Raw genomic sequence first — 144,179 nt, forward strand, 5'->3', positions numbered from 1 at the left:
AACAAAAGAAATCCCTGGAGGCCGTTTAGAAGCTGTTGGACCAGGTTTCCCAAATAATGTTAATTGTCTTCTTCCCTATTAATGTGTTAAAGCATGTATGCAAAGACAAAAGCAATAATAATGGAAAGCACCAAGTCGCATGTGTGATGTGCTGCGCATTTTTCTTGCTCTTCTTCCTCTTCCTTCACTGCTCAGAGCACTTATACATGCCTGCTGCTCTGACGTTTCTCCTTTCAAAGGAATAATTGCAGACAACAGACTTCACTCTGCTTTACTGGCAGTTTAAGGCACTCAAGTACTGCGAGGATTAAGCCTTATATTTTGAGGAACACCTTTCTGTTTCATGTTCTTGGGAAAGCTAGTGGGTATGACCGAAGTATGGGCAGGTGTATGACTGGCTTAAAAATGAAAGATTTTTTGAAAATGACTCAGTGTTTATCTTATTTTTTTATATGCTTCGACTTTCATTTAACTTTCCTTCAAATTCTTTTTCTTCTAAATACTCTAAAAAAGATGTAAGGTTCTCTAAACATCACCTGAATCCAACCTCGGTTCCTTAGCCACAGAGCTGCCTATGGCTGCAGAACATAAAGGACAAATGCTTCTTATTATACCATAGTTTAAAATGCATTTTCCAATTACACGAGTATATAACATTTTCTAAACAAATAGTCTAATTCTGTATACATAGGCAGCTTTTTAATAGGATGCCGCAACTGAAAATCACCATAAAATTCTTAAGGCCCCGTATCATAAACATGTTGTTAATCTCCTAATGAAAACATCTGAACTGCTCCATGCTTTACTGTAGAAATGCCTTTCTTTTTTCTTTTTACTTTTTACTAAGTGCAGGTAGCAGATTGTTTTGGCCTATTGGAAACAATTAAATCAAAGTCCGTGGGGCTTTCTACAGCTGTATTTAATAGACAAGGGCAGACTTCTTCCTGCTGGTTAAATTGGTTGCTGTGATGCACAGCTATTTTTATTTTTGTGTGAAAGTGAGGTTTTGAAACCTTAAAAATAAATTATGGGCTTGGCAGAGGAAAAAATACTTGGCTGTCGGTCAGCATGAATGTAATGCCCTGTATTTACTTTGTGGTGTGTATCTACATTTCTGTTTGGATTCAGGAATTTACCCGGATAGATTTATCTATGTTTAGTGAGAGAAGCAACTCATGCTACCTGTTTCAACAGTGAATTTGCATTAAATAAGATGGGTACGAGGAAAGCTGAATACCCCATTTGCACATTAAAAGCTGATCATTAATCCTATATTTTAACTCTGCAACTGTCAGGAGCTATTATTTCCCAGAGAGCCTGACAGTTCAAGGGATAAACTGGAGTGGGTCCCATTATAAAGGTCTATGAATAGACGTCAGAATAGTTTGCACATCAAACCCCAAAGGCTATTAAATGTGATACTTTAAGAATCAATTTGTAGCTAAATTAAAGTGAAGGGATGTGAATCCTAGGACAGATTTTAAAGCAAAAAGTGTAACATATAGAGAGGCATTGTAAATACAGATGTGAAGATTTTAAAAATATGTATTATTGAGCATAAAACAAAAAACAAAACCACATTGATTTTCAGCCTAGTGCTTGGAAAACTCTGCCACAGTTCACCACAGCGAAGAAATTAAACATGGAGAGGTGTTGAAATGCTGCTTTCAAAATTATGTTTTCAAGTCACTCTAAAGCAGATCAATAAGAGAGCTGATAGCTTATAAGCCTCTGAGACAAGTCAACAAATGCAATGCAAGAAAAGAGGACCAGAAAACAGTCTTCAGGAAAAAAAAAAAAAAAGTTTCTAACAGGACATTCTGCTGAATCTTAGTTCACTAGGCTTGAAGACTGAAATCTGCTAATTCCACATGAAAAGTTCCAGATATTTGCAAAACCAAATCAAATGTGATGCTGTACTTAAGCTTGTTAAAAAATTGCGTTAAAACTGAAACCTGCTTAAATGGGCTATTGGGAAACACTGCTGCACAAGTGGTACCTTAGTCAACCTTTCGGCAAGCTAGAAGAAATCATGTAAGCTCAATGCAGCCCTTGTGAGGCTTTTAAACACTACATTAGATTGGCCCCCCTAAAAATAAGTGTTAGGAAAAGAACATGGTTCTTCAGTATGTTATTTCTGTTTTCTCCCAAGGGATCTCATATGAAGTCAGGGAATCAGGCCCAACATATAAAATTACAAGGGCAGGAGTGCAGGAAGACTGACAGCCTCACTGTACTGGGAACAATTTTGTTATCTCACATTTATTTCTGCAATGTCTTTCTCTTAGGTAGTTTATATCCCAGAGCCCTTGAAACAGGATGTGCTCTAAAAATTATGTCTTTCTCCATGCTGAAAGTTAATAGTTATTTATTATTAAAAGTAGGCTACTGAAATAAGATCCCATAAAAATGAAATCACGGTTCATGTCCATAGCTGAAAATGGAGCTCCTTGCTTACTGCAGCTGGAAGAGGTAAAGACAAAGAGAAGTCTATTGTAGACAGTTCCCCCTGGTTGGTCTGTTTAGAGCTACCTAAGACATGACTGGAAACTCCAGAAAGCCCTTCACTTTGTACTTCACTGGTTATCGCAGATTTTAATACTCAGGGGGGTTGGGGTGTGTGGCTTAAAACTCTGTGCTGTAGGTTGACCATAATGTCTAGTAAATCATTGTCTCTAATAACCTCAGATTAGCTATTCCTACCTTTTTTATATTGTCAAATGCAATTAACTATTAACCACTGCATGGTCCACAAATACTGTATTATTTTGAACTGGAGGTAAGCTGTCTATAGGCATGTGATTCTATGTTTCTATGATTCTATGTGCATGTGTGAATCTATAAAAACACATTAAAGGAACTGGGTTCTTTACTGTGTTCTTAAGTTGTGTAGACAAAATAATACAGGAAATGCCAATACTGGGGATGTCTGTTCACTCAGCCACTTATATATGTGCTTTACGGTATTACCTCTAATTGCCCAGCCACATACTAGCTTTATTGCAAAGCATCATCTAAGTTTCAGGAATTAGTGTTATCCCATGTCTTATTTACCGTATGATATTTAAATGCTTCTCTCAAAAAAGGAATAATTAAATTCCTCATGAGATTTTCTGTGGTGACCAGTTCTGCAATATTTGAACACTTTATGAACATAAATTAATTTACCTCCCTCTTAGAGGCTGCTGTTGGAACTCATCCCAACCTAACTTGTCTGAGTTCTTAGTAGAGTGAAATTTTGGCTTTGCCCCTGTAATCTATCTTAGAATAATATATTTGAGCATGGAATGGTGAGGACACTAGTCTACAACTGAGGACGTGGCATATGTGGTTCAGGCAGCACTACCAGCTGTGAGAAACCTGAGCACCCTCAGTTACAGCAGAATCTTCTCAGAATTTAGCAACTCCAATTGAAGAGGTAGTGATGGAGCATGTGCAAACTGTGATTTTTCACAGACTTATAACACAGCCAAATGTGTAACGAGAATAGCAAAAGGCAAAGCCTGAATGTGGGGAGCCTTTTCAGAATTTTCAGACTCTGGCTGCAAATTGTGGAAGGGGTATAACAATTCCCCGAGAGGAATGGGCAAAACAACCTGTTTTCTGCTAACCTCACTCTCAGAAACGGCTAAATAGTTTTGGCTGAAATTGTCATTAAAATTTGAGCCTGAATCAGACACTGCATGAAAATTACGGCAGAAACAGCTAAACTCTGATAAAATTTAGCTGTCTACCAAAGACAAGCTTATACAGGCAATGTGTCTGGAAATTTTACCTTTTAGTACTCGGCTTATACACAAATATAAAAACCTTGTTATGCGTAATGCCATGGATGTGATATAAATGTGTAAGTGCCAAGTGAGTGCAAATGTGCTAGTGCAAATATAAGGGAAGATCAAATGTTTTGTCATGTTCAGGATTATCATCTACAGATATTCACCATGTGTAATTCTGCATCAGTTCAACAAGCCTACAGCTCATGCATGAGGCACTTGGCAACAACGCTACCTCTGACTTTGGTAAGAACAGGACAGTCAGGATTATAATCTTATTAAAGGAAAATAGATTCAGAAACCTCCCTTTGCTAAATGCAGCACTGGTAGGTTACGTGGATTGCTCATGGTCTGAAATGCTAGTTATGTATCTGGCTTGCAAAAGTGATTTGATTCATTTGAGAAATTCTAAATATTACCGTTAGCAGAACCTTCTTCCTTAGGCCCATAAATCCAGGAATATTAAAAACAAAACAAAACAAAACAAAACAAAAACTTGTGTTTATCACTTGTAAAGAAGTTTTTTTTGGCTTTTATTGCAGAGACCCACGTGTAACCACCATGAGAGGAAACGATCCGGTTCAGCAGCAGCCTCAGCAGGAAAGCTGACTGCCAGGTGCTTGAACCGTAAGAATATCTGTGCTAGCTATGTACTTACTCACCAAGGGTTTGATTTGCATTAAAACAGTGCTGAGTTAGAGGGAAAAGAATGAAAGGGAGGATAGGTAGGCACCTACCCCACCACCTTGTCTCCGTCTGCTGAAAAAGGTTTGGGTTTCACAGCAGAAACACAAATACAGTGTGAAGCTAAATAATTAAAGCCTGGGATTACAGGCCAAAGTAATTTCTTGTTATTGGGAGAGTATGCTTTCTGAGTAACAGAAAAGCTTATTTTGAAAGATTTCAAATGCATTACTAAGAGAAAACATTGTGTCTTCTAGCATTTACAAAACTTCTATTACTCCAGGAAAAAACACCTGAGCACATGGGCTTATCTGCAACTTAATACTGTTATTGTAAGGGTTTGTATAGCTCACTTCCTGCCTTTAGGCTTACACAACAGGATATTTAAATTACAAAAACAATGAAGAAACGTTGCAAAATGCTCTTGATATTAAAAATACTCTAGTTGCTTTACTGGTCTAATTCCCCGTTGAAGTGACTCACAGAATTAATGAGTAAACACAAGGTCACTCCTAGAGCCATGCTGCCTAAACAAAAGACAAGCAAATTAAAGGCAGCCAACGGGCAGGTTCAGGGTTTATCAGCTGTCCCACTATGCTGTGAAAAACGTGTAATTTACTATTATAACGACAGCCACTATCCCTTACCACTGTTAACAGTCTGTCACTGTTTCCATTGTTAACTTGGTCTTCAGGGTTTATATCTCACCTGTATCAAATTGCATCAGGTTGAAACTTGGCACAGAGGTGTGTCTGGATGGTACACCTTTGTTTTTTTAAAACAAAAAAAATTAAATCGTATCAATTGAAGCTGAGGAATATTTTTTCCCCTTTGTTTTCAGGCAATATTTATGCAATTCCCAAATCTGAACACAAAAGTTTAACTTTTCTCTGAAAAAGCCCCTAAGTATAAAAAGCCTCAAAAGACTGGTCCATTGAATCTTTTGGTTCCTGTTCAGTTTGTATTGGTGGGTCTATTTTTATCCTAGAGGTCTTTATCTGAGTGGGCACTTCTCGGCTTACGCTCTCCTGATCTAACACCCCGGAGTACCAACAGAAACTGAACTAACCCATACCTGGATTGCCATCAGACCTTGTTTTTAATCTGGCTTGTCTTAGGGACAGACTTTGTGTTCCATTCAAACTCTATTTATTCTCTTTTAGCTGTGTAACTGCATCTCTCCAATTGCACAGCCAACTCAAGGAAGGTGCAAAAACGCTTTGGGAGAGCTTGCTGAATGGATACAATACTTGCTACATGCTGTGTTAGGTTAAAATGCCAGAATGCAGTTCCAAGGACAGGTACCATGCATGACTTGTGCCACAGCTTTGCTCTGCCAGGCTCAGAAAAGGTCTCAGAGAGTATTTCATTATGGCAGCAGCAAGCACAGCTCTCTCAAAGTACTGACCCATTTTGCAGCTACAAAAAACGAGGCTCAGAGAGGAAAAATGTACTTATTCAGTGAGTGGAGCTGCCTCCCCCAGAGCCAGTCCATGTGGCCACAGCGGGGAGCTGAGCCAGCGCAGCGTCTTGCCATCCCTGCATCCCACACTGCGCCAGCCTGTGGGCAATGCCAGGGGAGGGCAGAAGGTGGTGCCTGCAGCTGCAGGCAGCCAGTGATTACCTGGGACCCAGATCAGCCACATCAGCTCTGCTGGGTGGCACAGTCCTTCCTCTCTCCTCACGAATCTGCTCAGCAGCCAGACTATTCGGCTGGGCCAGCCCCTGCGCCGGGACCCAAGCTGCACCGGTGAAAAGAGGACAAGGCTTACAAACCCTTGGTATAACCTGAGTATCTAGTTGTGTGCAGCTCCCATGAAATTCAACTTAGATTAATAGTTGGAGTTCTAAACCCGTTTTGCATTAACAATGAAAAAAATGCACTAGTATGTGGATGAATGTAACTCATTCATGGGTTTATGGACCCAAAGGTCAGGGAGTAGAGGACTCCTCAATAGCTTTGATGGTTACATTCTTCCATTCATCTCTCTGATTAAGTGTAAATCTCACGGAAATTCTCATTAACTGTACATCAGAGGAAGCTGCTAAATGCACTTACACAAGTCCAGATAAGAAGAAACTTTAGGTTATATAAAATAGTCTCACATTCCCTTGCTTTTGATAAAGCAGGAGAACAGTAGGATTGTATGTGTGCTAAACAAACAGCATGAGATGAAGCAATGCCTTTTTTTGACATTTTCCACTTTGCATCTGGAAGTCAGGAGGATCTGGAAAGCTACATTTTTTTGAAATGTGGTGGGAAATTATTAAATCAGAATGTTGCTCTCAGTCTCTTGCGTGCAAATCTTATGGGCTCTGAAAATCACCAGTGAACCTTGGAGAGAATCTTCCCCTTAATAGGGACTAAACACATTTGGAAGTCAAGGAGAAAACACTTGGCTACCAATCAAGCAAATACTTCCTTTTAAAAATGTTCTAGTGAGCAAGTGAAAAATGAGGTCACTCATGCAAATATCCCATTCACTGGCACTTTTTTATATAACTAGGCTACTATGCCTGCCCTACAGCAGAGTGGTGTGGATACTGAGTAGAACACTCTTGAGATTAAAACTAATGTGGTTAAATACTCCTTGCAGAAGCACTTGTGCTCACTTTCATTCAGTTGGAAGTGGCCACCTTGAAATAAGAGTGTGCTAAGGTACTGCTAGTGCTCTGCCACGTTGTCTCCTGCAAGAGGTAGAGGTGGGAACAAAGCTGGTTTCAGGAGCAGATGTCAAGCCAGGTGGTGGCTGGGGTCTGGAAAACTAGCCAGCTTTGTCCTGGGCGCCACAGCAGAGCATCTCCTGAACTCTGGTTGAGATCTCACCAGCCATCTGTCTTCAGTTCTTACAGAGGAGGGAAGCAGGGCAGGGGGAAGCTCAGGTTCATGTTCAGCTGTTCACACCAGCTTCCAGTCGCTGACCTAGCATGGACTTGGCACTGGGACCACCTCAGAGGTGATTGGGGTTACATGGTAAGAGAGTGCTGCTAGAGGGCTCTTCACCTCTCTTTACAGTTCTTTAGCCCCTTTTTTCCATGTGTGCCTTATGCTGTCTGTCCTACAGACTAGACAAGTACAGATGCATGTGTTAGGTCAGTTCTACCCAGCAAAGCTGTCAGGGAGCTAAGCACCAAATGGTGAACCATACTCTCTTTAGTTCTGTAAAACAAACAAAGAAACAAACAAACAAACAAACAGACAGAAACCTTTGCTTTAGTGACTACGCAAGCACACCAAATGGAGTTTCCAGCACACACTCATGCATCCTTCTTCTCTAGAGAGACAAAACACTGGCTTGGACAGTACCAACACCATCATTCTGCAAGCACTTTTGGCAGCATTGTTGCTAAACTTGTTTTGCAATGTATTCTTTCTATTACACCAAGTCCCACCAAAACAAATAGGATCCTAGACTCCTTAGATGATAGAGGGATTTGGCATGAAATATTCTAATGTCTTAGGGAAAAACATACTGGATATTACACGACAATATACTTCATAACAATAAAGTTAGGACTAGTGGTACATCTTGTATTACAAGAACATTATCATACTGGTGATGTGAAGAGCAGATCTACAGCATTTGACTACTTTTTTATTATGTAAAGCCCCTAGGAGCAAAAGGGATGATTGTGCCATTGATACTAATGGGATCCTTTGCAATAAAAACTGTACCCAGGAATCTTTTGCACAACAGAAGGAATCCAAGAGTTGTTGGTGTATGTGATAACTGCCTTATTGAGTGAGTCCACCTCTGATTTTGTCAGAGAAGCAAATTAAAATGTAAATAGAAAAAATAAATAAATTAGGTATTTATCCACAAAAACAACAGTAAAAATGAAGCAGTATTTCTAAATAGCCTGTTAATCTCCTCATGAAGTGAGATGAGTATTTTAGAATAAAAGTACTACTTATTCCCAAACAAGGCACCAACATACGGAGCTGCTTTAGTTTGGTTATTCTGCAAAAAATTCCAATAGCCAGAGCTATGCCAGCCGGCTTCCTCGAAGAGGAGGGGGGAGGAGGTCTTAACTACATTAGGAGCCTTTTGTTGGTCTGATATGGCTATATTCCCTGCTGCACTGGTGTTTAGCAGGGTTTCCAGGATAAAACAGAAATCTAAATATCCCTTTCCGTCTACTTGAAAGTTTGTTCCAATTTTAACAAAATTTGGGCACTTACTGGACAATTGAATAGGGTAGTCTAACACTCGGCCTTTTCTGTGCTCATTTTAAAACACGGGGGGGAAAAAGCAAAGGGGATTATACTGCAGGAAACAGAGAAGCAAAACTGCGCGTTCAAAGTATGCTGCATATGACTAAAATATCTTCAAATCCTCACCACAGAAGTTTCTCAAAACCTCGCCGTCTCTAAGTAAGGCCTTTGTTGACATGAGTGCCTCACTTGTTACTGAATGCCCCGGGTTTATTAGCTTTGGAGTTTAACAGAGGAAAAAGGCAAATGTCTCACAGCAGCCTGACTTTCCTAACTCAGTTCTGTCTTTCAAACCCAATGGAAGCAACAAACTAGAAGCCTTCAGCAATTTTTTGTTAAAAGTAAGGATAATTTTATGCCAATAATTTTATGCTATTGATACTGGGTGTTTGTTTCAGTCTCTTTCTCTCAATAGAACAAATTCCCTCGGCTGATTTGTGGAACCAAATGTGGAAAAAGGACTCATGAATTCTGTGTGATTTATGTGGAAATTAGAAAAGTAGCCAATCTGGCATAAAATTGTACAGGAAGAAAAATGATTTATCAGCAATGAAAGAAATAGTAGGAAGTTTTTGGAAGAGTTCCCATTCTCAAAATAATTTTCCCCAAAATTGTGCATCTTTATTATGACTTATACTGTTTCAAACTACTGCATCTTCAGATGTAATCATTGCACTTTTACTCATTCTTAATTTATGCTAGTTCAGAAACATAGGCTGGGAACACGCAGGAGTAGCAGATACACAGCAACATCTTAGCTACCCACCCTAATCTAGTATTGCATGATTTGACTTTAAGAGCTGGGCAGCAGTGGCTAATGCCACACGCTTCCGATTGAAATGAGATCCAGAAGGTGGAAAAAAGGTCTGGGAGCTTCTGAATCCTGGCTTATTGTCTGGCTTGCTGACAGGTTAGAAGGCACAAGCAAACTTTTTCTCAAGGCTGTAAAGGGATCTGTGTGCATGGACCTCAGTACAGGTGGCAGCAGTTGTGCAGTGAGGTAATACAATTTGGGATTTAGACTTGAAAGCATCTCTATTAATTATTTGCAAATTCTTGTGTAAAATAAATATCTGATTCTGGTTAAGTTTTTCTCTTTCTTCTGCTGCTTGTCATTGCAGATCCACATCCTAGTGCTTACGGCGTATTACGTTACAGCCAACGAACTAACTTCCTCTTAAACATGTTACTTCTATTATTTTACTCGTGATATTGATGGCTATTTTGACCTTTGCAGTTCTCTAATTACCAAAGCCTTAAAATAGTACATGTCAGGTAAAATATTCTCTTTTTGAAGTTCCTTTTTCCTCGCATGCCTGAGCTGAAAGACCATATAAACCAAGATTATTCAAACACTTAAACCACTGCACAGAATGTCAGGGGAAATTCTGTAAGCAAGAATAAGTGACTGTTTTGTTCCACTTTTACTTTTGAGGTATTTTTTACTCAGCAGAAGAAGATAGTGCATTGATGCATTTGCCATGCTGTTACAGAAATGGTTCAAAGCCTTCCCCTTACAAATCTCCAGAAATGAACATTTGTGAAACAGTTTTTCTTTATTCCTTTCCTTCAGGTTTGTGAAACACCACCAAATAGAGCGTTGTTTTAGAGCTAGCAGCCAGTTTCCCCAGTTACATTGAGTGGTGCATTTGCCTCCTCATCAGAGATCATTTTCAGCTATTGTACCTCTTTGTTTGGTCCAGTTAGGAAAGTGCACAAGCACTCCAGTACTATCAGTTATGCTTGGAGGAACATAAGAAGGGGGAGGGGGAGGGGAGGTGACACAAACTCAGAAATAGCCTGTTTCTTTGCTTTGAGAGAGTGCAGCCCACTAACAGCCAGGTTCTGCCTGCCAGAAAATAACTGTACTGCAGTATTGCGATAGGTAGACAGCATGAAAAAACTCAGGTCACAGAAACAGGCTCTCCCAAAGATCTCTTAAAAAAAACGCAACAACAAACCAACAACTCTTAAAAGTGGCATCCTTATTGAATTTGTCTTCCTTGAAATTATTTCTATGTTGTGGCCTAGTACTTTTTTATTTCTCATCCTACTATAGGCCACATCTGTGGAAGCCTGTATCAGTTATTCTGAAACCAGCTGCTGCTGAGATTCTTTCAGTTAAGCTGAAATTAAGAACAGGTTTGTGGGCTCCCTACCTGCTGTGAAGCCGTGATGTAGTTTATAAAATTATATATGGGTGAGAAAATCTGACTGCCACGGCTGGAAAAGTTGGTACTATATGCAGCATTTAGCATGAACCTAAAATAACCATGTATGTTGAGGCTGTACTTTGCAATATTAACTTTCTCTGCTCTCTTCCTCAGTGTCTTTGTAAAAGCGATGTTGAATAACGACATAAAAAAATGTGCGTTTGAGAGGATCAAAGCACAAAAATCAAAATCAGGCTATATCCTAGCAACTGTGTTGATGGTAGGGGCAAATATGAAAGACACGTTGATTCTTCAAGAAAAGTCTCTGGATTATTTCTGCCATAATGAAAAGCTCATTACATGTCATAAATAAGATGATGGAGACAAACACCGATCATCTTTTATCTTTAAACCAATTCCATCAATAGCAGGGGGACAACTTCTATGAGCAGAAGGTAAAGAGGATATGACCACATCCTGACACCCCCTACTATTTGTCATCAGATATGCCCAAGTTGCTTATTGCGGTTGCAGGTTAATAGATTCTTCAGATCCCAAAATACGTGCAGCTCTCCGGATGGAAAATTATTTTCCAATCTGTCTGCTAAATTTATGCCTGCCTAAATTAACAGGGTGCAAGAGCTTGACCTCAATCCATGGCAGACTCAGAGTACACTGGTAGTCAAAACTTTGCTGGGTCGTGATGGGCTTCCATAGCACAAACTTTGAAAGCAGCCTGACACTGCATAGCTACCGAGGCACAATGAAAGAGAGAAAGATTTTTGTGGTGCATATGAGAAGTCAACGTATTTCATCCAAGAGTATACGCTTCATATTGATTGAAACCATTTTGTTTCGGCATGAAATCTGTGCCACCCACATAAACTCCGAAAGCACACCAGTATTAGAGTGGCCCATTTTAACTGGAATCAGAAATTGAAGTTTCTTGTTAAAAAGCATCACGGTGAATGTTTCTGTGCAGTGATCTGCAGCTGTACATTGGTGTAAGATCCCTAACCTCTGCACATGAACTTTGTATTTCCGAATGCAGTAAGAAAAAGTCTGGTTGAGAATGTAAAGACTAATATGAGATTATTTGCCACCACTTTGTGTGCTTTTTTTCCTGACCCAAACACACTTTGAAAGCAACATCTCTGGTTTAGATTAAAATAGATATATATTGTTTTATTGTCAGAACAGGAGAATTAATTACGTATAAGGGCTGTGCTTAGAAAGGGTTGAGAGACAAATACGATAGGAGACACCAAGGAAGATGCTTGTCCAAGTTTTAAGGCAGACAGATTCCTTAAAAAAAAAAAAAAAAAAAAAAAAAAGAGCCTCAAGCCATCTGGGATTAGCAGTATTTAGATACCTTATCTAAATTTCAGATAGATTTGTAACCACAAAAATATTAATTGGCACAAAACCTGAGTAACTCTGAGCAAGCAAACAGCAAAAGCTGAAGCAACTGACTCCTCTAGATTACATTTCCCTGAATATATTTGTGTATGTGACATGTATACACACATGCTCGCACACATATATATAAAATGTAATCCAAACTTGGCTTGTTTGCCTGCCTTGAAGTATTTATATATGCTTCCAGCTTTGCTTTTAGAGAGATGGCCTTTTTTCCTTGCTCTTCTATGATGGTGTTTCTCAGGAACCTTTTCTTATCTAAACTTCCACCAATCATTCCTAAGGCTAAGTTATGCAGACAAGTCATTGCACAGATTTTCATCAAAATGCCATTTTCCCTAACTCAAGAAAGCTTGGTCCCAAATGCTGAACAAATAATTTATTAGACCATAGCAAAAGTAAATAAATGCCTTCCTGCTCCAAGTATTTCATTAGCCAGAATTATTATTCATGCGAGTCTATAAATAGCAAAACACGTATTGAGCCATTAATATCGCTGACATTCTCATACAAAATACTGTAATTTAAAGAATTTGAAGCAGGAGGACACCTCCTGGAAGATTTCTGGCAAAGATAAAATGGGTAAACAATGCCTGCAAACAGATTAATCACCCGTGGTAACGGTATGGTACTAACAATTTGAAAATTAAGAATATCTTATCTACCTGAAATTTCTAATGACATTGATGACATTAGGAAAATGTATTTTGCATACTTTTTAAGTCTATAAATTCTTACACGGTTCCAGTTTAGCTTTTAAAACCCAGAAGTGCTGGAAACAGCAGAAGAAATGTGAGAAAATCTCCTATTTAAAATTACATGGACAGAGGAACTCTGCTAGTGAGTTTCCGTGAAATTAATATACCGCTTGATTGTTTTTAAAGTCTGTGCATCTTCTGAATTTTTAATTGCCTTTCCATTAAGGTGGAATACCCTTCACTTACTAAGCTTCAGATGGGTTCTCCAATCTTTTCACCCTCGCAGCCTCAGTATCTTTTTTTTTTTTTTTTTTTAATAGGAGCAAGGAGTGTGATATTGGGCCCTATGGAAGCAAATATGGAAAACATTAAGCATTTTAAGCATTACTTTGTCAAGGAATAGAGCAAGCACTTTGTTGCGTGTTGCATGTTTTCTTGTCCATCGGAGAGAATCTTTACAGACTATGAGAGAAAAGGAGAAGGTCGTAAAAATCACATTTTTACGTAGAGGAGTTGGGAAATCTCATGCACCTTTCATTGCTCTGACTTGTCAATTTTCGCCATATGGAAATTATTACCTTAATACTGTAGTTCTAAATACTGCCCAGGAATGCTGATTTATAATGGATTTCTTAGTCTTTGTGTAAAGAAATGCTAACCTACTCTATAAACTGTGATTAGAGAATCTACAGTCTTGTGTTATAGGCGTGTGTCTGGGGGGGAATTCTTCAAGCTTAGTTGGGGATATGACGCCTGCTCCGGTCCACTCGCAGGTAAACCTGGCATCTGGGAACTTGGAATTCCCACAAAACACTGCAAGCCTGGAGTAACTGGGAACACAATTTGGCCTGCGATTGAAAAAGTGTGCAGGAAAGATGCTGATGTATAAGGAACAAAATCCAGACATTCCAGATACATTATTTACTACTGAGGCATTAAAAAGCACTACCTTAATGTAATGAAGCTGCCTTTGAAGGACAGGCAGAGTGCATTTTTTAAAGCACGTCCTCTTTGTATTTCGACCAGCTGCTATGCACATCCGGTAATTTTTTTTTTTTCTGTGAATTAGAATTAAATTTGATTGTCCCAAATACATCCCACTCAGGCATTCATGCTGAAAGCAGCAACAATTGTCAATGACCTTTAACACGCCTGCTATTCAAATTAGTGCAGATCATTAATCACACATAGCTTACATTTTATGATTCGTGTATCCTTCATTACCAACTTTCCCTCTCGCTCGCTGACCCCCACTCCCCCACCCCCGCCCCTTTCCTTTATTCCGAGAGTTCTGGTAATAAGCACTGGAAAGGGCAGGATTTAAAGCCTTCTCCCCCCCACCCCTTGCCCCATTTTGTTTTCTTCTCTTCGCTAGCGGTGCCGGAGCCGTTTGGTTCCCAAATGCAAGACGGGGCTGGAGGGAGGCAGGCGTGGGGCCGGGGGGCAGCTCCGGGGCTGGGGGGCTCGGAACAAGGGGTGACCCTGGAGGTGTTGGAGGGATGGGAAAGAAGAAGGGTAGGGGGGCTCGGCCGGATCGGGGCGTCGAGATAGCACCGACCCTCCGTCAAAACTCCTCCGTGTCAATTCTACGTCATCGCACATTACGAGACAAAGAAAGGAAAGAAAGGGGGGAAAAAAAGAAAAAAAGAAAAAAAAAAGCAAGCCTCCACACCCTTGATGTCTAGTACCAAGCTTGAGCAGATCAAATTAGGCTTTCCAGCCATAGACTAAACATACTCCTCTCGCCTATGGCACACATATTTGGCGTGATTAAACCGAGCTTCGCAAACACGCCGGAAAACAAGAATTGAACTTTTTAGACACAGGAGCGGTAGTGAGGTTGTGTTGGTTGGTTGCTTTTTTGGGGGTTTGGTTTGGGTTTGTTTGTTGTTTTTTTTCCTGCAAGAAAGCCATATGGCAGATTGATTTGTTCGGAGGTCTTTTCAACTTCCCCAGCGTGGCTGTTGAACAGTATTCCTCTTTGATCTTGATGGAGGACTTTTAATGTTGTTTCTGCGCATTTCAATAGATCCATAAATATTTTTACCAGTGGAATTCGCTCCCACTCCCCCCACCGAAAAAAAATTAAAAAAAAAAACACCAGGGAAAAAAAAAAAAAAAAGAGGGAGGGGAAGAAAAGTTTCTAATAGAAATGCATCTGGGGCAACTCCAGACCGCACCTTTCGCGGCGGAGGTACGTGGGAACCGGTGCCGCGGCGGGCAGAAGCGCGACTCGCCGCCTGCGGAACGCGGCGCCCGGCTGCCCGCCCCCTCCCGCCCTCCCCCCGCTCCCGCAGCGCCCGCCCGGCGGCGGGGCCCCGGGGCAGCGCCACCCCCGCGCCCCAACCGGTCACTGGGGTGCGGGTTCCCCACCGCACAGACCCTTGCGGGCGCCGGTGCTGCGGGGCGGGGGGGGGGGGGGGTGGGGGGGTGTGTTGAGAGACGCGTCAGCGGCGGGCGGGGCGCGGCGGCGCGCGGGCGTGGCGCGCGGGCGCGGCGGCGGGCGCGGGGGCGGCGCGCGGGCGCGGGGCGCGGCGGGGGCCGGCGGGGGCCGCCCCCCCACCTCCCCCCCCCCCCCCCCCGCCCCGCACCAGTGGAGCCGCTCGGCGGATCATGTGCGGCCGCCGCTGGCGTGCGGCGGAGGGCTTCGCTTCTCGGGGTCCCCCTTCCCCGCACGGGGCCGGCGCAGCGGAGGAGGTGAGGGGGCTGGCCGGGGCGGGTGGGGGCTGGCCCGGGGGGCGGGGGTCCTCGGGCTGCGCCCCTGGGAAAACAAACAACACAAAACAAAAATAAAAAAAAAAGAAGAAGAAAAGAAGAAAAAACAACTTCGCTCCTCCCCCCCCCCGCCGGAGCGGGGACTGTCCCCCCCACCCCCGGTCATCGGAAGGGCTGCAAAATGGTAACTTTGCGCTGTTTCTCGAGGAGGAGGAGGTCGGTTTTACTGCAGTGCTGGGGGTGGGGGCTTGCGGGCTCCGGGAGCGGTTTTGGCTTTGTAAGCTCCGTCAGGGGCGGCGAGGGGGGGGATGTGTGTGTGTGGAACTGCGATCTTGATCCATTAAGAAACAAAGAACAGATTGCCTCACTTTAAAGTAAAATGCTTCGGCTGATGAAGGTGGGTGATGGGTCCTTCGAGCCTCGAGTAGCCACTTAAATTATTAAGTGGGGTTTTTCCACACACCCCCCCCTCTCCCCTGATAGTATTGATTCGGCATGTGGATGAAATGCCCGATGTGTGGCTGTGCGCTCCCCCCTCCCTTCTTTTTTAGCTGCTCTCCGCTCCGCTGCGAGTCGATAGCTGCGTGAACCCCGTTACAGAAGTACACAGTTTATCAAAGGAAGTTGGGGGTGGGCGGGCGGAGAAAACAATTATTCACATACAGACAGTGAGAAGGACAATGTCTCCGTAGCGATTATTTCCAGAAGAGGAAAGTAGCCCATTTGATGAGGGGGGAAAGAGAAGCAGGGAGTTTAATGTATCTGTTAAAAAAAAAAAAAAAAGAAAAAAGGGTGTGTGTGAAATAGAAGAGAGGGAAGGAGAGAGAGAGAAAAAAAGAATAGAAATAGTGCAGTTCCAGACATTTTGTGCTATAAAAGCTTTCCGCCTCCTTGTCCCTCCCTCTTCCCCGCTACTGTCTTCGGTGATCATTAGCATAGCGCTGAAGTCGCCATCCTGATGCGAATTAAGTACTTCGGCAAGTTGAGGAAAGTTTGGATGGGTAAACTTTTGCCATAAGAGAAGGTGGGGTGTTAAAATAGGCAGTACGTGTGGGGAGGCGTGTGGAGCATGACAGCCGGCCGTTGTTTCCCCCCTCAAACCAGCTAACCTCTGCAATTAACTGCTGGAGACAAACCCTGTGTTTTAAGCCGAAAAGTGCCGGTTTGGAGTCAACACCATTTATTGGGTGCGTTAATAAGCTCGCAGCAGCAGACGAGGATCTTCTGGGGAATGCGCATTGTGTGTGCCCACAGCTTATCCTTTACATTATCCCTGTAGATAGGGAGGCGTTCGGTCCTTGGGCGTGCAAATATAATTTTTGCTCGGAATACTTTCTAAACATTAATTCTGGTCTTTATTTAATCCAGATGCAGGGTTTCCCTCCCCTCCCCCCCCCATTTGCTGCCGTATTGTTGGTTACATTTTCTGAAAAGGCGACTGGTGTAACCTGTGGAATTTGAAATGCAAATAAAAGCCTGTGGGAGTTGAGGCAGAACAAATCAGCATTTATAAGTGAAAAAGATTTAATGTCTTTGAAACCATGGCGAGATTTTTTTTTTTAATTTATTTTTTTTTAATAGGAACTGAATCGTGACGTCAAGTCGTTTGGGAATTTTTTTAATTTTTTTTTTTTTTTGGTAATGTCTGAAACGCGGGTATGCGAAGTGCTTACAGGAAAAACAGATTACAAGATTAACATCTGTTAACATGATCGTTTATCTCCAGCCAAAAATAGGTCAGCCCTTTCTTAAGGAAACACGATTGCTGGGCGCATGATTAAATAATGAAATTAGGCTGATGAGTTCATAAATTAGACGCGGTGCCGACGTGCGTTAGGATCCGACCTGACAAAAATATGTTAATTCGGGGACTGCCGGAGAGCGGTGCGAGGTCAAAGTTCCTTTTTGGGGAGAAGCGCAACTCTCTCGCCTCCTCCTCCTCCCGCTCCCCGCTGGCACCCCGGCCGCCGGCAGCGTCTCCCCGGCCGGGCAGCCCGGCTCTTTCCTTGCCAGCGGAGAAGTTTCCTCGGTGGGTAGAGGCGCTGGGGATGTCCGCGGCTGGGCGTGGGGAGGCTGGACCGGGGACGGAGGGACGGGACGCCCCGCCGAGCCCCCGCCCGCTCGCGGTCCCCGCCCCGCCGGGGCGGCCCCAGATGGGGGGCCCGCCCCCTGCCCCGCCCGGCCCGGCCCCGCTTGGCCCGGCCCCGCTCGGCTCGGCCCCGGAGTGCCGGGGCGCGGCGAGGTGGGACGCGGAGCCGGGTGGAGCCGCCGGGCCGGGCGGGGTTGGGCTGGGCTGGGCTGGGCTCCTGCCTTCAGCCGGCCCCGGCGCTGTGCGCATCCTCCGCCCGGCCTCGTAATTCATAGATCCTCGCAGCGCTGGGGTTGGATGGGTTGGACTGTTTTGGGAAGCGGATGCAGAAGTGCCCTTAGGAAAAATATACTCGGGCCCGGCGGTACCATCGATGTACATATATATTTGTGGGTGTTTTTTTTGTTGTTGTTTTTTTGTTGTGTGTGTTTGTTTTTTTTTAATTCACTGATTTCTAGAGGAGGATCGCAGCACTTCAGAGTCGTGGGCTGCCTGCTCTGCTCTGGGCTGGCTCCTCGGCGGTCGGGGGGTGGTGGGGTGGGAAGGACCCAGAAGCCAGCCCAGCAAAGGGCCGCTGTGCTTTGGCCCAGTGCCACGGACTTTGTTTTATGCTTGCTGCACTAAATGAGTTAACAGCCTAAGGGTTTTTCATTAACTCGACCTGGCAACCGTGTATATGGTTGGCTTCCCCATCTCCCCCCACAAAAAAACCCAACAAACCAAACCATGATTTTGAAGCAGAAGCTGAATGGCAAAATGTGGGTTGATTTTGTGGAGGTGTCTGTCTGTTTTTCAAGCTCCTCTGTCAGATTTGCTTTGTGCCCCCCTCTGTGTGAATGGCAATGTGGGTGTGTTGGTAGCTGAGAGTTTCATTCTGCAGGGTGTGCGTGTCTTGATTTTTGACCCTTGCTTTCCTGCGGTGCACTAAGGCTCTGTGTGTCCTGGAGGACACGGAGCAGGAGGTTGCTGACCCTGAGGGAAGGCAGTGACCTGCACCTGCTTCCCCTTTATCTCCCCTTCAGCCGGTTGGGGGGGCGTGTGTATGTGCATGCTGGGGGCACACTCTTGCATGCAAGGCAGGTGCATGTGGACCTGGGAGTGGTGCTGCGTGTGGAACAGGCGTGCGTGTGCGTGCATGCAGAGCCAGGGATGGGGCACACTGCATTGCTGTACGTGGGCCAGCAGGAGCTGGGGATGGGGGCAGCAGCAGGTATGTGTGTGCACAGTGGGGTGGGTATCGCATGTGTGCTGCTGTGGCGGGGGGGTGCACCTGTATACTCACGTGTGTGTGGTGCTGGGGCTGCGTCCCGTGGGGGGTATGGGTGGTAGTGGGCAGAGGGGACAGTGGCACTCCTGCTTCTCCAGCGAGGCCGCCTGCTTTTGACCCTCAGGCTGACTGCTACTAGTGGGCCTAAAATAACCAAATTGCAAGAGGTGGTGGGTGTTTTGGAGGGAAAGCAGTGCTGGGGTGGGGTGGTGGTGATGGAAGCAAAGGTTTCATCAAGGCGAGGAGTGTTTTGGGAGTTTTGCTCCTGTAGTTCTGTCCTCGGCAGCTGTCCGGGGTGCCATCTCTCAGAGAGCGCTGCTTTCCAGGAGACATCTTTAGTTTCACAAGCAGTAGCTGCTACAGCTGTATTGAGTGAGCTCTGTACAATAAAGTGATTTGTGTGGAGCTTTGTATGACTAGCATGGTGTGCGCTTTTGCTAGCTCCTGATGTAAAATATTTTTCAGATATCTAAAAATCCTTGCCTGGGATTTGTTTTCAAGCCTTTAGTTCCTATAAAACAGTGTGATGTTGAAGTGACATCTAGTTAGTAAGTACTTTGTGGTCTATGTGAACAATAGGGCTTTATAACCCCCCTCTAAACTGTTAGTTTAATATGGAAAGATAGTGCTTACAAAAAGAAAAAAGAAGAAAATAAACACCAGTGAAAAGAACATTGCCTTAAGGAATGGTCCCAAACATGTTTAAGGAAAGGAGTGGTATTTGGTAGCAGGGCTCCACTTTAAGCTTGGCATGACCTTCTCAATTGCTGTACAGAGCTAAAACAATCTCCAATAAGATCTGTATACAGTCCCTCCATGATTGTGAACCAATGCTTCTCTGTGCATCATAGAAAAGAAAACAGTTTACATCACTAAGGTGAAAGCTACCTATTGTTGTTTGCAAGTGACCTTGGTAGGAGTGTAACTGGCTGGAATGGAGCAACAGCAGTGACATTCAACTTCTGTAGATATAAGTTTTCCTGTGACAGTGACTAATGTCTTTGCTTTAAAAATTAGGTTCATGGTATGTTTTTATACTTGGTCATAGTATCGTGCTGTCACCAAGATTTAATAATAGCAATTATCAGTACAGAAGTACTCACTGAAGGGGTGAAAATGTTTGTGCTATTGTTCTGAATCTCTCTATCTGTTCAACTTCCCTTAAGTGCAGCCATCCCTCATTTTAGGAAACAAAGGTATTTATGTCTTAACACTCTACAGACCTGCTTTGGAAGCAGGGACCTTTGCTTCAATTGACTGAAAAACAACTAGCTTTGAAAATGCACCTTGCTATGGGTGCTTCTGTAGCTAGTACCAGGGTGCGCAGCTGGAAGAGTATCATCTGATGAATGAGGTGGTCACCAACTCCTTCAAACTTTGGACAGCCTATATATTTGGAATTTTTAAGGTCTTTGCACAGATGACTTCAATAGAGTTATCTATAGGTTTCTGTTTTAAACAGTAAAGACTAAATACAAAAGTATTTAGTATGATCCAAAACCTGTAAACTTTGAAAGGCCTCATTTCTGTGGAAACTTAAATTTGTGTTTAACCAAGTTGTTCCAGGACTTCTTTGGGATTACATACAGTGTGCAAACCGAGCCAATGCATAAGATTTTGTGAGACCAGTGATGAAATCTGTATATATGTACTCAAACTGGAAAGTTGGGTTTGGCTATCATGTTTCTTAAAGTCATCAAAATAGAAAGCTGAAATATAAAGTGATTGCATTTTGCAGGAAGTAAATTGTCTGAGCATGCAGATTTTACAAGGTAAACGTGCTAGCTTAAGTTTTTGAGAATCAAGTATGACTTTGGAGATACATACCTTTTGAGCCTGATTTGGCATTAGATTTCTGTGCAGAATGGGGACATGGACTACTACTGGTTTTTATTGCTGTGTAGTTTTTCAATAGGGTAATACTGTGGACAGCCATCCTGTACATGGACTTGCTGCTTGGGAGCCTAGTGCTATCCCCTAACTAGCATGCTTTCCACTCCCATTGACTACTGGGAGTTGCATGAAGGCATTTCTAGGTGGAATTACACTTTCTCTAAGTGAGTAGCAAAGCCCGAATTCCATAAGAATATCAGCAGTTAATTAGCTAATACTTACAACAGTGGTGTCTGAGGTTTTTTCCCCCTTTTTTTTCTGTAGTTGTAAACTTATTCCAGATAATTAATCACTGCATGGCAAAAAAATGACAACAAGTCCAACAAAAAAAACCAAACTAGACCCCCCCAAAAATCAAATTTATTTGGTTAAATATCTGGAATATAAATATTTGAACCTTGGAGCAACATTGCTTTTTCAAAGCAGACATCTTACATGCTGCAAATATTTATACATTTTAGTGGTAGGATAAAGCTGTTATGACTCAGTCACTGAAGGCAAAATTCTGTTTTTTCAGTTCCCCACTGTAACTGCATAGTAACTCTAGGTGTCTACTGTGTAGTACTTGGGAATTAGAATGACTTAACAGATAGCAGCGTTTCTTGATTGTCACTTCCACATTAAAAGTAAATGGATTTCCTTTCCTTTTCCAGCAGGAACGATTCTAGTAAATATTATGTTAGTGAGTCTGCATTAAAACTTGCTGGTGAATTTTGATCCAGGTAGTTAACATTGCCAGAGCTTTCATTAATTAGGCTGATGACTTCATTGCAAATGTTTACTTTCATTACCTAACTGTTAGTCAGCAAATGTTGGGTCTCTTGATGTGCTGAACCTGCTTTGCTATTTGAAGCCAAAGAGCTCAGGTTTTTTGATGCGATGATTACTCAATGTTGGTTACTCATTTTTTGATGTTTTTTACATCTTGGTTATCTGTAGAGACACATCAGCATTGTTACACACATGTTAGCAGTTTCTCCTTGCCTTCCTGAAACTATATTATGGCAACATGGCTTACGCAAATGGACTCAGGGCATTAAGGATGTGTGCTGAGATTAAATTAGAACGCGGATGGACAATACCTGCATCTCTTAAGTTTCTGCCAAACTATTTATTGCCTAATAAATTCTAGCAGGTATTTTAAAGTAGTAGTGCTGGCATGCTGTGGGATAATTCGTTTACCACTCCTGAGTTGTGAGCTAACATTGCAAGTGGTGCCTGTTGCAGAGACACTGGGATAGTGGCTGTTTACATGGTGACAGAGTCACGCGTAAATGAAGACACTGGTTTAAACTGGTTTTTAAGTCTTACGTTGTGGAGGAAAAGAGGGTTTATCCTCTGGATTCAAAGCCACTTACATTCTGGTGACTACTTGAAAAGTTAGCTAAGATTGGTTTTATTTAAGTGATTGCTTATGAAAAATCATTTGTATCAGCAGCATATTGCAAAGCCTCACGCTTGTTCAATGAAATCCATGTTTCATGTTTGCTGTTACAGAAACCAAAGCCCAAGCGTTGCTGTTGTACAGTCATTGTAAACCCTTGGTAACTTTAGTAGAGTGGCTCTGAATTTACAGGGCTGTGCATGGGGATGAATTTAGCACACAGCACTTAGCTCCTAATTAAAGCTTATAGTATTACATCCATAATCAGGGCACTCTTAGAACCTCTAAGAAATTACTTTTTTCTTTGTCTGCTCTTCTCCCTTTTCTTTCTTGCCATCTTGCTGTATGGCATTGGGAGCTTGCTTCTCCTTGTTGGGGTTGTCACATTTATGTCCCAAAGGAAATGTTTTCCAGCAGTGTACTCCAAATTGCAAAGTAGAATAATTTTGTGGCTCCCCAAATCTTTAAGGCCAGTTTCTAAAACAATCTAGCTTTTAATCTTCTTTTCAAAGTAAAACAAACTACAAAACATATGTAATTACCATTTATAGCTATATTTAGATTCCTGACATGTTTCATTTATAGGATAATGATAAAAACAAATACTGAGCACAGAGGCTAGACAGACAATTTTCAAACCAACAGCATCTGCTCCAGCTACCCTGGGTGTATTTCGTATGTGTTTCCTTTGGTCTTTTTTTTGGTTTTGTTTTGTCTTTCTGGTAGGGAGTGTACTGAAACTGTATGTTTCAGTACATGACTGGGGGAGTGCAGAGAAAAGGAGAGCTCTATCAGGCAGGTTCTGTTGGGAGTGTTTGCTGAAAATCGGATCATATGTCAGTGAGTGTTAACGTATGGCACGCACACACGCATGCTTTGCTTTTCTGGCAGGTAAAATAAAGGAAGAACGGTGAGTTGGCTTGTCACTATTTTTATACTGCATGGAAATGCTCATGGCTTGTTACAGGGATAAAGCTGATTTAGCAGTGATTTTTTTCCATGTCTTTTTTAAAAAAGAGGGTGAGCAGGGAAGTGGCGTTAGTTCTCAGTAAAGAGAGAGGAGCTGGTGGAAATTAAGGTGTTTTAGTCACAATTGTAGCCTTGTTTTAAAATAATATTTTTTTATTACTATTTAAAAATAGATTTGGGAAAAAAATTAGCCATGTTCTTTGTTTTTAAAAGGATAACGTGTGTTCACTTACCATATGGTAGCATTTAACCCATATTGTATGAGCTGATAAAAAGTCACATTTATGCTCTGATTTATTTTAGTGTTTCAGAATGTTCTTTTTCTGAAATCTAGTAAAATAAATAATGCATTTAGGATTGTGCAATATAACTGTCTTTAGCTGTTTTGCCTCATTGTTATAATGACACCAGGTTCGTGACTAAGCAATTTTTAATTTTTTCTTTTCCCCCCCCTCTGAAATGATTTCCTTGAGAGATATTCAGGCTCTGAATGTTGAAATCATTTTCAGGAAGAGTTGTGAACAATAGCCAGTAACACAGTGTGTTGTGAAAGGATCGCGGGGTGAGGTGTTACGGTCTCTGCTGGCTGAAACTAGAGCTGCTCCTTTGATGGCTGAGAATGTGCTTGGAAAGACTTTCCCCCCCCCTCCCGCTCTAGCCTGTGCACAGAGGTTGCTTAGTCGTCAGTTTTAATGGATGCATTCTGCCTTCCCTTGTGGTGGACTTTGAGGCACCTGCATTGGTGAGCTGGTACCAGTACTGGCAGCCACAAGTATGATAAAACCATGAGTCAGGCAGCTTAAGGATTGACTTAAACTATGTAATTGGCGAAATAAGGTCTCTTATTTTCCCTTTGGATTTGGACTCCCTGGAAGTTGTTATTTTAGGTTGGGGTTTTTTTCCTGTGCCATCCTAGCTATTCATATCTTCAGGGTTTTAGGAGATGGGGCTCTGCTCCCAAGGCGCACAGTAAATGGGTGTTAAGCCCCAAACGGTGCATTGTGAGAACTTCCAAAAGTCAGTGGCACTCCTAGGTGAGGTACCAGTTGCTCACCATCTGTCTCTTAAAGTCCTTTCTTTTAACCTTGGAATACAAAAATGTTTCAAGAAGGTTACTCATGTGTTTGTGTGAAGTGTCTATAAGCGTACCAAAAAACTGCTAAGCTTCTAATTTCAACGTAGTGTTTGAATACTAATATGTACCAATTAGGAATCACTGACCATTGTAATTCATAGAAGTTGAAAGGAGCATTAGACACCATCCTTCCAACACTAAACACAGCTTTTCTTCCCATGTGTAGCTGCTTTAATGAAACCAAGGGTCTGTCTTCCAGATTGTTGTGCTAGCATGTGGGTGCATCTTCGGATAAACTGCCAGTCTTCTGTATTATCACATCAGCCCCTTTGTAGCATCCTGTGTATAATCATACCTTTGGCTGATTAACACAATGCTCTCTTGGTACTCTTTTTAATGACTCCGTGTATGTTTTACTTTAAAACCATTTTAGAGGAGTGTTTTCATCACTACTGAGAAGGGCTGTACAAAATTTATAAATACTTAGTTTAATTAAATTTGCTCTGTTTGTCTCTTTCTTTCTTTCCCTCCAGATAAATTTTACATCTGTAATGAATGCTGTGATCTTCAATGCATAATTTATATTGACATTAATAATGATACTTGGAGAGGGGTTTAATGCCAGTTTGAGAAAACATGACAATTGATGTTGGTAACCCCAGTCCCATTAAATTTGAACAGATTTTAGTAGAGGGAGCTATGACTGTCTGTGGTATGATGAAATAACCCACTTCTTCACTTTGTGGCAAGCATATTGGAGAGTTCATCTTACCACAAACGGTACATACCAGGTGTCAAGTGACATGCCAGACACACAGCTTTGCTTCTGAATGACTCTTTCCAATTAGAAAGTAATGGCTTTAATGGGATCAACTGAGTAATCGGAGTCTCTTGGTTCGTCAGTGCCAGGATGTGTATATTTGCAAATGTTACTTATTTATCTGCTCTTTACTGAGTTGTGAAATTGTTGGTGACCTTGGGTAAATTTTGGGAAGAGGTGTGGGAAATGCTATGTGGAAATTGTGGGATTAATGGTTTAGCAGTCGGGATTAAAAATAGTCTCAGCAAATTACCCTGTTGATACTGAAGCCAGAATCTGTTAATGGGGTTACAAGCAGATTGGTTTATCAGTCATTTATTTTCTAGGTTGATTAGGGATTATAGCTTGCCATGTATTTGTATCACAGAAGTAAACAGTGCAGAAGGCTAGGATTGCTAATATTTCAGTTCAGAGTTTCATGCACTTAAAAGGAGGGTGTCTAGAGCTCAAAAGTGTCTTCTAGACTATGGGCAGCCTTTCCCCCCAGATTTTTGGTGCTCTGAATGGGATGTCTAAGGAACCTAGGTATTGTAAAGGGGTGGCTTGGCTTAGTAAAAGTCTGAAAGAACAAGTGAAAGTAGTAATCTAAGAAATTAATGCAGGCCACTGAGCCCAAAATTTTAAATGCTTGTTGCTAAACTTTTGTTATGTCTCCTACTGTTTCAGTGCAGAACCTAGGGCATTTTTTACTCATGGTAATGTGTATGGTGTGCAGTCTGTGCAATGAGCTGATGACTTCTGTGTGTCCTGTTATAACCTGCAAACGGTCTCTGTGTACCCCTACGTAGCAAAGTCTTACAACTCCCACCTATATTCTGTAGGTCACATGTTCATCTTTGAGTTATGCATAGAATTGCAAACCACAAAGAAAGTGACCCCTTTGAGTCTTCCATCACCCTGCTGGAGAGGAAGACAGATGGTTATCCTCTTAACGTGGCTCTTCTGTGTGTGATTTTTGTGCTCCCAGAGGATGGACTATTTGAGATGCTGTGTAATGGATGTGGTGAAGGATGAGCAGCTCAGGGCAGTGGCAGGAATCAAGAATATTCTCTGAAGTTTGGCTGGAGTCCTGTCTTCCAGGTTGTTATGCAGACCAGCACAGGTTGCTCTGCATTGTGTAGGGCTGTCCTGTTGTCTCAATGAGGTGGGCAGCACTGCCCTCCAAGCTTTTGCTTCCCCTGCACAGGAGAAAGCAACCCAACCTGTTTTCTTCTGTCCTCTGTTGTTCCCATGGAAAAGGGCACACTCTCTTAAGCTACACTCTCTTCAACATTTAAGAAAAAGGGAAGGATGATCAGAAGTGTGAGTCTGACAGCTAGGAAGATGCTAGACATGAAACAGATTTTTATGGTTCTTTCAAGCCCTGTTTATCCTGCTTTGTTTAGTGTATTTTACAATTTGGGGAAGAGAACAGTATTTGAAGGGCTGAAATAATGGTGTTTCATTCTACCATGCGATATTAAGTTTTCAGTTTGAATTTTCTCATCAATCTTTTTAAAAGAAGATACCTATGTAGGTATAGTGGTAAGTGAATGGAAAAAATGTATGAAGAATAATTTTGTGAAGGACCAATAAAAATGCTCGTCACACAGTCATCCATACTTTACTTTCATGCTCTTAAAGAGTCTAGTGGATTTTGACTAGTGTAACTCAAGAGTTTTCCTGTGGAGTCTTAACAGTAATTCTGCAAAGTCTGTTGAAGACCAGGTACATGGAATTGTTCTTCGTGTAATTCCATCTCCAAGGTTATACCTTGCATTTGGGATAGTGCAGCTGTGCCAGGTTGAGCTGTTCAACTTGTAAAGATCTCTCAGCTGTTTCATGGCTGGCATCAGTGCCAGTCTCCACAGAGGCAGTGGAGAGCTGGTATAAGCAGCAGACACGGCAAAGGCTGGAGGAAAGGAAAATTCAGGGCATGAGGAGCTGGACACAGCCTTAAAGGAAAGGAGAATGTAACAAGACCATACATAATTAAGAGGAAGAGAAAATAGGTATTTGGAGGAACTGTGGATGTCTAGGAAGACTACTGAGAACCAGTTTCCCCTGTACCTAGGGACACCGGGTTTCTGTAGGTGGGTGTCTTTGTTTTCTTGGAAGTCACCATGGCAGGAGTGTGAGGTTATATCCATTTTAAGTTATTAAAAGGATCATCCCCCCTTGGTAATGCTTTTCTTTATGAGCAGTGAGGTTGAGGTGGTGGCTGAAGCTCCCCAGTTGTCTTGTCCCTTTGCAGAGTTGCTGGATGTTGCTGCATGAAATGTGTTAACGTGGTCCAACTGACATCTTGCTTTTCTCCCATAGCACCTGCCTGCTGGGTGATCTCTGCTATCCTGCAGCAGCATGGGAAGGAGACAGGAAGGGTGCAGAGCTGTGTAGTAGCAGGATATGGAGATACCTGGTGTTTGTCTGGTGCCTAGCACATGCAATCCTGCTCCATTAACAGGCACATGTGGGGGAAATCATACTGCAAATCGTGGGGGGCAGGAGTCTATGGAGAGGAGATACTAAGCAGAAGGAGGAGGTTGGCCAAGCGTATGTGTTTGCATGTGTATAACTGTTTTTTTTTCTTCCATATAGTTACTTCAAGAGACTTGTTTCCAACTGCACAAGTTGCTGTTTATTGCAGACTCTTGTGCTCCAGAGCCGATTTGTTCTGCAGTTCCTGTTTCCCAACTGCTGTGCACTTCGGAACTTGAGCTGATGTCAACATTTCAAAACCTGAAGGTGGCAGAGATGAGTGGGTGGATGTGGCATGCTGAGCATGAGAGTTTTTGGAGGAAGAATATGAGGCAGAGCAGGTTCCGTTCAGGATGAAAACGGGAGTGATCAGAGTGTTGCAAGGGGCTTGTTGAAGGATGGGGCTATGCCGAGAAACTGGGCTGTTGGCACAGGAGGGCTGGGAGGATGGCAGGCGGGCTGCTGACATTCACCTAAGGCTGATAGGTTTTTAGCACTGGCAGCAGACTTCCTTAAAAAAGGAAACAAATAAATTGCTGTGAATGAATAGAGTTTGTTAGGACTAGTTAGGTTGGTGAAAGATGCGTGTCAGCAAAACCAGGCATTAAAACAAAAGCACTTGGGAAGTCTGTTTTTCATCCCCTGTCTTTTCTTTGAGTACTCACAAATCTGTCCTGAAAGCACATTTTCTAGATGTGACTTTTACTGCAACAACCTCAACTCTGACTACTTTTATAAAGGATGTGCTGGGTGTAATGTTTCTGGTCTCTTAAAAAGAAGTAATATCTTAATGTTTTAAGAGTTATAAAGGAGCTAAAATGGGGAAATGCAGCAGTTCCTTTTTCTAAGCTTCTGTAGTTTTGATCAGTTCCTTTTGTTAGCAATTGTCCTCTAAATCAAACCACAGCATGACTGTCAGGTAAAGGTGTGTGGGGATGCAGCAAGCACCTGTTTTTATCTGACTCAGAGTCAGTGGTTTAGGCTTACAAAAGATTATGATTTATCAGGACAGTATAATTATAGCTGTTGTACGGTGGCACCCATGATGGTGGTGATGATATGTTGCTGTTGTTCTGGGACGTATACAAACACATAGTACCATCAAGTCCCGGGACTGTTGCTTATCTTCTCTTTGTATGTGTGGTTGTATGGATCTATTAATGGGCTGTTAAAATTCTTCAAAGCATATTTATTAGTGTTTAATTTGAGAGTAGATATCTGTTAATTGCCACAGTCCTTCTTCAGTTATTAGAATTTAATTTACTGTGCATTTTACTAGAGTAGGGGGAAACTGACTTCAGTGTTTCTGGCATTCGAATGTGTATCCACAATACGAAGCAAAAATTTGGTGACAGTCTTCCTGGTACTGAAAGCCAGTGGCTGTGTGTTGATGCTGTGGAAGTACTTTCTGCTCTCCTTCAAATTTGGATGGTTTCTGTGTGGGGACTGGTCCTGCCACAGGCTTGCAGGAGAGCACTACTGTGGAGCTCTGCTTTCACATCTCTCTTTGGGTGCCTAGAAATGTGGTCAATATCAACATACTTGGGTCATCCCAGAAATTAACCTGCCCAACTACCTGGAAAAATGAGGGTAGTTCATCTATGTGTTAGTCCTTTTTGTATCTTTTACAGAGGGGTACTAGTGAAAAGTCACACAAGAGATGAGAGCAATCAAGGAAGAAAAAGTTTGGCATGCTATGTAGCACAGGGTGTATTCATAAGAGTACAGCACTCGCCTGTGGAGTAAAAGTCTTGTTTGTGCATTTTTCCTTCACTGCAGAGATATTTTTTAGAAACAGCAGTAGCAACTACTTGGTTGTGGTAATTCAGCTTACTAGTAAGAGCTGAGTGGCATAGTAAATGTGCACAGATACAGAGCTCACTTTTATGTGTTTTCTGAGCAGTGCAGCTGGGAGTGAACTGGTGCTATATCCCGTGGACATGTAAATGGCTTTGTCATTCCTTTTAGAGACTGGTCAGAAAATTACACAAATTACGTTGCTTTAGGACTGACCATGTAGCAGCTTGAACCCAGAGACTAAGCCTTAGTTACTCTGCACCTTCATTGGTGTTTCTCCATTGACTTCAGTCGTATTGATTTAAACTTGTATCAGCATACCTGAGACTAGCATTTGGTGTGCTAAATACATGCTGTAATGCAGAAAGTGTAGCAGGATGGCAGTGGACTGAGCCAGCAGAAGGAGAGATGCTGATGGCATATATCTTGTGCCTCCATGTACTTGACTTCAACCCTATACTCCCTGAGTCATGTTTAGTCCTGTATAGATAGGTGCAGCCTGTGGTGAGGTTATTACTACCTCAGGGTCATGGCATAGGCTCGTTTTATCTCACTTTCTGACTGCTTTTCTCTGTAACCCATACTGCCCTGTAGGTTGGAGATGAATTCATGGCTTTTGGATAGTTGTGTCTGCTCCTGTGGGTGTGCATGTGCACACACACACTACTACAGAATAAAACCTTCAAAGCCCTCACTGAATAATCTTTACTGACAATCAGTGAGCACTTCCTTTTCATCTGAGGAGTCTTGCTGACTTCAGAGGCACTTTCTCATGAGTAAGGTTTGCCAATGTTAGCAATTGTTGCCCAGCCTGGCCCTGTGGGGTGGTGTTATGACTCAGTAATCCTAAGCTTGGCATTATCTGAACACACACACACACACACAAACAAACACACAAAGTGTTGGCATTGCCAAGACTTGAAAAATGTGAAATTGTTGGTTTCACCTCTGTTATTGATGCTGGCCACCTGTTAAAAAACAGGCAAACAGAATACCTGCAGCCTTGTAGGTGCAATTGCCTCCATGGCTGTGAATATATGTTTAAACTGCAGGTCAGTTGTTCAGAGAAAACAGTACATGACATGTTAGGTAATGGGAAAAGGATGGCAATATTGTTATTATGTTGACTTTAGAAACACAGATTGTGTTCTGTAGTTCCTCAAATACACAGAAGACACCTAGCTAAAGACTGTTAAAAACCACACTTGCTCACTACAATAGCCTAAGTGTATGATCAAACTAATGGCAAATTAATATAGTAAGTTCAGAATCCTGTAGTCATTCAGTATTTCTGCTTCTATTACCTTGGTAAAGAGCAAAATATTTCCTTTTTTAAAAAAAACAGCCAAACAAACAAAAAAAACAACAAAAAACTTCCCCTACTTCCAGTTTTGCAGAAGTAGGTTGTGTGTAGTCCTCTCTAGTTTTGTGGTTGTACATTAGTAAGCATCATACTATTAACCCTTGCAAGCAAGTGTTGGTTTTTTTTGTAATATAGATATAGTATATGCCTATACATGTGGAAACAACATTCACAGATTTATTTTAAAGCTATAAAGGTGGAAATGTGGTGTTGGCAAGAACCAGAGTGTACCCTAAGGCATCCTTATATTACCAGTTGAGATTTGAACTTTTATACAAGTACATTTTATTGTCTAGGTTAAAAGCCAAATTCATTGAACCAAATTAATCCCTGGTTCATTTCCAGTGTTGGCAGAGTTTAACCAGGGACAATTGTAGCTGTTTGGTTATACATTAAAGGATGTTATTGATTTGATATTTTTAAACTAATAGTAGAGTGAGCTCAAAATTAAACAGGTTTTGAAGTTTTTGCATGGGATTGGTTGCCATGCTGCCAATAATAAAATGGATGTTATTTATTTATTTAATCAACATACTTGCCATGAGTACAAAGCTTGTAATTTAACACTCATCCTTAGTCTGGCAGGCTGTTCATTTTGGCAGATTCTAGTGGCTACTTGCAAACCTATTGAACTGACTGCAAAGATTTACTCATGTGGGTCAGTATGTACAACTGAGGGTTTAGTTGCAGAGACAATGATTCACTTTTGCCTAATTTTAGAGCTCAAATAATTGCTGACAGTTCTTCTCTTTGAAATGTTCCCAAATAGGGTGTAAAATCAGGTTATTTAGGTTAAATGTCAGGAGAAACAGTTTCTCTACTATTTGAAACCCCTATATTTATGTATCAACATAATCCATCCATTAGTTTGTGGATTCAAAGTCCTCCTGGAAGTGTCACAGATCTGCAGTGTCTTTGAGTGCTAGATTTAGCACTTGATGCTCAGATGTAGTTTTCAGCTCTATAAAGTGTCTGGATCCTTACAACTCCCCATTGTCTCAGTTTTTCAAGTCATTCAGATCCTTGGTACCCTTCCCAAGTGAACTGCAACTTAGGCTCAATCAGAGGGGTCTAGGGTAGCTCTAATGATAGCATTGCAGTTATGCTAAGGGACACTGTGATCTTCAAGATTATTTAAAAACACAGGTATGTATGATATAATGTCGCTGTGCAGATAGTAGTGAGAAGTGTGACCAGCAGACCAAGGGAGATGACTCTTCCCCTTCTGCTTCTCTCTTGTGAAATCCCCCTGCAGTACTAGTGTCCAGTTCTGGAGCCCTCAACACAGGAAGGACATGGAGCTGTTTGAGCAAGTCCAGAGGAGGGCCACGAAGATGATCAAAAGGTGGAGCACCTCTCCTGTGAAGACCGGCTGAAAGTTAGGGTTGTTCAGTTAGGAGAAGAGAGGAGGCTCCAGGGAGACCTTGTAGTGGCCTTCCCGTACCTGAAGGGGCCTTCAGGAAAGGTGGGGAGGGACTTTTTGCAAGGGTGTGTAGTGAGAGGACAAGGGGTAACGGCTTTAAACTGAAAGAGGGTAGATTTAGCTTGGATATTAGGAAGAAATTCTTCACTGTGATGGTGGTGAGACAATGAAACAGGTTGTCCAGGGAACTTGTGGATGCTTCCTCCCTGGAAGTGTTCAAGGCCTGGTTGGATGGGGCTTTGAGCAGCCTGGTGTAGTGGAAGGTGTACCTGCCCGTGCAGGGGCTTGGAACTAGATGGTCTTTAAGGTCCCTTCCAACCTAAGCCATTCAACAGTAGTCCGACTGCTGTGGCTGCAGGTCAGAGGCTTGGGTCCTGGCTGCTGCTTCCACAGTGATTGCTGCAGGATGGCAGGAGTGTGTCTGCTGCAGGTGCAGTGTTGGAAACTGAAGGAGCAGGTGGGCGTGTCTGTTGCTGTGGGTTTTTCTAAAAGCAATGAGGAGAAGGTGAAAGAAAGTTTAGGAAAGCTAAAGTGCCCACCTGAGTAAATGAAACAATTTAATAAATGCACTGCTGACGTAGTACAGGTGGGATCTTCTTGCCCTGTTGCTCCATCTGCCCTGCCTGTGACAGCAGGAGCGGTTGAGCAGGAAGCATGTCACTGCTTCCCTCCCTGCGTCTTCATACTGCAACCCCTGCAACTGATGTCTTCTTGCCAAAAACTTCCCTCAGGCATCGGTTTAGGAAGCATGGTTTGGCACTGCCTGCTTGCATATGCGCTTAGAGGGAGTTACTGCAGGTGTCACTGCAAAGAAGAGGCTGCTCTGCTATGCAGTTCTAAGGCTCCAAGGCAAAGAAGTCAGTGAGAATTACTTGTTCCTAAAAATGTTACTAACTCATCCTCCTGAAAGCAGCACAAATTTTAGGATAATGTATCAACATTGGGTTTACTGGGGAGAGGCAGTTTGTATTAATATGACATGTTTGTTTTAGAAAGTTTCAGGTGAAGGAAATCATATTAGGAAGTTTAAAAAGTTTAGGCTAATCCAAAAAGGTGTTTTAATATTTTCACAAAAGTGCTTGCTGGAGTGTCAATGTATACCCATTTTATCCCCAAATTCCTACTTTTTCGTAGGTGAGTAGTTTTCCATAGTTGTGTGGTCTCAGTAGGAATGTGCAAATATTAGGCTCACAAGCAAGACTGATGTATTCCCTAGATCCTGTTGTCTGGAGACACAAATGGACGTGAAATCTTCCCTGTTGTGTGAAAGGAGAAAAACTTTTGGGCTTTGAAAGCAAAGTTCAAACTCAGAGGTCATCTTCAGAGAGCAAAAAACACACCCTCATGTCCAGCCAAAATTAGAGTTGTGGGATGGGTTTTTTTGTTCTTTTTTTAAACACGGTGGTATAGGCACTTGGGCACAGGGATGGCACCTCACCGTGACTGTTGATGAAGAGCTTACCTTAACAGAGGTTCTAGGCAACGTCAGTTCCTCAGCCTGCAGTGCTGCTTCTTTCAGGAAAGGGTTGCTGTGAAATGGGGGAGAAAATACTGAGAGGTGTGGTTTTGTTTTGCTTTTTAATCCACGTGTGTTGTTTCTTTTGTGGTTGTGACACTGATACTGGTGAAGACCAGGTCTGCTGAGAGATATCATTAACATCCTAGATGTGCTGTGCAACTTTATGAGAGTCAGGAGGAAGGGATTTGGTTGGGATATAGCAATTGGCAAGTAGGCTGAAGTGTGATAAGACCAAGGTGATGCAATCATCAGGGTGCAGTCAGATTTGGTTTCCCTGTGCTTAGTTACTCTTCCTGTGGTTACTGACAGGTGAGGCATCCTGTAGTTTAGCCCACGTCTGCGTGTTTGAGCTAGGGCATAATGTAGCTAATCATACTGATTTAATAATCTGCAGAGGTTTTACAGCGTAACAAAAAGAGTCTGCATACTTCTTCAGATTAACAAGGTCTGTGTCTTAAAGCTGGGGATTATGATGTAATTATTCTTTATTTATGTAACAATCACTTGCAGTAGTATATGCTAGGAAGCTTATATAAACTTTTCTTTAGGATTGTTTCTTGTTACTTAATTTTTACAAGCTATCATGTGGCTGAGAAGTTGTTTGCTTTTTTTTTTAAATAAAATCTGAAGGTAAGATCAAGTTGTTTTTTTTTTCCTATGCATAGGATGTGACCATTGAAGGGGCGCAAACTGAAATTAAAGAATTGTTTGCTTTATGCTGACCCAACTACATGGAAGTTGTGTCTGTTGCTGGAGTGCCTTGTGCTGTGTGGGTCTCTTACCCATCCTTCCAAGCCCAACGGGCCAGGCTTCTTAACCAACCAGATTCCATAAAAAGAGCCCATATCTCTAGTGGCATGGTGTTTTAATTTGTCACAGCAGTTGTGGTGGAGGGCAGAGGAGGGAGAGGTGGACGCATGGGGGAGCTTCACATTGCAGCTGTGGGGAGGGCTGGGACACAGTGTGGAGGTCATGGCTCACCTCTGCTGGAAGCGCTGAGATGTTTTCATTTGAGTTGAAGAGTGCTTTGAAGTCCTCTGGTGGAAAGACTGCCTTCTCACCCCATCTTTGCTTTCAGTTGGGTAGGTTTCTCTACCTACGTTTTACCAGAAATGTAGGTTTAGCTGGCGGCTTTACAATAATAAAATGTTTCCTGTGGCAAACAGAAATTGCACAGAGAAACCTGTGTTTGATTTCTCGATTCTGAGTCTCTCTGTTCTTTCAGAAGAAAAGGTTTGCTGCACTTCTTTTTGTTTTACAGGAAAATATTCAAATTGTACAATTCCAAGGCCTCATATTTAAGTCATTATCTTGGCCAGCAAGAGAAGACCTGAGGGAGTTGGGAAGTGGAAAGGAAGAGGAGACAAAGATAACTATCTAGTTGAAAAGTAGTGGTGCAATGAAGTTAAGGACCCTTTAACATCTTAATGCCAAAACTCAGACAATTTCATTTCAACTGCTGATTGACATGATCATTGCCCCTGTTGAAGTATTTGAGTAATGGTTAGGAAATACCCGAGTATCTCCTGATAGCTGATGACACCTTTGTGACTTCATGCAGTGATGTACCTGTTTTCTCCCTCTTGGGGCCCAAGTGCACACAGCTGCCTGTGCTTCTCTCCATCCACAGGTAGAGAGGAGCAAGTGCTGGGCTTTATCTCTGTGCTGCTGCCCACCCTTGATTAAAGATGTTATTACCTCCTCTGGGTGGATGAAAGTACGTGTCTGGATGTCGAAATGCTAGTAGTGCCTTAGTGTTCAGCTAGAAGCGTGGGCAGCCCTACCTACCTCAGGCTTGTAAAAATTTTAAATTTTAAACTTGTAAAATTTGCTACCCCAGCAGGTTTTATCAGGTTTCCTTCTTCTGTTTCTGTTCATTCTTTAGCACTTGAAACTTGCTGCTGTTTGAATTTTCAGCCTGAAATTTTAGTTGCTAAGTAAAACTTAAGTTATTCATATAAATTAGAAGGAAGCAGTAACAGCTTCATGTTTCTTACTGTTCTGGTTATGCCTGCTAGGAAACTTTAAGGAAATACATGGAGCTGTCAAGGATGTAAAAGCAAGAGAGTCTTGTTCTTGAAGAGACTTGGATGGCTGATGAAATCGCAACCCTTGGGTGCTGTGGAGAAGTAAATTGAAGTCATTATGACATTATGGCAGAGAGCGCCTGATCTGCCAAACTGTCAGCATTTGATGGACGTGGTATCTACTGACATGATGTTGCACAAGCGCCAGACAGTTTTTCTTTCTGTCAGTGCAGTGTTGATACTGCCAAGTGCCTGTTACTCCCTTGAACCATTGCACGTGTAAAAAAAGCTGCTGATCAATACTATAAATGGGCAATTTATGTTTTGTGATTATCTAACGCGTATTGATCTGTCTTTTGGTTATGGGTGTGTTACATGAGGAAATCGGTGATTGAGAGGGTTGAAGTACTGGTAATGGATAATTTTTCTAAATTAAAACATAAACATTTGTAATACTTAATAACTTGCAAGTTATGAATAGTTTCCTGACAACTTTCCAGCATCAGTTTCATTTGGGAGCTGACTCAGTAACACCCTACGATTGAGGAGAAGAAAAATCAAATATCAGGAAGTGACGTTTTTTTCCCCCTCAGTGTTTGGTGTGCTTTTTTTGTTTAACACAGCACAAAGTGAGCATCCCAAGGAAATTATTTTACCACCCTGCTATGACTAAATGCCTCCAAAATGAGTCTGGAAGCAGGTTCTGAAAGTGAAGATGCAGCAGAAACAAAGGCAAAAGTTGAAAGAGCAAACGCTGACATTATGCAAGATAGGAGATGAGAAATGATTCAATAATGGTTACAAGCATTCATACAAGGGGAAAAAAACCCTCTGGATTCCCACTTAACAGTATTGATTCTATGTTTGAAAAATGGACTGCAGCTTATTGCATCAAAGTTGTAGAGAATGCTATCTGCCTATACAGGGAGAGGTACAACAGGGATGTTTTTGCAATGTGCTTAGACAACGAAGTAATACAGGAAGGATTAAAGGACTTCTCAGGTGAAGTCATCCTCTATTTAATACTTGTTGAGAAAGCACTGGCACCTTGTAGTGTTGGCTAAATATATTTTGGAAGGTGAAGGATGTATCTGCCACTGTGTGAGTGATTGTTCAAAAGATGAAAGCTGCAGTCTTCTGTTGGCATCCTCTCATACAGTTCTTTGAAAGGGAGGGTGTTTTTTATTTTACTGTGTCATAATTTCTAGGGTTTTGGGTTTGTTTTTTTGTGAGTGATAGTTTAGCATCAGTAAAATAATGTACAAATTAGTTATTCAGACAAAAACTCTAAAATCTGGATGACCTAATTATAGATTTCTAAATTTGCACTCTTGTGTCCTGATATTAATATTCCCTTACTCAGAAGAGCTGAGTACTTAGAAATCCCATTTCAGTCAGAGGGAACTGCAGTAATGAGCACTTTGAAAAGCAAGCGCTCCTTGTTAAGCACTTAAACATGATGGTCTATACAGATACTTGAGACTTGAGAAGTGTTTGCCTAAATTAGTAACCTAGTTAATATCTCCACAGCAAATTAACTGTTTGAAAAATATTTGCATGTCGTTTGGGAAATTTCAGGTTTAATTTTAAATAATTTTAAATATTGTGGGGGTTCTTTTTGCATAGAGTGGATGAGTGTAATGTCATCAAGTGTTTTAAGTACAGCCTCTTTGGAAGAAATTTTTAAGTTTTACACTGAAATCTCTGATTTCACTTTTTGTTAAATCTACTATGACGTGATTCTACTCACACTTAATAGGTGTGAGCAGCTTTGAAAATGTAAGTAGCCCCACTGGACTTAATCAGATTATTTATGTGTGTGAAATTACTCAGCTGTGTGTTTGCAGAATTGGGCTTGCATCTAATGTTTCAGTTAATGACTTAAGTTTCTTTTTGTTCTGTTCGTAATAACTTTTTTTTTTTTTTTTTTAAGATGTCTGAAAAGCTTGTATTTATAGCACAGCCCTCTCCCTGCATTTGGTTTCAGAAAGGAATACCATCTTAGGTCAACTTTTGTTCTGTAGAAGGAGAAAAGTAATGTGGAATCAGAACAGAATTTGGCTTTACGCATGTTTTATCAGTGATCCAATGAGATTCATTCATAAATCTTTAGTAAGATGTATTTTGATATTTTTCCTCTCATTGTAAAATGTAGGGGAAGGTTTTACTGGAGAATAACAACACAGAAGCCTTAATTTAGAGTTACTAAGTGCTGACACTACCATTTGGAGCAGTTTAATAGTGGTATGTGGAATGAGGAGACAGGTGATGCGTTCTGTAATGCAGGCCACTGTAGGACACTAGAAATTATATACATCAGATTTTTTTTTTAATTCAGGCAATATACAACAAAATGTGGAAATGCTAAGACTTCTATTTTAGGAAAATGTATTCATAAACTAGCAGTTTAAGTACATCCTTTGTAATAGTGCCATGCAGTATGGACAAGCTTTGAGGCTCAGGGTATCATAGATTTCCTCAGACAATATGAAATACTTCTTGTTATTAAATTTTAAACAGGATTCACTATGTGTCCTTTTAAATAGCCATTCTGGGTGATACCTGAAAGTTTAATGGTTTTAGACACTTTTTTACTTTCTCTGCTGACAATATAGGGCATTTTCAAGTAGCAATTAAAAGCATGCCCTAAACATTAGACCAAAAAGAACTGCCTTCAAAAACCTCAGTCTGTAGTCTCCCTTCTTCTTTGTTTCTTTCTTATTTTTTCCCCTTTCCTCCTCTGTGTAAGAGTGTTGCGTTGTTTTGTTTGTGGGTTGTTTTTTTGTTGTTGTTTGTTTCTTTTTGTGGTGTTTTTTTTTTCCTTTCTGGGTATACATTCTTGACATCTGGACATCAAGCCGTTGATCCCTACTCTCAGTGCAACCATCCAGTCTCTGGCTACTTTCAAAATTTTGATTTATGCCTCTCTGTCTGTCTTTATCATGTGTCTGTGCACATCCAAGTGTATAAAATTTCCTGTAAAACTCGCTTAACATCTCTTCCATGTTAAGTGTAGGCATTGAGGAAAGGTTGTTTTGGGCTCAGGTTATTTTAGCAGTATTCTACACTGAACCTATATTCAAACCCGATATTGCCTGTAACAGTTTGTGGACTTGGAGCAATAAATGATTGAGTGAAAAGAGATGTCTTCATGTGGCTGGATGCAAGAATGAGCTGACGTCTCACAGACATTTTGTCTGTGGAACTCGTTATACCAAGATTAATATTACTAGAGTAAAACATAACAGCTAACTAATGGAAACGTGACATATGGTTTATGGCATAAGAGGGCTACTCACAGCATGAAGTCAGGAAGACGCCTTTTTACACAAGGATGCTGTTGCCTGCTTCTGAATTACTTTGCACCTTCTGAAGTTGAGGCATTGGTCTTATCTCTTATGGCTGTTCTTACGATGAAGTGATGACAATGGTTTTAGAAAACGTTTTTTTTCCTCAGTGCATATGAATAACTGCTGTAGTATTTCAGATTTTATGGAAGTGTCCTTGTGATTGTGCACGCTTTGTTATCTTGATATCAGGCATAAACAGTGTCCATTGTAAAAAGGCTTTTTATTCTGATAAAATTGATTGATTTTTTTTTTTTTTTTTAAATAAAATAGTGCATCAGTAAAGGTGTAGGTCAGCTGAAGCGAAGCCACAGAGTGCTTGCAGTGTGACTGAAACTACACTGGGTTGTATGACAGTGAGTGGTGACCTGGCAGCACTTGCACTTGATTATGTTCAGAATTTTTTTGTACAAGAGACTACAGTTCATATTAGAAACAAACATTGTAGTATTATGGAAGCAACACACTGCTTTGCAATTTACTTATTGTACTTTATTGAAGAATAGCTTTATTAAACCAGCCACTGCTTCCAGATCTTCTCCAGCAAGACCAAATCTGAGGCTTTTTTTTTTTTTTTAAATGTTTTTCTTTCCTTCAATAATGAAACAAGAAAAAGCAGGCAGACTCACTGCATGATGATTCTCCTTTCATGGAAAAGCTGAATTCAGAACTATCAAACCAGTTTCCTGTTTAAATTGCTGGTTTTTTTGCTGCCCGGAACTGGAATTCAGATGAAGCAAGAAAACAGCTATTTCTCTCTGACCTTGAAATGTGTTTGCTTTTCTTGGCCAGCTGAAAAAATGTTAAGAACAAACTTAATGGCAAGGCACTAAGAGAATAATTAAAGCCTTGCAGTTAGTTTTTCAGTTGTTGATTGAATTTCTTTAGATAAGTTAATCAAATAATCATTAATAAAAGTAATCGTAACACTCCCAGGAAATCTTCCTGTGGGTGCTGGAATTTATGGTTGAATAACTGTGATTTTGTGCATGTTTGATGATTGGTATTTGATCATTGTGGAGACTCTTCCTGGGAAGATTTTTATTGTGTTGAATGCTGTGAGGTCAGCTTTTGACTTCAGCCTTTGTTCTGCAAGGTACTTCAGCTGAGGAGCACCTTCAGTGCCCAGCAGCTGCGTTAGTTCCTTTAGATCTTTCACAAGTGGAGAATGAGAACAATAATGTGGAGATAACTTTATTATAGAACAATGCGTAGATTTTGTTTCACTTATTTGCTGAATAGGCTGGAGACATGGGAATGTGGACCAGTGAAGCAAAAATCGTTCTTCTGATAAAGAAGCATTTACAAATGAAATGGCTTATAAATTTGAAATTTCTGCGCTGTGTTGAGGAAATGTGCTTTTATGCCTTGGGGGTCCTGATGGCTGCATCCTAGTATAGGCTGCACTTTGGTGGATGGATGGCAACATGGTAGCCAAGGGCTGTCTGGAACAGTGACCCAGATGTCTTGCTGGCATGCAAATATGACTGTCAGTCATCCTGCTCTGTCTAAATAGTGGACAGCCCAGGGCCCATTGGGCTTTACTGAAATGACAGTAGGCTGCAGGCCAGGATCTATCTCTCATTGAGTAGGGATGCCCCTCAAGGTTATTTCTTGAGGTTAAGAGAATCTTTATCTTGTCAGGTACTTGGTAAGTGAATTGGGAATAGGCGCTGAAACTTCAAAATCTTAGTTGAGTGATGCAGTGGATTGATTGCACATATATAATCCTTAAGACAGAACCATAGACCAAGTCTGGTACTAGGATTGGATCCAGCCACATTTAGACTGCTCTCTGAGAAGTTTAGAAGGCAAGGGCATAATTTTTAAACCTCCTGAACCAACAGGAGTCTCCCTCACAGTTTTGCCTGACCCTGTCCTCTGTGCAGTATAATCAAGTGTGCCTTGCCATTGAATCATGCTAAACCACTGTCACATTTACCAATGAACTCGGTTAACTTACTGTTTTACAACAATAAAGCTTATTTTTGCTTCTCTGTTAGAAGTGAAGTGCATCTCTTGCTCCATCCACGGCATCACCTCAGCTTTGTGAAAAATCTAATAATATCAGTACACTATGTGAGTATTTTGTCAGCACCCCACACTGTGCAGTTAAAGCTAAGTTGGACTATAAATGGCTGGTTTTGCAATGCAAGGAGTAATGATGTAGTAGTATCTCACAGCCTAGCAACAGCTCAGTATTGGCATAGCTCACTGCCTTAATGAGCTGCTGCCGCACAGGCGTGGCAGTGATGATGGGGACAAACTATTGCAAACAGATCCCTGAATTTGCATGTGTTGTTTTAATTTACAATGCTAATGTAGATGACAAACATTATTAGTGTACGGTAATTAAAGTGCACATCTATAACTTTCTGACATCTCTGCAGTTGGTTATATTTTAGGTTGCAGGAAGCGTTCTGAACTCTGAAAAAGCTGTCAAGAGAGGTTAATAGAAGTTTCTGAGAACATTGTGGGATTGAAATGGGAAAGTCTTTAAAATTATTGCTCTTTCTGTTATTTAGATATTTACATATATTTCACAGTTTTCTAAGCTACTTTTTCAGGGGCTTTTGTAGATTCTTCGTAAGGAGAAATACTTTAATATGACTTCTGGTGTAAATGTTGGCAGTAGTTCGGTCTGACTTGTTTTAAAAAATTATTTCAAGTTGTTATTCAGTTAAATTAGACCTTGCTGCACCGATACACATCTGGTTATTACTTTCTTTTGGCAGGATTTCCCTAACAGTTTGCCTTCATTAACAGCTACCAGGTGGCTCTTAGAAAATAATTAACATTTCATTTTATAATATTTGTAATATGATGGCTGCATTGTTACTGGAAAGTGAAATCAAATGCTCGTTAGCCACAGAATCTCTACAGATGAGTTTTGCTGTTTCAAACAGAGAGGCTATTGGTCATACAGTGGAAGCTGTGAAGGCTGCTGTGGTGGTGTGTGTGTGTGTGTGTGTGTGTGTGCAAATACACTGATAATGTCCTCTCTTCATAGAAGCATACCATTCACTCAAGAAATCTTATGGTGTTCAGTATGGTATTGAAGCCTTTCAAAGCTTACAATGTCTTTTAAAATGTCATTGCTTAAGAAAACAAAATTGCTGCCATTAATTACTGCGGTATTTTCCTTGATTTCTGTTCCACTGCTTTGGGTGCAAGACACTTGAGTTGGTCACTCGAGTCCCTTTGATGTCTCTGAAGCTCCTTGTAGGCAGCTGTGGTGGTGCCTGGTTTTCAGTAAGGAAGGTGTCTGTGTTCCTGATGGCCTGTGTGGTCGAAGTTGTGAGACAGAAGCAGAGCAGGTAGCAGAGAGGGAGGAAATGGGAGAGTTTTTAAAACTTAAATAAATAAATAAATAAAATCCCAGGGAACCGGCACTGTTTGCCTTCCCAGCTTGAAAGTTGTGTTGTCAGCTTTTCTGGAGACTGTTGACCTCTCGCATACGTTCCTAAAAAGGCAGAGAAGGGAGCTTTACCTTGGCAAGGCGTGTTCCCACTGCTCTGCTGGAGATGCTGGCTGTGCGCTGGGCGGCTGCAGCACTATCTGTTTTGCAACTCCTGTGAAAGAAAAGGATTGGCCTGAAATTCTGCAATTCCCCACCCTTCAACTGGGGGTGGCTGGGCTGTAAGATCTGAACGCATAGAGGCCTTCATCCTTGTACAGCAGCAGATGGCTTGAGATTTGTTATGAATAGTCACGAGGAACGTAGGAGGGTCTGAACTGGGTCAGGCTGGAGGTTTGTGTTCTCCAGTATCCTCCCTCTGATAGTGCTCAGGTTGGCAGGTGCTTGAGGGAGGAGCATGAGAAGTGGGGTAAGCCTTTGGTGGTAACTCCCCTTGGGTTATTCTCCCAATTTCACCAGTTTGCAGCTTAGTGGCTTTCTAAGCTAGAGGTCGTGTCTGCATCTTTTTCGTTTCTTAGCCCTGGGTGAGATTTTCTGTAATGTGTTTGTCCATTTGCAAAGTTTTAGCCTTATTTGAATCAGTTAGGTGGTAGTGAAGTGCTAAGAGAATTTCAAACTTTCTTATCATTTTGGGTGCCTTGGTTTCCAACTGATCTGCACCTTGAGGGCTCAGGCAGGGTTTAAAAAGAAGTCTAGTGCAAAAGGAAATAATTCCAAATGTATGAGGAAGATAAATGGCAGCCTTGCACTTAAAAACTGAAGGGCTGCTGTCTCCGCTCTCTTGCAGGTGAGAGTGTGCAGTGACTCTGCTGAAATCAGTGTGGTAAGTCGAGATGGACACTTGTCTGATTCAGGGCAGGCTTTGACTCACAGTTGGTAACCAAAAAAACCTCGAGTGTGCCTCAACCTCCTGTGAGCTGGCGATCTCTCTGCCAGGCTGGAGATGAGAGAGTTATATAAAGTTATATAAAGAGCAGTTACCTCGTGCAAGAGGTACCATGTTGCCCCACGGTGGGGCCCAGTGGTGGCGAAACGCTGCTTCAGAGGCTGGAGCAGCCTCGGTTGGCCCAGTCATCTAGAAGGCAGCATGAGGAGGCATCTAGGTAGCAGCACCCGTTGTGCCTTTGTTTTGTAGTCTGCAGCACATGGAGGAACGTTGTCTTCTCAAATTCGAAGATGGTAATACACTAGAAAGTAAGATGGTGAAATAGATCTGGGCTAATAGGCTATAGGCTAATCTTAGCCTGTATTTTCCAGCATTATTAGTGTGTCTTGCAGGGCTGACCAGTTGATTTCACTTTTGCAGGACAGATCATAATTTGGGTTGAAACAATCCAATTCTTTCCTCTTACTCATTTCGTTGTTAGGAGATGCTGCAGCTGCCTTTAGCTTTACCCAAGACAAACCAGTTTTACAAATGACAGACTTGGTGAGAGACACTGGGGTTTGTTTGCTTCCTCAGAGCTGTCTTGTCTTACAGTAATATAATCACCATCTATTCTACTTATATTCAGGGTTCTGGTTTACTAGAAACATTCTGGCAGATGGTCAAGGTATTTTTAGTACCATTCAAGGTTTTGCAATGTTTGTGCCACATTTGCACTACAAGGGACCTGGCAGATGTAACAAAGGACTTGTGTCCTGCAGAAGTAGCTAGGACCAAGGAGAATATGGCACTGGATGTCTGTCAGTGGGTCCATTGATTTCTTATGGTTGTACAGGCTCATCAAATTAAGATGGTTTAAACATTGTGTTTTATCTTTAGCATTCTTAATGCTAAAGTGTAGTTGAAAGCATTAAGGAAAATATGAACCTAGATCTCAAATGTTTTACACGTGAATAAAATAGTGTTTTTTTCCAAACAACAATAAAAAAATTAGTTTGTTTTCTTTTGCCTTTTTTGCTTACATGTAAATCCCATGGTATAAGTGAAGGCTATGCATGCTCTGTACATCTGACCATCCTCTGAATGAGTATGTGGGGCATTATTCTGTCTCTCTGCATTAGATGTTTATAGGTGAACTGCCAAAGCCTTCTGAGGAGTGTTTTATGGTTGAAGAAGTGGAGGAGAGGAATATCACATGTGTTTGCTTCAGTTATGGTGTTCCCACTTCTTATGATTTTGTTAGTGGAGAAGGTAGGGATCATTTCCCCAAGCTCCTTTATCTGCAGTCCAGTGGATGCAAAACAAAAGGCGTAATCCTCTGAAAACAGGAAGTTCCTCGACTTCACAGTTAGAAGAAGCTTGAGACATGACTGAGTACACTGTGAAAGCTCAAAAGGCAAATAAAATTATTCACATCTAGGTTATGTTTAAAAACTTTTCCTACGTCTTTGGGTACCTCAAGATATTTGAGTGCTTGACCTATGAGGTTTGGTGATCTGAGTTGGAAGTACAATAATAATAATAATTTTTTTTGTGCTTTCTCTGTAAATTTAAAGTACCTGATTTTGGATAGGGCTTTTCTCTAACACCGTGGCTTTGTTAATTTAATTAATCATATATGGGAAGTTCAGGAGGTACGTGAAAGCCTACCAGTAGGGAAGTGCAATAGAATGTGGAATTACATTTCGCATTTAATAGTAGATCTTGTATTTAAGAGTTGAGATGTTAGAAGGAGGTCTCTGACTTGATTACACAGCTGATACATGGGTTTTATGAGAAAAGTTTCCTTATATTTAGAAAATAACAAATTATAGATTATGGTGCTGTACTTGTGACCCCATACACTGTAGTAATAATGCTGTGTATGATTTTTCTTCAAGATCGTGGGCTTTTTTTTTTTACTGTTAGTCAAATTGCGAGGCTCGGATTTTTTTTATTTTTTTTTTTCTATGTGGGAAATTTATTCTTGTGGGGAAAAAGTCTGTTCAGATTATAAGCAGTGACTTTGATAATGGTACCCATTACCTAACGAAGTAAATACAGGTGTGCTTATCTAAACCTGTTTCAAAAAAAGAAAGAAATCCAAAATCATCTAAAGTATTAGCAAATGTTGTGTCTGACTATTGTAAACCTGCCAAAATTTGATTACACCTGCCTAAAAATGTGCTTTTAGTCAGATGTTTTTCAATGAGCTTTCCTTTGTTTCTACTGAATTAAAAAAATCCTTAGTGTAGATAACTTCTTTTTAGTTGTACACTCTGTGTTTAGCAGTGCAAGTGGAGTGGCTGTGGAGTACTAAAGGTAACACAGTTATAACTGGTTTGTTTTGGTAGTATGAAGTGTCAAGTAAATGTAGTGTAAGCAGTCATTTATAGTACAGAGCAAGGATAATACTGCGCTGTTACATCATGGTTGTTTAGGACTCTCTATGGTGTAAAAGTATATTAAATAGAGAGTAGGTGAGTAATAAATGGGTGGGACGCAGAAAAGTGAAAGCAATAAAAAAGATGTGTAATGAAAAAAAGGAGAATGGCCTTTATGTATGTGGCTAAGACATACGGCGTTTGTGTGTTAGGAAGAGCATCACAAAACATTCTATAATGAACCAGCCATGCCGTAATCCATGCTTATTTCTTGTGTAACAGGTTTAAGGACTTATCCGTGTGGCTCAAGTTCTACTCTCAGAGTTAAAGAGTCACAGTTACGTTGTACTTCTCTGGTGGAAAATCTACTTGCTTCAGCATTGCCCAGCAGATTAAAGGAGCGTATCTGTATTTGCAGAACGGTACAATGTGTGATATAAAACAGCATGCACATGCTGGAGGCAAACGAGTTTGGAAAGCTTTTAAATCAGACCTGTAAGTCCCAGGTATAGAAAGAAAGTAACCCCTGTAAGAAGAATAAGTGAGACTCATCCCTGAGGTTCTTTGATTTGATGTTCTGCATAGCTCATGTTTTTCCAGTTGGTTGTGAACTGAAGAAGTGGAGAGAGAAGTGTTTTCCTTTGGTGGTATGTGGTACTTGAAACTTATTTGTCATTATGCTTCTTGCTTACTGTTATTAATGTTCTGTAGATGGATACAATGGGCTAGAAACCTATGTTTCAAAAAGGCAAAGAGGTGAGAGGTTAGTGACGTGTGATTTAAGTTTTGCTTGTTTCTTTACTATCTGGTGGTCCTTTTGGTTTGCTAAGAGGTGAACTCTGGGTAGGCAGAAGAAGGGACTGGTAAAGTTGTGGGGCTCACAGGAAAGAATCTCAGTTTCTTAACTTCTGGCTGAACCTCTGGTGAAAAGAGGGACTTGGAGTCTTTGAAAAGGTGAATCTTAACTTTATAATGATAATTTGCTCTTAGCAATTATTTGAAGTTGGAACATTTGGCACTGTATAAAAGTAAATAAAATAGGGTATATAGAAGATCTCAAGTCCCCGCCTAAGGGAATATACATACCAATTAGAATATAGCAATATGTGCTATACGTATTATGCATTAGGGGAAAAAAACACAATAAAACTGAGTGATGGATTTCATTTTGGAAAAGAATTTTGTGTAATTTATGGAAAATATGCTTTTAAGAATGAATTAAAAAATGAAAACCAGTTCTAAATGCAATGTTGAACCACAAGGTCATAAGTGGGAAACCAATACAAAAGATGCATTAGGGAGAGTGAATCACTGCTTGCACAAAAGAGTAGGGTGGAATTGTGAAGGTCTTGAAGGAGAAGAATGGCACTCAAAACCTAACATGTGAGACATTTGACCTGGGTGTTAGCATCCTTTGATTTTTGGGAGAGCGTTATGCTGTAAGCACCAGAGTTACTTGAATAGGCATAGAGGAACAAGTTGTGAGCTTGGTGGCCAGAGGTGATGCTGTAGGAACTGAAAATAGAAGAGCCTGAACAATGGGCACCTTCTAGGGAAGGGGACAGAAGGGGCAAGGAGGGGGCAGTTAAGCTCATACTGAAGTGCCCTGGCAAACAGGGAGCCAGTGAGCAGGGACTGAAGCCATGAAAGTGAGGGAGAGCTCAAATGGAAGAATTAGTCATGAAGGGCGCAAACAGGTTTGAGAGAGAGAGGAGTTGAAGGTTCTTTTGTAATAAACGGAAAGTGTTGGGAAGAACAGAGAAACCAGAGGCTGAAGAGCAAGCAGGAAGAAAGGAAGGAATGAGGAAGAGTGCCCTTTTAAACTGTGACCGTGGAATGGCGATGGCTGGGGAGAGGGACTGAGCGCCTGGCAGCTGCCTGCAGGTGATCCAGAAGGGATGTGACAGGCAGGCGCTGTGTGTGGATAGCTGGGGCTTGGAGGCATGGTGGTGACGGAGGCGGGGTGGAGCCGGGTAGGGAAGTGGAAGGAAGGAGGTCAGTGCTGCAGCAGTGGTCTGGGCCCCAGCAAGGTGGACAGGAACGTGTGCTGCAGCGGAAGGTGAAGTGACGTGTCTGTAGTAATGACGTTGCATTGACTTCTTGGTCATGAGGATTGCGTGAGGTGGGAGGGTGTTGGGGTGCATATGTGGCACATAGTCACCTTTCTTGGAAAGGAGAAATAAAGTCTAACTTACAGTATTTGGTGATGCAAACAGATTTATGCTCTTGTTGTGTGTAATTCATGTTTGTTTTACCAGTTGATAGATATGTCTTGCAAGTTGTAGTGTATGGAAAAATAAACCAGCAAAAGCCTGTGCAACAGACTTTTCCTTGAAGGCTTCTTTGCTTGCTGTCCCATGAGTGATAGTTTCAGGGTTGTTTTGTTTTTTTAGTTTTTAAGTATTTGTTCGGCATTTGTGTTCTAAGGCTGTGGAAGAGTTTCTAAGTAGGGGATGAGTTTTGTTCCTTTGCTGTTTTACTGTTCTTAGCTTCCTGTTCCTAAGGCCAGCAATGAGTTCAGGAGGGGTCCATCCAGGGCCTTCTCTTTCATGGAGAATGTAACACAAGATAATTTTCTGCACTTAAGTGAATTTCTGTATGTCTCTGAATTTCTAAGGAAATGTCTTGTGTTCTGTAGGTGAGGGATTGGACCAGAGATTCGAAGTCTTTGATTAATTGACATGGGGGGGTGAAGTACATGTACCTGTTTATGTAAGGATGGCAGAGTAATTCTGAACAGAGGTGTGAGGTTTTATCTTGTGATATCCGCAATGTCCTGACCTGCCAAAATCTGGTGTGCCTTACATCATGCTGTAACGAGAGCGAAGTTAACAGGGTTGGTAAAATGTGCCTTGAAATCGTATTTATAGACAGCGGATGGAATCTCTCTGGATGATGCACTGCAGTGATGTTCCACAGAGATAATTCAGCACTTCTGACCAAAATAAGCTGGATTGACTGGCAGTTGAAAGACTTAATTTTGGGCTCAATTTTGGGCTTAGTTTCTCATTTCTTGGCTGGGAGCTTTGAAAATGAGAGAGTCATCTTTTGCTTTGTATTTATTTGATACACAAAACTTGTTTTCTTCCCTGTGTGTTTAAAAAAGTAAATAAATAAAAAGAGGAGGAAAAAAATTAACCTACAGTGCAAGTCAAATCCTGCTTTATGGTGATGTCCCTTTTGTTATACTGGCTATACCTCTTTGCTTTTCTGTGCTGACAGGGACGGACCAGTGAAAGATTGAGAATATTTCTCAGCTGGGTTTATTACATGTAGGGGAGGTAGCTTTTAAGAACTACGGAAACCTCTAAAATGAATTAACTGAATAATGAAGCAACAAAAGATGTCTTTAAAACTGACAGTGAGCTTAGAAACTTGTTAAGGCCTCTTTTAAACTACTAGCAGTCTCTTGCTGCCAAGTATCAGGTAAGCTCCTCATCACAAGTTATGCTTGGGGATGAAGTGATCTTCTGAAGGTACTGTGTACCTTAGTGAAAAGAAAGTGAAATGAAGGTGTATCTAAGACCCTGGCTACCCACAGATTGGCCTTCAGCACCGTCCTCTGCTGGTTTGGGGCTGGTGTCTCTGAACCAAAGCTGTGTGCAGTTCCAAGCAGTGTGGCAAGTCCTGAGTCTCAGCTGGTGCAAAGCAAGCTTCAGCTTGGCTGATTTGGGATCTGACAAGTACAGAGTGTCTGTGCACAGGCCTGGGCATAGTCTGCATGTTTGACATTCAGAAATGTTGCAGAGAATGGAAAAACTCTGATTGAAAGTCTTAATTACCTGCTTAAGTTCTTAAACGTTTAAGAAAGCTTCCTAAAATAGATCTCATCCATGTTGTTTTGTGCTTTGCAAGAGCTTGCAGTGAAATTCTTTATATATATATATATATATGTATATATATATAATGTGTGTGTGTGTAGCATGTGTGTATATATATGAGACCAAACAACTGAAAATGAGGTTTTGATGATGTGTGTTTCTTGAGTTTTGTGTTGCTTTTTAGTGCTAAACAGTGCTACCTCAGAAGGTAATGTTTAACAGAATGCCTTTTTTTATGGCTTATTGCATATGATTATTCCTCCTTGTATTTCAGGGCACACAGTTCCTCTCCGTTTCCCCTCTGCCCTTTCTCCCTCTCTCTCCTTTTTCTCCCCTCCCCCTTTAAAAGAAAAAATTAAAAAACCCTTTTTACTCTCTTAAAATGGGATTTTGAAAAAAAAAAAAGGATGTATAGCCCAAAAGCTTGTTTCAGTGCTTTGCAATTCCTTTAAAATACTGTGGTGGGGAAAAGGAAGCAAACAACTTGCTGGTGTTACTCCAGAAATAACTTTTTTATTATGGTAAGGCTTTAATAGTTAATCAAACAACAGTGTTGTAATTCTGAATCTGTTAACATGTTAATGCTTGGCAACACCTATATTTATAAAGTAATGATTTTATTGTAGCAATGTGAGCAGTAAAAGATATTAGGCATACAAGAAACTAACTGAATTTCTTAATTCTCTATGCAGCTTATTTCATAGTAACATTCCGTAGAAGTAATCTTTACCTTTCCTTGACCTGCTGCACACCTATCTGTAGCTAGTAAATTTACTGGGTGTTAAACATACAGCTTTTTGCATTTGAGATGTGCTGTGAGCAAATCATTACAGTGCTATATGTATGTACTAAAGCACTGAAATTTGTTCCTCACTGGTGTACTTGTTAGTTGTGACAAGGAGGAACTTGAGCACTGAGGACAACGTTGCTTCGTGTAACTTTTGCTGGGGTAGGAAATGAACAATTTGAAATGTTTACTTTGAATTTTGCTCATTATTTTTTTTTTTCTTGCATTTAGGTCTTTACACAGCATAAAGGCGTTTGCCAGTTTTAGCTTAGCAGTATAGCTTCTCATTTGGTACAAATTGATCTCATGGCACTGTGTGCACTTAGGGCAGCTGAGGAGGTGGCTTGTGTGTGGCTTGCATTGATGAGGCAGATGAAAGAGGCAGCAAGAGAGGGTGGGTGTATATGTGTGCAATGTACTGCACTCCAGCATTTTATACCAGCTGATGATCCAGTCCCTATTTTTCTGCAGATAATGTAAAAATAGTAGAACTTAAGTATCTCCTTGCCATGAGACTGCAAATAAACACACACACGTGCGCGCGCACACACACCCCCCCCCCCCATTTTAAGATGCAAACTGAAAAGAACATAAAAGCATATTAGGAAGATACCCTGCCTTGCAGTTTGAAAGCACCCCCCATCCTGCAGATTTAAAATGGCCATGTTACAACTCCACATAAATAGGTTTCCAGTGGAAACCCTAACAAGATCATTAAATATAAAAGCACTGTTGGATGCTGGGAGGATACTGTGCTGCCCATGTATATGTGCATCTCCATAGACATGCATGAATAGACAACATCAATGCTATCGATTTGAATAAGGAGGTAGTATACAGTATTGAGGTGACTTTTCTTGTATTTGTAACTGGCATTTTTTTGTTTGATATTATCAGAATTGTGGATATTTATTCAACTTTTAGTTTTTAGTACTTGAGCATACACTAAAGTAACTTACTTGATGGGTGTGACCAAATAGGGCTTTTTTTGTTTTGCAGAGATATTTTTGTTTAACCTAAGGTGATGGTTATATTCAGAGTTAGTGACAGTATTACAGCATGTCAAAATAAGAGCTTTTGACTTTCCAACAATGACCTTAGGAAAAAAAATAATCACATCTGCACTGCTGCAGTTCTTGGCTTTTCTAGGGCTGATCAATAATCACATTGTGTATTCATTCCCCCTAGTCCCTCACTCCACGAGGTCAACTTTAACTACTAGTCTTTATAATACAGAAAAAGGACTGCCTTATGCAGAGGTTTAGGTAAGAACTGGACTGAGGATGCTGAGCTTTGCTATGGTTTTGCTATTTAAATGGATCCTCTCTTGATTGTGTTGTAGCATGTGACAGTGACAATGGGAAAAAAACAATTTCAGGGCCTCGTGTCTGGATGGTAACACAGCTGCTGCAATAAAGTCTTGTTATGGTTGACCAGTCACATTTGGACAGTTATTTCTAATTAGAAGTTCTTATTTATATTGTGTTAGAAAATAGTTTGAAGCAAACTGGTAGGTAGGTGTTTGGATGAAGTTAGTTAATTTTCTTCTCCTTGCCTTGAAAGATTAATGTTGCTTTTTGTTTTGTCCAGAATAAGTAGTCTTGAAATAATCTTGCCTTTAAAATAAGCTCTTAAAAAAAATTATTTTGGGCTATAATTTAGTGGTCTCAAGCAACTGCTGTAAAATAAAGGGTTATTGTGGGTAGTTCTGTCAATGTTAGACATTCCCACTCAAGTTTGTCTTGTGTTGGTGGCATTTTGTGATTTCTGCATTGTTGTTTTTTTCCATGAAAGTAGTAGTGATACTGGTTCACTTTTATTCATTTCTTCATATTAGAGGGGAAATGTAGTTTGTTCATAATGGATTATTGATTGGTCTGTGAACAGCAGAAGCCCCAAGGCCTTGTCATCAATGGTACTTACTCTCCTAATAGTGAATGCATCACTTCATACAGCTATTTGCAACCCCAGTCTGTGGAATATAAGCCCGTAATTGTTACTCTTGTGCAGCGCAGTTTTTAGGGAGAGGAACTCTTCATTGTCATTATGGGATTTTCCCCCTCAATTTGTTCAAATAATAGTCCCTTTGTTTTGGTAGCAAGATAAAGCTTGTCCTGGATGTTAATGATATATTTCAATTCATTACTTAGAATACTACAGTGTAACTAATAAAGTACATTTCTTTGTCTTCCAGAAGACAAACACGCACAGTGTGCTAAAACACAAAGTATGTACTGAGTGGGTGACAGCACTGTGTTTCTCAACGTACCCTGTAGCAGTGCAAAAGCAAACTCCCGCCCCCCATTCCCGAACTGCTTCTTGAGGAGCCACAGAAAAATCTGGGTTACAGCCATTTTGCTGACTTTGTTTAGAGGGTGGGAGATCACCTTGCTGCAGATGCCTACCTCCAGCTTTTTCAGCATTAGTGTTCTTACCTTTATTTCAGTTTATTCTTTCTCCTACTGAGGGTGTGGCATCGCTTGAGAAAGGCCTGACTCTGCTTTCATAGCCCTGGCTGCCACTCTGAACAGCCTGCTGCAAAAATGTCACTGTCGCATGGAGGTAGAAAGACACAAAAGCACAGAAAGTATTTGGGAGAGCTCAAAATAATGTCTCAGTGTTCAGACACCAAACTTTTCAAATGGGAAGAGCTTCCCCAGCTGCAGGGGAGGGCTTGTTTAAAATAATTAAACAAAAAATTATTGCAAAATGCTGCTGAAGGATTTTATAAAGCCTAAGAGGAAATTTGACTAATAGAAATTAATTGTTTATTTTTCCAGAAGCTTTTTATTTTTCCTTTCCAGTCCCATGTCAGTTTTGGCAGGCAAAAACTTCAGGAGGTCTGTTGTCAAGATTGTCTATTTTAATAACTGCAGAGTTTTGAAAATTTGACAGTCTTCTACAACTGACTCAGTATTTTTTAATAACTTTTTACTGGATTAGTTTGGATTGCTTTAAGAAAATCAATTTAGACCTATGCTGCCTTTACCTTATAGCAGGTTTAGTCTATAGGTCACAAAATGCCAGGATTTCCTGGAAGTTCAAGTATAGGCTTATTACTTATGGGTACACTTACTCTGGTGTAGTCTAGAGGATGCTATCAGCTCCAGGCAGTAAAGGGTGTACAAGGTGACATGGTCCATAAGAGGCATTTTGGTAGGACTGGTGTCTGAATGAGGATAGCAGGATCGAGCCTTTATTGGTGGTGGTGGCCTGATGACTCCCATGGGATCTGGGTGTTCAGAAGAAGCCATATTCCCTCACAGTGAGAAGGGTGTGTGGGTAAGGTGAGGCTGGTGTGTGTGGAGGACGGTGTCTCTGCAGCCTGAGGGGAAAGGTCTCTGCAGTTCAGTGAGCGCAAAGGCTGGCAAGGCAGTTCTTGGTGTGTGTTCTTGGTCTTTTGTCCACCCTTTTCCTGTACTTTGCTCTCTTCTGGCCTCTTTACTGTGAACAGCAAAGCTGTTTGGCTTTGGGGAAACCTGAGCCTTCTCCAGCCAGGAGAGATTAGGTCTCCAGGTTGCCATTCTTTGAAAGGTACAACTTTCTCAAATTAATCTAGATGTTTACATGCTACATTCCATCATTTCATCATCTATAATGAATATCAGTAAGATATTTTTCCCCAAGATCACATCTCATAGTAGTTTTTGTTTGTTTATTTGTTTTTTGTTTTTTTTTTAAAGTAATTGCTGCTTTTGAAAGAGGAATATGGTGGAGTGATTGCTATGTATATTCAAACCTCTTGGAGATTAGAAGAGTGATATTTTCTCCAGTGCATTTATTTTTCAGATTGGACTTGAAATACACCCAAACTGAAAGCAGTTTTAAAATATACACTGTGATATTTGAGTAGATTTCTGTAGCTTCCCAAATTATGTATTCTTGAGTATTACCTATTGAAGAGTTCACCTGTCTTGCCACTTCAGCCCATGCAATACTATTTAAAGTCAGGCTTAATTGAAGAGAAATTTTAAAAAGAATGTATATTTTTCTGTATGTTGGAACAGAAATCATTTCATTCTATGATTTTTCTTTCTGCATTGCACAGGGTATTTGTATGTAAGAAATGAATTTGCAATTAGTTTTCCAGTGTGGTATTTTCAGTTTTCTTGTGTTGTTTGTTTTCAATTTCTTATTCATTAATTGTTTTCTAAGAGGCACAAAGAAGTCTTAAGAGCTTCTCTGACGCTGTGGGGAGTCCTCAGAGTCCTCTGGTCTTCTTCCAGAACATACAGGTGATGTGAAGAGTAATGGATATTTCAGAATGCTCCTGTTTTATTTTAAGTGCTGTTCCCCTGGACTGTTAGCTATGCTTCACTGCAAGACTATGTGAGAGTCTTAGATAAGTTGTGAGGATGATGCAACTGTGTGGTGCCTAACCTGCTGTGGATCTGGTAGGGATGGGCTACCATTCCCTTGCTAGTGGGAAAGCTGTGGCTGATGGTCGGAAAGGCACTTGGGGCTCTTTCGTGAGAGCAGGTCACTTGGGCCACATGCATTTTCTCTTCTTTCAAAGTTTGTTTTGAAAACCAGGGAAGTTTTGATGCCTAAATGTTTGAAATATAATCAATTGGTTCTCCACTGAGAGGGTGGTCAGTCATTGGACCAGGCTCCGCAGGTCATGGCACCAAACCTGTTAAAGATCAAGGAGCATCTGGTTGATGCTCTTAGTTACTTGATTTAGTCCTGCAAGGAGTTGGACTCGGTGATCCTTATGGGTCTGACTTGAGATACTCTATGACTTTATGATTTTGACATATGCTTGGTTTAAACTTGGAGGAAAGCTTATTTTTCCTCCTGGGGATACATAAAGTTATTTGTTCCCATGCAGATGAAGGCAAAAATGCTCCATGAGGAAATGGGTGCAGGAATAAGTCTCATAACTGAAACAACTGGCTAAGCAAAGTCATTTCCCAGCATGCCACCTCTCCTGTTCTTGAGTCCTTGTTCATAATTCTCTTACCCCTTGCTTCATATACCACACCTACATGTAAACAGTGATGATAAGTGCCTTGGTGTCTTTTAAAGGGAATTAAAATGACTTTGTGATGCTGGTCAGTGGCTTCTTACATGAACTGTATTGCTTAGGCTGCAGTGCCTTTAATACACAAAGTATTTTTAAAGAATAACATACTCCTTTACACTTTGCATTCCTTGTCATTTCCTTATGGCTTGCCTCTGTGGTGGCGGGGATCTCCGTGCCGTGACAGTCTGGGAGAAATCTGCAGGTTGGATGCGACTGCTCTGAATTCTGTGTGACAAGTTGATGCTTAGGAACTGCAGCCTGAGCTTGGGCAAAAGTGATGAAAGTTTACTGGTTACCACCTGAAATTAGAGTTGGAGCATTTGTAATAGCCTTAGGATAGCTGGAGTTGGCCAGGTCCAATATCTGCTGAAAGAGAATTATTTCAGAATACTTTCAAATTTGTAACTATTTCAAAACACAAATATTTTTATCATTGCAGTCAGCAGAAAGAAACAAAAATAGCTATGGCAAAATTTTACTTGTAGCAATAGAGTAATCAGTGTGGTTTGGTCTACCTGTTGATGTCTTCCATCCCATATGCATCTTTGATGTTGAAATTATTGTTTAATAATTAAAACTAATGTGGAAATTATGAAGCCAAAATGATATTTTCTGTTGTTAGGATTTCTTACAAGTGTTGTTTTCCTCATTTTGTATGTTCAGTCTCCTGAATTGAAGCATTTTTCAAAGTTTCCCCTTTTATTTTGTATTTGCTGCTTCTTTCCTTTTGGTGAGCGCCAGCTTTGCTGCTCTGCAAAGAGCCTATCTAAGATAATTACTTTTAAGTAGCACTCGAATGATGTGAGGGAGAAGTTGCAAGGTGTTCATGTATGTTTGTGTCAGTTGATTTATCAAAGCCTAAGGCAGACCTCCACAGACTGTATAGAGCGAACTCGCATTGGGTGAACACCTTTGTTCCCCCTGGAATTTCTGTCTGTGGAAGAAAAGCCTTGAAATTCTGTGAGTCTTAAATGTGTGTTAAGTACTCGGATAATTCAAGTCTAGGAATACTTTGTTTCACTTTTTCTAGATTAATAAAATTAATTGGTAAATTTTTAATTCTGACCTTTTCCTCCTCTCAAGCCTAATTGAATATAGGGCTAGGAGGATCTCCGGTGGGTGGCTCATATCCCTATTATAAATCATGCTTTCTTCATACCCTCATTTTCATAACTAAGCTTCATTAATGAAAACACTATAAATAATTAAAGTGAATTATGTCAAGACTAAGCACAGGGAAGCTGTGGCCAAGTAAACAAAAGAGTCTTCAAAGCTTTGGATTTGTATGTGCCTGAACTGCTGCACACAACATTCTTTTCTGACTGTTTGGCTCTTAAAGCTTTTTTGAACTTTCAGACAGGAAGTGCTGTAGAAAGTTGGGTAAAATGAGACCTACATTTAAAAAAAAAAAAAAAAAAAAAAAAAGTTGTCACTGTTTTAGACCTCAGCCTGCCAGTATGCAGTGTTCTCACTGGTGTAAACTAGAAAATGCAGAAGTAAAAAACATCTAAAGTACCAGGAAAAATCTGCCCCTAAAGCTTGCTAGCTTTTTTCCTACAATGGTGCAGAACATTTCAGAAGAAGCTGTTACTTCTTTAAATGTACCATTGTGTTAAAATGCAAGAAATTGCCATGTTGTTTCTTTTTATCATCTGATGAGTTTCAGGTAATGTCTTTGCTCATAAGGCAATATTGGTTGTTACTTGGCAGACTTAGATTGCAGGTCAAATAAATTATGTTACTCTGAATTGTTTCATCCATCAATATGCAGTCTAAACTGCTTTTGTATTTGGCATGTTTCTACCTTCTGGTACAGCCACGACTTGAAATGGCTGCAATCCTTTTTTATACCCAGGGGAGTTTCTTCTGAGGCTGACCTTAAATTAAGTTTTAAATGGCTAATTTCAGAGAGTAATTTAGTTACTCCTGTTTGCAAACCTAAGGCTCATATGGACCTCTCAATTTGTGTTCGGATGTGTTTGGGTTTTAGTAGTAATATAAAAATGTTTAATTCAAAAAAATGAAATGGCAATTGTAATACATCCCTTAGATACTATCCCAGCTCTCTCAGGAAAAGGAAGTAGTTTAGGTAGATGCTGTTGGTAACTCTTAACATGCTGAACAGATACTGGAAGTACAGAAAATTAAACCCAGAAAGGAGTGATCTTAGAGCAAATAAGGGGGCTAGAGTAATTAAAACAGAACAAAGTTGTTCTTTAGTGCATAACTGAGGTGAGCATCGTGTCACCTTTTACCTTTTTTTTTTATCTTTTTGTTAGGGTCATGCTGGTGATGTGGTTAATTTACATACTGAAGAGGCTGAGATTAATACAATGTGGAACTTTAACATTTGCAGCTCTAAATCTGTAGCTCTTTGTTGAGTCATAGATATCAAGTGATGGATGTGTGACTATACAGTCTTGCTATTGTTCTGCGTACTTTTACCTACATTTTAAGAAGCTGATGTTTTCTTAATGTAGTAACAGATTGGTTCTCTGTATTAGAGAACACAGTACTCTTTGATCTTAGTCAAGTGGTCTTTGTAGTACTTAGGGTAGGAATGGGGGAAGATTTTTTTTCTACAGTTGTGGTAATTGGAAAAGAAATAATCTATGGAAATCTTAATAATTGATTTTTGCTATTCAAGGTGGAGAGTTGCTGACATGTTGCATCTTGAGTTGCTGAGGCGGATATTGACCCTTGCATTTAATCATGACAAGATACAAAGGCTTTTAAACTTGTATGAATCTGTTTGTTTGGGTTTTTTTTAACCAAAGTTGTTTCTTGTTTGCTTATAGTTAAGATTCTGTTTCACTGAGGTAGGTGGTGCTGTGAGTTCCTTTATCTCTTGTGAATATAAATCACTTTTAAGACCATTTGATACCTGTGCACATTATCAGTTTACTTTGTTAGACTGAGGCTGAGTATTACACTCTGAGGGTGTTTTTTCTTCACTGTCCATCAGGAAATAACTTGTTTTTCTAGGTGCTTTGTTAGACTCTGGATACTTGCTTTCTCTCTAATCGAAGTACTGAGCGTCCTCAGCCTCTGTGTCTGCTCTGTGCGTGCCACATCAAGCACAGCAGAGCTGAAACGCAAAGTAATGCAGTTGCCAGCAGGAATATGATACTTGCTAAAGTGTCTAGGAAAGCCTTTTATCTTTGGCAAGTACGTATTTTACATGAAATTACACATGATGGTAAAGCCACTGATTTAAAGTGTAATAACCCCCTCAAGAAATGTTTTCCTCAATTAAGGTGTATTTTTAGCCACTTCTGCCTGGTTTTAAAACAGAAAATATTTTTAAAGTTTGCGCTTTTTTTACAGACACTGTGGTATCAGTGTCTGGAGAGGAATGTTTGCCCTTGTTTGGATTTTACTTGTTTATTAATGATGCTTGGAATAGTTGCCGTTTAAGTCTAGAATATCAGGAGAAGGAGAAGCTGCTGGTTTTGGTGCAATAAGTCATAGTATAGTATGTTTCTGAATGTGGGGTGAGTGATGGGAGCTGTTGAGTTAAAAATGGGAAATAGATTTAAATGTATTTCAGAACCTACTGACACATTTTCTGTGAATTTGTGTGATTTTGTTCTTGTTTCAGGTGATCTATGCCATCTGCTTACAGAGCACATGAAAATAAATCGTTGCTTCGGACTCTCTGGAGCAGCTGAAAGGAGAAACATTACCCTGAGAATGAAATAAAACATCTCTCTGCAGAACCGTATGATTGAAAACGCAGTCCAGTCGTCCTCTGCTGCCAGACATGCTTTTGTCCTCCTGCCCTGCTCACCCAATGTTGCAGTAACACAGATGGATCGTAGCAGAGAGGCAGAAATGGAGTTACGGAGATCCTCCAGCCCAGGCAAGCTAAGCAAGAACGACGTGGATGCTGACAAGACCATGTGCCACAGCTGCTGCATCTGCGGTAAAAGTTTTCCTTTTCAGAGCTCCTTGTCGCAGCACATGAGGAAGCACACGGGTGAGAAGCCCTACAAATGCCCTTACTGTGATCACAGAGCTTCCCAAAAGGGCAACCTGAAGATCCACATCCGTAGCCACAGAACAGGCACTTTAAGTCAGGGGCACGAGGTGGAGATGGGAGAGGCGCAGCTTGGGGAGATGGGTGTTTCTGAGGGCCTGGGTGGGTGTACTAGCCCCACTAAAAGCACATCTGCCTGCAACAAGATCTTGAATGGTACCACTCAGGTAGATAGCAGCAAGATCTTGTTGAGAAGCAGCAAGAAGGAGGTCACAGAGGTAGCGCCGGCTGAGGAGGATGGCAAGCTGACTTCCTACCAGTGCACGTTCTGCAAAAACAAATTTGAAAGAAAGAAGGACCTGGAGCAGCACCTGCACCAGGTCCACAAACCATTCAAGTGCAGGCTGTGTAGCTACATGACCCTGAGGGAGGAGACACTGTTAAACCACATAGAGAAGGACCATATAACAGCTCAGGTCCCAAACGGGGAGGCCTACACTGAGAACTGCAAGAGTGAGCTGAGTGCTGGCGAATTTCCATGCGAAGTCTGTGGTCAGGCCTTTAGTCAAACCTGGTTCCTGAAAGCTCACATGAAAAAGCACAGGGGGTCATTTGATCATGGGTGCCACATTTGTGGCAGGAGATTCAAAGAGCCCTGGTTTCTAAAAAACCACATGAAGTCACACGGCCCCAAGACTGGGAGCAAAAACAAACCAAAAAATGATCTGGAGCTCATAGCTACTATCAATGACGTGATCCAGGAGGAGACTATTGTGACAGGCCTGTCTCTGTATGAAGTTTGCACCAAGTGTGGAAATCTGTTTACAAATATGGAAAGCCTGAAAGCACATAATGCTGTTCACTACCGGGCGCAGCGGGGCAGTGCTGGGGATAAAGCTGAGGGCTTAATTGACGTGAGCCTAAGCTCCTCGGTAACGCAGCAGTTTTTCTTGCAGTGTCTTAATCTAAGGCCATCTGTAGGGCTGGATAGAGTTACAAGAGGACAGCCTGGGAAAAGAGTAGCTGAGCTGGATCCGGTCAGTAGCTACCAGGCTTGGCAGCTGGCCACCAAAGGAAAAGTAGTTGAGCCCTCTGAGTATGTGAAGTATGTGGGATGGGACGAGGCCCTGGCGGATGCAGATGTGACTTACGACAAGGATAAGAGAGAGTATATCCTTGTCAACCAGGAGAAGCGAAAGCGAGACCAGGACTCTCCCAGCTCTTCCAGCAACCCCAAGAAGAAGAGCTGCACCAGTGGGCGCCTGGAGAAAACCAGCAGTGCCCCACCTGGGGAGAGCTGCCCGCTCACCCAGGGGGACCTGGACTACCGGCCTGCCTCGCGGCAGAGCCGACGGGCTGCCCAGAACAAGTCCACTGAATGCTTCGAGTGCGGGAAGATCTTCCGCACCTACCACCAAATGGTGCTGCACTCCCGGGTGCACCGCAAGGAGCGGAGGAGCTGTGGTGAGGGTGGGACAGCCACCCAGCCTGACCGCTACAGCTCCAGCAGTGAAGAAGGGGACTCGGGGTCTGTCAGTGGGCCCAGCACCCCCGGCTCTGCGTCCGCCCCAGAGGACTCGGCCACTTCTGGCCTTGGGGAGGAGGGAGCTGAGGAGAGCTCGGAGGAGGGAGCAGCTGACCCTTTGCTAGGTAAGGTGGCTCCCAGCTTTGCTCTCTGATTGCTGTTGCTAGACCCTGTGTCTCCTGGTGTGGGTCACAGTGTTGATCAGGGGTAAAGATGTGTGAAAGCATGTGAGGGGTTTAAAGACAGCATGGATGGGGTCCACTTGGAGCATGGTGGCTTGTTTCTGGCACAGGTAATGAAAGTGAGATCAGATGTCTTCATAGCATGCAGGTGAACTTGTATTTTGGTAAAGAACACCTGAAAAGTATCTTAGTTGCCTATAGCAACAATGTAGAGTAGGTTGGTGTCTTCCCTGGACATCTCAGAGGCTTTTTTCCATGATTTATGAGTGTCCTGTGCACTGTTTTCCCGGTACGCTGCAGATGAAGCAAGGACATGGCCTGTATGGTGTAGCCCCAAAGTGTGTAACTTGCTAATCACCAGCATGAGAGGCATTTCTCTCCTCTTCTCTGCTTGGCTTCCAAAATTGTGTTTATAACTCCAAAGGCTATAATTAATCTCTCTGGATTAAAGCAGTCCTTTGAGCCCAGCAATACTAAATGGAACAAATTATTCTTCAAATAGCAGCAAAGTAAATATTTAAAAGAACACCATTAAGCACTTTTGTATCTTTTAAAAAAGTATTTTATTTTTATTGTTCACCGTTCTTTGTTTATAATACCATTTTAGAAATGTGAGATTAACCATTCTTTCCTTACCAGCCTTGCACTGCTTTTTTTATTTGTTTTTGGGTTGGTTAACAATACGATTTTCCTCTCATTTTCATTCCTTTTGTTGTGAAGAACATGATTATCTTGTAGAGTTAAACTCATTTTCAAGACCATTGCAGAAGAAGTAATCTGTACCATTATAGAAGAGGGTGGGTTTATTCAATTGGCTGTGTTCTTTCAGGCTTTTATATAATGTGCTTTCTCCACTGGCTACAGACCCTGCAGCAGCAAAGCAATATTTTGAGAATTGTGTTATTAATAGTTAGATGTTTTTTGTAAAGTTTTGAAACAGTGTTTATATTGGGTTTTTTTGTCTTTAAGCTTCTTTCATGAAAGTCCCATGGTTTTAGGACAGCTGAAGTTGGGGCTGGCACTGCTTGGCAGTATACCTTTCAAAATGTAAGGTATAGAGGGAAAAGAATTCCAAAGGATTGAAATTGTGAAAAATTATATCCATCTGTTTGTCCTTAAACTTAAAAGAACAGTCCTTAACTTGATTTTGTTACAACTTGGATCGAGTTCCTGATGGACAAATTGGATGCACGCTAGAACAGAAATGTAAATTAAACCAAGAACTCCACTTTTTTTAATGCTGTCTTGCTCTGTCCATAAACCATAACTCCAAAAAGTCCTAGAAACAAGCTGACTGAAATGTTTTCACTATGATTACTTGCCCATTTAAAAGACTCAAAATTTGGCTTTGGATTTGACTGTTGGATCTTGGGCACTTAAACAAATTTCCTTACAGGAGCTTGCATACTTATTTTGTGTGAAAAATCCATCAGCTGCCACCTGAAACACCTCAGTACAGTTGACAGAAGTTGCAGTGATAAAAACTGAAGCTTTGTCTGAATTTGAATGGGACTGCTGTGTTTTATTGGTGTAATATACAGTGCTCTTATGGAAAACAGCCATGATAGAAAACCATCTCTCTGGAGACTGGCTGAAAACACTGAAACACTTCCTGACATGATGTTCAAATAGGAAAGCTGTTCTTACGTATTCTCCGTATTAAGCACTTTATTTTTAAAAAGAGCTGTCTCATCTATTTGTCTGTCCTGCTACTTGCCTCAACTCAAGGTCTGAGCCCTTACTACAGGAATGAAAGGTGAGGGTTGAAGTCACATAGCTGTTTCTCTCTCAGGAATTAAGGTGACTGGCTTAACCAGTGTCACTAGCCAGCATCTGGAAACTCATTTCTTTGGTGGCCAAGTTGTTCTTTATCATCTGTAACTGTAAAGAAGTAGCAAACTGATGGGCCTAAATAAAGGTCCATCTTGGAAAACGGATGTGATTGCATTGATGGGCCGGGAGGGTGACTGCTGTATTTCACTAAGGTCACAGCTGAAGAGCTAATAAATCAGTTAATTGGCTAATAAACATTTTAATCTTAAGATCAAGAGAAGTGTTACCCTTGCTTCTTAATAGTATTTATTTAAACAAAATGACTGTGTCAATTAAGTGAGCAGTTTTTACAAATGACAAAGATTATTTTTTTAAATTCAAAAAAGGGTTTTTTAAAATTTTTTTTTTTAAGGATTTTTCATAGGTCAGTGTTAAAGACTTACGTTTCTCTAAGTTTTCTTTTTGGTATGCAGATTTAGTATCACTGCCCTTAAATTGTTTTCTAAGGGACTGGAGTCCTTCTGTCCAGCATGCTGTAGAATTGGTTTTACTCTCTGGCAGATGGCTGCTTTAACTTTGACTTGAAAGGCTTTCTTTCCCTCCCCTGTCAACAGAAATTTAAGGTGTGCAGAAAACAGGCCAGATTCCACCCTCGTGTATGTCTTTGCTGAGATCAGGTGTTCTGTATGGAAGCACATTTTTTCCTAGAAGTGCTGCAGTTTGCTATCCTCTGCTGGGACTTTTTGTAGTTATTCTTGCTGGTGAGGCTTTTGTGTTGAAAGCTGCTCTCCAGCCTCACAGGCAGCTCTTCTCCCCAGTGGAGGCAGGCAGGCAGCACGCTTGGTTCCTGTTCTGAGATGCCTTCTGTGGTATTATTTTTGCTCAGACTGTGGTCAGGAAAATCTTGTGCTACTCATAAGGTTATATCTGTATTTATGTTATTTTTTTTTTACTTCCGTGTCTCTACTGTTTCCTCTCCCTTTGCTACGTTACTGTGTTACCCTGAGTCAGAACAGGGCCTTGAAACTGCTAAGTATTCAATGTTACGGCCTTTACTGAGCTGAAAGTACTTCTTTGTATGTTTAATTCTTAATAACCTGAACAGTCTTGTTGACACACACTGTCTTGCAGCAGGGAACCTGGCAATGCACCTCTGTGGTCACTTAGGGCCAACAGATGTTGGGGCTAAGGGTGACTGGGGCTGGGAAGTACTGATAGAGCCTACTGGGAGAAGAACAGGAATTGCACCTTGCATGTGAAATGGGGTTGAGAGCCTCCAGGGTAGGCAGTTCTTTGCTCTTACACATCGGTAATTTGTCTCTGCTGTGTGTGTAGAGTAACATAATGATTTCTCAGGCATTTGCAAACCCAGCTTATCAGCTGCCAGGGGGTAAGCTTGCTGGTTGCAAAATACTTTCCATCTTCTTGAAAGGAGGGTAAAAATTAGTTTTCTAGAGTCGCATAGCCGGTATACTGCATGATACCTGTCATATAAATATATATATGCATGGTGTATATATGCTTTGTGTGACAGCCATGTGTAAAAAGGTGGCTCAGAGTGCATTTTTGCTCTGTTAAGAGCAGGCTTTAAATATTTTCAAGGTCTTCCTGTCCCATATGAGGCTTTATTTTCATTTGGCTTTCAGCCCACTTGCAAACTGTACTTCATTTGCCACTGAGTTGCATCCAAAGCTGTTTGAATCACCTGTGAGTTGGTGCTCAGCACAACTCCAACTTGTGGCCTTTTTTGGTGTGTGTTTTTAATTTTTAACTAAAAAATCCCCTAAAGCTATGACTGAGAGTGTAGAGGGAGTGTTATTCATTTGTTGATAAAAATGGAAGGGAAAATAATCTGTTTTTTAAATCTTTCAGCTTCTCAACTGTAGTGTAATTTTAGGCATGTCAGAGAAGTAATTCGGCCTGTGTGCATTCTCTGGTTACTATTTTTAAGGCTCAGTATGGACCCCCTCATTGTTTTGGTGTATTTAGTGGTGAGGGTGTTAGTTTGTTACATTAGGCACTATGAACTTTTTGCAGTCCTGAAATCAAGACGGAAGTATAATTTTTGAGGCTGTGACTGCTGTTGGTGGGTGGGAAGATGAAAAAGTGAAAACTAAATACCACTTGGTGCTTGACAAAAACGTAGTAAGAGCACAGGCCTGTGATACTCCAGTCAGTATAGGTGTAACATTAAGGTACTTCTTGTATGTAAGTGCTGGATGAGGCAGGAAGTAAATATTAAAAGTGGTCTAGGAAGGGAGGGTGGGGGGAGGAGAAAGGGAAAAGGAGCGTTATATAGGAATAAGGGGGAAGAATGCTGCTTCTAGCCTGACCTTGTCAGGGAATGATGGCAGTGACAGGAGAAGGTGTTGCACCTCAGAGGGAATGCTGCTTCTGGTGAAAGCCATCTCTTCCATTTTGTTTCCTTTCTATCCTGCTTCTTCTCGCACTTTTCTGTCTTTTTTTTTTTTCTTCTTCCCCTTCTGTTGTACTCTTGGATTCTTGACATGCTTTAAGGAGAGACTGATTCACTCTTACTTGACACATGCTGTTTTTATTACGCTGGCTAATGCAGGAAGGGGTTGATTGCGAGTGGGACCTGTTGCACACAGCTTTAGGCTCAAGGAGCTCATATATCAGGTGGGCAAAAGTTGCTAGAATGCCCAGAATATTAAAAAAAACAACCCCAAACATCAACAAGCAATGAATATGAAACGGTGGTGGCTGGCGTGGTTGTATTGGGTTTACGTTGGGAATGACCAGTGGTATGGCGGGACTTGTTCAGGAAAAGATGAGGTCCCTGAAGGGGCGAGACAAGAAGCGAGAGGAGGGTGCAGGAAGGAGAGAAATGGGAGTGGGGGAAGGCAGAGAGGAGCAGGACATCAGTGGAGGGAGCTGTGCTGTTCAGCGAGGTTTCAAAGAGGAGGGGAGGCTGAAAGAAGGTGTGGGATAGCACCGGGGTTCAAACCCTCTGAGGGCAGTGCCAGGGCACTGGGTGTCTCACAGAAAAGCAGTGAGGGCTTGAGATGCCCTGTAGTGGGAGGTGGGGAATTCCAAGAGGATTGCCATGTGAAAATCAGAAGGTCTGGAGCAGTTAAGTGAATGCAGGACAGCAGCAGGAGCTCACCTTGTGCACACTTCTTAGTGGATCCACTGGCTTGTTTTTACTGATCTGCTGTTAAAAATCCATAGCCAGACATTGATTTAGTATCTTTATTAGTAAATTGAAGGAGAAGAGAGTTACCTTTGAATTGCTTACAGGTTTTACAAATTGGGGGATGTAACACATACTGTTTATCCCAGCATGTTATAAGAAAATTCTACATGTAGATTGGAGACCATAACAACATTAGTAAGTTTTGTGAAAGAAGAAGGGCAGGAGAGATTTATGAAGCATAGACTAGGACTCTGCTTTGCTCAGATATAAATTATAACAAATCCAAACACTCAAATTTTAACAGAAAGTACCTAATTTAATCAGTCTTTCAATTTAAAATTAATTAAAAGTGAAAGATGTCCAAATTTGCTTTGATTTTCCAGTAAAATGGTGATGCTGTAATTTGGGGGAGGAGAGGGACAGTAAGAACAAAACAGCCAAACAAGCGAAAATAGAATAATAAAAATGCATAGTAAGTTCAGAAAAGAGAGAAAGAGTAAATATTTTGTGCTGCCAAAGGGAGTGCATGAAACACAACTGCCAGTATCCAGTACCAGGACTTCATTGTTCTGCTCATCAGAAAAAATAATCCTCTGTGTGCAAGAGAAGTCCTTTCCACTATGTAAAAATCAAACATTTTTACTATATATCTTAAATAATTACACTTTAGATACTTCTCATGCCAGACTCTCATTTACTGTAAATCCCACAGTAATACCACTGAAATGAGTGCTGTTGGGTCATTTTACACCCCATTACTATCTTGTTCTATATTTACAGTCTTTAAGTATGTTGAAGTTACTTAGCATATTTATTTTGCAGAATAAACATAAAACAAATTGGACCATGTCTTAGTGCTGGACAATTGGTAACTACTGGCCCAGACTTTCAAGAAGTGAGGTAGTTTCAAGGAAGAAACTCAAGTGTCTTAGTGGCTTCTGTTACCACAAAGATAAAAGTGTTACACTGTGATTACACACTTCACCAGTTAATTTTGGCATTGCTGAGAATTTGTTGTTGGAACATAAAACCCTCTCAACTTTTCAACCCCAACTAATTGTTTTAGTTGTTAATACCAGTGGGATTAATGCTAGGGCTTTAAAATACAGCAAGTTGATGATTCAAATCGTAGGGGAAGTTGGGCAAAGGCAAGGACCCCGTGACTGCAGAAGTAAGATCCATTAGACATTGTTTTGAACTTTGCAAAGTTTAAACTGTTCCTTAAACCAGATTTGATTGATCAGGACTAGATCATTTACATAGTTTGAATGTACCTACTAATACAAGTCAGTCTTTCATATCTACATTGCTGTAATGCACATAGTCCAGTCCTGAAATGTGTAGCAAGGCCACATGCTGTGTGGTGGTTTCTCTGCAAAGCACTGCAGGTTGGAGCATTATCTTTGCCCAATATAGGCCTGCATGTATTGCCACAGCAGCACTTTGCTATCTCTTTTGGGCTCTTCTACATTCCTCAGAACTGCAGAGAATGTCTCGTGTGTGTGACTGTATTCTTGTGGTGCTGCCATCAGCTATAGTTTTTTTGCTTTAATTTATCTTTAACTGTGGGTTTAAATGGATGCGAAGAGCAACTGAGGGAACAGAACAAAATAGAAATTATGTTCAACATCCCAAGGAAACGGATAACAAGAAAAATACTAGCAACCTGAATCAGTGAAGTGTGTATCAAGGGGAGAGGAAGAGAGAAGAGCCATAGGACATAGAGAGGTCTGATTAAAACCTCTGTTGGCCTGTGTTCCTCATACATGCAAAGTTGCTTGGCCCTTTATTTTAGGGTGATGGTGGGAGATGGGCTTCAGGAAGCTCAAGCAAGAAGTAGTTGACTGGGAAATGTTAGCAGTGCTTTGGGGTAATGCAGTCTGTACCCTTTAGTACTATACATTTATTACCCTGGCATCATATCAACTCAGGAGTGTTTAAAGATTGCCCTGGAGGTATCTTGGGTAATTTCTGCTGTTTTCCTGATTATTTTGCTGTGTGTTACTAGGTCCTGTTTTACTCAGTCTCATGTAATGTGGGTGGCCAGCAAGAGTGTTACTAATTCAAGTTCCTCTTGCAATGGGGCAGGATGATGAGGAACAGATAACACACGGTCGGCTCAAGTTAGAACTAAGGCTTGCTGGCTGAGCTGGAGACGCTTCAGTAGATGAATGATTTCTCACGAGAGAGAATGCCTTTGTTGTTGCTCAGAGAGAACTTCTGCGGCATTTTGAAGTTATTAATCCAACTGTTGCACTGCTTTTGTTCCTTGCAAACATTTCAGTGGGGGTCTTGTTTAAGTACCAAAGAATTTTGTGCAGGGTATTTTGATACAGCCTGTCAAAGATAATTCTACTTAAACCAACAGTACAGTTTTCTTTGTTAAGGCATTAGGTTTGGCAGTGGATATGGTGGGCTAAATTCTGCGGGAGCTGAAATCTGGTGGAGTCCCAGGGTTGAACAGGGTATAAAAGTAATGTATAGTTTGGCCTAGTGTTGGTAGAGAATTTGTTTCCTGCAGGTACCTTTTACAGATAAAAGTTTTACTAGGTCACTTGACTTCACTTTATTACTTTTTAACCCAGTAGTCTCATTCAAGCACTGGATTACTTTAACAGGCCTAACTGTGGTACCAGTCATACCAGTAAAAGTCAAGAGCAACTCAGCTGCAGTCAAGGGAATGCTGGTTTTTTTCCCCTCAGTTTTCTCTTGATTGCCTCTAGGCAATCCTGCATCCAGCAAACCTGGATTTTTAGGGAGCTGAAAAGCACATGCTGAATTTTATGGAAACTGCAGAGGAAAACTTTTGAGTTTTTATTTGTAAGTTTCAGTGCCCCAATCCTTGAGTTAGACTCTTGGATTCTTGTTGCAATTGGTACGTGACTGTATGGTGCCTTATTTTGTGTCCTATATCTAGACATTATTTTCAATGTCTGGGATGGATGTGTGAATGTGTAGGGAGCTTATTTTCATGGTGAATTTGTTTTCCTTGTTTATAGACAGAATGGGTTTGAACTGGCAAATTGCTGAATGCTTTGGCCCTGGTCCAGCAAAACTCAACTGTTGGCTTGATTTTAAGCATATGAGCAGTCCGGTTAGGATCATTGTTTAACTGCTTTGTTGAATCACTTGGCACCTAATGGCTTGAGGTTAGAGAAGAATAGAGAAATCTTCCTTTTCTGTAATTGATGCCAGTGTAAATTGCATATCCCGAAGTGTACTGTAGCCTACAGACTTTACACAGGATAAGACTTAGGGGAGGAGCAAGTCTCAGAATTGTCTTTGTGAATACTCTGTTAATGGATTCAGTTACGCTTTAGTGATACTAAGGGCAAAAATCCAACACTTCATTCTTTTAAAGTTCAGAATATCAGTTGAGAAAGTGTACATGTGAAAGACAAAAGCACTTTCTCAATTGATTCTTATTGTAGCTTGGACATGGGTGCTTATTTAGCATGGATTTAGAGCATGAGATACTCCTCCTCCTACAGGACCCACGGGGGAAGATTAGACCTCCTTCTTTTTAGAACTTTTTTTTACAGTTTGGTAAACTCAAACCTCAAATATTACTTCATTGTCTCTGTTACTTCAAATAACAGAAGAATAAATAGCTATTAAAATTATTTTTTGTCATATCACAGCTGTAATTTTAGTCTTGTTTGGGACCTGTAAGTTAAGGGTGGTTACTTCAAGTCAGATATGTTTGGGTTTTATTTGTCCTGAAAGGGTGCAAAATCACCGAGTTATTTAATATTTTTAAGACTAAATTTCGATTTAGTTTGTAATATAAGACACTCCTAAACCTTGTGTTTCTTTGAGATAACAAATTCATCAGGCAGTTGAAGGTATCAGCTACACCTAACAGCACTTCAGAGGTGTGTGTTATCTCAAGATAGCATATATCTTGTGATGTCTTACTTTTTAAATAGCATTTGAGGCAAGCTGCTGTCAGCAAAAACTAAATATTTTTTGAAAAAAAAGAAAACAAAACACAACCACAAGGGAAATAGGAGTTCATTTGAAAAGATCTAAATTTTCCCCCCCTCCGTGAAATATTTTCTGTGTATTTTAACAATAGTTGGCATGTGTCATGATGGTGGAAGACTGAGTGAAATGAATTGGGATGATAATGGCATGTAAAAGACTTCATCTTTTCCTATCCCCACTGTATCCAAGGTAGTAGAGCAAATTCTGCATAAGGGCTTTGCTGTTTATGTGTTTTGCTAGGTGTGTTGCAGCAGTGAACCAAAGGTGTGTTTAGTTTTCTGTGATTCAGCCTTTTTTCAGTAGGTACTAAATCCTTTTTTACTAGATAATGAAGCACATAGGTCCTTCTCTTCCCTTAAATGAGATTCAGGAAGTACAGTTTATATTGCACATGGAACACATTAATCCTAAACCCCCTTATAATACTTTGCAGAAGTTTCTTTTTCTTACACATGCCTATATCCACACGCACAGCAATTTCCTCGAAACGTCTTAACCATAAGTACTGTTGAAGCCTGGAGAAGCCTTAAAATAAAAAAAGTCAAACACGGAATAGCAGGTAAAGTTGTAACAGGAAGAAAGTAGTCTTTATTTGGATTGTTCTGGGACAACAAAATGGGTGCATGCAAGTTGAGGATCACTTACTTGCTGCTGTGGTGCTAAATACATTTGACAAGGAAGTCCCAGTGCTGTTATTTGTGTGGAAATACAGAATGTTGTTTTTTTCATTAGTTTATACACAGAGACATAGCATATTAGTTATAATTCAGACATCATCACTTTACTTTGCAAATGAAGTTGTTAGGGTTTTTTTAATCTCTGATGTTACCAGCATGTTAGTGCCTAATATTAAGGCTCATAATGGAAATGAGGTGTTATTAATGCATAATGAAATTTTTATGTGCTGGTAAAGTTTTCTGCTAGATTGCCCTTTCTTGGTCAGTTATATTAGATCAAGAATTTAAAAATAAGTAATCTCTTGGGATGTATTCAATAAGTTGAAATACTGAGTTCACTTACCAAAGGCATCATGGAAAGTACTCTTCATACAGTATTTACTCAAATTCCAGTTTTGCAACTTTCTTTGAGGCTTTCAGAAGCCAAAAGGAAAGAAACATGATATCTAGGGAGGTGAAAGTTGGAATGGGCCAAAAACATAATGTAATTAAAAACTCCATCAAGTTGAAAAAGGTTTGAGATAGGCAAGGCAAAAATTCTGAAAGTGTGTGGAAGTATGTAACAAGTATAGATTAATATATAAAAATGGGAAAATGCTGATTTGTTAGTATTAGACATGCATCAAAGTGATATTAAGAACTTTTGGAAGCTCACCGATACTTTCAAGCAGACCTCTGATTCCAGCAGCACTTTGGAAATCCCTGGCACAGCAGAGAGGGTAGGGCACACAAAAGCACAAGCCAGAAGTGTAGTCACTTGCAGTAACTTCTCTGTGAACTTGCTTTCTAAGGTATGTTTGGTCTGATGCACAGTTTTGAAAGTATCACACAGCATGTACATTGTGAGATAACCAATCTGCATTTCTATTGTTGAGGGTCTGAATTTAGAGTAAGACGAAGTGCTGTTTCCAGACATAGCGTGATGGCCCTGTGGGTGAACGGGGCACTCAGTGCTTGTGTGGGGTGGTTGATGGGACCTGACTGAGGGAATTTCCCTTGGATTCAGCTCATTGCAACAATCACATGGTTGTGAACTGAAGGAAGGATAGAAGAGTTTGTCTGGAAGGGGTTGGTGTGGATTCAGACTGTTGCCAGCTGCAAACCGTAGGTGTGCAGGTATAGGAGTGGTAGGAAATGGGAGCCTTAGGAGGAACTGTGGAAAAAAGCTGAATCAATGGCACAAGGAAGTAAGCTGGAGGTAAGCACGTTATGTTTGCGTAAGTGGTGTCATGATGTTAGCTTGCTAAGGTGAGAAGTGCCACAAGAATGGCCAAGTCCTGGAGCAGCACGTGCCAGGGAGGTTGGCATGCTGCAGGGAGTCAGCCTTGCAGGCTAACAGTATTGTTTAAAGGAAGGAAATGAGTGACTGCAGAGCTCACGTGGGGAGAAAGTGGAGCACCAAGGAAGGAGACGCTGTGGCTGAGCGTCATCCTGTACTCTTTAGGGTGTGGGAGTGCATCGGGGCAGAAGGTTACACAGTGCCCCTGCCGCAACCCTGCCAGAGCAATCCTGGTGCTCGGAGCTGTGCACGGTGGCAGAGCAGCTGAAAGAAAAACAGGTTTGAGTTTCTTTCAGGTCCTGAGAACAGCGGAAACTGAAAAGGGAAGGGAAAGTGATAACAACAGCAAAGCACACAAATGAGTGTTCCATTCTGATGCATTGTGTGTCTTAGTGTTTCACCTGGTAAATCACAAGGATGACCATGTTGCTCTGTACGTTTTCATCTGAGTGCTTGAGTGTTGGGAGATGATAGCTATGTTGGGAGAAGTACTTTGCTAGAAGACATTTGCAATTCTACATCTGCTCCACTTTCCTGATGTGCAGCGAAAAGCAGTAAACATTTTTATCAAAAGTGTCATCGAATAGGAAGATTCAAAATCATAGAGTGCTGAACTTTGAAAACATGACTGTTAAAACTGGTGTGGCTGGACCTCTTGGCTTAAACGTAGCATGTCATTTCAAAGGCACTATAGCCAGATACATAACTTGCCCCAGATGTTTATGTTCAGTGGAGATATCACACATGGTGTTTTGAACAAAGTTGCCTATACTCTAGCAATGGGTATTTTATACCCATTATATATAATACTGTCGTTCCAGACACCTTTCTTTGCCTGCATTTCTACATAAATAAATTGGCACTGAAGGCAAGTACTCTGTCAACCCAGCTTCAAAATCTTAATGTGGTTTTGGTTTGTTTTTTTTTCTACAGATACTTGAAAGTACTTGCTATGTTTCTTTCCTTTAATGAAATTAACAGCTTGTTGAGAACTATGGTTGCACGTTGGATTCATAATCAGTTTCGCTTATATGGAATATTTAATTCTCTGCCTTTCTGTTTTGAAGGGCATTTATATAGTAACAGAAGTTACATTAACTCCTGCTGTTTATTCTTTACCCTTAAGCTATAGTCCTTTGTTGCTGCATCGAAGTTTTGACCCTGGAACCAATTACTGTGCATAACAACCAGGAGATGATGAGGCTCATTATGTAGCTGTTTTGTTGTTTTCCAGTAGTCTCGGAGTACCTGCATCTCTCGTAGTATGTAGACCAGTAGGTTAAATCTGTTTCAGAATTTTGTAACATTGCCGGGCCAAAAATAACAATAAAAGTGAAGAGAAAATAGGCTCCTTTGCTGATCTCTTGTTTTACAGTCCTGAGGGTGCAGCTGGGAAGGCTACAGCATTCTTCCTGCATTCAGAGAGTTGGGATGTTCTCCATTAGTTTTGATGTCTGTCTCTTCTCTGGAAGTGAGTGCATGTGCAAATGTCATACAGATGTTGTATAAAAGCTTAATTACGCCTCTCTGTACTTTAAGCTGCAGTACTGTTCTTTTGACCCCCACCCCAACAGACTTTTCCTGAGAAGAGAAAGCAAACTGTTTTCCCATTCTTCCCTTATTCAGGCGTTAATTATATTCTGCAATGCAACTGCACTTCAGCAAAAGCTGACTGGAAAACATGACTCTTTTGACAAAAAGGTGGAAGTTTTTAGGCTATCTTAGCTTTTCTCTTTTTTAGGAATTAGAAGTCCTTATCCATTTCAGCCAAAAGAAGAAATCCCACCCTGAGGTTATGTTTTATCCACATGCTTTGCTTCTCAGAGAGCTTAAATCTCTCTACTTTTTGGTTGCTGATCATTGACAACCAACTCAGTTAAATTGTCACAAGTACAATTGTAAGCAGCTATCAGGAACTGAAGAAACACGGGTAGTCCCACTTAGGAAATCCCCTAGTAGCATGGTGCTCACTTGAAGCATAAGATCTGAAATACAGTTAACGGCAGTTAGAAAAAAGGAAGAGAAAAAAATCTTTGGTCATTAATCAAAATTAAAGGGATATTCTTCACTCTAAATTCTGGGCTTAACGTGTTGTCACAGCTCTTCTCATAGAGACTTCTGTCCCTGAACTCCTGAAACCAATGAAGAAATCAGTGGACTGTGTTCTTAAAACTAATACTGTACTCTGGTTTTGGAATGCCAGATATGCAGTCAAATTTGCATCCATATCCAGCTTTATTTTGTTGTATTTGTTTCTGTGTATGCCTTTGTGCCTGTTGACTTTTCATGCTTTCACAACTGCCACTGTAATATTTTCTCCCTTTATTTTTAAACATTTCCTCAAATACAACAAAATGACACAAGCCATGTTTTCAAGATGTCTGAGGCCTGACTTGTTTATATTTTCAGATGAGAAAGTCTAATATGAACAAATATAACATGGGTTGTTGTTTTTTTTTTGTCACCTGAATAGTGAGGTAATGAGATTGTCAAAATCAGCTAATAAGGCTTATAGCTTGTCTTTGTAGAAGACAATTAGTTGAGCAGATATGAGAAAGTTTTGGTGTTTGGGTCGTTGTTTTCCTCCAGAACTGGAGCTTCCTGTCTCTGCAAAAATGGTTATCTTTTTTAATTTTATTTTATTTTTTGCCTTTTTTTTGGGGGGGGGGGGGGATGGGGCAGAAATATGTGAAATGCATGATTTCATATGCCATTTAAAAGAATAAATAAACAACCCTTTCTTATCCACCAGCTCTGTTGATTTAAAATACTATTTTTTAAAAAAAAATTTCCTTTGTTCTTTTAAAGAAACTGCTTGAATTTTCACAGAATTATATATGTGATTTTTTTTTTTATGTTAGAAAGAAGCAAGTGACAATGTCACAGAATCAGTGAATCGCATAGAGTGCTTGGCAAAGTCCCCAAGGGAAGAGTAAAAGAAAACTTGAAACAGGGATCAAAACAGAGAGTTAAGGAGTAGATAATGGTATATCTGAGAACTATGAAAGTGTTTATGACCAAAATCTTCCGGCAGGATTTCCCACTGTGTGTTATGTTTTTCAAACGTACAGCTGTGTCTGATCATCTAAAGCTGCTGTACAATGCAATTAGTATTATGCACCTGAAGAGCCAGGTGACAGGACAGCTGACTGTGTATGTGAATAGTTAATCTAATGTGTGTGTGCAGTGAGGAGCAGGTCCAGATGTTCCCAAACCTTTGCAAACCCAGCTTGTGGTCCAGTGTAGACAGAGACATGTGGAAGTCAAATGAGAAAATAGCAGAGAGACAGCCATTCATTTGGGAGTGTGGTCTTTAAAGTTCAGGGAAAGCATTCCTAAGTTCAATTTAATGCCATAAATAAAAACAAGCAGACAAATAGTTGCTATGAAATTAGAGGCGTTGTAACTTCTTAAAATTTCTGAACTGCTGGCATCATGACCCTGTATTCTTTGTTATTTATGGAAATGTTACTTGCTAGATTGTGAAAATGGCTGCCTGCTTTTATTTTTATATATATATATATTTATATATATATATATATATATAATTTTAATCACTTATAAGTGAGTAGCTGCATTTTCATTAAAAGTCTAATGAAAATATAAAACATGGAAATGGCAATATGTATTTATTGATACCTAGATATGAAATAATTTTAATTACTTTAATCTTTCAAAATATTGGTATGAAACAAAAAGATTGGACAAGCTTTCCTAAAGAAACGACTATCATCAAAGCTTCGTTCTAAGTAAGTCTTGCATTTCAGATCTAAACCTAACTAAAAAGAACAGAAATAGGTGATCATTGCATATTAATAAATTACTGCCTTCTGATTGGGCAGTAATTGTATTAGGTTTTCTTTCAATTAGTTTTTTTCTACATTAGGACATTAATTTGAGTTTAGGTCATGTATTTTGTAAGATGTTGTAAGCCGAAGCTAAACTTCATAATTGCTTTACTAAATGTTATTGTTTGTATTTGCCTATCCATGTCAAGTACCATACAGGCCTTTTGACTTTGTAATTGGCTGAGGTATTACACAGCAACAGCAGAGTTAAGTTAGTGATAAATTATTTATGTGCAATTAAATCTGTTTCCCTTTATCTCTTCCCTTGGTGCCACCCTGCCACCATACCAAGGGCTCAGCCAGTTCAGCTGTAAATTTCTTATGGAGAACTCTGTGTCTTAAGCTGTCCCATCACCAAGTGATGTTTCAAACCAGGTTCCATCCACTTGCCTGGAAGTCTGTATCCATAAGCCTCAGGAGTGGAATAGCTATGAATTGACCCCCATCAAAAGCAACTGTACTTGGGGAAGGTGTCTGCAGCCTGACGGCAACATGCAAGCCATTGTACAGCAGCTTGGTGTGAGAAAATTATTATGAAGTGAAGATGGGAGCGGGATTGGATTTTGCTGTTTACAGGACGTGTGAGAGGAGGAGTGCTGCCATTTTGTTCAGGCAGGATGTTACTGGTTTTTGGTCAAAAAGTGGCACCACAGAGTTGTTGGAAATGATGAGTGGGAGGTTGTAAGAAGTCAAGTACAAGACCAGTGTTACTGAACTTGGAGTTCGCAGGACCAAAATATGCAGGCTCCAAAACTCAGTCAAAATAAACAATTTCTCTCCTGGTAGGAAACGGTGAGATTTGAACAACGCCTTCTTCAGTCCGTTTTCCTAACAGGCTAAGTTGGACAGAAGATGGCTTTTGGCAAGGGAAGTTTGGATTTGTCAAAAAGACTGTAGCCTTTTTTTACTTTTGTCAGACATAAGCATAACAACTATTCTGTCTGCAGAATATATACTACTAATTTGCCAAAGCCCAAACAGGTTTTCTGACAATCTTTGTTCTTCTAGTGTACCCTGGCTTGCCTTATATGCAAAGTGAGTGCCTTAAGGCTGGTGTCTAGACAGGGCCTTGTGTTTCGGCAAAAGGAATTAAAAGCAGGCTCTGATGTCGCTAAATTTGCAGAGAAATCTTTCTTTTGACTACCAGCCTCCCATATTTATTGGAAAAAATGTTTCATTTCTTTTGGGTCCTGGGATGTGTGAAGGTAAGGAAGGTGTTTCAGGTACTGCTTATCAAAGGATGTAACTGTTGTGGCTTGTTCAAATGCTACTGTTGAGCCGCTATTGTAAGGAATAAACAGCGAGGCTCCTGTTCTTAGACAATCCCATTCAATGTCTCAGGCTGTCATTGTAGTAAAGGATTATTCTGACATTATAAAACTTAAAAAGGCAGCTCAGTGAGCTTGACCTTCTTAAATCTAAGATGAAATTGTGATCTGTTTTGCACCCTGCAGTATAGACTTAGAAAGTCTGAGTTGGTGACTATTACTTGCTCCAGATTTCCAAGGTATGCTGCCATTTGCTACCATTGGAATTAAGGTCATAATAATGGAGTAAGTTACTTGGGTAATGGCTGTGTTGGCATTAATACAATGTATGTCATGTTGCAAATCTTAGTTCCTCAGGCGTCCAGTGTAGTTTGAAAGTATAGCTATTATTGGTTTATTATTTACTTACTTATAAATTATCATCAAAACCTAGGTAAAGCTTTTTACTCTTTGATTGTAGATCAAAGTAACTTTATCAGGAAGACACATATGAGGTGCTCAGTGCAAAATATGTAAGGGAATGTAAGGCAAATACACTTCCCAGCTTTCAATTCAAACAAACAAGCTTTTGAAAGATTTAAGACTGATGATCAGATTTAGCTGGTGTATTTTATTATTGACAGTAAATTGTGCAAAATAGGTAGATGTGAAATGCTGCTTTGCTGTTTCACAAAGGGTAGTGCCTTGGGTCTCAGAAAAATTCAGCTTTTGTTTTCAGATGATCTGCTTTTCCTCATCCCTGTTTGCATCACTGAAAATAGTTCCCTATAGTGCTCCTCTGTCCTTCATCTACAGGGCTCTTTGCTGCTGGTGGACGTCACGTTTAGAGGTTTGAATAATAGGCTGGGACTCAAATGGATAACCTCTATCAATTATTCATGATAGATCTCAGAGTAGCCAGTGTACAACACTGACAACATTCATACCTTTCTACTGTAATATGAACTGTAAAAGATACAGTGATTGATAGACTACAAATGACCTTTGGTCATTTTTATTAATTCCTGTTGTTGAGTTCTGTAACCTGTTTTTCATTGCTTGTGCCATAGAGCCAGTGGGTTTTTAAAAACTCCAGTTGTCCAGAGCTGGGAGAGGCTCTGGATTTACTGCCTATTATATGTTTATATTCTTTGGACCAGTCTCCTTCCTTTCAGGTTAAGAGTTGTATCATCAGGGATTTCAGTGGGATCGTAACAAGCTTCTTGTATGTATTTAGAATAATATTAGGTGAATGAAATAAAATGTGGTTGGAGGATTCTGTACTTTGGCTGATGGTGAGCAGAAATGGATAGAATTGTGGGAAGTTTTCCTCAGTGAAAGCAGAAAGCAGAGAAAAGAGGGATGCTTTCCTTTGCTTGTGGCCTGTTTCTGTTTGCCTGGTAGGGTAATACAAAAAAACCAGATTGAAACAATAAGGGGGTTGAGGTGTTTTGTTTCTTACCTGTATGCATGAGGGAGTTCCCTTTTATAATTGTACATTACGTATTCTGTGCTGTGAAGAGCCTCAGCTGCAAATTTAGCATTACAGGATAAGCTGAAGTTTTAAGAGCATTTAAATTGGTTTACCGAGTGTCCCAGTGGAGAAGTGTTTTCTGAAGTCCAAAATGAGAAAAGGCTTTTTAATTTTGCATTTGTTTTGCTTATGGAGTACATTGCTTGTAAGCACGGTAATTTGAGATTTTGCTAATTTGTTTGAGAAAATTCTGTAGGTACAGATCTACAGAGACTTAGTTCTGCATTTGAACATGCTGCTTATTAGGAGTTCATGTGAAGGCCATATTTTGAAGATAAGAATAAAAATCAGCCAGACTGATTTTTTAACAAATCAACATTGTCCCCTGTTGTTCAAGACAGAAGGGGTTGGAAGGGGGTCCTAGTCTGTGATGATAACTGAAAGTAAGCCACAACTGGCAGATGAGCAAGAAATCTCTTTCACAGAAGACCTAGATGCACTTTGTGTTGCAGGCTCTGCTAGCAGAATTGTCTGTGTTAGGCTTTATAGCAATGCCACCCTGTGACCAGTGCAGGTCTGGTGGATGGGGCCCCTAGTGCAAATGCAACAATGTCAGCCAAGTGTCACTTGTAACTGCGTTTCGTATGGAGGAAGGGGATTTGGGCAGTAACAACACGAACAGCAGCTTTGCTGGAATATCTGCATCCATGCTGACAGTCCTGTGGGTGTCCGGTTTTGGCTCCTGGCATGCATGTAGCCCTAGGACTCTTGGCATTAGGATCCTTGCAGTGACACCACAGCAGCTCTCCCCATCAGACCTGTGAGGCAGGGCTTCTTGGGGAGCGATGAGGTGGATGGCGGTGGCTTTGTGTTGCAGTAACAGCTACGCCAGTGCTCTGTTGTGGGCGAGGGTGCTGTTGTATTCGATGTTTGCGCAAGCAGGGAACAAAAAGCCTTTGGATACCCTGGCACCTGTGTTTACAAGGTCACTTCAGTCACAGGCATTAAACAAGGAAATCTCTTCCCTTCAGCTTCATTCCAGGGAATAAGCTATGGCAGGCTTTTGCTGTACCTGCTGCGGGCATTCAGGAGACTGAACCTGATGTGTTAGGTTACCAAGCAGTCCTGCCGACACACCTGATCTGGCTGCTGTGCCCCCCCGGGAGCCCTGCAGTGCCAGGTGCCTCTCTCCAGGGAACACCAGTCCTATTGCTCTGCTCCTTTGTATTTGCTGTGGGTCTTTAGTGTAACTGAAAGTAGGGCTCATCTTCATTCACCAGTCCACCTTAACAGAGCGTTAGCGACCAACATATTTTGTTGATCAGTGTGATTCCAATTCTGCACTAGTATGCAGACTAACCAGATGGAGGCTTGTACCTCTTGTGATTGTAAAATTAACCAAAAATCATTGGTAGTTATGAGAGTGATGACGGAGATCCAGGCGCTGTCAGAACAATGTGCTTTGAGGCATGCTTAAATCTGTTAGGACAATATTTCGTGTTGGTGCATGCTCAGTACACAATTCAACAACACAGCAAAGCATGTCGTCCTCACCCTCAGCTCTGAGGGTGTATAAGGAATGAAGAGTACTTGCTACAAGGGGCAGGTCCCGCTCCCTTCACAGGCATATCCAGGAAATTTTAACCACTGGTCCAAGTGTCTGTATTTTTAGGTTTTGTTTGTTTAATAAGTTAAAATAGGATTTTCTAACTTCATGAATAAAAGCAAGCGTTTTAAAATTGGAATGTAGCATGAGAACTTCTAGGGAATCAGTGAGAAATTTGTAAGAAACAGCTGGAAATAACGGCGGAGAAAGCAGTGCCATCTCTATTCTCTTCCAGCCACACAGCCCCCAGACATACTGTAGATCCCTGTTCATTTACATCAGTGACTAAACGACCTATTTAAATGAATGAACTTCATGAATTAATAAGCACAGAGGGGGAAGAAACTTGCATTACAAACGGTACTTTGTTCTTAGATGTTGAGAGTAAGAGTTTGGTTTGATATTTCATAACATAGTGCTGACTGCTGTTTGCTGTGTTTGTAATACACCCCTAGTAACATGAGATCTCACCACAGATTCCTGCTATTAAATGGCTTTTCAGGTGTGTTGCACTACCAGCAGCATTTTGCTTCCATGTGAATTATTAGGTGTTTGAATTACCATAATGTGGATTAGCAAAGTTTATGCTTCACTAGTGGTATGGCAGACACTTCAGCCATTTGGTCGTCACCTACAGTTGTTCTGTGTTTGACCTTCTGCAAATAATGCCTGCTAGTGCCTCTGTAATTAAACATCTGTCAGGGTTTTCAAACTACTCTATGGGTTTTCTTTGGGGGTTGGGATGGGGAGGTGGGTGCAGGGAGTCAGGGAACAAGTCCCTGCTTTTAGTGGGGAAAAATGGCATGTGTAACAGCAAAATTATTTTGGCTGTTTTTGCAGGAGGGTTAACTTAGGAGATCAGCAGTTTTCTTCTTCATTTTGGCTGATGTAAATAAGCAGTGAATTTATTGAGCCATCCGGTGCAAACTGGTGTGAGAACAGAACTTTGGGCCTGGTGTGGCAGCTTGAGCAGATGGGTGCTTCTTACTATTTCTTAAAAACTGAAATGACAGGGAGATTAGGGTTTAGAAATCACAGCTTCTGTCGTATGCATTAATTAAAGGGTTTTAGTGTATTAATTTTATCTTATTGTTCTAAAGCATATGGTCAGCTACTTTCAATTTTTAAAAGTACTCAGCCCTTCTCTGGGAGCTACCTCTGTTTGTTCAGTTAAATTCCTTCTGATTAAGGGTCCCTGAGTCGTCATTGCCATCATACACAGAGACCAGCTCTGTTTTCTCTATGCTACACTGATAATGGGGTCACTGGGAGATTTCTGAATTACAAGTTCTAACCAAAGTTGCAGTGCTTCAGTGATGCTTCGCTGCTCAACATAGTCTGATGCGCCTCAAAGTACCATTGGAGCACTTGGGGCAGTGGCTCATACATTTCTATTCCTAACTTGTTTTGCTCACAGGGGAAGCGCTGCAGCAATTTTGGTTATTTCCAGTCAGGTCTGAAATAACTTTTTTTTTTTTAAATAAGGAAAGAAGTTGGAGCCCAACCTCTGCAGCGATCTAGCAGTACTAGCATTTTTCTTTCAATTTGTTAATTTATTTTTATTTTTATTTTTTTTTTATATTCCTCTGATAGCCTGTCCTTTATTGCTTTTTCCCTGCAAAATACCCACCCACAGATTTTTCAGATCTGAAAATGGCATGGAGGTGGGCCTGCTCTTGCATCTTAAGCTGATGGGCTGTGATAAAGTTGCTTCAAGAGAAAGGCCCTTATTGTAACTGTCATGAAGTTTTATTTGAAAATGTCAGTCCTGTGGATACTGTGGATTTGGCACTGGTTTTGCTTCTTCCAATAAAACTTAACATTCCCTGGAAGAGCAGATGTTTGTGGAATGAAATCCTTCTGGGGAATTAACTAATTAAGAATGTTGAGCTGCTTCTTTCTTTCAAATTGTGTATCCTGAGGCTGCAGCGTGGTGTCAGGGCTCTTCCTTGACAGTGCTTGATAGACATCTAGGTTAAGACTAGGCAAAGATCTGTAACTGTCTGCCAAGCTGGTGATCTGGTGCTGGAGTGTAGCAAGGAAAAGGGGAAGAGCTCCAAGTCCAACAGCTTTCCTGTTTTCCCTTTAAACTGATGATTAGGAGATGTGGTGGAGATGGCATCCATTTCCAACAATTTGCTGGAGAGCTTGTGCTGGTACCAGTTCAGGGAGTGAGGAGGCAAAGGTGATTTATCCTTTCCATTTCTGGCCAGCATCACACGGTCAACACGGGCTTTCCATCGGAGTTATGCAGATATTGTCATCGGCTCTGAGATTTGACTTAGTGATGAGAAGCAAAATGATGAATGAAAGTTGCATGTCTATTTCTTTTTTTTTTCTTTTTTTTTTTTTTGTTTTTTTTTTTGCCAATCTGGGGAGTGCCATGCCCAGCAGTCAGGAGCAGCACCTCACAGTAGCCAAGTTGTTCTTTGCCTTATTAAGTGCTACAGCTGTCTGATAACAATCTATTAAGCTGTTAGGGCAGGCTGATCTATCTTTAGATTGTACTGACCCATTATCACCCCAAGTCTTCATGTCTTAGAGGACAGACCACACCAAATGAGGGATTTCTTAGATCCTATTAGGTGCAGGAAGTAGCTTGGTAGAAAACGTAGGTTGGCACACACCCTCAGCAAGACAGTCACAGTAAAAGGGGCTGTTGATAGTGTGTTTCTGGCTTTGGGGTAATGGAAAACCTCCTCAGAGGGTGTTTAAAAGAGAAGTGGTGGATCTCCATTTTGAGGGAGCAGTCGTCTTCTGCAGAGAGAATCTGCAGGATGGAAAAACCCTAAATCTGCAAGGATTTGGGCTTGAGAAGACTGGCAGAGGGACAGAGAAACTCTTCACAGCCCCTCCTGGTGCTTTTCAGCTTGGATTATAGAACCCGTCAGCCTAGAATTTGGAAGCAACTTGAAGCTTATGCTGATACATTAGATTTCTCAATTTTGAAATGAAGGCTATAAAAATTTTATGAAAGCTGCTTTAAATGAGCTAAAGATCTAAGTATGCATGTTTCAAAAGTACTGTTTGTAGCAGTGTCATAGTATGTTTAAAGTGCTGCTTTCCACAGAAAATAATTAATTTCTTGTGGTTCAATAATGTTGTTAGACAAAGTATTGCTTTGTTTTTTTGTAGGTTTTGTCAGCATAGTAACAAGATGACTCAGATAGTAACCTGGATAATTAGGTTACATAGAAGCAATTTCTATTAAAAATTTAGTTTTATGGTCTTAAATTTGCTACCAATAGTAATGGGTCAGTTTTGAACCAAAATTGCACAGGGTATTCATACCAAATTCAGCTCCATTTTAAATGCACTTCTCATCATAAATACAGTATGACAGTGCAGTAACAATACCTTTTTTAGGTAAACAGAATGAAGTATTTTTTAGAAGAGTTGTTACAGTACCTGCACTTTTGATTTGTTTGAAAACAAGAATTGTATTTTACCACAATATTAAAAGTACTCCATGGTCTTAAAAGTTTTATGGTGTTTCTGTTGAGATTTCCAGGGTAAAACTCTACTTCCCTTTGAAGTCCAACTCTAAGAAGCAAGAGATATAAAGCACAATACAAATGCCAGTAATATTCAGCCATATGAAATTCCTGGTAGTTTAATTGAAGTCTGAATTTTTTGTTTAGCTTAAGAGAGCATGAATTTCTCGGGCAAGAGTTACTGCCTAAAGGAAATTTTTCAGATTTCTATAAGCAAAAATAAAACGCACTGAAAGTATAAAGAAAGTTGAAAAAACAAAAGTGATATTGGGGGGAGGAGAAAAGCAAAGATAATGTAAAGTGATATTTATTTTAAATTTACCTTTTTTTTTTTTTTTTTTTTTCATAAAGGCTGGGACTTTTTTTCCCTTACATAATAACTTAGAGCTTCATTGCAACTAGTTAACTTCAGTGGAATGAAGGAATAACCAGGCTGCAAACTCTGATCTCAATATGCAGTTGTAGTGAATGACAAAGATTGATGGTTCAACAGTGTATTAAGTTCCCTGTCCTAGCCAGGACAGGTGGTCAAGGAGCCACAACTGAACTTAAGGCAGAGACTTTTCCATGGAGAATTTAGTCGGGTAGAGGACAAAGCTTCTCAGTTATTTAGAGCTAAGAGATATTCTCACTTCTGGGTAACAGTGGTCCTCTTCCAGAGGATAGACAACTTTGATGTCAGAGGGACTGAGCAACTTTCTCATGGTTGTTTATGGGACTAAAGTATGTGGTAAAACCAAAAGCTGTAACTTGGAATGTCTTTGGATTCCTTTGACTACAGAATCATCTACCCTCTGAGACACATTTTTTTTTCTTGTGAAGCAGAGAATGGAGCAAGACAAAAGGATGGAGAAGGAGTACTGCTGAGCAGCAGGAAGGTTGTGTTCTTGAGATACTAGAAGGGTGTGGAGTAAAGGGTTCTAGAAGCCATCTTTATGGTTTTGACTAAGGCAAAACTAGATGTAATGATCTTTTCCATGGGCTGGATAATACAGTAGGAAGATTCAAAGAGGAAGGTCAAAATAGAAGAGCGTTAGGGTAAAGTCCTTCTGTGGGAGCTCAGTGGAGATTGAAAGGTTGACTCAGCTTCCTAGTTGATGGAAGACACACTTGCTGCTGAATTCTGCATGCTGCCATGGAGGGTGGCTTTCACACCTGTGACCCTAAATGCAGACCCCTACAACACAGGAACTGTGCTAAGGATTCCCTTCTCACGGGAAGCCTGCTTGCAAAAGCCAGACAAGATGAAAAGAGGTACCTCGTGGTGTAGAATTTCTTAATTACAGACAAAACAAAACTTTAAAGGCTTTTTCTTAAAAAAAAAAAAAAAAGCTGGGGGAGGGGATGGCAGTTGTCAGCAGTGAGCTTGGGAAAGCCAGTGTTTCATCAACAAATATACAAAATTAAGACAGAGCCTTGGAAAGTCCCTGGTAAGCTCCGTGCCCATTTATTCTCTGATATTTTGCAGGGAACTTTCATTCTGAAATAGTGAAATAATTATTCTGTGAATTAAACCTGAATCTTTAAACCAGGTACCTTTTGTGAATTTACTTTGAAAGTGCCGCTTTTCATTAAACTTCCATAAAACATCCTTAAACTGCATGTTTTGACTTTGTTACTGTTGCTCTTCATTCTCAAAAAATCAAATGGAAAAGTGCAGGAAAGAGTTGGTGGTTTGCTCTCATTCCTTAGTCTGCTGAAGTGGAATATAGCTGCCAATCGGAGCACCAAGTATACTTGGGTGCCTAGTGACAGATAGCATTTCCATGTTTTGCAGAACATGATGAATTTTACTTCTCTTCTGAAAGCTATACCCTGTGAACCAAAGCATATGAAGTATGTTTTAATACTAAAAACCAAGAATGTCCAAAGTCCTTTATTGCTTCAACAAACACAGGCCTTCTGTATCAGAAACTACCCACCCCCTCAATCTTTTTTTTTTTTTTTTTTTCCAAAGAGTTTGTTCCATTTATCCTGCTCCTGGTATTTGTCTTAGGCTTGAAGTTGAATTCAGAACATAAAAACTGACTTACTTTCCTTTACTACATTTGGCAAAATCTGAAGTCTTTCATTCTCTCTCCAAATATTTTAAATTTAATGTGTGTTGCTGCAGTATCATAGCTTGTCCTCTTCTTAAAATAAACTAGCAGTCCAGAGTAGTTTAAAACTGATCCTGGCTGCAAATGTTGCTTACCATCTCCACAGATAGCTGTTTTCTTGTGCATGTTAACTGCTCATTAGTTTACTTTCCTATTGGTTGTATGTAAGTAAAGCTTCTCCCACTCCTACAGCACTTGAAATCTCCAAGAATGTTCTCTCTCAGTTAACACTCGGCAGGCAAAGATTTTTGCATTTGTGAGATCTTTCTGATGGTTGCACTAGGAAAGTTCAGGTGACCCTTTCCTGTAGAGAGGTGCATCTGGGCTAACTGAAGACCATGCATCAAGAATGACTCTGAAAAGAAAGAGACTGGCATTATCTTATCCTAGAGCTGGCTGCCCAACCTGTGGCCTGTTTTAGTGGTGATCTTTCTACATAGCAGGAATAGTACGTGCAAGTCAACTCTGTGACCAAAGCTTTGTTTCCCTTAAAATGAATACTTTTCCAACCACCACCTGTGAACACAGTGCTTCCTATAAAGTACCCTGTATTAGCCTACTGGGGGCTATTGATTTCAAGGGAGTTGCTTTGTTGTTAAACACATGGGTGCACATCAATCCTGTAGGAAGCATTTGTTGTTCGAGAGGATGGAGCCGCTCTCAGCCCCTCAGCACAGCAGGCGCCCTGCACTTGGTCACTGAGTGACTTGTGTCCGCATCACACAGAGGCATAATGACACGTGTGGTTTAGGTTATGGATAGAAGGGTGGTTCAGCTCAGAGGCTTCCCTGGCGTGGGAACTAGGTTTTCCAAATTCAGAGCTGGTGAAAGTTGATTTTCACCTGCACTGAGTTAGCTGTGCTCAAGGCTTGTGGCCCTAAGCAGAAACTGTGGGAGCAGTGCCATCTAAGTGTTGTTTGGTTTGTTGTTTTTTTGTGAGAGTTTTTGTTCTTTTTGTTTTGTTTTGCTTTGCTTTTTGTTTGAGGGTGTTTTAGCACTGAGGGCAGGCTTTTGGAGCAGGAAGACAGGCTGAGAGATGCGGGGTTTGTTCATCCTGGAGAAGGCTCGGGGAGACCAGCAGCCTTCCAGTACTTAACGGGGGCTATAGGAAACCTGGAGAGGGACTTTTTACAAGGGTGTGTAGTGATAGTTTGAGAGGTAATGGTTCCAAACTGAAAGAGGGTAGGTTTAGATTAGGTATTTGGAAGAAACTCTTTCCCGTGAGGGTGGTAAGACTCTGGAACAGGTTGCCAATTGTGGCTGCCCCATGCCTGGAAGTGGGATGGTTTGGAAGGCCAGGTTGAATGGGGCTTAGAGCAACTTGGTCTAGTGGGAGGTGTCCTTGCACATGCAGCGGCGTTGGAACTAGATGATCTTTAAGGTCCCTTCCAACATGAACTACAGGAAGCGCTTCCAAAGGGTGGCGGTGAGGGGTGAGTTTGGGAACCGGCTCCAGGCCGGAGCTCATCCGTGGTGTGGCGCTGCCACCTGGTGGTCGCAGCGGAGCGGCTGGCGCCGAGTTCTCCCCACATCCCGCTTCCTCCTCCAGTCCAGCTGCTGCTCCTCCTGCCGCCGGCCTGATCGCCAGCTCTGCGGTCCGCAGCTGCCCGGTGCCTGCTGGCTGCTGAGCCCGATGTGCGAGGGACCGACTTCGGCACGCAGGGAGAAGAAGAGCGCCTTAAAACGACGGTGAAAATGACCCGAGTTTTCTCACAGCCAGCGTGCTGTAAAAAAAAAAATCCACTTTAGCTGTGTGCTCCTCGGGGCACAGCAGCTGCTACGGTGTGTTTGTGGCAGAAAAGGGTCAGATGTGCTGCACATGGTCATAAATTCATAGGGTAGATTTTTAGCTGTGAGCGTTACTTGTATGCAGGTGAAGGTGCCAAGGGGCTGTACACCTTGGTAGTGCTGGGAGTCTGTTGATTCCTCCATGAGGACAGGTAATTCCATTGGCTGTGTAACCTCTCTCATAGCTGTTCTGCCATAGAGACTAGTTATCTCCTGGACCTTGTGTGGAGTCATGTGTGCAGGTGGATTAAGTCATGGATTAAGTACATCTTAGTGAATAGATTTAAAATGACTCAGGCTTTCACAGAATCACAGAATTTTTTGAGTTGGAAGGGACCTTTAAGATCATCTAGTTCCAACTCCCCTGCATGGGCAGGGACACCTCCCACTAGAACAGGCTGCTCAGAGCCCCATCCAGCCTGCCCTTGAACACCTCCAGGGATGGAACATCCACAACATCTGTGGGCAGTCTGTTCCAGTGTCTCAACAGCCTTACACTGAAGAATTTCCACCTGATCTCTAACCTAAATCTCTCTTCTTTCAGCTTAAAACCATTCCCCCTTGTCCTCTCACTGCAAGCCCCTGTAAAAAGACCCTCCCCAGCTTTCCTGTAGGCCCCCTTCAGGTACTGGAAGGCCACTATGAGGCTCCCCCAGGAGCCTTCTCTTTTTCAGACTGAACAACCCCAACTCCTTCAGCCTGTCCTCATAAGAGAGGTGCTCCAGCCCTCGGGTCATTTTCGTGGCTCTTCTCTGGACACATTCCAACAGGTCCACATCTTTCTTGTGCTGGGAGCACCTGAGCTGGATGCAGTATTCTAGGTGAGGCTTTGAGGATGATTTAAAAAAAACCCTTTATTTTCCTGACATTGACCTAATCTGTATCTTTGCTAGAGTAGTTGGGGCAGTAAGTAGTTCTTTGTGTGATCCTGCTGAGGACACAGACATGCATGTGTTCTGTGCAATTGTTTGCCTCTCTTATTTTGGAAATATCTGGGTAAACATCTGGTTTTCTGAATTATTTTCTCCTATTTAAGAATCTGAATTAACTAGATTAATTTCTTAAGCCCATTCTGCTCTAGACAAATTTTCTTTCTGTGTGGAAACAGTCTTGAGGAATGAGCTGTGATTGGGATGGAGGTTGTTGGGCCTTTGGAACAGGAGGGTGTGAATAAATGGCAAGTAAGTGATGTAGGTGATCTGAGTAGCTCTGTCTCTATTGTTAATCTATTTTTAATTTTTTTTATTTTTCCTTTAGCATTTAATATGTGTAACAGCAGGGCCTGTAACTGGTAAATGGCTCAGGCGGTGTTGTGGGGAGGTAGTTTGGTTACTTCTGTTCCTCTTATCCTTCTCCAGCACATTGTTTAACTCTGCTGGAGTTGCTCTGACCAGACCTTTGTGCTCTGCTGGGAAAGCACATGGCCTTCCTGAGTTTTCCTGTAAGACCTGAATGCTGAGGAATACTTAATACTTGAGCTTCTCAGGAGTGGAGGTGTCAGTACTGCTTCTTGCAAAAATATGCCAGACCTTGGCCCTTGCCCGAGAGCCTATGCAGCTTGTTCCTTGTTCCCAGCAGGCTGCTCCTCCATCCCACCAGGTGTGTGCATCTGAGGAGAAGAGCTTTACGCTGAAGTGGCAGGCATCTCTCTGTTTAAGGACATCTCATTTAGACAGCTGATCATTGGCATTTTAAAATCTTCCTTTGGTAGTCCCATGGCAGGGGCAGGGATTTCTCATGCTGCTTTCTATGGGCTTGCTCTCACTATGGATGCAAAAGACAGCAGTGAGGTTAACTGAGCCTGTCGCTCAAAATGGTGTTACTGGCTGCGGCAGGTGCACGTGTAGAAGCTCTTTTCTATCAAACCAAGCTTGTAAATTGCCCTTAAGTGTACTTTTCTACTTTTTTGTAAGGAATGTGACAGAACAAGGGCTGGGGAAAGGAAAGCAATCTGAAGTACTTTTCAGGCTTTCTAGATGTTGTTTTTTCAAAATCCTTTTGAAAAGGAGAAATTCCAAATTAAGCCAGCCTGTGGCAGTGTTTTTCAGCATTTCTTTTGCTTCTCCTGTGTTTAAAGCTTAAGCCTTGATGCTAATTGGAAAAGTTGGGAATCTTCTTACGCTCTATATGCAATAGTTAATTTCAGTATTTAATAATGTTTTAGCAATTTAAAACAGCTCTTTACTCATTAAAATGAACGTGTGATAAAAATAATCATGACTCCCAGGTGCAGAATTACTGTTTTGTCTGTAAAGTGTACTTCCAAAGTGCAGTGTCGCTATTGCTGTTTTTCAGATGGGTATTCTTTCTTCCCCCATCCTCCTTTAGCATAACAATGTTTATGTTATTTGAAGAATTCAGTATGACAATTTTGCAGCTGATTATTCTTTTTTTAATGTATCTTTGAGACATCTTCTTGTCTCCTGACCTTTCTGAGGGATGATTCTCATCTGATTTTGTCACCGAACAGAACGCTTCCTCTTTTTTGAAATGGAAAGCCTACACACACTAGAGATTAATAGATGCTGGGATTTCTTGCATCTTTTAAATTACATCTTCCAAATTATTTTTTTCCGTACTCATTTTCCAGATTAGTAAGGCTTTAAAAAGAAAGAATTTAAGTGAGCACAAACCTTTGGTGTTCTCATGAGCTCTCAAATTTACCTCTTGGTATAAAAGTGGCAGGAAAAAAGCTAAAACTTCAAATCCCTTTTAGAATCCCATTTAGCCTCTAGGCAGCTGCTCTTTCTGCCTCCATGCTGGTGGTGGTGGTAGGTTCCAGCCTGCTTTGTCTGTTAGCTCTTCAAGGGGATTATGGAAGTTGCCTCTAAGTGGCCGATGTCTTTAGTGATCTTCTTAAGGCTGTCACAGAGATGTTCCAAGCCAGGCCTGAATGGTCATTTACTTTGCTGGAAGTGCCTGACATAGTTATTGTTAGTTTCCTCCTGTTCCTACACAAAGGAGCAAGGGATGGCACTGGAAAGAAAGGGAAGTGGAAGGCAAAGGCTACTTAGCTAGCAATTTGCCAACCTGTGAGTCATAGAATCACAGAATCACCAAAGCTGGAAAAGACCTTTAAGATCATCAAGTCCACCCAATGCCAAATGCTGCTGTCGTGCACATTTGCTGCAAATGGTGGGCTGGAGGTGAGTGGAAGGGAGCTGGGTTTGGCAGGCAGGATCTTCAAGACCTTGAGCTCTTCTCTCTTGAGGCCTTTGGCTCATGGCTGCGGGTTGGGTGGCACATGCCCAGCGCCTTTGATACAGTTCAACTGCAGTGGATGCTGAGTTGGTGGCCTTAATCAAGAGGCCAGAGGCTGCCCTCGTGGCTGTAGCCACATAGCCACATCTTCCCTGGGTAGCTCTGGTTCCCTTTGGTCCATCTGGAGCAGAGCTGTTCAAATCAACTTTTGATCTATCAGTGGCTTAGAGATTTCCTGTACCCTGAGAGGACTCTGCACATCTGACACCTTGTTGGGCTTAGTCCCTCATCTGTCCTGCTGCATCGTTGTGGCGCTGTGTAACAGTGATATATATGATCCAGCAATCTCACCCCTCATCCAGGGCATCCAGTTTCCAGTGATCATGGTTCAATCTGTTCAGCCTATGTCTTGGATTTGATGTGACTTGCATCTTTTCCTATTCCAGTCCAATTTTCTCCCATTCTCTTTCCAAAGCCTGAGAAAAATGCTTAACACAAGCAGATTTTCTGTCCAAGTACTGTATAACTAGTCAATCTATAAATGCTCATGATACTTATAAAACTAAGTTCACCTTTCCAGGATGTGCTCCTGTATTTGATGTGACTGACATGCACAGTTGAGATCCTTAACTGCCTAGAGTCTGTGAACAGAGCCACTGGCCATGGTAGCATGTCCTTTGGCAGGAGGAACAAGGTAAATCAGGTCATGCAGAGCTTTTTATTTCCGTAGCTGTGCTACATCATACCACATTGGGCTTGCTGGCTGTAGCTTAGGTATTTCTGCAGAATGCTAGCCTGCAGCTGTACCCTCTGTTTTTAGACTGAGCAGCTTTAATAAAGGGCTTTGTGTTGTATGGCAATACACTACTGACACTAAAGGATAGGAGAAATTAAATACTGGATGAGGAATGTTAAGCTCTGTGGACTGTCTGCCAGTCAACAATCCTGTTCTGGAAAGCCTTTCTCCTTAATGCACTTGAAGGAAGAGGAGCAGGTGGTGGTCAAGAAGACTCTCTGAAGCAGACATCGTGGCAATTCTGACTGTTGGAACGAAAGGGAAAATCTCCAGGAAGATTTACAACTGTTTGGGTCTATGTTTGGAGTGGCTGCACTTGCTTAACAAAAAGTAAAAAAATCTGAGTCATATTTTCCCATCTCCTCTGCAAATAGTTTTGATGCATCAAACCCAGTTGCACTTCTCTTTATGTGTCTTAAACTAAAACAAAACAACAAAACCCAAACAACTAAACCCCAAAAACAAAACAAAAAAACCCAAAGCCACAACACCCCCTACTCATTTCCAGCCCTCTCAAATTTAATTATGTGTCCTGCTGTTTTAATGGTTTTATGTGGTTTCTTTTTCCTCCTTCTACCTGCACCAAACTTAAAAGGCAAGGCCACACACGCAGAAATGCCTAGCACCTACAGAGCCTACTGGCAGTACTCTCCTTAGGTTTTGGACCAGTTCATACAGTATCGCTGTTAGCTCTGGAATTACGACAAGACTGTGTTAGAGTCAAATTGGTATCATCTGGCCTAATCACTTACTAATTTTGCAGAGTATTCCAGGGGGTTTATATCCCATAATTTTATTTAAGTATATTATGAGCAGAAACATTTAAGGCAATGCCAAATTGTACAGTTTTCATTTTGGCAAGCAGTCTCTGCAAGTGTTTTTTTATTGGTCCTGTGTACTTACTCATCTCTCTCTCTATTTTGTCCGTGATTTATAGATAAGTACTTAGCATTCCTTCACCACCTTCCAGGATCCAGGTGGTGATGTGTGGGACTGTGAAGGTTCCTGTAGTTAGTGCCTTCACTCCAGTTTAGTGCTTGAGTGATGGACCCTTCAGCATTTACTTTGTGCACTTCAGCATTATGTTTCCCTTTAGGAAGAAAAGCAGGTTTGAAGTTTCTTGAGGTGGGGATAGAGATGCAAAAGCTGTATGTAATGTGTACAACTCACTTTCGTTTCTTGACACTGTGCTTGGCCTGGCTGTAGCTGGAGCAGACTTGAGTGAGATGGGAAGACATCAGATGCTCTTGAAGCTCACAGGGCATAGAAGGACCATGGGACATGACTGGGAAAGTCCAGTCCTTGGTCCTAGAAGGGGCTGTGCTGGGGATGTGAGCAGGATGTAGCAACCACTTGTACATTGGATGTGTACATTGCAGCCCTTCTGTGTAAGGCTGGATAGTGACTTCCCTGCAGCACTTAAAGGACAAGCTTTCTTCTCAAGTGGCAAAAGCCATGCTGAAGTCTTAACTATCCTTGTGGCTAGCTAGTGTGGATGAAGGGTGAAAAAGGCGCTTAGAAATACTCTAATAACAGGAGCTACAGCTTCACCTTCAAATAAGTAGATGTTATTTTATGGGGATTTTCCTCAGCTGCTGGGCAGAGATTATGTTAATGCACCTTTGTGAGAAATACAGAGGTGAAAGCATTGATAAGTCATTGCTACCTCTGCTGCTGTCCAAAATTCCTGTGCAGGATATATGTAATGACTTACAAAAAAATCCCACTGAGGAAGTACAGAGAGATGTGAATGCTGGAAATGTCACGTCTGTGGCATGCTGCCAGCAGCAGACATTTTACATGCTGCTCTACTGTGGATGCTTTCCTTCTCCCTCCTTCAAATAAAGGCTGTGTTGGCTCTGGAAGGGCTCATACCTGGGAGAGATATCCCAAAAGCACCTGGCGCTTAAAGAGAGCTTGTGTTGGGGCTTCGGTGCAAAGTTTGTCACCACTCAGTATGCACCCTTGCAAAGCTGAGGGTGATTAAAACATACTACGTGATGAGAGTGGAGTAATTTGCACATGGAGGTGCTCTTGAAGCCACTTGGCCTTTGGAAGGCTTACAGAATCAGTGCTCTAGATAGTAACAAAGCCAAATACTCTTTAAGGAAAAATATATACAGATAGCTGAAAAGAAAAAGTTTACTGTGAACTCCCAGGCTTGTTTTTCATCATGCCTCTGGTAACTTAACAATGTGCATTTCAGCCTGACAGATTTTGGACCTGATACCCTTTCCTTCCTTGTTCCTCTGTTATTTTTTTGGTGGCTATTCTCTGATGGTATTTGAAAGTCCAGTAACCTTGCTGGCTTTTGCATCTGTGGCAGTGCAGATGGGGGATGGTTTCAGGCCTCTGTTTTCTTTAAAAAAAAACAAAACAAAAAACCCTACAGAAAAAAAGTGATCCTGGAAATGTGACATAACTCCCAAGCATTTCTGCTGTGCAAAGGTATTTGTAATTTTACTGAGCTAGGGCATACTTCATAGAAAGAGGTGTTTTGTGTGCTATACTGTAACTGTTCTCAGACTCAGGTTTCACTCATCTTAAAAGGTTAAGTTTAAAATTTAATAACTAAAGTGTAGTTTTTTCCCAATCATTTTGGTGACCTTTCAAATTCCTTCCAAAATGCAAAACTAATGCAAGCAGTATCTCTGATGATGATAACAACAACAACAATAATAATCAAGTATAATAAAAAACCTCAACATCCACAGTCCAGAATTGAACAAACTTTATTGGTTTAATGTTTGCCTATTCATGTTTCTTGCTACCTGGGTTGCAAGAGCTCAGTGGGTTTTGATTTCACAAGCAGCAGGTTTCCTCCTGGACAATGCCAGAGAGATTAGTCAAATGGAGGCTGGGGAGCGTTAGGAGTAGTGGGCTCAGATCTCCTGTCCTGATTTCATCCCTTGCAGTGTCCTCCAGTTCTGCAGAGGGAAGGACATGAACAGTGTAACAGGGCCCTTCAGCTTTTTGTGTGCTCGAGGCATGGTGGTACTGTGTTTTAAGTGTTTGACAGTGAGGGTAAAAAGTAACTTGTGGATAAAGTTAGAAATTGCAGAGGATAAACTTAGTGAAATGAAGCAAACAAGGCTTTGGAATAAATCCATGCATCGTTGTTCCAGGAATAGAAGGAAGCCTGAAAAAAACGTGCAAGAAAAACAGCTGAAAAATAGCATGGTCATAAAAAAAGTTTAATTTAGGGCTTCAAGCATTAGTCATTTAATCATCATGGCAACAGCAGTAGTACTGTTTGGGAAGAAAAGAGTGGAAGGGAAAAAAGGTAATTTTCGTTACTCTGAGGTCCCTAAAAGCTTTAAAATTGCTTTGGTCAGGTAATAATTTCTGTTCCATGGGCATAGTCCCAAAAAACAGGGATGCAAAACTGCAGGTCTTCTCTCTTTGCTTGTGAAATGATTCTTTTTTGTAGTCAGCATCCTTTTCCAAGAAATACTTGACTGACAGCTGATAATTGCTGTTGTGCATCCTTGTCCTGAAATTATCAGCCATGAGATTAAAAAGTCAAGGAGAAATCATTTTAGGAACTGTAACATTTAGATGTAGAAAAAGGAGAATGGAGAGATTGGATGCAACATGTACAAAAGGGCTGTGAGTCCTGATTGGTAAATCCATGATCTAGATTTATTTGCTAAGGATGGAAGTATGGTGTTGTTAGAAATGGATAGCTGGTAGCGTGTAAGTGAAAAGGTAACTCCCCAACATCTAGCCACAACAAAAATAGGGGGAAAAAATGCTGAAAAGTAATAAGGAAAAGCAGTGCAGTGTAAACCAGACAAAGCTCATGCCCAGACAAAGGCAGGACTTGGGGCACCTGGGACTTGTTTTCTGTGCATTCCCGGGCTGTGGTACAGGTCAGTGTTCCCTGCTTTCCTCCTGACGTGGCTAATGTGAAACCTGTGCTGGGCAGGGTGTGCTGGCTGACTGAGAAATCATCTGTATCAGCCAGCATCTCAATCTCAAGGCTGTGTTGGGTTTCTGGCCTGTTAAAAACCTCAAACCTCAGCTAAAAAACACTAACTGTTGATTCTAAAATTAGTCTGAGAGGAAGCAGAGATGTAAGTTGATTACGTGCTTTCTAACCTTCAGTGTCACCCTTTTACCTGCTGGCCTACCCTGTCCTGCAGTACTGAGTATGCTGGTCTAATCCTTGGTTATCTTTTTTCTGAATTATTGGGCAGCTGGTGTTCCAGGAGTCTTTTCCTTAGCTAACCAAATACGAAATTAGTATGAAAGAACTGTTGGCTTTGGAATATGTCTACAAGCAGTTACAGTGTGTGGATACTAGCTTATGAGGGGCTTTGGTTTGCTGTGCTGGTAGAGCAAAGGGAAGGAGTAAGTCATGCTTTATTCCTCCCCATGAAAAAGGTGGGTATTTATCATGCATTGATAATCCAGGTTTGTCCATAAAGAATTTACAGTCTAAGTGGTGTTCCACCTCTTCCCTAGACTTTTATTGTACAAGATGCAAAATACGCATGATTGAGGGTCTTTTTCCTGTTCATCCTGGCTATTCCTGCATGCAGTTCTGTTTCATTGTTGTGATAGACTCTAATGGTCAGGATGACATAATTCTGTCTTTTGGAGCTTAGCGCTCCTGGAGAGGCGGTAGGTGTTGGCTTGTCAGCCTCCCATCTTCCCTCAACCATGTGAGGGACACTTTTCATCTTTATTTTCTAGTCAGTTACTTTTCTGTTGCAGTTCTCTCAACACCTTCTGACTGGTCCGTATTTGCAGATCCACACAGATATTCTGAGGCCATGGAGTATTTTTGTGGGACCTTCCTTTCACAGGATAAGAGACCTCAATTTTCTGCTGCAAACCTGCATTTTTGCAATTTTTCCCCTGCCATGTCCCACTGTATTGTGCTTACTGTGGGCTTTTACACAGTGCCCATTACTATGGTATATGTATTTTGGGTTTACATATATATATGTGTGTGTGTGTGTATATAAATAAATTAATAAAATAATGCAACCAACATGGTTGTAATATAAATGTCTTCTTCAGAGGGGTAGTTTTATTTTTGTGTAATGCATACTTTTACTTGTGAAAGTTAAGCTGAAGAACCTCACCAAGTACACTCATACTCAACTTGCTGTCTACTGTAACATCTGTTATTTTCAACATTGTTACTTCCCAGATTTTGCCCTCCCGCTGCATGGGTTTTTTGGATTGTTTCCCTTTACTTGTCTTTGCCTGCTTTTTTTCCAGAGTGAACCTCATTTGATTATTTTCAGACTGCATTTCTATTCTCTCTAAGTCCCTGTGCATTATAGCCTTGTGGCTGATATTTTTGCAGCTCCTCCAAATGCAGTATTTCCTGGAGATTTAAGTTAGCATGCTGTCTCTCCTGGATCATTAAAGAAAATACCAAGTAAAATAGGACCTAATACAGGTCTTTGCAATATCACACCTTCTTCCAATGTTATCCCTTGCTTTTATCATTATTTATTTGCAGCCCGTTTTCAAATCAAGCCACAGCATTCATCTCAAGGTGTAAATCACTATCAAATGTTTACTGAAAATCAAACACATCACATCTGCTCCTTTTCCTTCAACTCCTAGTGCTGTAATCCTAGCCAGAAAAAGGGCCAATTTCTAGCCAGATCTGCTCTTCTGAATAGAAATCACGGTTTCATTGTCCTCAGGCTTGTAGCCTGGTTTACTTTATAGGAAGCCTCATGAATTAAAACATCTGTGCAGCCTGTTCTGAAGATTATTTTTGTGGAGGGGCAGAGCTGGGAAGGAAACAAGTGGAGTTTATGCATGTGAGGGGGAGAGAGGAGAGGGATATGTGTGGGCGGGGGAGAAGGGGAGTCACTTTTATCTGCCTGTGTAAGGTATGTAACTAATTGGTGGCGATTAGATATATTTCCGAAGAACTGGTTGAAACCTTGAATGCTGCTGTGTTTCTAAACCATAGCTTCCCATATAGTTAGGTGTTGTGTGCTGTCCAGCTTTGTTCTCCTGTAGTCTGTGATTCCATTGATACTTGAAGCTATGGCCAAACTGAAGACACAAGAAGCCAACAGTTCAGGGATGTGTTACTTTCTCACTCTTAAGTGCAACAGGTAAATGGCTGTTTTGGGTAAGAAACAAAGGAATTGAGGTAAATGTGAGGAGATGACAGGGACTGTAGGATAAAAAGTGAGAGCGTGCTTAGCAAAGAACTCTTTCAACGGGGAGTATGAGTTATAGTCCCTGGAGATCATGCAAAAGGCATCCCATTCGTGGCTTTTTGCTTTGACCTGGCCATAATAAAATCTCAAAAGTTTCTGGTGACAGTAATGCCTGTGGTGTGCTGGCTAGAGCAATATTTTATACCAGTGATTTAAAAGGATTGTTAGTATCCCTTTTCAGCTGGGGCAAGTGGCTGGGAACAGGCAGAAATAAATTTAATCTATTTTTCTAAGAAGGCTCTGCCTATATTACTGGATCTCTTACTGTCTTTTCTTGTTCTTGCCTGCATCCCCTCATAGCCCCCTGGCATTTGCTACCTGCTTGCAGCCCAGCTTGGGCCACCACTCATGATGGGGAATATGAAATGTGTCAGCTTTTCAGCCTGGGTGTTGGTACCTGGAGGTTCCTGGTGGAGAGCAGGATGGGGCTTGGGAGGGACTTAGACTGTACTTTGTGCTGCTGAAGATGTCTGAGTTTGCCTACAGGTGGAAAGCATGTCTGTCCAAATCATGGGGAAAGGGAGTAGGGGTGTTCTTCTGTTTTGTTTTGGTTTTTTTTTTGCTAGAAGTGCATGTTGAGCAATTAACACAATTGCTATTGAGGCTCCTGATCTAAGCCTTTAAATTTGTTCCTAGAATGTCTCAGTACTGTTTGTGTGAGACAGCATAAGAATTGAATCTAGCAAGATGCTCTGAAGAGATGTTAGAAGCTATGTTTTGTAATAATCTTACACATTTTCATATATTGTACTGACAGCATATGCTTTCAGCATTGTGGCAACTGCAGGCCTAGTTACACCTCAGAAATGCCTTCATCGTTTTCCTACTCCACGCTACATTTTCCACCTGGATTATCCCTTTTTCTTTGATGGCTGCACTAAAGCAATAAGACTAAAAGGACTGTAGCCACCTTTACTTTGCAATCCCAGGCTCTTTACCTAGACTTATTGGGGCACAGACATGAACTGAATATTCCAGACCCAAAGACCAAGTCCAGACCTAACACATGCCACCTCACAGTCTGTCTGACCTCGTCCTCTTTGCTGAAACAGCATGGTATGTAGATTCTGACCAAGTCAGAAAGCATCAAGGAGTGTCTGAAGTATGCAGAACAACGTGGGACTGGGGCATCTGCTGATGCACCCCTTGCTGTGCAGGTGGACCAAGTTGTGGCTGGAGCCCCCAGCCCTGCTGGCCCTGAAGCTGGGGCCGACAGTGGTTGCCGACCTCACTCTGCTGCCTAATCTGCTTTGCATAGCCAGTGGGTCATTTTGGTCTCTGCAGAGTACTGCTATGAGTGAATGACTTGGTTTTCATTTGCTTTATTGTTTACTACGATGATCAAAGGAGCCACTCCTTGTTATTGTAGAGGAGCCTTAAAATCTTACTTTAGAGCACAAATACTCTGGGCTTTGACAGATGTGCTTTGAAAATAACACAGATGTGCAGTGTCAGATTTCACTGCTGCACGCAGTGTCTTTGTTTCAAACTATAAATTTGGCTAGTAGTGCTAGGCATGCGCTTTCTCAAAGCCTTACCTTCTGCAACACAGGAAAAACAAGTTTCTGGGATGCGGGTGTTTTTCCTTCTGATATACCCACTTAGAGAGATTGAAAGGAAAATGATCTTGGCAGATTGAGTGCTCACCCTGCAAGGCTGCAAGGCTGTGGGTTATTTTTAACCTAACTCCCTTGAATTAAACAACGCTTAAGAATTTTTTGCTTGAATTGAAGGTGAGGCTCAGTGGACTTTATTTGCAGTGAAGCTCCAGCCAAAGACATGTTTCTTGCATTGAGCTGTGCAGAGTAATGCCTGTGGCGTTGTGCTGCTCTAATGAACAATGCTTGCTTTTCTGAAGCACTGTCTTTTATGAATTGATGTGAGAGGATATGCAGCTCTAGAGCAGTTTGCTCCTTTCCCATTCTCACCCTTCCTACAGATGTGGTGATCACTTTGGACTGGTGACATTTTAGATGGAGCATAGTCTCCTTACACTTGCCTGGCAGTGGCTCATTAACTGCATGTTAATTGAAACTGAAAGTTTGTCAGATGATTCAATTCAGTTACATGTTAAATGGATTCAGTGCAGTAAGCATTACTGCTGTGATGAAAATCTCTGTGGAGTTGATTTGTGAACTGATTTGGGAAGGACTCAATGGCTTCATCAGCGGCTCTGAGAGATCGACATTGGGAGAGCAGCAGAGGTAGCCGTGCTTCTAGCAAAACAAATCCTAATCTTGTCTTTCCCCTTAAATGGCTTTAATTACAGCCCAGTATGTTCCCTTTCCAGGACATGTGTTAGGTAGATAAATGTACTCTGGAGACCTGAGAAGCGAAGAAGAAAATGGGAAGAATTGAAAGTCTGGTTTGAGTTCTGTAATCTAAATGGCTGAAAATGTTGAATTCCTTATTTCTCAGTGGATTGAGCGCTCATAAAATTTTCCTTAAGTTTGACTCAAATGTAAAAGTATGTTAAAAAAAAAAAAAGTATCTACCTTAAAGATGGAAAGTTTCCATCTTTCATAGCTCATCTTTTATGCTTGGCCACTGCAAAGGTCCCTCTTAAGTGAGCAGTTTATTCTGTATGCTGTACCTGCTTATATGCTTGGTTTCCATCTGGAGCCAATTTTTATTGCTGAGTTATAAACTCTTTGAAAATGTGGGCTTGTAATGGAAGCACTGGCAGACCTTTAACTAGGTCAGTTTTATCTGACTACATTATCTTTGCTTTTTGGTAAAGCATTAAGTGGTTGTGTATTTGTTTGTTTTCTCGCAATCCCAGAATTTTGACATGAATATATTACTGAATTGTTCTTTCTTCAAAATGTCATGAACATGCAGCATTAGAGAGTTTATACAGACTTCGCAATCATCTTTAAAAGTAAATTGAACTGCTGTGTCGTATTTCAAGATTTTCTTGCTTATACAGTACATTTAGTCTGTAGCATGTCATTACGATACTAATACAGAGTTTGATTCTTGTCCTGCTAATCTTGAATTTTGTTCTGTCTTTTGAACTTCTTTCTGTGTAAAATGACGATGGGGTTTTTTTGTTTGTCCCATTCAGATGAAAAGCCATACCACTGCAACTTTTCTGAAGAGGAAATCCCGATGGTAACTTCTCAGTTGGTTGAAAACCCAGAGCTGGGAAGCCGCAATGCCAGAGAAAATGCATCCAGAGAATCTAAACATGAGATTCCTTCCCTGGTGTCGGCACTGGGGAGTGTCATCAAGGAGCCCTTTTCGAAATACCAAGATATAAAAGGTTCCGGAGACATAAAGATGCCAGCATTTCACCACGGCCAAGGGCTTCCTCACTCCAGTTGCATTGCTAGCTTTGCTTTGGGTGTGGGCCAGACATCTTCGAACATGGTCATGGACTTTAAAACATCACTTGAAGTGCAGGCTAGCTGTGCTAGAGAAAATGTACTAGACTTAAAGAGGGAGCATCCTCTAATAGAAAAAGGTGCTGAAACTCAAGAGGTAGTTCCACTTGATTTGAGTGAAAAATCAACACGGGATAATTCATGCAATAAAAATCTGAATACATCCTTGCAGGCTGCTTTAATTGTGTACCCGTGTCCTTTCTGCAGTCACAAGACCTACTACCCTGAAGTCCTGTGGATGCACAAAAGAATATTGCACAAAATCAGCTGTAACTCCATGGTTCCTCCTTGGGTTCAACAGAATGGATTCAAGAGTATTAAAAGCAACCTGGTCTTTCTGGCAAGGAGTGGACGTACTGGCCCCCCTCCTGTTCTTGGCGGTAAGGAGTGCCAGCCTTTGCCCATTGCCAGATTTACACGCACTCAAGTGCCAAGTGCATTGCCAGGGTCCAAAAGCAGCTCTCTTTCTGTTGGGATTTCTGGGAAGTCTGGGAGTATGCATCAGTCAAAGGACGGTCATACCTTTGGCCAGTGTGGACCACGGTTATCAGGTCTGGATGGGTACAGACAGCCCAAGTTAAACCATTCCCAGGAGCAATACAACATAGCAGCACAACAAAAAAGTAAATATGAAGCAAATTCCAAACTTATGCAAATAGGAGCCTATAGCAGAAGCGTAACACCTACTCAGCCGGTCATATCCAGGCCTAGCACACAGCCCGCCAGCAGTAAGCAAGTGGAAAAGTACGCTGTTCCCCAAGGAAGTACTAGTTTTGCCTCTCCAGGTAAGCACTGTGCATCTGACTCCATGAAGGCCAAATTCAATGCACCACTGCAATATCATCCTCTGTGTAAAAGCGAGCAGTACGCTAAATACGAAGAGCCATTGGTGCCTCCAAGGGAGTCTCACATGAAGGCTGGGAATGAGATGAGGACATTGGCAAACTGCACAGCGGTAGCACGAGCGAGTCCACTGCTGCAGCCCCAGCCTAGTGCTGTGGGAGTTTCTCCAGCTTTACACTCCAGCAAACAAGATCTGGGATCAGATGGTCATGAGAAACATTTGGACGTTTTAAATATCTTTAAAACATACATTCCAAAGGACCTTGCTTCGTTGTACCAAACCTGTGGTGCCAACAGCCCTGTCCTGGATCACACAGGTAAGATTTTCACAAGCCCTTCCGTAGCTGAGGATACAGCTTGCTTGTTCATAACATGCTGTTTCATGGTTTCTTCTTTCTGTCCCTTTAATGGTTGGGATTACAAATTCATTGTTTTTATCATTTCTGGATAAGGTTAGATAGGTTTGTTTACCAGTCTCTAACATTGAACCATCCTCCCTCATGCACTGTGTGGCTTTTCTCTCACAGGTTAAATGTATCTGATTCCACCTGGAATATTACTGTTCCTTTCTCCCTTCGCTTAAAGCAGGCTAGAGTTACACAGATGTGCTGTCACATGAAGATCCCCCTGATATACTGGCACTGGCACACATCATCATCATTTTGCTTCAGGCTAAATAAACATCCTCTGGGGCTTATCTGTGATGTTATTTTGGAGGTTTTGTTAAATTTCATCTGCAAGGAAGTCTTCCAACAGCAGAGACAATTATTTGCCAGCGTCTTTCTTGACAAAAGTCTTAAGATCTCCCTTGTCCATATCAAAGACTGCAGTTGTATTTTTCAAATGAATCTTTCGGTTTGTTTCTATATTTAATTAATAGTAGGTAAGGCCAAGTATGTGCCTGCTCATTCACATAAGCAGGAAGGGCAGTTGTGCAAATAACCAGTTTAAAAGTTCAGGTATCAGAAACCTCCTTCTGACTCCTGTCAGACAACTGCCATGTAAAAAGAACAAAAAAAAAAAAAAGAAAGAAAAGAAACCTATGTATTTGCATTTGAAACCATAGTCTTCTGATGATCTGCCAGTATTAGTTTGTCTCAGTGGAAACTGAACGTCACACTAATATATTACTCTTGAGATGGGTGTGTGTGTGTGTGTGTGTGTGTGTGTGTAGTGTTGGAGAATGGGAGCCATAGTCTCAGCTCTCACCATTTGTAACCCATCCTGTTTTTATATACCCTTCTTCTCTTTGTAAAAGTTGTGCAAGAGCTAACTCTACATACGAAGAGCGCGCATTCCAGACCAGTGTTTTAGTGTCCTCACTTGACGTAATACTCTCTGTTTTGTTGAAGGATTTGTGAAACTGAGCTTGACGCTCCATTTTGCAAGTGGACTGAAGCCTAGGACATTTGGAAGCTGGTTGTCTGAGAACAGTAATAGTCTAGTGACCAGAATGTGTGTGCTAGTTGACCACTGCCAGCTGTGAGGCAAGGAAGGAGCCGTAATGTTTGATCAGGCCTTTTGGAGAAGACAGGGAAGGCAGAATCTATCTGAAGTAGTCTGTGAGGCTTACCTTTCAGCCACTCCATTGTCAGTTTTGCTCAGTCATTTAGAAAATAGTGCTGTGCAGGAGCCAACTGTTACTTATTTCTATGGAGTAGATTGTTTCAGAGTTGGTTAGAGGCCGTGTGATGGTTGTAACTAACAAGAGGTTCCTGGTTTTTGTTAAGGAAGCAGAGGAGGACATGCTCAGTTTCTAAAACTGCAGAGTTAGTGTTCCTGGCTTTGTCCAGTTGACTTTGCTTTTACCATCCCAGTGCTTAGGAGTGTTGTCTAAAGTTTCTCCCTGTATGCTTCTTGCTCTAAATACCAGCTAATTGTTCCACCAGTGACCTGGGGTACCTGCACGTGGGTGCCCTCCTTGATCTTACTTAATGCTGCATTGGGTCAGCCTGCTCACAGAAGTCTTATTGATCCAGTGAGCTCCCAGCCGTGTTAAGAGGGTTGGAGAGAAACAGTAAAAGCCAAGAACTAGAAGCTGGCTTAGTGAATGCAGGCACCAGAAAAGCTGTGCGGACTGTTGGGGCAAATTAAGCAGGGGCAGGGTTTCCAAGGAGGTCACTATTTACCTGCTTTTTAAAAGAGCGATTTTATTGCCAAAATGTTTTTGCTGGGCAGTGATTTCCACAGACTGTTTAACTGGAAGTTATTTAGTGCCCATCTCAGCTTTGAAATCTCTTCTTTCATTCCACATGTTTTATAGCAGTCAAGTTTTCAGAATTTGAAACCTCTTTTTTATGTAGCTTGTCTTTATTTTATATACAACTTATAGATTGTTGATGGTTCTCCAAACCAATTGGCATGATGGCTGTTTTTCATAGCCCTAAAATAAAAAGCTGCTGCAGGCAAAAGGAACGAGATCCTACCAACTGCGAATAGAGGAGGGTAAATGAACCTTGTCTGAAAACACACATGGCCGTAGACAGAGCCCTCTGTTAGTATGCATCATACAATTTAGTCTTAATATGGCAATCATGACATAAAGGACAACCAAAAATTCCTCTTAGGTGTACTATTTGTCATGAGTTATTTTCCCAGTTGAATGTTCCCGATAGACTTTACTTGGGTGTTAGGGATACAGCCTTATCTTGGATCACACTAGAATATTTTAGTGTGTGGTAGTTCAGTGTTTAACTCCCTTCAGAGTGATTTGATTTATTTCTGGGATCCTTTCTTTTACATTTGTGTTTATTCCAGTGTGTCCTTGGAAAAGAGAGTTGTTGAACATGGAGTTGTGATACAGCTGCAAACACAAAGCTTGCTGCACTTGCTGCTCAGTTTGTTTCATACTGCCCAATCTTCCCAAATACACTTGTAGAGAGAATCTTGCTGTTTTGTTTGATAGTTGTTATTTATTTTATTAATGATATTTACATTAATTGCCACATTAGAAAAGGGTGGGTTAAGGCAGCAGATGCAGTCATTCCCTGATGCTCTTTTGAAACCAGCTTTGAGCATCAGTTTTGCAGGAGCTCTCGTTCAGATAGTCACGTTCCTTTACCTCAAATTGCTAACACCTGTAGTCATCCACCCTCTTGTTCACATATAGGATAACCTGAGTGATGACTCCCAGGGATATTGCCGTGAGGCAGTGATGCCCATCACTCAGAGCTATCAAAAGCCTTATGGTGCTCCTTAGGAAGTGCAACAATGGCAAATATACCTGGAAGCAGCAATTATTTTTTTTTTCCACCTGTTTTTTAAACAACTACCATAAAGTGAGTGCCAGGGAGGGTGTAGATGAAAGTCTAAACCTCACCTTTGACATTTGTACAGGGTATGTGGGCTTATAACAGCATCCTCAGCCTTCCCTTGTGAGTAACTCAAGTGGGAGCACTGGTTCCATAAAGATTGTCAGGTCGAGCCTGTAATGGCTGCTGAGACGTGTATTCACCTTTCACAGTGGGAGACTTGTGGTATAGAGAGATTAAGTGTCTTTCCAGAGGTGGCAGAAACCAGCTGAGGAAACCAGGTCTCCCAGGCTCTATGAGAACCACCCTGCTGGTAACAGAGCCCTGCTCTACCTGTCCCTGCCTCTCCAGTGACCAGCACAATGGACCAGCAGAGGCCATGTCTGGTCCCTCAATATGCTTTGCTCTGCTTTGCTTTCAAGTTTGCAGCTGTAGTTCTGGCCAGTGAGGGGAAAATCCTAGTAACAGACCAAAAAATTTGCATTAATCTTTACTGCCTTGCCAAGCAAATTGTCTCATTATAGTACAATGAAGCTGTAATTGAAATTTAGGTGATTTTTTTTTTTCCCCCCTTTTTTCTGTGTGGGTATATGTGATCTAGGTTTTGCCCCTAAATCATGATCTTGTATTTGACTGCCAGGAACTTGTTGGGAGTGTGTTCAGCTACATTTTACAGACTGTGCTGCCACCTGCAGGAGGTGCTATTATAAAAAGAGAGAAAAAATTGTGAGTGGGCTTGGTGGTTTTTTGCAGCCAGACATTTCAATATATGCTGTGGTAAAAACCATCGCAGGACACTTGGTGCTGTACCAGCAGAGTAAATGGCAGCCCAGCTTTTTTTCTATTCATTTTCAGGTACAGCATCTGTATTTCAGATGAGCCCTCTGGCATCCTGCAGTTGATTTTTCCATTGTGGGTTGTTTGTTGTTTTTTTTTTAATTTGCTACCACTTCTTTATTCACAGTTTTATTCTTTTTAAATGCTGTAACGGGGGAAAAGATGAAACAAAAGCTGAAACTTCACTTCCATTGACAACCCCCTGAGAATTGCTTTAAAAGCCAAAGTATTCCAGTGGCAAATGGAAACATCAACTCTTTCCTTCTGAAGATGGCGTTTTACCAAAATAGAAAAGATGATGTTCAAACATATTTTTTTAAATAATAAAAATGCCCAATAAAAGTCAAATGTGTCTTTTTTGATCAGCAGCAAAAAGACAAAGACCAGCCCTTTAAGTCAGATGCTGTAAACTGACCTTTGGAGAAAAAGGAGAGGTTTGAGTGGTTTTCCACAAATGCTAATGGCCTAGAAAACATGTTTACCCAGGGCTGGGGGGTGGCTGCTGCGCTGCTACCAGCTCAAAATGTCCGGAATGACACTTTCATTCACAGATGTCTTTCGTCTGTGCCTCAGAGGTCTGGGGTCAAAGCAGCACCGGCAGGCAGGTAGGCAGGGGCGAAAGGTTTGATCAGTCTGTGATGGCTCCGCTCGCTCTGCATTTGTCTCTGAGGTATTGCTGCCCGGGGGGGACAGTCGGGCTCTGGTCCTACTCACTTCCTATTATCCATGTGACTTGTCTCCGCCACGCAGGAGTCACTTTGATTTGCCTGATGTACTGCTTGACAAAGCTGGGTGATAGCTGAGAAGTGGATCCAGCTGCTCTGAAAAGCGCACACCTGACATGCCAGTCCTGGTGCGGGCACATCATGGGGAGCATTTTTTAATTCAATGTAATTTATGCATTCTTGCAGTCCTGTGTGTGCCTGGCCTGTCAGCCAGTGCCTAGATGAAGGCTGACAGTTGTCATCCAGGGCCTGAAGGTAGCCTCACATAATGACACATTAGACATACTAATGATGTTTTCTTCTGGCATAATGTTTTCTTCTCAACTTTATTCTCTCCTCTCTCCCCCGCCCTCTCTTCCCTCCCTCCCTCCCAACTACAGGGATGCTCAGGACACAAACACGCCAAGGAGACTGTGTCTGCAGAGAATGTGGAAAATGCTTTACCCAACCCAGTCACCTCAGGACTCATCAGAGGTCCCATGCAGGTACCTTTTCACACTTGTTCTTGCTTTCTCCCTTTCCCACTTGCCTCCTTTTGGATCCAGTTAACAAAATGGCAAGAATTACATTTCACATACCGTGCTAACCTAAGTAATTCCAGTACCTAAATGTAATAGACAGGTTTTTTATTTTTATGACTACTGCTCTTGTTCTCCGGATATTGCTTACCTGATCCCTGCCCGAACTCCATAAAATTGCAATGCATTTCAGATAAGTCTGTTTGCAAATGTTTTATTTTAATTAGAGAGTAGGGTACTCAGAAATGAATATGCTAATGAATTCTGTTGCCACCAGCACAAATTGAAATCAAAGTACCCCTTTCAGCACAACATAAGGCTTTGTTTTGCCTCATCGTTGCTGTTGACAGGAACATTTTTGCAGGAAACAAGATTTTCCTGCAGAGACTGGTCAGCCCTAAAATGGGAAATCCCTACCAGCCATTTTTAACCTGATGTGGTCTGTGGTTGAGGATGTAGGAGTCTAAAGCCACCAATGTCAAAAGACCTCCTGAGCATTGCACGAGACACTGAGACTAGTGGGTTTGTCCTGAAAAGTGTGAATGATGCATAGATAAGCCAGTCTGATGCAAAATGACAGAGGCCAAATGGCAAGTAATGCAAGAAGAGGGTCCCTTTACACATACACTGATAATTAATGTTGTCAGTGATTGCTTTCTTCAGCAGCGAAGTCTGAATTAAAAAGGGCAGTGGCCCTAGGCTGCCATTAGCACACTCTCTTACAGTAAGTGTTACGGTAAATTGGTATTTTCCGGCCACAGGCTAGTAGCTGGTGTCTTTTTTTGAACGTGGTTAATCTGTAATGGTCTCAAATAATGTACACACACTAACGAAGCTTGAATGTTCATCTGTTAACAAGCCCCCTTGTTCCCACAGTGGTATTTGAGTCTAATGGACTCCGAGGTACTGAAGTTCACACCACCTCCGCAGATGCCCCAAAACAAGTATGTTTTACAATTAATTGGATGTTTGGTTTTTAATGTGGTAGCTGGGAAAAAGTTGCACAGTGATACGCATCACTAAAGCGATGACTCTTTTATAACATGTATAAATAATAACAGTGTTGCTTGGATTTTAACTCTTAAAGTTTTTAAGCATTTTATCAAAGTCTGTTATCTAGAGAGTCAGTTAAATGTACAGAAGATAGTGTTTAAATAAATATGTTACCAGCTTACCTGGGGACTGGGTGGGATAGGTAACTGTAATGCACAGTGATATGTAATAGTAAGATAGTACCTAAAGAAATAATTTGCCTTTACGACTAACACATTTTCTGGTGCAACAGCACAATCCATGCTTAGTCTGTATTTTTCTGAAGAGTATGCATACCCTGATATCCAGTATCTGGCCTTTGAAAGACTCTCATCCTCCAGTTGTTCTGGGTTTTTTTAGTTTAATTTTGACTACAGCACTTTTCCTGTCCTGTCTCTTTCTAAACAATTGCAGATGGCTTTGGCTATGCTCAGAGAATGCATCTCTGTGTTAATTCCACCTTTGTGAAGTTTAGGAGTTGGTTTTTACTTGCTTAGTAAGCATCCTCACCGGGCACCACCACATTGCATAGTTCATGTGCTGCACCCTTCATGGAGATTCTTACCACCTCCTCTGTTACATCTTTCTGGCCCAAAGGCTGTGTGGAGAACCCAGCCACTGCCACGGGAGTATCTGAGGTGCCATCAGGAGGTAGGAGTGGCCAGCAACTCTCATAAAGCATTCAAGATGGTGTAGCACTTCAGTAGTTGTTGCAGGCATTGTTTGCTTTGCTTTTGTGGGACAGTAGCAGCAAAGTTGTGCTATAGTTGGAGAGGTAGAGGAAAGTGTTTTCCTTGTGATGCTTATAAAATTGTGCAGGGACATAACTTCTAGCAGAAGTATGTGACAGAGTGAAACACTTCAGCTCTGCAAACTAGCTCAGCTAGTCTTGGTCTCATCAGTTTGGTAGTGTAGATTTAGTAAACCTAAGCATCTTTCAAACACTCTTTCATCTTTTTGTGCTTATGGTTTTCTCTTCTGTCTAGTCGAGACTGTATTCTGAAGGCATCTGGGCTTTTTTCCTCTAAAAGATAATCTAAGGTCAAAGTTGGAAATACATTTCCAAAAAGTTCTGAAATGGCCATGTCTATCCAGAAAGAGATGCAGCAGCTCAGTCCACATCTGGACTCCTTTGTAATTTAGGTTGTATTGCTGCACAGTAAATTCACTCATAATTTTGTCTTTGTAAACTCCTGCCACGCCAGAATTTATTGGCTAACTTCTTCCACAGAAAATGTAGTTTGCTTTTGCAGTCTCAGTCTGCATCAATCTGTCTTCAAAGCATTTGATTAAATCACAGCATCTCTCAATACAGCAAAATACTGGATAGGGGTTAGCTTCCTGAATCGCTTTGTCTCTTGCCAGTCAGTATTTCTTCCACAGAAGCTGCAGTATGATCACTTCTCCAGGAGATAGTTCCCTTTCTTTTGTCCTGTTTGTTCCTCAGTGTCAGCCTTTGTTGCAGTTTGTCAGCATCTGTGTCGGTTAGGATTATTCGGTTGTCTGCCATTCTGCTTGCTCTCATTTGCGAGCAAGCTTTGTGCTCCCCCAGAAGACTCCACCTGCACAGTCCCTGGGCCTTAGAGAGGTAATACACTCGTTTTTACCTGCAGCTGTAGGGGCCTTCAGAAACACAGAGATGAGCTTGCACTGGGGAAGATGCCTGCAGCATTCTAGTAACATTATGATTTCCCACTTTAAACATTGTCACTCTGTGCCCTCATTTCATTTCTTAATTGGGCACAGATCTATTTGTGAGAGTTTATAGTGTAAAGTCAGTTCAAGTTACAGAAGTGCCATGCATGTGCTCCAAGCAAGAAAAAATAGTTATCACATACAGTAGCCTGAGAATGAAAAGTTTTCTTCTTAGTATTAGGAAGAAATTATTCCCTTTACATAATGTTTCTTCTGCACAGGTAAAATATCTTCCCTCGAGTAGTCTGCTGAAGAGTAAAACTATTGATGTTAGTATTTCAGTTCCCCCAACACCTTCAGTAGTCAACCTGAAGATCATCTCTAAAGGTTTCTTTTATGAAAGAATGTTCGTTAGGGCTTTTAAAATCCCCCAGTGTAGTAACTTACAACAGTGCTACATTATATAGCAGTTTTCTCACAGAATAATTCTACTTCCACATGTTAAAAATAGGTTCTACTGCCAGGTTTTTTTAAAAAATGAGCCAGTTAAATCTATATTTAGGTGTCTAAATAGGAGATCCACTTTAGGGTATGGAACCACCAACAGGAGATGCAGGTGTTCGCCATCACTGAAAAGTAGGCCACCTATAGGGGCGTGTTGAGAATACAATATGCACCCAGTTTTGATAATATTAGCACTGGGCTGTGTTTCATGCTTTGGTATCACCACCAATGAAGGATAAACAAAATGTAGGAAATATGATATTCTTCTCCTTCATGACATTATTCAGTGTGGTTTCTTACTTCTACCTGAATGCTTTAAAAAAACAAAGGAGGGCATTTTTACATCAAATTAATTTCCAGTGAACTCTGGAATGTTTCCAACTCTTCTTTGTCTAAGGGACAAAAAATGCTCATTACGTATCCCAAGTCAATACAATATGTGCAAAGTCATGTAGATTCTCTTGAAATGCTGCCATATTAAACATAATGAATATTCTGAGTATTTTTATAAATGTTAGTATCCCAATATATCCATAATTAAGCTTGCCGTATCCACGATGAATATGTATCTTAATTTAGAAACACTAGGCAGCATCCAAAGGCCTGATTTAGTAGGCATGAATTCAAGGAGTGCACTCCAGTTGCTTATACAGGGCACAATAAAAGCAGGCTCCCATTTGGAAGCGTCCCTGCAACCATGCGTATCTCAAAGCTGCTGCAGCTCTCAAAGCAAAGCTCTTCTGAAGCATGGGGTCATTTCAGAGACACTGCTTGATGCTGCAGCATTGCAGCCAGAAGCCCAATTCCCAAGTGCACTCAGTGGCACAGGAGGCAGTCTCTAGCAAGCTTTTGCAAAATGGTGACAGCAGTGGTAGCAATTTCTAATACGTGTGCCTTACATTTAACTTCTGCTGCTGCATTTCTAAAAACGCATAAGAACTTGACCTGCTTTAGGAATATAGTTTATCCTCAGTCAGTACTGTGTCAAACCATATGCTAAAAAAAATGTAAAAGATAAGTAATTGGGTATTCGAAAGGCATGATTTACTGTTTAGCAATGAGGAAGAGTTCTGTCTAATTGAGGGTATGTGTATGGGAAGCATATTTGCAGTGCTGGAACCAGAGATGCCAAGTTCTTTTGCCTTTTGTGTGAGTGAAACAAGCAAGACTCCTAAAACTCCAACCTTTGCCCTCTCTGGAAAAACACCCTTTTATTCATAGAAGATCAATTAAAAGCTATATGCCAGGCAAAAAAAAAAAAAAAATCACTGTTGGTATGATGTATATCTTTGGCTGAAGCTTTTTCTGTGCCAGAAGGTAATGAAGGTCATTTACTGTGAAGGCATAGTAGACACCACAGTTCTTGGGCTTCATTCACTGAAAAGAGACTTGCGCAGTAGGTCCTGTGTGATAAGGGCAAATCACCTTCATTAAGGAGTCCATAAGCCTTCATTTTCTCCACTACAAGTATTCTAAAACATTTATTGCAGTGTTAAATACTTGAGATACCATAAATGTGAACAGTCAGAATTTGGGGAATACACAGATTGGAAAGAACCGTCAAGAAAGCACTATATACAAGTACACACACAGGTACTGTGAAGAAGCTTGGGGGAAAGGTGAGGGGGCATTTGTTACCTCAAATGTTTTCATACTGCAGCAACATTACAGCCCTGCTTGTGCTAAAGCAACTTTGGAGAGAAGGGGAGGAGCAAAAAACCCAAATAAATTATAACATTATTTAGACCATTGGTTTATGGGTTTTGGTTGATTTTCCTGTTTTTTTGCCTTTGAAACTTTAACACTGTCTGTTAGAAGTTCTATTTATGACATTCGTTCATATGAAATGTCTTGCCCCAGTTCCTTGCAGAGTTTCTGCTAAATATCATGATTAATAGTTCAGTCCTCATTATTGCAAATGTTATTTTTAAATAGTTATTCTGAGAACAAGAATTCCATTAATCAAAATAATAGATAATGAACAAATAAATGGCAACCTAATTTGTCTCGTTCATACATATGGAGATTATAATGCAAACAATCAAGGAATCATGGAGGCTGCGCTACTAGCATCTGAGTAATATGCATGTACTCTATGTCCATTAGTTTATGAGCATTATAGACAGGATTAGCAGCTGCAGTTCTTGTCCCAGCACTTTCCCTTTGCCAGCAAACTGGTGGAGGAGTATCTGTGCTCCAAACTGATCTTTGCAATTTATTTCAATGACATGCAATATTCTGTCTCTGGTATATTAACATGCACACAAACTGATTTTTTCCTGTTAATTGGTGAAAAGCCCTGCAAAGTTGGTATGAAAGCAGCTTTTGGCAGAGAAACAGTAGGTTTCACTTAGAGATCTTCTGGTTTTCCCATTTAAAATGCTGAAAGTGAATAAAGCCTACTTTTTAAAATGGTAAACATTTCACTTAAAGAGGAATTTAGCTGGTTCAAAATCTGACTGCCCCTCAGGCTGGGAGGGTGGGGGTGAGCCACTGGGTGAGTTTTGGCACGCCTGAAGCTCAGGTGCTGTTTCCCAGTGACACCAGGAGAGCAGCTGAGTGTCAGAGGGGTCTGACCACCCTCTCACCCACCACCCGTGGCCTCCACCTGCCCCTGCCAGCTGGAATGAGGATGGATCTGCCTCCCAGGACCCTGCACGCTATCCCCAAAATGCACCCCTAATTACAACTCTTTTTTCAGTTCTTACCCAAGGAAACTGGGGCGAGGTGCCTGCCATCCCTTTCCTTCCCTCCTTCCTCCCCTGGCTCGGCGAAACCCTGCCGCGCTCCCCCATGGATGTAGTGCTGGTTCGATAGGAGAAGTTTTAATGATGAATGCCTCCTCCTGGAATTGTGGCTCTGTCTCTCAGGCATGATGCAGCCGTGCAAAAATGTAAAGCATCTTTCTTGTTTTACTGCAGGAAATTCAGCATCCAACTAAGGAAGTTTTATCACATCTCTCATTCAGTTACTGTTTCCTACATTTCAAATATACTGCCATCTGTACAGCAGCTTTTTTTTTCTTTAATTTTGTTGCAAATCTTTCCGACTTAAACCAAACTTTGACTGGTAAATGTCATGAATCTCGGGCCAGGTTTAATTAGGAATTTTCTAAATCTATTAACAAAAGAGATGAACTTAATACATTATGTCAACCAGAGCTGGGCTTTCTTTAGCTATTTTGAGGGCTGCCATAGGCACAGCTTGAAACTTGCTTGGATTTTACATGGGTTCTGTATTTTATGTTGCATTAATTTAAAATGGTCTGTTTCACTTCATCAAGACTTTAGCTTAAGGATAATGCATTTATGTAAGATTAATCTTGCCATGTTGTTTTAGGATCAGGATTGTAAACTGCATTGTTCCGACAGTGATGTTCTAAATGTCATTTTAAAGCTTTTCTTGGGAGCTTCAGGCTCCCACTTATTCATGATGTTATCTTTAATTTCACTTGATTTTAGAATATCCCTGCTATTTTTTTCAGCGTGGTAATTATTCATTAAAATTGGCTAAAAATATGAAAGGAAGATGACAAGGGAGGGGAGGGGAAAGCTGCCTTAGCATTTGACAGACCTGTGCAGGAATTCAGTTTTTCTTCTTTCAGCTGCCTTTGTGACCTCGAACTTCAGCCATTTTAAAACACTGATCTAGTTATGAATCCGTCTTGACTAGCTCAAAATTCTCCTTTTTGGAGGCCAGCTCTTCCCCTCCTTGTTCTCAGCGGTCTCTGAACTGCTCCATCAGACGCTATTACTTGCTTTTCTAGTCTGTCAGGGCTTATAGGGGCCTGACAGGCTTTGTCTGGCTGGAGATGATTCTGAAAACCCCCCGACACTTCTGATGTGGTGGGCCAAAACGAGCGTGCGCCGCGCTAATAAAGGGTAGCGAACACCAGCAGGGCTTGCTGAAGTGTTGTGCCTGGGAGCAGAGGCCAGAATATGAGCTTTTTCCCTGTCTCGTCCTTCTTGCAGGGGAGAGACCACGGTGGTGCGGAGGTCACCCACACGCTGCCTCTCCGGAAGGGAACCTAGAGCCCCGTCGGAGGAGCCCCCGGGCCAGTGGCCCCCGCCCTGCCGGGCAGCGCTGGCAACCCCCCGAGCAGCAGCAGAGCTGCCTCCCTGCCAGCCATCGCCTCGCCCGGAGCCGCTGCGCCAGACTGAACCCAGCGCTCTGCCAGGAGGGGGGTGCCTCTGCGCTGTTAATCATTTTAAAATAAATGAAGATGCTACACGAGATATATATAAATTGACGTACTAATCAGTCCCATGGTTCCTTATTTCCTTTATAATAAACAGTGGAGTTGGCAAGCACTGTGGCAGCACAAGGCATCTATATTAATCAAGAGAAGTTTGAGACACTGGAAAAATTAAACTTTATGTGATTTGGACAGCATGAAGAAGTTAAGCACTGTAACAAAAACCTCCCTGATGCTCACAATGACTATTTGATACATTTGAAAAACAGCAGTGGATTCGAGGGCTGGAGAAGTATTAGTTAATGAAACTGCCACTGCCTGTCACACTGAAAAGCAAATAAAAAAACCAAACAAACAACAGAGAGAGGAAGAATGGGGGGTGCGGGGAAAAGGTGGCATTCAGTGCTGATAAAGCAATGCTTGATGAAGGATTAAAGGGACTAAAGAGAAAGACCGTCATTCTGCAATGGATTGTTTCATTACAGTTTGGGGACCACTTGCATTTCTAGTGCTGTTGCTCTTGACTGTGCACCATTAATAGTATGTGAATATGGAAATTGAAACACTTCCAGAGAAAAGCTTCTATTCTGCTTTGGAAAAGAAAAGCTAGTCAAACACTAAGAAAAAAAAACAGGCTTCTGTGTTTTACTCTCAGGACCTTTTTTTTGTAACAGGGCTACTTTCTTCGACCTGATCACAAAGGAAGTCTTCACATTAAAAAAAAACAAAAAACAAACACACATAAAAAAAAGAGAGAAATAATAAAACGCTTAGCTGTCTAACGCCATTGATCTGTGTACTACTTAGAAGAGAAAAGGTGTCGCTGAACAAGTTCAGGCAGCCCTAGGCCCATAAAGGTACTCTCTGCTCCTGTGTTTCGTTCAGCAGGCCCAGCTACCGTTCCTCCTTGGGCCCAGTGATGTTCTGGAAAGACAAGGAACTTCTTTTGTGGTGGCAGGTTAATGTTCATGTAAATGTGTCATGTCTTGTACTTGGTGATCACTGGTGGTGTTAGGAAAAAAAAAAAAGGCAAAAAAAAGAAGCTTTATATACCTCTTCTACAGTAACTCTTTAACTGCAAGTTTTCAAGGCGGGGTTGTGGCACATAACAGGTTGTTAAACGATGCTGTGTAAGCAATTAAAAATGTATTCCACAGATATAGATATTTTCTTTCCTTATTGCTGTGACACTATGTGTGATGGTAATATTTCTGAGAGTTTCAGATTTTGCACATATAATTTTATGCATTATCAAAAGTTACTGCTGCCTTGAAAGAAAACGTTCTGTGAAAATTTTTGCAAAAGCTTTACTAGTTTTTTTTAAATTGTAACATTTTGTAAAGGCAGGAAATGGATTAAAAAAAAACCTAGCATGCTAAATATATTTTTCAAAAAAGCAATAATTTTACATGTACAGATATGATGCTAACCTTTAATACAGGTGCAAGCAACAGTTTACTTAATACAATAATGGAATAGTGCTGTTTTTGTAGAAGTGGGCTTCTGACACAAAGATTTGTTTAAAAAAAAAAAAAAGAAAAAACCTTAAAGTGTGATATCTTTCTGTTCTAACAGTTTTGGTTGGGGGGGTTGCTTTTTTAAGAAATCTAGTCAGTAATTGGTTCTGGATACTACTTGTTACTTGTTTTAAATTACTTGACAGGTTTTGTTACTTCGCAACACTTGCAACAATGCAAATTAACTTTCTTATGTATTTTTTTAACTAGTTTTTCCTTATGCTATTACACCAGATGTATACCAGAATTCTCTGTAAGTCTCGGGTGTAGTTAGGAATGTCTGTGCAAATACTTATAAATGACTGTAATTAACTGTTCTGTAAAGTTATTTTGAGGGAGGTCGCATAGACACATTCCATTGTACACCAAAAAAAAAAAAAGGAAAAAAGAAAAAATGAAATATTTTGCTGTGTTGCTTAATGATTATCATTTTGGGTTTGCACTAGCTTTCTCTGTTTTGGATTTTGTTTTTGTTCTTTTGGGGGTATTTTTCTTTTGTTTTGTTGCTTTTCTGAGTCTTATTTTCTATGAGTGAAGGTAATGGTGACAGTTCAGGAATGCACAAAAGCCAGTTGCTTAGTCTATTTGTTTGTGTTTTAGTTATTAAAACTCTTCTGTACCCAAAATGGCATAAAAGTGTAGTGTACATTTGTAATTTCTGTTTTTTTGTGTTTTTTTAAATTGTATTTTTTGACAAGCTGATCTAGAAAATCTGAGTTAATACTTAGAGCCCAAAGCTTCTTTCTGGAGCTTTTCTGTCAGAATCTGTGACAGAGAACCTAGTGCTGTCACTGCCATTACCAGGGTACTAATCAGCAAAGTTTACAATCATAATTTAGGTCCATGAAGAACAACAGTAGGGGAAATCAGTTTAAATAATTATATGCTGTGTATAGCACAGAAGTGAGATTTTCACTTATTTAAGAAATGAGACAGGGTGGGGGAAAGCCAACCTTAAAAGACCATCTGGTTTTGGAAGTGAATCCCATGATTTCTGTTTCCTTTTTTATCATTGTATTGTATTGATTTGTTATTTTAGTTAGGCCATAGTATTTAAAATGAGTCATGTTCCATATTTATTTAGTCTGTGGGCTCTTTTAAGCGACATTATAACTTTTTTTGGCATGACATGCTCCTGTAAAGCCCTTTTATGACTGTTACAGGGACTTTCTACTACCTCTACCAATCTACTGTTTCTTCTTCCTAACAGGTTTTTATGGTGTTGCAAGTCTAATGTTACTTAGACAATAAAGGGTTTGATTATCTACACTGCAGATTCTCAGTGTATCTGCCATCTCTCTCTTTCTCCCTCTTTCTCCCTCTCTCTGTTTCGTTTGCAGTTTATTATAGCTAAGGTGTAGAAGGTCTTTTTTTTTTTTATAGCTGAAGTGAAAGAAAGACCTTCCTTGTTTATTTTTGTATCCTGAGGGTTGTGCACTGACCAAAAGTCAAACTCGGAGAAACTTCTTCCACAGAGCTAATCAGCTACTACATTGCCATCATGCTGTTTGCATTCTTGAAATTCCTTCTGTCAGAAATGCCATTAAATAAATTGGTACTTAACTGCATAACGCAACGCAAATTCAAAAACCAGATCAATTTTTAGTTTTGTATTTCAAAACCGCTTGAAGTCCTTTAGAAAAAAGCCTGAACATAAATTGTTCCCCCTTTCCTATGGAAGACTGCTTACAAGAAATCAATGAGTTAAGAAAATTATTCTTCAGAAAACAGCATTTTCTATTGGTGCAAAAAAGGTGTTCTGCTTTTGACTGTCAGTTAAAAATCTGTCGCTGGATGGATTTCTAGGTGTTTGACATCATATACATTTTGTGGTAACCCCTACAGACACGTTGCCACCTTCTAGTATCGTGTGGTGCTGTGTGTTGTGTGGCACGTGTATGTTTGTCACGCTGAACACATCAGAGCCTTCATGATGTTTGGAGTTGTTTTACAAAATGACATCCTTGTAGTGGGAGCGCACCCCCCCATTTGCTTGTTGTCATGCTCAAAGGGTCCATGACCAGGTCTTTGTTTTGTTCGGTTTTGTTCTCCCTCCTTGCTGCATTCCTGTGCTGAGGTACTTAAAGCTGATCTCAGCAGCTCCAGCAGGATTGTTAGGATTCACTGACACATTTAGGGGTTCTTCCTTGAAAAACCAATCTGTGGGGAAAAGACCTGGAACAAAACATGAAGTAACTTCTTTATTAGGTCCCATCTACGTAAAATGTGTGGGTTAAAAGTAGGAAAGGTTGCGTTTTATGTCATATCAAATTTTCCACTACCCATACAAGGCAGCATTTTTAAAGTCAGTAGTAATGTGCAATGGACTGAATTTCTCAAGAGTCCTGTTCTGTTATCTCTTGCTGTATTTGACAGCCTCATTCTTCGGGGCAATCCAGTGGGTGGAGACAATGCTCGTGTGGATTCACTGGGAGCTTATAGTGCAAGGAATGCCTGGTTGATCCCAGTATTTCCAGGGAAACTGAAATGAAACTGAGTACATTAATATGTATAAAAATTCCTTCTACTGAAATTTTTAATTAATTACAAATTATGAAACAATTGTTTCTGGAGCAGCTAGGGGTGTAGAACAGTTGAAGATCAGAGGGAGCACAGACATACTCCCCTCTTAACTGCTTTCTGTGGGGCTGTGTGTATGTCAGCATTCTTGAGCAGCACTGCAATGGTGCATTGACATCCTTAATTGTCTCAAGGTAGATGAATTGTCTCAAGGCTTTTGTAAATTATATTTATACCAATACCTGTATTTTTTTTCTTCAGGTTCATTAGTGTTGCCTTTGGGAGAAAAAAAAAAATCCGCAGCAGAAAACCAACCAACCAACAATCCAACCCCTAAACCCTAGAAAAAAAATTCTGGTATTCAAAGCTGGTGGACAAAGGAAAAACCACAGATGGGAAAAAAAAAAAAATCCTATGTGCTGGGTATAAACAGGTGTTATTCTCAAATTGATCACCTATTAGTAGTAAAAATGAGAGACACTTGCTATTGAGAGAGCCAGAAGAATGTTGTGTTGGGACTAGGAAGAGGGCAAAGAACAGGGGATTGTTTGCTTGTTGCTGGAATAAAGGGATCAAGAGCATTAGTGTGACCTAGCTCTGTTGGTTTGAGTACTGAGGTGGATGTTGCCCATAGGGACATAAGAAAAAAATGAAAAAAACATGAAAGACCAGTAAGGGGCTAAATTGTGGCCTTCTATAATTCAAGCAAGTAAATGGAAGACAATGTACGAGAAAGACTCAAGCTGAGGACAGGACTGAGGAGAAGCCAGGAGTGGAGGGAAAGGTTTTAGTAGAATCACCAGAGTGGAAACTTTGCCAAAAAGGTCAAGATCAGTAGTGAGAAACATCAAAAGGAAGTTGGGATGAAGCAGAAGCTCTGCAACTGAACTAGAAAAGGTCTGTGCCAATTGCAGACCCCAGTGCAAAGGGCTTCCATTTGGATGAAGAGGAGGAGGGATGTGAAGGCAGCTTCTGGGGACACAGCTTGGAAACATCATAAAATAATCACATAAATTAAACTTGGTGAATCATGTTGCTCTACAAAAAAGTTCTTCTGTGGCATGAGCCTGAATGATGTTCTGACAGAAAGTAAGGGAATGCCTTTTTGGATCTTCATTCCCTTGGCTAGTGAGTGAACCAGAGTTAGGACTGTAATTATGAATAGTTGAGGCTGAATTGAAGGGTCTCTCCAATACCCAAGGGGTTTTGAAAAGCATATTGCTCTTTTCGAGGAACAAGTAGACTGATTAGCCCTAAGCAGGAGAGGAATAAAAAAAACCAAGGCAGGCAAGAAGGCACAGTATTTTAAGCAGACGCTGTACTGGAGCAATCCTTTGAGGATGCTAGAGGGTACGCAGATAGCATTCTCTAGCACACAATGTTTTGATGCTTCATAATATGTTGGATAAAAGCTGGGGATGCTCAGAGCTCTTGGGAAAAAATATCTCCTGTTAAAGTGGCTTCAGATGTTTGGCTATCTCCTTTGTGAAATCCTTTGTATTTCAAATTTAAGTTGTGGTTCGTGTACGATGGGTACAGATGGCTTGATTTGTTTGTTCCTGTGTTATCAGTGTTATCTACAGAGGTGAGTTACTTGTCAAGAGTTTAGAGAATGTGAGGTACCCAAGTTCCCTTTCTGTAAGTGAAAACCTTTGTGTGTCATATTTCATCATCATCAAGTACCACAAGAACCTTTCAAGATTTTTTCTATACAGAGAAAAATTATTTATATATCTTCTAAATATTCTTTGTTCTGGTATGACATAAAACAAAAAGGACAGTGGACCTCCAGTTCATCTTACACTCACAATTTAATCTACTTTCCTAGGACAAGGCAGTGTGGTGCCTTGCCTGGAACAATTAAGGAACTACTAGTGGTTTCTTTGAGACCCAGGACCTGCCATAAAGCGATGGAACTTTGCTCTGATAAACACACTTCTGCAAGGGATTGCCCCTGATTAAGGTAGGTCACAAACCAGAACCATTTCTTGCTTTTACCACAAGTTTTCATAAGAGCTGTGCTGATGCTGCAGGGACACTGGGTCTATTCTTCCAGATAGGAACCTCTCATGGAAGGTCACTGTGATCAGCTCACCAGTGGAGGACCATAAATGGCAACCTGTTTGCTGGCTGCTGCTTTCCCAAACTTTTCTTCTTGTATTCCCTCAGAAAGTCCAGATGCAGGTGGTTGCTTGTGCCATGGAGGAGATGCCATCTCCAGAGTAGTGGGGAGAACAGGCAACTGGGAAAATTTTCTGTCAGCAAGAAATCCATGGCAGAGGCTTGCTGAGAGGCCCATCCTCTCTGCCAGAGGTTTCCTACCTGCCTCTTCTGTCAAATGGCAAATTGGTTGTGTGGCCGTGCTACTCATACTGTGCAAAAAGCCTGCTGTGGATGTGGGAATGGTTTTTTCCCCAAGTTGTTTTTTGTGTTGTTTTTTTTTTTTCTTTTAAAATACCGACAGGCTAGAAAGCATGCCTGGACTGTGCTATTAGAGAGCCAGTCTCGAGGAAACCTGCTGCAGATGCAGTAGTAGAAGGTGTCTCTGCTTGGGCACAGCTGTATTTTGGGGGTTTTTGTTTTATGCCAACTGTGCAATGAGAGCAGCAGAGGAGCCAGAAGCCCTGAACTCCTGTAGCTAGGGGGGAATTTTCAGACCTCCCTGGAGGACCCTGCACATGATGAGCGACGGACTCTCAGCAGTGACTTCTGGAAAGGCTCAGTGCAAGTCTGTTCACCCTTTGCAAGTAAGGGCTCCCTAGTATTTGCCTGGAGGTCTTTTATGGGCAGACATGACCTGAGAGAAACCTGTAGGAACTTCCTGCACTAGGCTGACTACACTGCTAAGGTTAAATCCAAGCAGACTCAAGGGAAATTCCAGTGAATTTACCATTTATTATTGCTGGAGATAATCTGATGGGTGATTTTATAGATCTGGTTCTTTGCTCAGTGTTGTATGTGATGTTTTACAAAGTAATTTGCCACTTACAGTGTTGAGGGTAAGGGGAAAGACAGGTAGGGAACAAGTTTAAAGAATGACATAGGCTTTTCCCTTGCTGCTGGAAAGGCTGATTTACTTTACAGCACACTGTTTATGGGCTACTCCATTTCCTACACAAACCCTGGAAATTTTAGTGCTTTCGGGTTTAGAAACATCTAAAGAATTCCCTACAAAGTTACTTAGGTTATTTTTATTTTGCTCTTCCAACAGCACAGTGTGAGAAATTACGTGGCTTTTAAGGTGCTGTAAGTAGAAGAGGAATAATCCAAGTGGCAGCAGTGTTCCTGTCCTAAACTGCTACTTTTTCAGAGCATGACATTAAATTATTTGGTAACTGAGTTTGTACTCCTGTGCATTGATTTTGTTAAATAAACAGTGACTTTAAAATGAGGCACAGCTGGAGACACCATTAAAACCACCTGAATTTTGCTTCTCAAGTTGTGTGTTCTGAGTATTTTGCAGAAAATGAGTCTTTATTAAGACTTTGAGAGTTTCTAGAAAAAGAAGAACAAGCTCTTTAGCTTAGAGAATTTATTTTGACTGTAGCCAGAATTACAGTACTTCAGGAATTTGAACTTGCAAGAAACTGGTGAATGCTGAGGTGGCATGGGAAGAAGCACCAGGGTTATAAACCTAGATGTTGACTTGCCCATGTTATTACTGAGGCTGGTTTGGTAAATGTGACTCCAGGGAACACAGGTGCCTTGTAGGGCCTCCTCTGGTCATTTTTCATACTACTTTTGGCAGAGTAATTTTCTTTGTAAGATTACAGTTTCCTTTATTATATAAAGGGCCTTTTAGGCAGGAGTCTGTGTTGGGCACTGTATAGTAGGAGACGTTTTATGATGTGAAATGTGCATGTGGGTTGCCATGCAGAAGTGACTTTGAGCTGGGCTTGAGGGCAAATTCACCCTCTGCCCACCTCACTTACCTGCTTGAGTGCCTTTAAGCTGCCTGTGAGGCGAGCTACTTGGTGCTTTGAGAAGTTAAGTGCGATGCACAAGTGACACACACAGTGGTCTGAAGGCATTACCTGCCATGGGGATGGGCCCTGGTGCTTTCAGTTTCAGTCAGTATGCTCTGAACTTGGGCTCTTGCTGCAGCCAAGATACGAAACAAATCATGCTTGCTGGGTGGCACTGCTTGCCACAAGGGCAGGTGGGATCTGTAGGCAGTCTTTCTTAAGACTGAGCCCAAACTGTCCACTGAGGCAAGCTAGACATCAGAAAGCAGGATTTCACAGGTCACGTAAATGTAGGCAAGTAGGAAAGCTATGGAGGAGCCTCATTCCACAGCTCCTTGCGTAGCACAGCATGCTGAGACACAGAGCAGGAATTCCATAAAGGACATGGTGACAATCTCTTTGCTGGGCCAGTACGAAGGAAGTGTATCTGCTCCCTACCTGACCGCCATCTGTAAGGAAAGATGTGTCCTTTTTATCCTTCCAAAAGATGCTTTAGCAGGAGGACATTGAACTGAGAGTCTGTAGAAGCACAAGAACTTGACAACCTTAAACCTACCCAGGTAATGATGTGGAAAGTTTGATACTTTGCTATGTCTTTAATCGTTGTTTTTAATTATTCTGTCTTTCTGTGTGTCAGTGTGACTTTTGTATCATTAGAAGGATGCAAGCTGATTTTGAGAAGAGCCTGAAAGCTGTTGGAGTTCTCTCCGTCTTTCTCCAACATGGAAAAAGAGTCAACTCTTCTCCTCCCCACCTGTGTGTATTTGAATCAACCACATTAACATCAGTGGGATATTTTGCATAGTCGCTTGGCTGACTGTGAGGACAAATTTGATCTCCAGTCAGTGATACATGGAAACTGTATATATGCCTATTTGCATAGTTTTATATGAAGGCTGGAGTTTGGAACAGGGACTGTAAAATGGTCTTGCACCCTGCACACATCTGGGGAAACTGTGACACCAGTCCTAGAGCCAAGCTACTTAAATCAAAAGATCAGCATGCAGCTGACATCATACATGAGCTCATAAGGTTTTAACTGAAGTTTCCTCTTTGGCAAGAAACACATCTTTAAAAACTAACAACAACGATAACAAAAAACTAGCAAAAAACTTGAAATAAAGTTGTCTCAGAACTTGGAGGTAAACAGATGTAGTTGCCCTGTGAATCATTTGTGAAGCAGCAATGAAAATGATACTTAATATACTTTAAAAGATTTGGCTTTAGTATGGAAATTATCCCAGTTGAAGTGAAAGCAATACTATCTATGTGGGAAAGTGGCATTGAAATATTATTTCTTTCTGCTGCTTTTTGTCAATAAGAGAGGCTTGAATTATGCATTAGCAAGCTATAGAGATATGGAAGATAATACAGGAAGGTTATGAACCCAGAACAAAAGAAGGGGAAACAAGGTTCAACTCAGTAATATATCACTTGGAACATATATAAATGATTATAATGCTTTGCACATTATAAAGACAGTAGTCACATATTTAAATGAGAACAGAGCCATTGCTTCAAGATTTTTCTTCAAATATTAATTTGGGCAATGTAACTAGTTCTTCTTGGGAAGCCTTGCAATCTTCAGCATGTTTAGAGTTTCGTAGAATATTCTAGAAAATTACTCTTCTGTAGATGTACTTGGGATGTAAAATTTTACATAGGTACCAATTTGTATTCACATAAATGAAATTTTGAATCACTGGCTGTGAACAGTCATCTCTTGCAATTAGAGCAATCTTTGGGCAGAGATGGCCAAAGCAATACTAATTCTAAATGCCAAATATTTGGAGGAAAACCATAAGCACAGAATTATTCACAGCATTTTTATGCTGTTATTTTTTTTATAATGTGGCTTGCTCCCTAAATTGACAAAGGGAAGCAAAAAATCATCAGCTAATTGATTTTCTATCTGCTGGTAGTTAAGAAACAGTGCATTCCTTCAAAGCCCTTCCCTTGAGTGACATTCAGCTGCTGTTGCCCACCATCTGCTGGTGCTTCTGACCTTGCTGTCCACCCCAGCCTCTACAGGGTACTCATCTGCAGCAGCAGGGGAAACAGAGAAGGCTGCACTTCAGCCTGACCTCAGCAGCCCTGGGTTTATTCATTATGTTGCTTTGATCTATACAGGACATGCACTGTTCCCAGATCAGTTTTGTTTGGAGCCAGAGCACTTGCTCTCAGTTCCCAAAGATGGAGCAGCATGGGATGGGTAGATGCAGGGGAGGACAGAGCTGCTGTTGAAACATTGCATTTCCCAGTGGTCAATGGGGTGATTCATGGGGTGCTTCTCTGGGCCTGGTATGACCCTGAGAGTTTCTGGAATGCCACCTTTGAGGCCTTTGGCAGCCCCACCATAGATGGCGCTTGGGCTTGGGCAGATGTTGGAGATGGATTCACTCACATCCTTCTTAACTCTCATGGAGCAGATTTGCATCACAGTGGACGTGAAGGAGGGAGGCTGCTGTAAACCTGTTGAGATACAGCCTTTCCCTTTCTCGCTCAGCTTTGGAGGTGGATTGGAGCCCACCTCCCTCAGTCTTCCATGCAGCGCAATGGGCACCAACAGTCCTCACTGTGTCCACTGCCTGCATGTGCAGGCACAGCCACCTTCTGCTCCCAGAAGTGCTTTGCTGCTGAGGTGGTCTGCCCTCCTGCAGCTCAAGGAAAAATGATTTCATGGTTTTGTTGCTCATGCTAAAAAAGTAGCTAAAATTTTACATTTTTTTAAAATACGGTTTTGGGCAGAGATTAAGTAGAGAAAAGTTAACTACAAAAGCTTTGGTTCATTTTTTTAAAACGACAATTATGAACTGTGAAAACAGGTCATCCAGTGACTGATGCTGTTTACTAAATCAATGAGAGACATCTGATGTACACTTGGAGTTCCCTGAGCTGTATCATTAAACAAGTGTAAGTTAACCAACCTTCAGTCCACTGTTATTTGCTTTTAATCACAGCTGAGGAGCTGCTTAAGAAAACTCTTGGGAAAAGCAAACCATTTTTTGAAGAGAGAAAGGGGAGTCCAAGGTAAGCATTTACCCATTGCCAAGAATCTTTAGATCCATTTAGTGTCTCATTATTTGGTGAATAAACCACCTGGCATTGCTTAGAAAAACATGAGTATAATTCCTTTCCAAGACGGACCTAATTGTATAGCAGTGTGTGGCCATTATTTTCTTCCACACCCAATCTGAGAGTGGGAGCACATGCCACGTAGTTTCATTCTCTTATCATTTTATTGAATAATAGAAGGAAAATGATCCTAGATTTGGCTACTCACACTGCTAACTGCCTTGCTTAAGGAAGGTGGCAGCTGAACCTTTACTAAAGAAGTAAAAATACACACACTTGCCCCAGCATTATTGTGCTCTTCAGTGGATGGGTGTGATGAGGAAAACAGAGGAGACTTCACTGTTGTCCTTTGTGCAGTTAGTTTTCAGGCTTATAGATGGGGGCTTGATTGTCTTGAATTAGTAATGAAGAAGCCTCTCATTTTCTTCCAACTTGTTGCACAGTCACAGTCTCCGTTGCACATCATCATGAAGATTGCAGCTCTTGGTTACGAAAGGCGAGATGATTCCTGACATTCGATCATTCTCAGTATTCTCACTGCAGATTTTGGGAACCAACTCCGAAGAGCATTCAGTGGGAGCTGGTTGGGATGTTGCAGGGATATAGATACAGTTCCTTAACTTTATTTAGTTGAAGCACTGCAGCATATTGCACTAGGCATTAGAGCTTTTTAAATTTGGGTTTCACTCCTGAGCATATGGTGAACTGACAGTAATTAAGCCTGACAGTCACGGATGCGCAGATCACTTTGGCTAAGCAGTTTCCACTTGGAAGAAGCAACATCTCAGGGTCACTGAGGGAAAGAGGTAAATGCGTCTTTACCCTTGTTGTATAGCCAATACCAATAAAGAGCATAGCAGGGATGAGTTCTTGGGTTCTGATGTTCTGCAGGTATGAAGGCCACAACTTCATCCACCTGTTTATTTCTGCTTGTGCCTGTCACCTTGCTTATCATAGAGTCACAGAATGGTTGGGTTGGAAAGGACCTTAAAGATCATCTAGTTCCACCCCTGCTGCACTGGCAGGGAGACTTTCCACTAGATCAGGTTGATCCAAGCCCTTCCAACCTGGCCTTGAACATTTCCAGGAAGGGGGCAACTACAACTTCCCTGGGCAACCTGTCCCAGTGTCTCACCACCCTCACATTAAAGAATTTCTTCCTAATGTCTAACCTAAATCTGCCCTTCCCCAGTTTAAAGCCATTATCTCATGTCCTATCTATACATGCCCTTGTATAAAGTCCCTTCCCAGCTTTCCTGTAGCCCCATCAGGTGCTGGAAGGCCTCTATAATATCTATCCAGAGCCTTGTCTTCTCCAGGCAGAACAACCCCAGCTCTCTCAGCCTGTCTTCGTAGGAGAGGTGCTCCAGCCCTCTGATTATCTTTGCGGCCCTCCTCTGGACTCTCTCCAACAGCTCCATGTCCTTCTTATGCTGGGGGCTCCAGAACTGGACACAGTATTCCAGGTGGGGTTTCCTGAAAGGAGAGTAGAGGGGGAGAATCACCTCCCTAGCCCTGCTGACCATGCTTCTTTTGATGCAGCCCAGTTGGCTGTCTGGGCTGCAAGAGCACATTGCCAGCTCATGTTGAGCTTCTCATCAACCAAGTCTTTCTCCTCCGGGCTGTTTTCGATCCTGAGGTGTAGCTCCCAGTAGTTGCTTTTTGGTGAGTTTTTTGTTTCAGGCAGGCTTTTGGGAAATTGTGGCCTGCCAAGGGTTGATGGCTTTTTCCTGACTGTTGCTAGCTGCTGTGGTATGCAGTGTCCTCTTGCACTCTGAATGGATGCAAAATAGGAAGTGTGAGAACATACAACCTGTGCAACCTAGGAGTGAGCTATCTCTGGTAACCGTGTCTGTCTATGAGAAGCTTGTGCTAATTTTCTTGCTACACAGCCTGAATCACATTGCAGTTTTCATAAGACTTCTAAAATTTTCAAACTCTTGAAAATGTAATTGTTAAGTTAATAGAAATAATGTCCATAAAACATAACAAAGCTTAACAAAAATAATAATGGGGCAGATAGGAAGATATAGGCAGTTTCTGGGTAGAAAGTAATTCAGAGCTTGGGTGGTTTCATATCAGTTTTGGGTCTCCTGTAAGCTGAGGAAAAAATCTGTTGATGATCTCCATAGAAGTTGGAGCCTTTCCTTGTTCTTCCTTTCCAGTACTTATTATTTTTACCGCATTCATATTTTTAGATTTTGCTTTTGGAAGACATGGGGACAGAACGATACTCAGTTCCCCCTGATCTTGCTGTGATTACCTAGCATAAATCTTCCTTTATAATCCTATCACTGGGCAATTCAGTTATTTTAAATGTGAGCCTTCTTGCCCACTAATCAGTTCATCTTCAGGTTTTTAAAAGTGCTATTTCATAATGCTGCACATTCCAATTGTTTCTGAGTGTCCAGCCCAGCTCTGCCTTCACTTATCCCCTTCTTCCTTTCTGACAAGGCAGGCTCTTTCTCTCGCCTACAGCCTTGGCATTCCTTCCAAGTTGATGCACATAGTCATTTGTAATCAAAGCTGTAAATTGTATTTAAAGCTGTACTCCACTATCCATGGATATTTGAATCATAAATGAGATTATTGTCCTGCCTGTACTCTCACTTATTCTTTCAGCTGTAATAGATCCTTTCATTTGTGCTCAATTAGCTTTTCCACTCCTGCATTCAGACCCTGAAAGTTTCCACTCTTTTCTTCAGGTCTTGAATGCTGATGTTGTAGCTGTGTTTGCCTCTACATTTAGCTCTTTTGTGCCACAGATTTAGCTGAATATGGTTTGTTTGTTTTGACAAGCCCAAACACCACAATTGTATTGTGCCATAATAAAAAAAAAGTTCCCTCTAATTGTTGGGGTGCTATGGCTCTGGGATAGGCCTCTTAGGTGTTTAGGCTTTTATGTCTCTAGGTTGAAATGTACCAGGATTTTTCTAGAAGATTCATTTTGGATGGTTGGGTGTTTTGTGTGGGTTTTTTTTTCTTTTGTTTTGTTTTGTTTTGTTTTTTTTTAATTTTATTTTATTTTTTTTATTTTTTATTCTGATAGATCAGCAAGCCAAGTCACAGCAATCGTGTCATGAAGAGTCATTTTTAGAACAGCTCCCCACAGCGTGTGAGTACATGGAGTCCTCTCCTTTTTGCTGCAGCACCCTGATGCTGAGATGGATCAGCCAGCCCACTGCCATCCCTTCCCTGGCCAGGGCACCCACCAATGTGTCTTTTTGTGTGTCTTTGTTTTCTGAGAAGAAAAAAAGGCAAAACTCAGAGAAAATGAGCCAGCTTCACTTCCTTGCTTTGTACTGCAAACTGTGTGTACATCTTCAGTGTGATCAGACAGGTTTTATATCTCTTCTCATTCCACAAATGTAGGCTGATTTTTTAACCTTTTTTTTTTTTTTTTTTTTTTTTTTTTAAGGGAATTGCTGTTCATTTCTGTTTTGAAAGTTTTTTTTAAGGGAATTCTCTCCCACTTTGAACACAGCTGGCATGTTTAAATAAACATTTCTCTTCAGTACTGAGCCCTGGGACAACACTGCAAGCAGTGTAATTGATGTTTCTTTGAAACTATCATCTCAGAAAATATTTTGTTATCGTCTTCCCCTTGGAAGGCAATCATGACCTTTCTTTCCAGGATTGTCCATGGATTGGGGGAGAATCTGTTTGGTTTCTGTTATGGATGAAGTTTGTCTTTAGTGTTTTGAAGGTTTCTATTAGGTTTAAACTGAATACAACGGATGAACTAATTTTTCATTTATTTCTCTTGCCATAGACAGGCATCTCTTGGGTTTCCCTAAAATTTCTCTAAAGCTTTCCTATACTGGGACACCCCAGAATTAAAAAATGCAATTAAAAAAACTTCCATATTGCTGACACTTAAGTGAAGAGTGTTTCATTTTGTGTGTAATTGCATAAAAGCAAGGAAAGAAGCAGGAGAAAGACAGTGAAGGTGTTAGGACATTCATCTGGGATGTGAATCTGATAACAAGCTAGGAAAATATACCAGCTAGTAAAACCCTTGTTGACCTGCATTTGGTGGGGAGGATTTAGGAAAAGAACTGTGTCCCTGAACCTCATCAGTAAGAGATTACTATTTTAAGCAATTAAGTATGCTTGGGATGCTAGATCAGGGGCACCAGAGCTTGTTGAACAGAACTTTATAGAGCAGTCAACTCATAACAATAACCCCTTTGTGGACATGAAATGTAGCCAGATCCCTTCCCTCTCTCTCACCTCTTTCTCTTCACTTTCTCCCTCTCTCCACTTTCTCCTCTCTCTCTCCTCTTTCATCTCTCTCTTTCTCTCTCTCTCCCTTTCTTTCTCTCTCTCTTTCTCTCTCTCTCATTTTCTGTCTTTCCTTCCTTCCTTTCTTTCTTTTCCCTCCAGTTAGAATGCACATGAAAACTTCCCTAGACTTCATTTATTTGACACTTTTCATTTGACAGCTCCAAAATGTTTAATTTTTGTGAATCCACAATCTTTATAGATCCCCAAAGCACCCTATATAAATAACAAAACCATGGCATCGCTATTCAATGCTTTATATGTGTATGTATACAAATCTCAGTCACCATTCTTTTCTGTAGACACCTTTCTCACTGTGGGACCCTACTCACCTATAAGGAAACCCAATTTGAAAACCTATCATTTCCTTCTGAAAGGAAGGTCGACATGTGCCTCTACTGATACAGACTTTTCCACATAAACTGACCTTGTGCAGCATTTCTACTCAGTGATTTAAAATGAGTGAAGAGAGCCAGCCATGTACAAGTCTCAGTGGCCTCATTTTATTATATGCACTTTAAGGACAGACTGTTAAGGAGGAATGTTGCTTGGATGATGATGAACAGTGATTCAGGCTGACAAAGCACAATGGAACTGCTTGGTTTATATCCCCATCTGCAGATATCCACGGTCAAGTCCAGTTCTATCCTCCCTCTTTGTACATCTCTGCCCTGAACATAATGAGTGTATCTCATCTCCAGAGTTACTCCCATTTCTTTATTGCATTCTCCAGTCATAACATCTAATAGTGTTATTAATATATTATTTTTTATTTGGGTTTATTTTGGGTTTGGACATTGAGTTTCAGGCTCCTGACAGCAGGGAATGATGCCCTCAGTCCAGAAGGTCACCATACTTTACCATGAGAGATGTGTACCAATATTGTAACTGTCTGTGATATCCTACAACACTCCAGCAAGACAGCTCACTCCAACCATGGATTTGTATTTCTATGTGTTTTTTATTCCTTCATATCCCAAGTTCTTCACCGTTTAAGGATGGGCTGAGAGGTAGATGGAAGTCAGGGAAGGAGCACTGGAAGGGAAATGTGATTAACATCAAACAAACTTCAGTATCAACACTGGGCTGGAAACACTTTAGAGGGACTTGGATGTAAGGAAGCCTGAGCCTGGCTGGTGATGGGGAAGAGAAGATCTGGGTCTCTTTAGCTTGGAGGAGACTGAGAGGTGACCTCATCAGAGTTTACAAATATGTTAAGGGCGAGTGTCAGGAGGATGGAGCCAGGCTTTTTTCAGTGATGTCTAGTGATAGGACAAGGGGCAATGGGTGCAGACTGGAACACAGGAGGTTCCATGTAAACATCAGAAAAAAATTCTTTACTGTGAGAGTGACAGAGCACTGGAACAGGCTGCCCAGAGAGATTGTGGAGTCTCCTTTGCTGGAGACACTCAAAACCTGCCTGGACACGTTCCTGTGTGATGTGCTCTAGGTGATCCTGCTCTGGCAGGGGGGTTGGACTAGATGATCTTTTGAGGTCCCTTCCAACCCCTAAGATTCTGTATGATTCTGTGTGATCTTTATTTTGGGAGGTGGTCAAACGTGGGAGGAAAACAAAGTGATCCATTCCTGGCTGCTCCTGTGCTGTTTGAAAGCACTCTCCAGCCTGTTCTGTTTAGTATACCTTCTTTGGGCATCTACCAAACTGGAATTGCCTGGAAGCAAAGCAGAAGTTGTTGGAATATAAAAACAACCGTATTTTGCATCTTCAAATTAGAATGACCGGTACATTGTAAATGCTTGCTGTCCATTAACCCCATGCAGGGATGTGTGGTGGTTCGGCAGCATGGGCACCTCCAGGAGACCTTGAACCAGAGATAAGACCTAAGAACGGATTTTATTCTCTGAGAAGAAGTGAGTCTCTTGCCATTATTTTATCATAGTGTTTTGGTATTTAATATACAAGGGTTTGACAAAGTACTACTGTATAATCTTCTAACAATACTCATTTTGTCCCATAAAATTATTATATCCAGTCTTAAAATGTTAAATATGTCACTATTAGAGTAGAGCATCATAAAATTCAGTTTATAATATTAAAACTCAAAAATGACACAACGTTATCAATCACATTCCTTGGTAATATTCAACTTTCTTCATCTTTCTTTAATTTTGCATTTTAGTATAACAAATTGAGATTAAAGCTGCAGCCTCCAGTTCAAGGTCTCTTGGTGGTGAATGGCAGTAAAGTTACAAGGGTAGAGATAAGAAAACAAATCACACTGAAATCTAATATTTAATAACATTTCCGACAGATTAGAGAGATTTAAGACCCTGTGCTGTAATCAACGTTGGATCAGGGCAGATATGCTAGTAATTGCAGAGGGAAATGCTCTCATCTCCTTGAAATAAATGCAGATAGTCAGTGGAAGACTGGAAATATTTTGAACTGCTAGTATAAAAGTGAGATTTCTTTCTGGTAGGAATTTTTAGTTTCTATTTTGCTCTCCGAGCCTCCCTGTGAACTCTGTGTTACATTGTTTGCATTTAACTGAAGAATTTTTATACTCTCCATTCCCCTCCATTCCCCTCGCCATCACCTCTCTGGCTCGTGCTGGTACTACACATCTTTCATCTGGACTTCTATGTTTCTTGAACAAATGTAGGGAAAACTTCCCTGAAAATGAAAAAAAAAAAACCCCAAAAGACTTAAATTATTGTGATTTATTTCTACTTCTTTTCTACTTTTTAAATACCTTTATCCTGAATTTTTTTTTTAGAATACAAGAATGTAGCAAAATTGTATTTTTATTCAGCTCGTAAAGGAGACTAAATCTCCTTTTGAAAATTGGTTCAACTGACAATGAGCTGATGGCCAAGTTGCACAATAATGAAAAAAAAAAAAGTTACACTTGAGTTAGTGGGGCTTTCTTTGCACATAATGTACATATCAATTACTTAGTGATGCATTATACGGTATAATCTAATTCAGCATGTCAAACTTTTCAACCCAATTTATAAATTCAGCTGCATCAGCCTCTGCATCATTTGCACCAAGTAATTTTTAGCTTCTGTAGAAATCAGCTCCTGTGGAAAAAAAAAAATGACTAGATTTATTGTATGTGTTATACTCTGGGACCTAGTTTGCTCAGTGAGGAAAATGAATGCAGTGAGTCTCACACAGGAGAACTAGATATTGTGTATTGTATTTTGTATGCTGAGCCTTTTCCTTTCTTTTCTCGCTCTCTCTTTCTTTCTTTTTTCCCCCCCTCCAATAGAGCTATCCGGTCTTGAATATGTCAGCGTGCCTTGAATGTGCAGTCACATTCTAAGGTATGTCTTTGAACTCTTCAATGGTGCTTTGCATTTCTTTGAGACCTTTTATGAGAAGGAAATAGAGAAATGTGGACTAAAATGCTGTGCGGTTGTCTCATTATTTCTCTTCCATTAAAAAAAAAAAAGGAAAAAAAAAAGGAGTTAGTTTTTGTTAGACTGGGACACCTCCGTTACTTAGTATATTCAGCATCTACTGTTCATGGCTCCATACTGATCCTTGCAGACAGCATGGGGTATGGCGTCCCAATTTAGGAAGCCAAGACTGTAGTTCTGTGTCTGCTCCAAACAAAGAAATTATCATCCTCAGCTAGCAATTATTTTGACAAAAGGATAAATTGATTTTCTCATTCCTGGTAGTTTTTAATTTTTTTATTTTTATTTTTAAATAGCAAAAAAACCCAAACCCAAAGCAAAAACAAAAACCCTAGGGAAAGATGAAGACTAATGGCTAGTAATCAGAAGATAATAAGGTGTGACCAGAAAAATTAAAAGCTCCCCTGCAGCTCTAATTAAGCCAGTAGGAAACATATCTGCAGAAGGATGGCAGAATGGGACCTGTAAATGCTTGCTCGTTTTTAGGGCAGGATTCTGTCACCCTTCCTTAGGTGAAGTAACATTTTTGGTACCTAAATGGTCACGGGAAGCAGGCAGTTGAGTGTGGGGTCACAGTGTGGCATTTGGTGAGTTTCAGCTGGTAGACCTTATGCTGCAACACCCAATGAACAACACTTATGCTACAGTCAGCTGCCTCCATACTGCAGGGATGTTAAGTGTGAGTGTCACCAGCCAGAGAGATAGACATTAAAGATATTTAAGGAGAAATCTTACAAAGGGTTATTCTGGCACATAAAAAGAGAAGCCAATAAAAGTTTGGTACAGAGGAGTATTCATAGAGATTGTGCTAATATGTTTTATGATGTTTCTTTTAATTACATTTACAGTTTAACAGATTTTATTTCTACATGTGTTAGCATGAAGAGGAAAGAGGACAGTCTGAGATAGATTTCCTAGAATGAAGGCAATTTTTTTTCCTCGTTGTTACCAATACATCCGCTGCTCAGTGACTGGGTTTATTTTTTAAGCTTTGGGGAGTCTGGGTTTACTATCTCAGTTAATTCTCTGCTCTAACACCCATAAAGTGCAATGCATTAAAGAAGTTTAATTTTTAAAATCTATTTTGCACATGCCCTTTTGACAGAAACATTCCACAAGGGGATATCTCTTTATACTGTACCAGAGGCACAGCATCTGTCAGCATTACACAGAGATTACTGTAGAACCTGAAGTAAAAGTATTGGTGTAAAATACAAGGCTGTATACATGGGATTTCATCCAGAGCACTCAGCCAAAAGAAATACTGAACCACTGCTAAATCGTCCTAATGAGTTAAGTATTGTGTGTGGCTTTGTTATTTTAAGCAAATGCACTTGTACTTGTTTCTGGAACTGTAAGGGATCAGTCAAGCAAATGTTTCCGTGAAAGGAGAAAAATACACTTTCATAAAACTTACGCTGCCTTACTTTCTTGGTGGCAAAGTATTTAAAATAATTGTTCAACAGAAGACTAAACATTTTCTTGGAAAACTCATTTAACTCAAGAATTAGCCATATAGGGTGGCCCTTCCACTGTGTAAAATAATAAACTTCATTCTTTTTCTGTTTTACCTTTAATACACAGCTACCTTTATAAAATCCATATGTTACACATAACTAGGCATTTTCATTTGGAAAAAAAACCCCATCAACCCAAACCTACAAAGAATTAGACTTGCAGGTCTAAGAAAAAATACTTGGCTGGTTTCCAGTTTAAATTAGGGGTGAGGGAGTGGAGAGAGAGGGCAAAGTAAGAAGAAAACAGTACATCTCAGCCTAGGCTCAGTGTTGGGTTGCCAAAATGGGGGCTTTCAATAGAAACAAACAGAACTACTTCAGCTTTTATGCTCTACTCCAATTTTCTGTGGGTATAGGGATTAAGTAGCTACTGCAGTTCATACGTGAATGGTTTCCCTCCCACATGTGAAACATCTTCTAGACAGTTTGGCTGGGAGCTTTGGAAACATCTGTTGCTCCCTTTTCTCCCATGCCTGCCTCCCTGTCATCCAGACTGTCATGTGTATGGTAATGGGAAAAGAAACGGGGGTGATTTCTGGGTATAACCATTGTTTTCTTTGGAATAGGAGTTGGAAGTGTTTCTTTACATGCTTTGCACTTCCTCTTGTGCGTAGTGAAACAGGAGGCATAAACACAGGACAGTGTTTATGGGGGGTAACTCTGGTGGGTGACACACCTTCAGGATGTTTCTGGTTTGTAGGGGGATTCCAGCCATTCAACATGCAGCCTGGAGCTGTGGTGCGCACAGCAGAAACAACTTTATTATATCTTTTGAGGTCTCCCAAATCTTGACTCACTGAGGGAGAGAGTTCATTAATGGTATAATTTAGGGCAGTCATACGTGCAACTCGGTAACCTTGGGGGTTCTCCCATCAACCATGGGTTGTTGGAGTCCATTGAGCTGGGACCATGCCATCTCTTGGTTTTGAAATGCCCAGGGTCTTGATTCTCTGTTAATCAAGGGTTGTCCTTCTGGAAGAGCCTTCAGGTGGTCATTAACAGCAATGTGTAGGACTCACAGGAACAGAAGAGAGACCCTCCCTACTGCAGACTACAGTCTTTTCCTTAGTCTTCACCAGATGAGTCTCAGTCCCAGCAGCACTAGCTGGCTTATACACAGGATGTAAATACATTGTTCTGGCTGGATTTTCTGGGTTCACTCCTCTTTCCCCTAAAAAACCCCCAAACAACCCACTTTGGAAGGTATTTAATTGAGCAGCACCTACAGCTAAAAATGATCTAAGGGATTTTCATTCTATGAGTGACAGACCACAGTATAAAACTGCATTTTTGCTTTTCTTTAGAAATCAAATACTTCTGTAGTATTAAAAAAAATAAAATACACCATTCTGTTTAGGAGATTATTTTTTTTTTAATTTCTTCTCACCTCTTTGACATAAAATGTACTTTGGCTAAGCATCTTATTGGTGTATTTTTTTCAGCTGTAGCCAAAAAGAACTACTTTGGCATAGATATCACCACTTGGAAAGAGCAGAGATCTATAAACATAGAGCATGGTTTCAGTTGTATCATTACAGGCTAAGGCATGGTACATCCATTACCAATAGCTGAAAAATGAAACAATGACCAAAAGTGGTATTACTGTGTTTCTTGTGGATGCTTTACTGCGAAAGTTCAGAGAGGTGGAGGCACTCATGACAGAGACAGCTCAATAGAGATTTTTCACATGATAGTTTTAAAAATTTCCTGATAAGATACATCAGAGGTGAGCTGAATGGCTTGAGTAAAGTGCAAAAATCAATGCCCACAAATTGTTTAGGTTGCAGTTCTACTCATGTCTATACCTGCAAATTATAAATACATCTATCTGGGAAGTCACGCCTTTGATTTTTTCACCTACTTTATCCCTGCCTCAGGTTTCTGTCTTTTGAGGTCAGTAGGTGTTTGTGTAGCTACTGCATCCTCCTCTTTGCAGGGGCAGACAGCAAGGTCCTAGCTGGACACAGCATTGCAGGCAGTTCAGGAGATGGTGTTTCCCTCTCCATTGTCTCCATTTGTTCGCCTATGTTACAGCCTGTTCTGTTCAGCAGCTTCACTCTCAGCCATCTGCTGAGTAAGGGTATTTCTACACAACACTTTTTTCGGGTAGAAGCACCCATGCTGCCCATGACCAAACATCCTGTGGCTACCAGGAGCCTGAGCTCATCACCCCTGCAGGTTGGCTGCTGCTCCTTGTGATGCTGATAAACCCGTGTGCACACTGGCGTATTTGGAGGGCAAGCAAGTCAAGCCACGGCATCTTGGAAGGCAGAAAATGCTTGTGTAAGCCGGAAAAATATCACAGAGGCTGTATCTCAAGCTTGCTCTATTTTCCACACTCAAATGCCTTCTTTAGTATTACTGTTTTAAGTGAAATCTAACCTTGATTATGTGGCAGGGGCCTATTACGTTATTTGACTGTGGGGTGCTAAATACATTTGCAGTACAGTATTTGATTATAAAATGTTAACTGCATTTGCGGTATTGCCATAATACCTACTAACAAGGCCTTACTGTGCCACTCATTTTACAAATTCGGAGTAAAAGACAGTCCTTGTCTCTGAGACTGAAGTTTAAAGAGACACATGTCTGAGTGCTGGACATAAGCACAGAGAAACTCAATAACTTGCCTGAAGTCTTAATAGCCACTCAGTGGGAGTGCCAGGGACAAAATAAAAAGTTCCCTGAGCCCTGCTTGTGCTGCGCTCTCTCGATCACTTCATTTTTAAATAAATCTGGTGTTTAAAGTGCTGTTTATAATTATCATTCCAAGGGAAGTTGATAAGGTCAATGCACAAGCACCAAAGACAGAAGAGAGTTATATCTGAAGGCGCCGTAGTGCACAGGCACTGCAAACATGGACAGGAGTGGCAAATTTTGAAGAATGGTGGTGTAATAAACTGAGGTAACCTCTGAAGTGGGAAAAATACCATACCTTCTTGTCTGAGCAAGTGTCAGGGTGTAGGAGAGAACTGAAGCACAGGCAGGAGAAGCACAGATGGGAAGGTCACAGTGCTGTTAAACACAGTGAATGTGCTGCAGCTGTAAGGCAGACAATCAGAATAACCCATTAGATACTATATGCATCTATAGAGAGATCACTTTTGGGAGAATGTGGATCAAAACTTTATTTCCTTATTTAGTTGAGAATCTGTGATTCCCATTCAGTTTCCAAGAGAAGCTTAAAACATGTCATCTGACTAAATCATAGGGGGTGTCTGGTACATGAAAGCAGCTGTATGAGTAACTGATGAGACATGGTAGGGATCTGGTGACAACTCTTCTCAGTTCTGACCTCAACAGTGGCTCCTCCTGTTCAGTAGGAGGGACTGATCAGTGCTTGAATTTATTAATCATCTTCAGTTGAAACATGAATAATATATCACATATTCTCCTGAATATTGTAATTTTACATAAGTAGGTTTTGAGGAAAACAGTTAAGGTAAAGGATTTACTCAAAGAAGAGATAAAAAATATGGCATTTATCTTAATAAAATGATTTCTAAATTCATGTAATGTTTTAATATAATTTTTAACTATGCAACGTGGGATTCAGTCTTCTCTTACTGAAGCTGGTGACAGAGCATTCCCTGACTTCTATGTAAGCATCTTTTCTTGCATCTCATTTTAATAAAACATTATTGTTCCAGCTTAACTAAAGGTGGGCTAGAGACCTGTTGGTGTCCAATGGTCTAGAATTGGTGTAAAAGCTTTAATTAATAAGGATTAACTGCTGAACTAGTAGAAGAAAGCAAACTCCTCTACAAATTGTTGAAACTAGTCATCCTTCACATTGCTGGCCTGTGTGGAACAAACTTTGTAGTGTCAGCCTAGCTCTCTTTCTTCATATCACCAAAAATAATATCTGTTTAGGACTGCTGCTCCCTTTCTCCATTTGAACTTTGGATAAATGTGCATGCTAGAGGCTGCCAGTAGTCATTGAGTCATCAGGCTCAGAGGTGTCTGTAGGCTAGCCTTACTTGCAGTGACAAACAGCTATGTAAGTCCAGGGGTGTCCATATGCCAACTGTTCTTTTCAGTCAACCATGGGAGAAAGTTTGCTTTTGAAGTATTTTTACTGCTTTGATCCCATTCCTCCATGTCTTTTACTGCTTCTTACTCTCTATTTTCTATTACTTTTCATTGTTTCTCATTATTAATCTTTCCTTACCCTTGATATGTCCCCCAGGGCTCTTATTCTGCAGGTGGTGAGCACCGTCCCAAGCGTGAAGCTTCCTTTGTCATCAGGGGATGAATGATGAGTTTTTTCTGAAGTCCCAGGAAAGCTTAGAAAACCAGCTCTCATCTGTGTCCCTGTAGAGCAACCTTAACACCTCTTGATGCGATTTTATGTGTTGTTTACTCTAGGTATTAATGTGCACTGGGGCAGTGCCATATCTGGATGAGAGTGGCAGAGATTCTTCCTTGTGTGTTTGAGGCTCTCTCCATGTGGGTCAGGTGTACTAGATATCATGTTCACCTGGCAGTGTCCTGCCTTCTACAATTTCTGAGTATAATTTTGGAGAATTGGTAGCGTTTCAAGCTTCAAAAACATGAATGGGAGTCATGGCTAGACCCTTGATGCTGTTTCAGTGTGTCCTGTTGTTGATCATTCTCCACCTCAGATTCCCATAGGAAATGTCCCCAGCTTTGCTCCTGAGCTCATGTGATTGTTGGCTCTGTGTCATACCCTTTTCTGGTCCTACAGAATGGAAAATTGCCATTTGCCTTTCCTCTGGTTCTGCTGTGCATTTGGCTATGTGAAAGGTAAAATAAGAAGGAGCGTGTGTGATTCTACCCACATGAGTTTGGTAACTGTGGGGGCTTATAAAACCTGATCAATGAAGGTACACATGCCAGATCTGATGTTGCAGTCAGACTTTTTTTAAGTAGGTATTTCAGCCTTCTGCCTGACACAGATAGGCTTTTTGATGTCTCTTATGGTTGAAAAGGTATTACTCCTCTATGGTAAGAAGGATAGAGCCAAAGGGTCAGGTTTTAATCTTGGAGTATGGCTAGATCTGTGCTCTCAATTTCAGCCCCTAATGCCTTGAAATACTTTTCTGAATTAAAAAAAAAGTCAAGTTTATTATCACCTGACATACAGTTCATGTGTTGGCAGTCTTTCCCCACCACTGCCAATTTCAGCCCCTAATGCCTTGAAATACTTTTCTGAATTAAAAAAAAGTCAAGTTTATTATCACCTGACATACAGTTCATGTGTTGGCAGTCTTTCCCCACCACCGCCAATTTAAAGGTGAGGTTGTATCTTTCTGCTCCTCTGGAGGGTGCGTTGGTTCCAAACCATTGCAGCAAATCACGCAAATGTGGAGTCTCTGTACCCTTTATGGCTGAGTTTCATTTAAACGAGAAGATCCATTTAAATCCTTTACCTCTTTACTCCAGAATTGCAGCCTCCAGATGAAACAATGCACAGCCAGGATATCAAAAGTCAAGTTTTACATTAAGAGATGGCCAGGTCATTCAGACATGCTCAACTTGTTGTAGGCAGGTCAGAGAGTACCTACAGAACTGCACACTTGTTTGGGTGTTAAGACATGTCATAGAACTGCAGAGGTGAAGTCCTCCTTGTTGACCATGGATCAGTTTGCCAAAGCTCTCTCCATGCAGGGAGCATCACCTCAGACTGTGTCTCTCACTGGTATTTGCAGAATATCAAGGAATTCTGTTGCATTTGAGTTTATGAAACACTGAGACATGCAGAAGTAATGCTGGATTTGGCAGTGAGGTGGCTGAGTTTGCTCGTTGAACAAAGGAGTTTGAAACTGACTTATAGGTGCAAAAAAAGCTTAGAACAATTAGCCATAGTTTATGTGTCTGGCTTGCTTGTCTCTTGGCTTCTCATCTTTCTCTGTTTTTAATCAGTTCAGCATGTAATCTCTCAGTTGGATTGTAAATTGAAAGGAACTGGGGACCAAAGATGTCCACCAGCTTATATTCATGATCATGTCTTCATTTAGTGTAATGAAGTTGAACCTAAATAGTTATTTTGGAAAATACACAGTGAAAATGTCACAAGCTTTAGCTAGAGGGGACATATAACCACTCAAAATCAAAATATGTGTGTGGAAAATACCCCTGTCAAGTATTCTGGTTGCTTTGTAGTCACTGACACTCGCTAACATCCAGATTAACTACCTCAGCAGGAAGACAGCAGGCTAAATGACCTTCAAGCGGGAATTTCATTTGACTCAAAGGTCGGGACATCCTGGTGAAACTCTGTGGTGGTATAGAGGAGCCCCCACTGCACAAGACTACCACTTCTGTTACCCCTATTCGAATTCACATCCAGGTAAGAGACTCATAACCAACCTGAATAAAACATAGAAGGTCTTTTGCTGTGTATGACTTAGAGAACTTCAGTTCAGTTGAGGTTCTCTCAAATGCACACATGGCTGATTCAAGTCATGCACTGTGAATGTTATACCCTTTAAAAATGTTTTCCTTGAGATTCAGGACAATGTAGAAGATCATCCCAAGTACTGGAATATCTTGGAAACCTGCTTAGTATTGTTTGACAGATCCTCCCTGCTGAGCTAAATCAACCAATTAGTCATGGTAATGCTTGTTAATGACACTTCTGTTAGAAGAACAGTGCATTTGGCTTTATTTCCAAATTCTAACAACAAAAAAATAATGTGTATTGATCCACTATTTAAAATGAACAATGTTTCTGCACTACTGAAACTCAAAAAGTGCATGAGTGGTTACACCTTGCTACCATCTGCCAAGGCAATGACTTTGTAGCATTCTTGCACCTTCCAGTAAAATTTCATGGTACGAATCCCAGCAGAGACCATTAAATCAAACTTGGTACAGGCACAGCTACTTCTCTGAGAAAAAGATAACAAGCCTAAAGAAGCACTAGTGGTTGCTCATATAGTCTGAACCTATTAATTGCACCAGCATCCACCTCCCCTTTGTGCTCAATTATGAGTCCATTTTGAAAGGGCAGTTCGTCTTTAATGGGTTAACTGATGCCACGTTAATAGAGGAGCTATAACATGACAAACAAATATAGTTAAATGCACCCTACTTTGAATGCAGAGTTCATATGTATTCCAGACAAAAGGCCAAACAAATTTACAACACTTCATGCATTTCTATAGCGGAGCATTTTTACTGAAGGATATGTAAATCCTGCACTAATCAGAGGTTCTGGGATTCCAAATGCCACTAAAGGTTATGACCTGAAGCCCTGCTAATAGATGACTGAGGGCGTAGACTAAGTAGTTCTGAATGACAGCAACCACAGGGTGTTTTGCATGAAAAGTAACCTCTAATAAATGACCTCTGCTTTTTTCCTTTCAAAGCTGTGACAGTAATGAATATGAAAGGGGGAGCTTTGTACGAACCGGGTGTTATTTACACCTAAACTCTGCAAGAGTGTGGATGGTATGTGAGGGCTTCAGTTCGGCTGAAAAACGAGGAAAGGGTGTTTTGGCTGCCTTAACAAACACTGCTGCACTTCTGCTGCTTTCATTAACAACCCATTTCTTAAACAGCGCCACACAACAAGGTCATGTTATTAAAGGAAACATGTCCTTCATGTCATTATATGTATGTGCGTGTGTATATAAATGTCTGTATGTATGTATGTATATATGTTTACAGGCTTTATGTTAAATCCCTTGGATTGCTGATAGAAGCATTCACATTTCTGCTGTTTTCTGACCTTTAGTTAGGCAGAACTCTGTGTTGTTGGTGGCATGAACAAAACAAGGATGTTTTTAATGGCAGAGAGTCTCTCCTAGTGGATTATATTAACACATGGATTTTTTTCTCTGATATTTTTTCTTAAATGCAATCAGAACCAGAGCTCTGGAGGAAAATAAATAAATAAATTAAAACTCAATTTATTTGAATTATGTTTATCAGTCAGCGAAACTTTTCACATCTTGCTGGAGATACTGGAGGGGAAATACAGTAATTATGAGCAGACAGTCTTGTCTGTGCTCCTATCAGCTCAGGATTGTTCCCAAACACGTACATTGTTTTGCCCTACCCACTCTTCATGTTAGTCACTTGCAGTGTGTCTTTTATTGCTTTTTGGGGCTGTCTTCTCGGTTTAAGTGTGTAAGGGCAGACCGGGATGCAGGAGACGGGCAAGTAGGAGTGTGCTGCCTGCTCTGCACAGGTGGGAGCTGAGCTGTGCAGGTCTCTGAGCCACAACCCTTGCAGAGGGGCTGTGCGGGGACACTGCCATGGCAGAGGAAACCAGTTGCGCAGGGTGTACTTAACCACAAAAACTAGGGTCATGTCAGAGGTTCCCGAGGCAGTGGGAGCTTTTGTGCTTACACCCCATCACAGGCGAGTCCTGCCCGGTAGGTGTATCGAGGGCCCAGCACCTTCAGGTCCCATTCTTGCTGCTGAAAAGCCCAGCCCTGTGCAGTGACACCAGCACCACACGCCGCTGTGCACAGATGGCCTCGAGACACATCACACATGGTGGCAGGGCAGCTCTGACACTCTGCTTGCCCTCAAACCTCGTTACCTTCCCTGTGCAAAGCCTGTTTATTTGGGATTCAAGCATATGTGTGTGCAGCATCTGGCCTGTGAAGAGAATTTTCCGTAGTGGAATCTTTTGCCGGATGTTTTTTTCTTTCCTTAATATTATCCGAATATTTTTTCATTAGTTAACTTTTAATGCAGATGTTTTATTTGCAGATCATAGTTATGTTTGTTCAGGTATGACTACATTTTGTTAGGTGGCAATTTTGCCTGAGTTAGGGGGTCCAAGCAGAGCTTTAAAATGTACTCCTCATAAACAATTAGAGAGCTTTTCTTTATTTACATATTTACACAACCCTCAATCCATCGTGTAAAGCTTTCTGTGCCTTAAACCCAAATCTCCAGGGTGTACTCTGTGCCTGGGCAAACTGGATGGCTCAGAGAAATGATAAGGAGGTATCTGTCCATCCACCTATCTGTCATTTTTTATACCATACTCATTACCATGGTCTCTGAGCTCCTTTTACATATATGGAGCCTTTCCCAGTTTGGTACAAAGCTGGTTGGCAAAGGCAGCAAAGCCATCATTATTTTCTGAAGAGCACAAGCCTAGCCTGCAAAAGGACTGGTTGCTCAGTCTGCAATGACCATTTGGCAGCAGCCAGTTTGTACAGAAGACAAATCCCTTTTATTAGATGCCTGGGAAGTCTGGTTTGGCTTCTGGAAGATGCAGTTCAAATGGACTACGTGCAGAGAGTTAGCCTTAGGTATCAACATTGCTGCTCCCGCATTCACTTCACGTCACCTTGAGAGAG

At 41.1% G+C, this 144,179-nt stretch overlaps 1 protein-coding gene across 2 annotated transcripts; it reads left to right on the forward strand.

Annotated features, from left to right (window-relative positions):
* The first annotated feature begins 15,559 nt into the window (after nucleotides 1-15,559).
* On the forward strand, nucleotides 15,560-117,413 carry ZNF516 (zinc finger protein 516). 2 transcript variants are annotated; one of them, XM_051611927.1, is made up of 6 exons: nucleotides 15,560-15,640; nucleotides 58,991-61,018; nucleotides 100,769-102,247; nucleotides 107,124-107,228; nucleotides 108,138-108,205; nucleotides 114,404-114,549. In XM_051611927.1, exons 2-6 carry the CDS (start codon nucleotides 59,113-59,115, stop codon nucleotides 114,461-114,463), a joined length of 3,618 nt encoding a protein of 1,205 aa, XP_051467887.1. In that variant the 5' UTR covers nucleotides 15,560-15,640; nucleotides 58,991-59,112; the 3' UTR covers nucleotides 114,464-114,549. The 2 variants fall into 2 exon arrangements, with proteins under 2 accessions (XP_051467887.1, XP_051467886.1); XM_051611926.1 differs by lacking the exon at nucleotides 108,138-108,205 and having other exon boundaries at nucleotides 114,404-117,413.
* Nucleotides 117,414-144,179: the final 26,766 nt, after the last annotated feature.

This window comes from Apus apus, chromosome 2 (genome assembly GCF_020740795.1).
Source record: "Apus apus isolate bApuApu2 chromosome 2, bApuApu2.pri.cur, whole genome shotgun sequence".
In the NCBI taxonomy this organism is placed as follows: domain Eukaryota; kingdom Metazoa; phylum Chordata; class Aves; order Apodiformes; family Apodidae; genus Apus; species Apus apus.

What these genes read in the sequence shown, in the direction of transcription:
- ZNF516 (XM_051611926.1), top strand. Translation starts at nt 59,113, where the DNA reads ATGATTGAAAACGCAGTCCAGTCGTCCTCTGCTGCCAGACATGCTTTT. An exon ending in AGCAGCTGACCCTTTGCTAG is followed by an intron (nt 61,019 to 100,768) that starts GTAAGGTGGCTC and finishes TGTCCCATTCAG; the next exon opens with ATGAAAAGCCATACCACTGC. An exon ending in TCATCAGAGGTCCCATGCAG is followed by an intron (nt 107,229 to 114,403) that starts GTACCTTTTCAC and finishes TCCTTCTTGCAG; the next exon opens with GGGAGAGACCACGGTGGTGC.